Below are 132,869 nucleotides of genomic sequence, written 5' to 3'. Positions count from 1 at the left end.
AGGCGAATAATTTCAATTCTTACTTTCACTCTGTTTTTAGCACTGATAACCTCCGAAAGATTACACCGGGTTCCCGTCACGATGACCAAGGCAGATCACTTCCGTCGTTAAATATGACAGTACCTGGCATTCTTTCACTGCTATTAGACCTTGATGAAAAGAAAAGTAGTGGCCCAGACGAAATACCAAACACCTTCCTTAAACGCTATGCTGAACCCATTAGCAAGTACCTCCATCTCATATTTACAAAGTCAATTAGCGATTGCCGTCTTCCGGCGGAGTGGAAAATCGCGAAAGTTGTGCCAGTGCACAAATCTGGTGATACTTCTATCCCAACGAACTACCGGCCAATTTCTTTAACTTGCACTAGTTGCAAAATTCTCGAGCACATTATCTTAAAGTTATTAACCAAGCATGTAGAAGAAAACAACCTCATCTCTCTTTCTCAGCATGGGTTCAGAAGTGGGCTATCTACTGTCACTCAACTTGCAGAGGCTATACATGACTTCGGGCTGGCAATAAATGAACAATCACAAATCGATGTAATTTTTTTAGATTTCTCTAAGGCCTTCGACCGCGTGTCCCACTCTAAACTCATCACTAAACTCATAGACAAACTATAGCAATGGTCCAATAGTTGAATGGATTAGTGATTACCTTTCAGACCGCTACCAGTTTGTGCACTATAATGGACAAAATTCTGACACTGTTAAAGTTCTTTCGGGCGTTCCGCAGGGATCCGTTCTCGCTCCGCTCTTGTTCCTGTTATTCATAGATGACATTGTTGAATCAGTAAACGTTAAAATTAGACTGTTTGCAGATGACTGCATGATTTACAGGGAAATCAAACACATTGACGATCAGGTTGCCCTTAACGATTCCCTAAACAACGTAGCCCAGTGGTGCCATGATTGGCAGATGGTTATTAATTCCGAAAAAACGGTCGTGATGAACATAAGCAGAAAGAAAAACAAACTATTATTTCCATACTCACTTAATGGTGTCACCCTTCGCACAGCAACTCAGTATAAATATTTAGGGCTTCTAATATCATCTGACCTCAAATGGACTGCGCATATACATCAGGTGACGAAAAAGGCAATAAACAAGTTGATTTTTCTAAAACGGACCCTACGCTACGCTACCACAGATACCAAGCGCTTATCTTACATTTCCTTTATAAGACCTATGCTAGAATATGCGAATATAGTGTGGTTTCCTTCAACAAATACTGACATAGCTTTGCTCGAGAGCGTACAGCGCAAGGCGGTAAGATTTATCTTTAACCGCTATAGGCGAACGGATTCCCCTTCCGAGCTTCTGCTCCGAGCAGAGCTACCTACGCTTCGCGATAGAGCAAAAATACATCGGTTGAAGTTCTTTTATCAACTGTTGCATGGCCACTTTAAAACTAATGCCTCCGTCTTCACTACTATAAAAGAAAAAGGGAAAGTGCGCCAAAAACACGACCTCATCTTCAAAGAATATTTCTGCAGTAACAATACCTTCAGGTTTTCATTTTTCCCTCGCGTAATAAGAGAATGGAATGCGCTTGATCCAGATACTGTAGCACAGCCAACACTTCAAAAATTTTTAGAAAGCGTTGAAAAACTCATGTCTGTGCTCCCAAGTTCCAGGTGTTAACCTAATTGCGTTCGGGAGAAAGCATCCACACTCTAACATTTTATTTTATTTTCTTCATCATTTGGTTCAAGGCAACTATGCCTGTATGATGTATACATTACTTATTATCATGATCGCGCGTTTCTTATGTACTCTTCTTGTATTGCCACTATATTGCCTTGCTTGTATAATGTTTGTATCCTTTCCACTCCTGTAATAACCCTCAAGGAGGGTTGACAGTATTTTGTAAATAAAAAATAAATAAATAAAATAAAAACATTCGTTGGTAAAATGAGAGGCCTTGGTCTTTTCGCGGACGGCGCAGTCCCTGCCTCTGGAACTGCGGCAATTAGTTTTCCCGCTCCAGCGATGAAGGACGACGACGCATCGGCGATGGCGAGCGACGTCGAAGTGATGGCGAGCAATGATTAACAGGAGGGTGGTGGTTGGCGTACGATGACGTCTGGTTGGGGGGCTGAGAGCCTGTGAACGAAGGGCGTGGTGGCACATAAAGAGCAGGTTCGAAGCTCCGGTCATAGCTCTCGTGGTAGACAGGGACACGCCGACGGCAGTATCGCGCTATCTGGCCAGATAGCCCACAGGAAGGCAAAGCATATTGGGCGATTGTCGAGTGTACGCCATTGTCCACTACTCTGGACGGACCTTGGCTGAGCGAACCGAGGAGTGGGTCGTATACCGGCACGGCTGAGGGTAGTGGCGCAAAAGTCTGAAGAGGTGGTCGAGCCGCCACTTCAGCATAGCTTAGAGGCGCATTTACCTCGGCACAGGCAACAGGGCTCAGCAACGGTGAAGTGTTACGGGCAGATGGCAGAGCCGCGCAAGCTTGCTCCTGGATGACCAGGCAAATGTTGGCTGGCAGAGGGGATGGTGATTGACTGGCTGTTGATAGCAGCGATAGCTGACGAGCGACCTCAGCACGAACAAACTTCTTGATCTGCGATAGCAGTGACTGAGGGTCAGATGTGGTGGTCAGGCTGGAGAGGGTGTCATCCGGGACGTTGGGGCGTCGCGTGAGAAGGCGCTGTCGTCGCAGCTCGTCAAAACTCTGACACAACTCGATGACCTCAGAGAGAGTGACAGGGTTCTTCGAGAGCAGCATTTGGAAAACGTCGTTGGAAATGCCTTTCATGATATGGCGTACCTTGTCAGTTTCCGTCATCACCGGGTCGACCCGCCGGCAGAGGTCGAGGATGTCCTTGATGTAGCTGGTGAATGTCTCACCAGTTTGTTGGGACCAGTATCGTAGGCGTTGTTCTGCGCGAAGTTTGCACACACCAGGGCGTCCAAAAACATCTGCGATGCAGGTTTTGAAGGTCGTCCAAGTGGGGATATCCGCCTCATGGTTTCTGTACCACAGCTTGGCAACATCCGTTAAATGAAACATCACGGTACCAAGCTTTGTAGAATCGTCCCATTTGTTAGTAGCGCTGGCTCGTTCATAAGATTCCAACCAATCCTCAATGTCTTTCTCGTCGGTGTCACTGAAGATGGGTTCTCGCAAGAGCTGGGCACCGGGACAGCTCCTGCGTGGCGAAGCCGGTGGGGGTGAAGACAGCGTCATCAGGCATGACGGACGGCAGCTTTCGGCTACGCAGTTCCAGGACTGGGGAAGACCGCAGCACTCTCCACCAAAATATAATGTAAATGCAAGGTCAAAAGCGGTATCAGCGTCGGTACAGAAGCAGCAACAGCTGGCCGGGTATATGGTCAGCGTTGCAGCAGCAACCAGGCAGTCTTAGCTCGTGCCTCGCGCCAACGTGTCGATGTCGATGCAGTAGTGGGCATTCCTCTTCACTACACAGGTAATAAATTCCAGTCTTCGATGAAACGAAAAAAAAAACTGAATTTGAACACATTAGTTTGAGCGTAGTAAGGCCTTTAATTTAGACTGTGATAGCTTCTCGTCGTTGACTGTGGGACGAAGTTGGCAAAAAGACCATAAGCGAAAGCCATTGCTCTCGGACAGGCATGTTCTCAACGCCAGCAACAAAACGCCTGTCCACTGCTCCGGAAGCCTTGCTTCGACTGCACTGGCATACGGACTACAGGACGTAGACATCCGACAGTGTTTTTGATCAAATTGCAGGTGCATTTAATGCGAGTAGTGTTGTATGCTGTGAAAGCCTGCAGAACTTACAATGAAAAAATGACGAGTCATGCACATGACTATGTAGACATCCATAGCATCATTGAATTGATTCAGAATTTAAGAAATTTTGTTTTATTTTTATTGAAGCAAGACATTGTTATGCTCTGCTTTTCTCTCATGTCTTGAAGTAAAAGTGAAGTTATAAAATTGATTTACGTCCTCGTGACTCACTGATATGACATCCCGTGCATTCGCATGAGAAAACGTAAGAGGGAAGGCAAAAAACAGATTTTCCAGAAGGATTACTGCAAAAATAGGACATAAGAAGTCAGTGCACATCTTCGTTGAGTGTATCATTTGTTTAGGGGAACGTGCACGATAGCGAAGACTAATGTAACTAGAAGAATAAGAATGAGGAGGAGCACATTTGGCAAGCACACTCATATCATGACAGGTAGATTGCTGTGTTGGGGGCTGGCTGGTCCCGACGAAGCAGAAGACGGCCGACGGAGACGTACGCAGCCGGTGGGGACGCCGACCAGCCCGAACACGCGGGTTGGCGCGAAACGCCGAAGGAAAGAACAGCAACCGCACTCCACGGTTACCCAACACACACTCTCTTTATTTTGCAGTCGCCTTGAAATCCTAGATTAAAACTTGTTTCATCTACGGACCTTATCCTAGATGCAGGAGCGGCGCCCCCTGGCATCCTCACATGTCAATCCGAAACCGAAACCGAAAACCCAGAACACAACATAGATTGCCACTATTCCTCAAGAGGAAGGTATATAACAGCTGCATCTTGCCGGCACTTAGCTACAAAGCAGAGACCTGGAGACTTACAAAGAGGGTTCAGCTTAAATTGAGGACGATGCAGCGAGCAATGGAAAGGAAAATGATAGCTGTAACCTTAAGAGACAAGACGAGAGCAGAGTGGATCAGGAAACAAACTGGGGTTAAGAATATCATAGTTGAAATCAAGCAGAAATGGACATGGGCCGCGCATGTAGCGCGTAGACAGGATGACCGCTGGTCAATACGAGTTACTAACTGGTTTCCCGAAGAAGGCAAGAGGGTTAGAGAGAGACAAAGTTAAGTGGACAGATGACATTAAGAAGTTTGTGGGTATAAACTGGCAGCAGCAAGCACAGGACCAAGTTGACTGGCGGATCATGGGAGAAGCCTCTGTCCTGCAGTGGACGTAGACAGGCTGATGACGATGATGACGACACGACAGCGTGCAGGCTGGAATGTCGGCAGATCCATGTGGTTAAGGCAGACCGGTACCTGCATTATTTTTTATGCATTTAGACGCACGATTTCACCCTCATTTTTCAAGTAATGAGTGCACGCCAGCACGAAAGTGAAGTCATTATTGATGTATCACCCCTCAAACTGATTCCAACCCTCTTTGCAGGGGGGGAAGAGGACGCTGACACAGTTTGGGCACTGTGTGAATGAGTTCATTATTCTTAATACAGTTCCATCTCCTGAATAGTTGACCACATATTTTGAATTTACACGGCCTTTCTCCCGTGTGCACGCATTCATAGTCACGAAGTTTGTGCGAAACCTAAACGATTCGGCGCAGGACGTACATTTGTATGGTTTCTCATCGGAATGAGTGCGGCGATGTCTCGTGAAATTGAACGACCAAATAAACAGTTTAGCACATTTCTAATAGTGATAGGGCCTTTCACCCGCACGAATATGCCGATGTTCCAAAGGCATATGGCATCGAAGAGCAGGATAAGAATATCCGAGGTTTTGCGTCCGAACAACATGTAATGATGAGAGACGCCCTAGTAAATGGCTCCTGAAATTCTGATCATGGGGTGTTTTTTAATGTGCACAGTACGCTGCACAGTACACTGGCTTAGTATTTCGACTTTCTCAAAATGTGACCCCTGCATGCAGCTTTCAGGTCAGCCAACGAGCCCTATGGCGAAGAGCAAGAGCTTATAAGAAAGTATGTTACACTGAATATAACATGCATCGCGTATATAATCACCAACAATTTGCGAGCATCTGTGATAGCGAAATAAAGTAGTCACTTAGAATGATAACTACTAGTGTTTTTCGTAGTAAAACCACAATGTGGTTGCGAGGTACTCCATTTTAGAGGGCTTCAGTGATTTCTTAAACCAGAGGTTGTTAAGCTTGCATCTGAATCTATGATTGATTTGTGGGGTTTAACGTCCCAAAACCACCATATGATTATGAGAGACGCCGTAGTGGAGGGCTCCGGAAATTTTGACCACCTGGGGTTCTTTAACGTGCACCCAAATCTGAGCACACGGGCCTACAACATTTCCGCCTCCATCGGAAATGCAGCCGCCGCAGCCGGGATTTGAACCCGCGCCCTGCGGGTCAGCAGCCGAGTACCTTAGCCACTAGACCACCGCGGCGGGGCTTGCATCTAAATCTAAACACACAAGCCTCTAACATTCTCACCTCCATAGAAAACGCAACAAGCGCGCGAAAACTGGAATCCCCGACTTTAACGTAAGAATCTGCGCGTTGTAAGCACATTGTTAGTGTGGAGCTTCACGAGTAAATCAAAAGCTGAATGTCCTCAGTGCAATATGCCTATCAATTTCACATATTTGTGTCAGTGGTCTGCCATGAAGCTTTTTTTTAAGCAAATGCTAAAAGAGTTTGCTTGAAAAGGATCGGGATGGTTTGGTTGCTCCATGTAAAAAATAGTAGATTTAAATTTAAACTGGTTTAATGGAGCTTGAAATGTGCGAGTAGACAATGAGAACTATCATTAAATGTAACCGCTTTCTTGGGTTGGTTGGTTGTCTCATGAAGCCGCACAAACGACTCTTCGTCAACGCGCGTGGCGTGCCCTTGCTTATTGCTATTTGAACCGGTGATCCCGGTCCACGGTGCGATGCAATAAGCCATTCAGCCATCACTTAACACACGCTATAGTATACTTACTGCGAGCTACTTATACAGGGTGCCCCTGCTATCTTCAGCCACAGTTTAAAAAAAATGCCGACACACGAAATGACGACGTGATCAAATGCATGTTGCTGACTGTTGCCTGGAATGAGTCAGACTATATTCTCCGAGTTCTAATAAATTGCCTAATTAGGTCAATTTTACAAACTTTTAAGCAACGAAAATTTGCCGGACATTCCAATGATAAAGTTGTTCCATTGGTTTGCAAAGCGCCCAATTAGACAGTTTAGAGCTATATATCTAGGTTTCTGGTGTTTTTCTACTGATGCAAAAGCCTGCGAAATGTTAAACAAACCACGCCACAAGACCACCCACGCGCTAGTGCGCTCGGTGATTCCAGTGCTCCCCAACGTTCCGCGTACGAATGATGCATATAGCATTTGCCCGATTGTGTTGCCTCGTTAGGGCTGCAATGATAGAGGTGGCTTTGCGATGAACACGATTCGCTATTAACCACAAAGGCAAAGACCGCTGTGACTGACTGCTTGCCACTGTCATGAGCCAGTTCGACGGAAGTGTCGTTCGTACGCGGAACGTTACGGAGCACCAGAATAACGGCACGCGTAGGTGTGCGATTGGGTTTCTCACGTGGTACTTTCTTAAATTTTGCGGGCATTAGTAGTGAGCAGAAAAACACTATTAATTAGCCAATATAAAGTTTGAAGTGTTTATTCAGACATTTTGCACAGTGATCTAAAATTTGCTCATTGAAATTTTTAACCTCACAGCCATATTCGTTCCTTCAGACGTTAGTCAAAAGGGTCTAATTGATCAGAACACAGAAAATAGTCTAATTACTTCCAGACAACTGTCAGCAACATGCATTTGGTCGCGTTTTAATTGCGTGTGTCGGCGTATTTCTAGACCATGGCTAAAGATAGCTGGGGCACCCTGTATACACCATATGCCTTTGGTAGGGCACAAAATCAGAGGTTTGTTAGCGTGACGCAGGCTTTTCACCCGCGTGGTAGCGCGAAGTGCCTAAGTCGTGCAGCTAAACGAGCTCGTCTAGCCGAAGTTTCACAGCACCGCATTCATGAATAGAAGAAGGGTGCTTTAATTCACTTTGTCTTTCCTTGTGACATGGTCCACAGTCTAGTGAGAAGCGAGGCTGGCTATGGGGAAGATTATATGAACAAAGTACGACCACGCTGTAATGTTACACTTCAGAGAACGAAGTTACAACGCCCTCCTTCACTTCTATATGCGAATGCATTTCTTAGTCGGGCTATATCAAGCTGTGATGGTTAAGGGACGTTCGTCACTATGTTTGTTTATAGCGGACAAGAAAGGATTGACATCAACATGTGATGCGAACAAAAGAAGCTTTATAGTGCACACTAGAGAAGGAAGTGACACTTTCTTGTTGATGAGCTGCACGAACCAATGGCTCTGCGCTTCCTGCGCGGGGAACACGCCCCCAAGCAGCTGCAGCAGCCCGATGAAGGCCAGCGTCGGGTGCGGCAGGTGCGGCGGAAACACCTACTTGTACAGGCACACCTTGTTCTTCTCGGTTTTGTGCACTTCCTGGTCCAGGAATGGGAACGTCGCAGTTTGGGTCCCAGTCGTCCCGACATGATGCGGTCGCCGACATGCGCGAGGGCAAAGGTGGCACGGCTGGAACGGCTGACCGCACACGGATGCGCTACCGTGTGCAGCGCCGTTGAATCGGACGTCGCGACCAACCCAGCAGCCTGGGTCGCAACTCCCGAGGTCCAGGATCAGGCCACGGCTCACGAGGACCACACCCGGTAGGCCTCGCCCACGAACCTGCTCGCGGCCACTGCACCCAGGCAGGAGCCGTTCAGCAGGCCCCGTCCTTGGACCTTGTACAGGCCGACGGACTCGACCTCGAACTGACACACCGGAGCTCGACCTGGCCGACACGTACGGGTCCCACATCCGGCTCAGGAACGCTGCCAGGAACTCGTCCTCTCGAGCGGCGCACGGCTTCCTCTGCCTTCCTGGCCTCCACCCTCGAGCTCTTTTTCGCACGTTCCTCGGTACGGCTCGGCACCACTGGCGATCCTCGATTCAGCCAGCAACTCCCCTGGCACCTGGATCCTCGGCCACCCTGGACCTCGCCCGGCTCCGTGGTCCTCCGTGCACACGCCCGCGTCTCGCCTGACAGAACGTCTCGCTCGTCCCTTGCCGGTGTGCGACGCTCTGGTGACACCGGCGCTTGTTGGCATGGGTGCGACTACTGAGCAGTCAACCCGCATCGGATACGCGATGCTCCATGCGGGGAATGGCCAGCCCGTCCAGCGAAGAGCGTGCGCCGAGACTCGATGCTCGACGCAACCGTGACCATTAGCCAGGTCACGTTCATCGCTGTGTCGAACGGCTGACCGTGGAGACGCCTCGCCGAGATCCGCGATGCCCTCGGTAAGGATCGAAGGGAACAGCAGGCCAGGCCGCGCCCCGAGATGCAGTACTCGTGCCGGCAATGCCGCCCCAGCTGGTGGTTGGACGGCAGCAGCGTGGACGGCCGCGTTCCCTGGCCGGAACCTGGATCGCCTGCGTCCGACGCTTCGGCCCCCTGTCTCCCGTCTGACGCTGCTCCGTCTCATCCCCAGCCACACAGCCTACTGCCACGTAATGGTCGCACGTGGCTCAATCGTGGCACGCCACCTCTATCGGCCACCACTGGTCATCAGCTGATTGGCGCACAGTTGCCTCGTAATCGCACGTGCCTTCTTCTCTTCTTCTTCATTTCTTGTTGTCGCCTTCGTGCCACCTGCCCTCCGCTCGTCTTCTTCAGTTCTGGTTTGACGTTCCTCGGCGTCTTTAAGTCCTTTCCTTACACAAGCATTCGCAACGTCTGCAGCGCCACTTTCAATAGCTCTCCCATAGCAGCAGCTGCGGGCGTGCACTTATCCGCGCCTCTAGCAACCGCAGTATGTGGTGCGAGAAAGTGTAGGAGAGTTAAGGTGCAGTGCTTCGCCACTCCTTCTCTCGCCGTCCGCTCTCTCTCCACCCTGCACCCCACTTTCACATCTAGAATTGTGTGCTCGAGACGCGGCTGTGAAACGCAAACACCAAGCCGAGAATGCTGTTTGTTTTCTTCACTTAAGTATTTTTGAACCTTGCACATTAGCTAAAACTAGAGCTGGAAATGCATACTACGTTTCTCGCGACAGGAAAACGCCACGTGTGGCGAACGGCGCTATTTATCGCTGGTGTAAGAAAACAAAAAGAAAATGATTGTCCTAACATTGGGTGCTCACGTGCGAAACGCCGTTATGGACCCTACACAACGCATTTGTATTTCCTTACGATTCCCTTCAGCGAGGTGGAGACATTTTTTGTTGTTTTTTTTTTGCATTCTCATCTTTCCGTGTCGACTTCGTTCTGTCTCACTCTCAGTTCTAGCCCTTCCCTTTTTTATCCTCCTCTCTCACATATCTGTCCTGATTACCTTTGCCCAACCCCTTGACTATGCTCTGCTCTGTCCTTGCCCAACCCCTCTACTAGGCTATGCTCTTCTCTGCTAGCGTACCTGAATAGCAGAGTGGTTATTGAAGATGATAGTTTTTCTTGGGACACTTTGACGGAAAAATTTTGGTCTGTCTGTCTAGTCTGTTTGTCACTCGAAACAGCTTGTCTCTTTGCCTTTGATTCCAGAATATAACGACATCTACAGTGCCTACCAATATTGCTCTGGTTTCTGCGTTCATACTTGCGCATATTATCGATTAGAAAGCAATTGTTGCGCATATCTGAGGCACAACATCAACACGTCAATATACTGTGGCATTTCTTTACACTAAACAAGTCATACATAAGTAATTCTATCTTAGGAACATAGTGCTTACAATGCAATGATATGCACAAAAAGGCCGGCGTTTTCTGCGCTTTGCTAAGACGATGCAGTGGTGGCACCTAGAGTGTTTATGCTCCCTACAGGAGCTACCTAAAGGTAGCATACGCAGTTACTCTAGTGGCACATACCCACTGTGTGCATCAGGGCACTCTGATGCAGCGCCTCCAGAATCCCATTCACCGATTTTCCAGTGCAGAACATCAAATAAATGTTTTATTCTCTTTCTCTAGACAAAATACTATCATCATTCGACGACATTCACAATAACGCATGCAGATACGAGGCCATTTTTTACACTCGCCTTCAGATCGTAGGTTCATTGGTTTAAATCTCGCCTTGCCAAGAAATTTTTTCGCCAGCAATTTCTCTTCCTCTCTTTACTGGCTCTCAAGCACATCAGAGTTATCGCAGCTGATGCCGGACTAATTGGTGTACAACCTCTCGGAGGATGAGAGCGGGTACAAGTAAATATTGATCAAAGACGCATGGCTCACCTCATTCACAACAGCTCAGCTGTAAAAATGCTACTAACTCTGCATATTGAAAGTTATAGAAGCCTAGTTAGGGACTGAAAAGTCATGTTTTTCGTCAAGACTGCTGAATAGAGACAGAAATAACCTAATATGTTTTCTTAAAAAAATATTGGCCCCGTATCTGCATGTAATCTGCAAATGTCGTCGAAAGACGATAGTCTTGCGTGTGAAGAGAGTGAACAAAGCATTTATTTGATGTTCTGCGCAAGAAAATCGATGAATGGTAATCCGGAGGCGCTGCCTTATATAGAGTGCCTCGAGCGTGCAGCGGAGGCTGACGAGCGCATAAAGTCACGTCACACGTGAGACATGAGTGCCGTCTGGCAATTTTTTTTTTTTTTTTTGGAAAACAAAGTGCGTGGCCCTAAGACGGGTGTGCGTGCCTGTCTCAGAGATGATAAAGTGTAGAACGCAAGGCGACGGGTAGGTGCCACCACCGTGTCGTCTTAGCAAGCGTTGGAAACACTCGCTTCTTCGTGCAGGCATTGCAAGGTCAACACAGCATGATAAACGCTACGGTCCTTGGAATTACTTATGTATGCCTTTTCTAGTAAAAGACGAACATGCAGAATATATATGTGTTGTTATGGTGCCTCAGATATGTGCAATAATTGCTTTTTAATTGACAATCACACACGTATGAATGCTGATCCTTGAGCAACATTGGTGGGCGCTGCGGTTGGGGTCAGCCGTTCGGGGTATCGGCTGGTGCTGTTTAGAGTACCATTTTCGTGGCAACGGTGGACAGACAGACAAATGTACAGACAGACAGACAGAGCAAAGTTTTTGCGTGGAAGGTCCCCAAAAAAGACTATCGTCTTTAAAAAACTATTGTTTGCTGATATATATTCGAGGTACTTTTGTTTGTCCGGTATTCTTAGCCCCGATTTTGAAACGCCCCTTGACTTGAATTTGGACTTGCAATGACCTTCATTACAGCGAGTTTAAAATGCATCTGTGCATTTGTGCTGCCTTGGCACCACCTAAAGACAGTGCATTCGAACCACCTTTGTGCTGCATTGAAGCCACTGGCTAATGCAGTTCAAGTGAAACAGTGTTTCTGAATACAGAGGTTACAGTCAAATGAATCTTATCTTTAATAAATCGCGATGACACAAACATACATAAGGAAGACAGAATAAAAACATGAAGTTTGTGGAATCCGTAGGAGTTTGTTTACCAGTGGTACCTTGAGGGGTAAATATTACATTGCGGAAGGAGGCTGCATAATTGAACAAAAAACAAAAATATACTAAGAATGTATAGATATAAATGTGAAATAAATTGCGTTTAGGACTAACCCGGGCACAAACTCACAAAAGATTTCCACAACTGCACTCACTTAGACTCACGCTAAGTAAAATTTTACACAACTCGATCAACTCGGGCTCAATCTAACCGAAAAGTTGCCTACCGGGCTCCCTCAGACTAAAGCTGAACGCTCGATTTGAGTCTGAGTGAGTCGACTAAACAAGTGAGTTTGCCGACTTTAGACGTATGTTAAATTTCTAAAAACATCGCCTTGATAGCACGTCCAAATGAGACATGTTCCTCGATGGTAGCGCAATGAAACTTTTTTGCGCGCAAATGACTGCACATTTTTTCAGTGAAGAAATACGGAATCGTGCGAATGCAGAGGTGTCTACAGATACATTACTCGTAATAATGATTTGGTTAACGTTTTTGGCAGATGCATGCTTTATTGTTTATGTGTGCCTGTTGATGCTTATGGAGGGCTGCCAATATCCTCGATGAATGACCAGACAGCTTGCATTTATCAGGGGTGAGACGGCAGAGTCTAAATTGGGAGCAGTTTTTGGAGCAGCAAAACTTCAATTTGGGATCAGAAGAACCTTGCTTCAGAGCAGTTTGTGGCATTTAATAAAGTATGTCTTCCTTGGAGCTTTGAAATACGAACTTTCATACGAGGGGGCACCAGCACACATTTTAATTGGCTAAATATACACATAGCACTGAAATGGATTTTGAAGGAAGTTTTCGAACAGATTATCGCCAGGTGCGAACTGCACTATATTTTTGCATACCATGTGAACTATCTAGATTTTATGACAAACATGTGAAATAATATTTAAAAAAACTTTTTATTGACTAGATTTTCTGGAAACATTTAAAAGCAAAAGGCATCACACTCAAAAAGCAATTAAAAAATTGTGATTACACAAGCATTGTAGTTACGAAACAACATGCAGGCGTTCATGTACGCGTAAGTTTGCTGGCTGTGCGAAAGACAAAGTGCACTTGGAGCATTTGAAGGGCTTCTCGCCTGTATGGGTACGGAGATGCACAACCATCTGACACTTCTGGGCAAATGATTTAGAGCATAAGTGGCAATGGTAGGGCTTCTCTCCTGTGTGAGTGCGAAGATGTGCCCCGAGATTGCCCTGTTGCGTAAATGATTTAGTGCATATGTGGCAATGGTAGGGCTTCTCTCCTGTGTGAGTGCGAATGTGTGCCTGGAGATTGCACTGTTGTGTAAATGATTTAGCGCATAAGTGGCAATGGTAGGGCTTCTCTTGTGTGTGAGTGCGAGTGTGTGCCCAGAAATGAGCCTTTCGTTTAAATGATTTAGTGCATGTGCCGCATTTATACGGCTTATCGCTTGCATGCATCCTGAGATGTGCCGCAAGATCAGGCTTTCTTGCAAACAATTGCTCGCATATCTGGCAGTTGTAGCGTCGCTTCTCCGATGGTTTCTTGAGGTGGTGGGCGTTGCTGCAGACATCACTGGTATTTGAACCTTTTTTCTTTCGTGTGGAGCCGCTTGAGTTCCTGCGAGTGCCGAGACCACGGGATTTGATATGGTACATAAAATGTTTTGTGGAAGGACAGGAGTTTGTTCTTTTCAATGGTAAGATTTCCCGAACAGATTTCAGCATTAGTGGGATGCAAACTCCTCGTCTCTTTTTACTGAGCAAAGGGAAATTTCAATAATTCATTATTTCAATTGTCCATTGACACTTCAAGACTAGAGCATATGATTTCATGGGTTGGTAACCGCCAAGAAATGAACAGAGTACCGCTTTTGATAGTGCGCCTAAAGATGCTTTCATTCTTGATTCTATTAGTTATGCTTACTCGTTGAATTTTCGAAGTGATGAACACTTTAAACACATTTTCTTGAAGAAAACATAAAACAATTCTAGTGATTACTAGAAATGGTACAATTACACATGCTGATAATATAGAATTCAAGCTATTGGCACTCTAATAAAAGCCACGTGGTCGAGTATGTTATAAAGTGGCTCGTGTAAAGTGCTTTGTTTTCCAACTTTGAAGCAACATCTACATACACTGTAACTGATAGTAACTCATCTCCCTGAAAAGTTGCCGAGCACATACTATGACAGCAGCCTGCGGTAGTTTGGTACACTTTTTGCGCAATAATACCATGCAAGTTTAACGAAGCATGGGCCCACTACACGCCTGTAAGGCATACGCGAGCATGCACAGTTGCCCCTTTTGTTTATCCTTTTTTAGAGGTTGATTCAACGTGTCTTAGCGCTTGGTGATAGCTGACAGACGTTTAAAACACTTACAGATAGAAATTCACATTTTGTGATGCTTAGCGCGATTGTAGATTTCTGGCATGCAATTTTACATGTGTTAAGGAAACTTATTCCACTACATGGCATTCATATCATGTATTTTGAAATCTTAGAATTAAAGTTCATTTCGCAGAAATTCCGGTATCAGTGTCGCTGTTTGTGAGCAAGAAGTCATCATCTAGTTCATGACCGAAAAGTTGAGAAAGGTGCACCAAGCTATTGTTCTACCGCAGAGTCGCAATTTTTGTTGAAACTCATTTGTAAAAGAACACTATTAATATAATGTAATAGATGAATTGATAGATTATAAATGTTGCAGAATGTTACAGTTAAGCAAGATTAATGAATTGTATTACAAAATTACACAAAAATATAACTGATTGTAAGTAATCGATTATTTGTAAGGTGTAATGTCCCACTCTGCTACCCCGGAACAGGCTAGGTCTTCCAAGACAGCTCCACTGTCATGACACTTCGAATGCTCCCTTACATCATTTTGTTGATTGCAGTTTCAGCTGCCTTTCTGCGCACGCGGCAAACTCTAGGAACCACATCTTCGGAGGCATCCCTGCTGAGCATCGGAAGTGGCACATCAGATGGATGTTTAGCCATGTGCAGGAAATCTGGAAGCAAAGGTTCGTCATTGTGCCACAATGATTCATGGGGACTGTCTGTAAAAAAGTGCAAAATTTACCATCTTCTAGAGAAGTAGTTGGCATAAAAGAGAATGATGGCAAGTCAACCATTCTAGAATTCACGTATTTTGAAGTTTTTAAGCATGGGATCAATGGGGCCAGAAAATGTCAATAAGGCATACCAAAATGTTGTGCAGGATTTAAAGGAGAGAGAGAGAGAGAAAAAAAATTAAAAACTGGCTGGCGATGTTTGTTTTTTATCCTGACATGTCACACTGGTGCGGGGTGACGATTATGACATATACAGGTAAAGGAGGTCATGAAATATTGCCTGCTTAGTATCTTATACATAATCCCATGACTTGGTTCGAGTTGCAGCGCTCTCTTACTTCTGTGTACTTCTTCCCATTTACACGTTTCAAATACTTCCGTAATCTTCCCAATGACTCAAGTATTTGTCAGATTACAGTGAATGCGTACAGCAAAGTATGAAATTATGTGGAATCAAGAATTGCTGTAATCACTATACTCAGAATGTATATAGTTATTGAAACTACATGCGGATCATTGCAGTTAATTTGGGCAGAAAGAGACCTGCTGTTGTCTTGCATTGTACCGCAACCATACAAAGCAGGACTGCACAGATACGCATCTCATATATACACATCTCTTCCCACTAATGAAGCAAGGCTATCAAATGACCTCCTTTGGTGAGCAGCAAGGTGATACATGCTCCCATGTTATGATAATGACGAAAAAGCTTCCACCACTTACCATTGTCGGTTTTTGCGCTGCTGTCCTGGTGTTTCATAGTCTTCACTTCTGTGTTGAAGTCCACCAAAGAAGCCCTACAAAAAAAGGTGATGTATGAAAGAATACTGTGCTCACCGCTATTTATAAAAAGATAGTATAAGTATCATTTTTATTGCAACAACGATTTTGCAATCACTACAGCCCCGTCAAAAGAAGTGATTGGGTCCAATTGGTCATACCAGTTCCTAGAAAGTGGTCCTAAATGGAATGAAGTGGAAACCAACTGCAACGTGGTGCTTCAACGTGGAGGACCAATGAGACCACACAGTTCTAATTGGTCATTCCATTAAGTCCACCACTTTCCAATTGGTCTCCCAATTAGAATGCTTGTCAGTCCAATTAGTTGCACACATCTCAATCGGTAAACCATTGAAACAGTGAATTGCAATTGGCTTCCCAAATGGAATGCTTGTTGATCCAATTGAATATGCACATCTGAATTGGAAACGACTTTATAATAGGAGTAGATCCTTTATTGGAAACATTCTAGTTGTAAAGTGTTCATGCTGTAAGTGTTAAACTGGTTGACCTGGCAGAAAACAGTTAATTTCTACTGGCTGACCAGCTGAACACTCATTCTTTTCAACTGGTTAACCCTATAGTATGCCATGCACAAGTTCTGTGAAGTCTGCATTGAGTGAGATAACAAAAATTTTGTAATATTTTTTATAAACCATAAAACACCTTATCATAATACTACGTATATCTGCTAAAAACTTTTCCTGCCACTTCTCATCTTTCAGACGCGAGCAGCCGCCGCAGTGTATTCATACGAGAACATAGTGAGAAAGTGGCTGAAGAAGCGTTGGTTTAGTACTAACAACCCTTCCAAAAACGTTGCACTCGAAGTGATGAAGTAAGGTCGAAATAAATATTAAAAAATAATTTCTCATTACAAAGTTTTGTAATGTTTATTGACGAAAAAAATTAGTCGTGTAATTTATAGTTACACACACACACACACACACACACACACACTTTTTTTTTCAAGTGCATGTACTATGTACTGCAGCAAGTGCCATCAGCATTGTCACTGCGACTGGACCACGCTTGACCGGCGTGTTTTATATCCAGCGTCTTTGCAGTAATCATGTTGGCGTGATCCGTGCATTCAGCCCTATTTTTCAACAATGACGGCAAGAATTTTACTTTTGAAGCACTTCAACCGTTATATTATTAGCACACTTGAGTGACGTGCTCCAGATCACACTGTTGATGTTGGCATGCATGACTGCCAAGGACAAATGCTCACGTGTGGACTATATGGAACTACTCGTGCTGGAAAGTGCGTGTGCGTACACTTACAGCATTTTAGACTAGTGTGTTAACCTTTTTACTACAGCCATATAACTAATTTTTCTTTGTCTTACCATATTTTTCTTTCACATAGCCTGCCTGCGAAATCGCGTATGCATCGCGAAACAAAGAAAAAATTCTGAGCGACAAGAATATATCAGTGATCTTTCCAGAAGCTGCAACAGAACGGCACCAGTTTGACTACAAGTACCCTTACTAGCAGAAATCGGTAGTTGTAATACAAAGCTCGCTCAGTACGAGACATTTTCGCCAAACTATTGTTGTCTAACAAAGGCTCTTCGTGCTGAGCACCAGTTCACTTTAATTGGATGATCATTTGCACTCAGCCGGTTAAGCAGTTGGAAACCAGTCAATTTAAACTGGCTGACCAGTAGAGCAGCTGTTATCTTTATTTGAATGACCACATCTATTCCATTGCTTAACCAATTTAACACCATACTTCAACAGGCCATCTAGTTAGACACAAATTCTCTTCAACTGGCAAACCATTTGGACACCAGCTAGCTTCGATTAGATGACTACATCTATTTATATATATAGTTTATATATCATTTATATATATATATAGTTTTTCGTTGTTCTTGCACTGATCCTGCCTGTAAACTGTTCGTTACCTGTCTGTACCATTCCGATTCCTCCCCCCCTTACTAGTTCCTCCCCCCTTCTACTAGTTTACTAGTTCCTCCCCCCTTACTAGTTAAACACCACCTAGATTCAACTGGGTGACCATTTAAGATTGACTGGATTACCAGTTGCACACCAGTTCACTTTAACTGGTTAGCCATTTGGGCAACATTTAGCTTCAATTGGATGACCAATTGGACTGCAGCTTACTATATACTGGTCAATCAATTAGCCACCAGTTGTCTAAAATGTTATAACCAAATTGATGTGAATTGGTTTACCAATAAGACATAATAGATATGTTTCCAACTGGTGGCAAAATTCCAATGGGTTTAAAACCAATAGATGCCAATTGGTATTTTGGCAATTGGACCACTTGAACTTTTTCGACTGGGAAGGTGACTGAAAACCATGTTTTTTGCAAGAATGCTGAATAGAGACAGAAATAACTTGACACTTACCTTAAAACAAAAAACAATTGTTTGCCGATATCTATGCGAGGTACTTTGCTTTGTATGGTATTCTTAAAGTTGTAATAAATCTCATCTCTAAGACGTCACAATGACACAAACATATATAAAAAAGACAAAATAGAAACACAAATTTTCCGGCACCAGTAGGAGTTTTAATTGTTTACAGACGGTACCTTGAGGGGCAAATATATTGCAAAAGGAGGCTGCAGAATTTGCATAGATGAACAAAAACAAAAATACAAACATATACTAAGAATTTATTCATCTACATGCAAAATACATTGCGTCTCGGAATGACCTGGGTACAGATTTAAAAAATACTTCCACAACCGCACTCACTTGAACTCGGGCTCAGTAGAATTTTATGCAACTGGACTAGCTCGAGCTCAATCGAACCGGAATGTTGCCTCCTCGGACACCTTCAGACTAAAGCTGAAGGCTCGATTTGAATTTGAGTGAGTCGACTAAGTAAGTGAGTTTGCCCACTATGGACATCAAATCAGTTAAATTTCTAAAAAAAAATCGCCTTGATGGCACGTACAAATGAAAGATGTTCACTGATGGTACCACAATAAAACATTTTGCGCGCAAATGACTGTAGATTTCTCCACTGAAAGAATACAGAACTGTGCGAATGCAGAGGTGCCTGCGGATACATTCCTCGTAATAATGATTAGGTTTGCGTTTTTGGCAGATTCATGTTTTATTTTTTCTGTGTGCTTGTTGATGCTTTTTGAGAGCTGCCAAAGTCCTCGAATATTGACCACACAGTTTGCATTTGTACGTCCTACCGTGAGCATGCAGGCATTCATGTTTATGCAGATTTGCTGGCTGTGCGAAGGACATAGTGCATCTAGAACATTTGAAGGGCTTCTCGCCTGTATGAGTGCGGAGATGCACCACCATCTGACACTTCTGCACAAATGATTTAGAGCATACATGGCAATGGTAGGGCTTCTCTCCTGTGTGAGCGCGAAGGTGTGCCTCGAGATTACCCTGTTGTGTAAATGATTTAGAGCATAAGTGGCAATGGTAGGGCTTCTCTCCTGTGTGAGTGCGAAGGTGTGCCCACAGATTACCCTGTTGTGTAAATGACTTAGCGCATATGTGGCAACGGTAGGACTTCTCTCGTGTGTGAGTGCAAAGGTGTGCCCAGAGCTGAGCCTTTTGTTTAAATGATTTAGCACATGTACCGCATTGATAGGGCTTATCGTTTGCATGCATTCGGAGATGTGCCGCGAGATCAGGCTTTTTTATAAACGATTGGTCGCACTTCTGGCATTTGTGGCATTGCTTCCCTGATGGTTTCTTGTGGTGGTGAGCATTCCTGCCGACAACACTGGCTTTTGTTTCGTTTTTCCTTCGTACAGAGCCGGTTGGGTACCTGCGAGTGGCGAGACAATGGGATTCGGTATGGTATATAAAATGTTTTGTGGAAGAACAGGAGTCCGTTTTTCCCAATGGAAATATCTCTCGAACAGATTTCAGCATTTGTGGGATGCAGACTCGCCTGTTTCTATTGAACACAGAAAATTTTCAATAATCCATTATTTCAATTGTCCATCGACGCTTCGAGACTGGTGCATATTACTTCATGGGTTGGTAACCGCCAAGAAATGGACAGGGGTTGGTAACCGCCAAGAAATGGACAGGGTACCGCTTTTGATAGTGTGCCTAAAAACGTTCTTATTCCGATTTCTATTAGTAATGCTTACTTGACGATTTATACGAGGTGATGAACACCTTGAACTCACTTTCGTGGAGAAAACATGAACCGATTCTAGTGATGACTGGAAACGCTACAATTACACACAGACTGAGAATACAGACATGAAACTACTGTATTTACTCGCTTAATCCTCGCACACACACAATTCTCGCAACCCCCACATCGCGCAACAAAAATACGTTTTCTTTTTTTTCCTCGAGTAATTATCGCACCCCTGAAAACTGCTGCAATAATGTCGTCTGCTCTTTCCAGCCATTGATGATGATAGCGCACGTCATCTGGCGCCATCTCTTAAGCGTCAAGCGTACTATTGCGCAGAGATTCAATCCAACTCAAGCCAAGCCGAAGTGGCCAGTGCGCGTTGCGGCGTGTTTTGTATGTTGCGTCGGTAACCTTGTCAAGTTATGAGGCGATACCCCGGTGTAGCGATACTGAAGCTGTACGGCTGCTTTCAAGTTGCAAGTGATAGATAATGCACTAAAGAACGGCAATAAGGCCGCCGGTAGGCTCTTGGGATTGATGATAAACTTTATTTCTTAAGAAGGAAACTGCGGACAATTCTGTTTAATAGCCATCAGCCCAATACTGGCATCCCACACTTACCTTTAGAGGGCTCCTATTGAGCGACGAACGCTACCGCTACGCCCGCAACGTCCGCAAGCTTTGCGTGTGGTATTTTAATTCTCGACTATTTGCTTCCACTTTTTGTGTCTCAGTTAAATCTTGTGTTGAACCTCTGCTTTTATTGTTGAGATAAGTTTTAATTAGAACTTCTTAAAGCTTGCTGTTAGTTGTTGGTGTGAGAATCCCGATTTGCGGTTAAATAGTTTTTTTTTTCGCTGTGTATATTTTCGTAGAAAGTTTTCTCCGCGTAATTCTCGCACCCCCCAACTTTTCATCAGTTTTACCGCAAAAAAAGTACGAGGATTATGTGAGTAAATACGGTATTAGCACCCCAATAGAAGGCACATAATCGAGCATGTTATGAAGTGGCTTGTAAAGTGCTTTGTTTTCCGACTTTGAAGTGACATATACATAAACTGTGACTTATTGTAACTCATCTCAGTGACAGCTTGCCGAGCACATACGATGAGAAAAGCCTACGGTAGTTCTGGACCCTTTCCGCGCAATAATACCATGCAAGTTTAATGAAGCACGGGCTCACTACACATCTGTAAGGCATACGCGAGCATGTACAGTTGCCCCCTTTGTTTCGTATTTTTGCCACTGTTTATTAAACATGTGTCTTAGCGCTTTGTGATGGACAGGTGTTTAAAACACCTGCCGACGTGAATTCACATGTTTTGATACTTGGCGCGATTGTACACTTCTGGCATGCAATTTTACACGTGTTCACTACATGGCATTCATATAATTAATTATAAAGCGTTAGCATTAAAGATCGTTTTGCAGAAATTTCAGCGTTGGTGTCATTGCTTATGAGCAAAAAGTCACATTCTTGTTCATAAACGAATGTCGAGAAAGACAAAACAAGCTGTTGGTATACCACCGAGTCACAATATTTGTTGGAACTCATCAGCAAAAAAAAAAAAAAAAAACACTAATAATAGCATGTAATAAAAGGAATTCCCTAATACATGTTGCAGAATGTTAGTTTAGCAAAATTAATGAATTATATTACAAAATTGGACGATGCAGCGAGCAATGGAAAGAAAAATGGTAGGTGTAACCTCAAGAGACAAGAAGAGAGCAGAGTGGATTAGGGAAGAAACGGGGGTCAAGGATATAATAGTTGAAATCAAGAAGAAGAAATGGACATGGGCCGGGCACGTAGCGTGTAGACAAGATAAGTGCTGGTCATTAAGGGTAACTAACTGGATTCCCAGAGAAGGCAAGCAGGTTAGGGAGAGACAAAAGGTTAGGTGGGCAGATGAGATTAAGAACTTTGCGGGTATAAATTGACAGTAGCAAGCACAGGACCGAGTCAACTGGCGGAACATGGGAGAGGCCTTTGTCCTGTAATGGACGTCAGGCTGATGATGATGATTACAAAATTAAATGAATATATAACTGATTGCAAGTAATCAATTACTTGTAACATGTAACATCCCATTGTGATGATGATGTTTGGCGATTTGTGGCGCAAGGGCCATTTGATGGTCAAAGAGTGCCAGTTCATGGGACAAAAGATGTGGACAATTGTGATTAGCGGCTGTATAAGGGTCTTAAAATTCCTCGTGCAAAAGCGGGTACCAACATAGAAGTAATAAAGTCATGACCATGCCGTGAAAAGTGTGTGGTGTTAATGGACGACGAAAGTTTTTGATAAAAAACACCATGGTGGACATGTATGGCATTAGCACAAGTGCCTCAATAGTTCGCACCATTGCGTCCAAGGGTCACGAGGCAAGTGTTTTGTTGAGTGTAGCCACCGCAGCGGAAACATTTCTGGAGAGGTCGTGCTACGAAATGCTCTGTGATATGATATGAAAAACTTCTCTGAAAAAAGCTAACAATGAATGATGCGTGAGAAGTGGTTTCCTACTGACGACACTGCAGGATGAAGTGGTATCTGTTGACGTTAGGGTAATGGAAAGCGTTTTCTTAGAGTGTCTATTTCTTTACACTGGATGAGAATGTGAAGTACGGTGAGTGCTTCTCCACACCTATCACACAAAGGTAGATCGCCACAAGACAAAAGAAATGAATGTGTTGTGTGTGTATGTCCTGTTCTTAACCTTGTAAGTATAACTTCTGTGTGGCGTGATTTTGATACTGGCGGCTATTGACCAAGTTGCGGCTTGATGACATGCAACTTATTACCTGTGTGTGTGTCTCATGTGCTCTGCCAATAATCCTCGAGCTTTCGTTTTAGAAAAGGTTTCAAGTCGAGTGCAGGAATTGGTATCAATATATTGGTAGCGGTTTTGTTGGCGAATCCAGCTAGCTGCTCCACAAGAACCTTGCCTTGTGTTTCGCGGTGTCCTGGCACACAACAGACTACAACATGCTGCTTGGATGAGTAGACTGTGCATAAGAGCGAATAAAGCGAGACAAGGACATGGTTCTTGTGCTTTTCAAGAGTTTTCAGGGCTTTTACTACACTTAGGAAAGCTGTATATATTATTGCCTTCTGTAGTTATATTTTTTTAATGCGTTTAACGACCGCAAGTATTGCATAAGCTTCGTATATTTTTTTAATGCGTTTAACGACTGCAAGTATTGCATAAGCTTCGCCGGTGAAAATGCTTGTATCAGAGTGCAGGACGCCAGCTTCCGAAAAGGATGGGCGTATGAAACAGAAGTGTTGGTCTTCGAAGCATCTGTAAAGAACTCTGGACATGTGTATGCTGTAGTTCTGTGCAGTATGTCTGAATATGTGCAATTGGTGCATACTTCGTAACTTCCAAGAAAAACACATCACAATCTATCGCCTGCCACTGGCACGGTGGCAGGCATACTGCGGGAGCCATGAAACGGTGTTAGAGTGGCTCTACCGTTTTCTTCGCTAGACCTCTCACACAAAGGGAGTGGGGCTGTTTCATAGAAGGTCGTTTCTCAAACACAGCAAGGTTCGACATGAGATTAATTGTGGAATATGAAGGATGTTTCTTTTCTGCTTTCACTTTAAGATAATATTTAAAAGACATGTAACATCCCTGCAGGTGAAGCGACCATTCGTTCTATTCCACGTACAGGCTTTCCATGGGGCTAGTGCAAAAAGCACCCGCAGAGAGACGGATGCCTAGATGATGTACAGGGTCAAGCATTTTAAGGGTAGCAGGTGTCGCAGACTGATTTGCGATTGCCCCATAGTCTAGGCGAGTACGTATGAGTAGAGGCGTGCGAATATCAAAATTTTCCAATACGAATACATAGCTTTGAATATGAATCGAATATTGAATAATGAAGAGGTGCAATTTTTTTTCACCAGTAATCTTTTACTCAATCATATATTTAGGTTGGAAACAGTACAATTGTTATTTAGTCAGTTACTGCACATAAAAATTAAAAAAAAAAAATGTCACCATCTATACTTGCCAGAAAGCATAACAGTAATAGGTGAGTTTGTGATGCTGTGAGCTGTGATGTTGGGTTCAATTCACATGATAAACAAACCTTTTGCATCTTTTTTTTATGTGGTAGCACTTAATAAAAAACGAAAGGGAAGACGAGCTTTTGCACCAACCTTGATAACTAGTGAGCATGAGGCCATTGGTTTGATTTTGTAACAGGTAACACCCATGCACTTAGGTCTAAGCAAATAATAATTTAGGTGGTCACAATTCATCAAGTTCTAGCTCGAAAGACCCCAATTTTAAAGTTTTATTTTCAATTTTGACCCCTGTTCTCATATCCGGTCAAGTCACTAAGAAAAATAGAAGTGCTTGGGGCATTTTTCAACTACACAGCAATAATTATCTCGCTTGCTTCCATTGCTTTTCTCGAGGACCGTGCTAGTCATTTTACGATCAAGAATTCCGTGTTCTTCATTCCTCTCTTCTTCTCCTCCTCTTTCACGAAATGTCTTTGGCGCCTCAGTCATTTGAACCACGTGAATCGTAGGTTCGAAGCGAATAGTAATTTTGGATGAATGATTTCGTATCGAAGCCGAATAGTATATATGACATATAAAGAAAAATCGGCATATTTATCATGACCTGCACAATATATTCTCAAAAATAAAGTACAGCCTCTATGCCAATTCCTTCTCTTTTTTTCTTTCAAAAGAAGTAAAAAAAACTGAGTAATAGCAGGCTTTTACTTTTAGCAGGATACGAGTCATAACCCTTAAAATACGTAACATTTTAAAATTTATTGGAGCATATAAGCCATCATTATTAGCTTTTAAGCTTAATAAAATCAATTGAATGGAGAGTAACATTTTCACTTGAAGGGGCCGTGTGACACTTTTTCAAGTATCAATGGGGTCGATTCACTACAGAAGCTTATTTATTGCCTCATGAGTTCACCGCCGCAAATATATTTAGAATCTGTCCAGTACGGGCTGAGTGGCAAAGATTTTTAGCACGCTGCTAGTGCATTCTCTTTTTTCATCCCGACGAAAACACTGGAAGCTAATCGGGGAGGGATGGCACGGGAAAAGAAAGTACGTCAAGCGTGCTTCCTGAGCTTATGGAGTCATTTGCCGAGAAAAACGAGGAATTTTGAGCTGGCTTAGAGAATGTATTGTGAATCGTAAGCCGCGTGATGCGCTATAATATTTGGCTTGCGTGTCCTCTGTAGCCACACTATCGATCGGCAGCGTTTTCTGACAACGCTCAAAAAGTGTTGCAGGGCCCCTTTAAATTTGAAGGGGGGCTTTGCGGCTTATTGGATTTATCCTGAATGAATGCATTCACGGTTCAGCACTCTCTACTGCAGTGAAACCACCTTTAGAATCAATACAATCGGAATAATATGCACTTATTCGTTCTTTGCAAATTCTTTGAAGTTCTTATTAACTTAAATTTGAACCGAAGTGAGTTCGAATACCCTCATATTCGTTTGAATATTTGAAGCACTTGAGTAATTGCACAAGCCCACGAACGAATATTTGAGAACATCGAATACTCGAGGAATATTCGAGTTAGTTCGAATATTCGAAACTTTCGAATAACTGGTTATCGTATTGAATACGAATATTACAAATGCAATATTCGCCGAATATTCGAACACACCTATGTATGAGGCTTGTATACAAATTGATCAGACACTTCTTGTCCCTTACCCACGTAGTGCATGACAACACTTTTAGAACCTTCATGGTTTTTATGCACTTGTCTTTTAGATACTTGATGTGTGGTATGAAGATTAGCTTGGCATCCAAGATTAGGCCTAAGAAATTGAGTTCAGTATTAACAGAAAGAAGTCACCCATGCAGTTGAATATCAGGTTCTTAATGAATACCCCTCTTTCTGAAAAACAAGACATCCTTGCTTTTCTGTGCGTTCAGTTGGAACCCATTTTCTTTTGCCCGATTGGATACCTTGTTCAAACTAAGCTGAAGCTGCCGCTCACACAAGGCCAGATTACAAGATTTGAAACCAAGCTGGACGTCATCGACATATGTGCAATAAAACACATTGCGAGAGATGGAAAAGCGCAAAGAATTCATTTTGATAATAAAAAGTGTGCAACTAAGTACACTACCTTGCGGCACGCCTGCTTCTTGGACAAATGTTTAGGAAAGAACACTGCCTACTCGAACGCAGAATGTCCGGTTTGACAAGTAACTTTCGATTATAGTACGTCAAGGTGGGACAGGTCTCTTGATACGCCAAAGCGCCATATTGTATCATATGGCTTTTCGATGTCGAGGAACACAGGAAGGAAGTATTGCTTGTGGATGAAAGCATCTCTGACTTATGCCTCAATACGAACAAGGTGGTAAGTGGTGAACCTAACCTCTCAAAACCCGCACTTAAACACTTAAACAGGTTGAGCAAATCGTTTGTTTCAAGGAAATGTACAAGTTGGCAGTTGATCATTTTTTCAAAAAGTTTGCACAAGCAGCTTGTGAGTGCAATAGGCCTATAACTAAACTGAAGAACGGTCCTTGCCCTCTTTCAAAGTGGGAATAACAGCCTCTTTCCAGGAAGTAGGAGTGTGTGAATATCAAAAGCAAAACGCATCACACTCAAAAGCAATTAGAAAATTGTGATCACACAAGCATTGTAGTTACGAAACAACATGCAGTGGTTTATGTACGTGTAGATTTGCTGGCTGATCCAAGGGCATTGTGCATCTAGAACATTTGAAGGGCTTCTCGCCTGTATGAATGCAGAGATGTACCACCATCTGGCACTCCTGCGCAAATGATTTAGAGCATACATGGCAATGGTAGGGCTTCTCTCCTGTGTGAGGGCGAAGGTGTGCCTCGAGATTACTCTGTTGTGTAAACGATTTATTGCATATGTGGCAATGGTAGGGCTTCTCTTCTGTGTGAGTGTGAAGGTGTACCCCAAGATAACCCTGATGTGTAAATGACTAACACCCCTGTCACACGGCCACCACCAAACTCCGTTCAACACCGTCAACCTAAATCCCCCCTAGGGGGTTCGACGGAAAAGGAGTTGTGGCAGTGTCGCACGGCAATGACAAGGTTGTAACAGTTGCCGCGAGGGGGCTCAGCTGGCACTGTTTGATTTTCGGAAAAGTATTCTTATTTGATCCCTACTGATTTTTTTGTGAATCCTCGTTATGCGGTTTTTACAAAAAAGCACTATAAAGAAGGTATGCGACTAACAAACCATCAAAAATAATTTAAAATAACGCATTTGCTAATTGTAGCAATGCTGCTAGTGACGCTGGCCACATTGTGCTTTTAGTTGTTTTGTTGCCCGTGTACATGCCCGGTACGAAAGTTCTTATGCTTCTTTGCCTCGTGAGCGCATATTTTGTGTTCTTTAGCCATGAGTGACACAGCGGACGACGTGAGGAAGTGGTGCGATATTGCGCTGGTAATTACGTTGATCGGCTGGCGCCAGCCGGCCCGAATCGCGAGGCACGGTGTGTAGGGCATCGGTGTTGAGAGTAAGTGAACTCTGGCGGGCATAAATATTGTAAACAAACACGCGTTGTGAATGAGTACTACAACGAAAGAACGTTTAATATTGCTAAAATGTATTATTCTTTCACTGGGGCCACTTAGTGCTCGAAATTTTTCTCTGACCTCTAGACTGCTGAGGACAAGAGTACCTCCTTCCGCTGCGAAGGGAGATCGTTGAACGTCCTTTGTGAAATGCTCCGTTCACCTTCGTTTGCGTAAGGGTGGCCGTGTGACTCCAACCGCATCTTTGTTGTCGTAAAGACGAGGGAGTTGAACAGTCTTCACGGGTGCCCGTGTGACAGGGGTATTAGTGCATATGTGGCAATGGTAGGGGGCTTCTCTTGTGTGTGAGTGCAAAGGTGTGCCCAGAGAGAAGCTCTTTGTTTAAATGATTTAGCACATGTACCGCATTGATAGGGCTTATCCCTTGCATGCGTACGGTTATTTGCCACGAGATCAGGCTTCTTTGTAAACGATTGGACACACCTCTGGCTTTCGTGGCATCGGTTCCCTGAAGATTTCTTGTGGTGGTGAGCATTGCTGTCAACATCGCTGGCATTTGTAGCCTTCTTCTTTCGTGTGGAGCCGGTTGAGTTCCTGCGAGTGCCGAGACCATGGGATTTGATATGGTACACAAGATGTTTTGTGGAAGGACGGGAGTTTGTTGTTCTCAACGCAAAGCTCTCCTGAACGAATTTCAGCATTTATGCGACGTAGACTCTTCACCTGCTTCTACTGAACAAACGGAATCTTCAATAATTCATTATTCCAATTGTCCATCCGACACTTTGAGACTGGTGCGTATGATTTAATGGGTTGGTAACTGCTGAGAAATGAACAGAGTGCCGCTTTTGAAAGTGTGCATAAAAATGCTTTCATTCTTGATTCTATTAGTTATGCTTACTCATCGAATTCTCGAAGTGATGAACACTTTAAACACATTTTTTAAAGAAAACATGAACCAATTCTAGTGATTACTACAAACGGTACAATTACACATACTGATAATATAGAATTCAAACTATTAGCACCCCAATAAAAGGCACAATGTCTAGCATGTTGTGAAGTTGCTTGTAAATTGCTTTGTTTTCCAACCTTGAAGCAACATCCACATAAACTAACTGATAGTAACTCATCTCCCTGACAAGTTGCCGAGCACATACCGTAAAAATCCGCGTATAGTTCGGACCCGTGTATAGTTCGAGGTGTAACTCGGGGATAGCAAACGCGAGAAAAAAACATTTTCACGCGACTATTGTTCGAGGAAAACAGAAAAAATGCATTTATTTGCCTGCAGCAGGTCGATGTGCGCAGCGAGTTGTGCAGCTCGTTGCTCCCGAACAAAGTCGGTCAGTTCTCGTTCCACGTCTGGAAATGCTCCATTTTTTTTGGTCCCCGGAAACTTTTTCTCTTGCCGCAGCATGCAAAAAGGGCTTCCTTCTGCTTCCGCCAACCGCGAATGCTCCGTTCATTCACGCCGAACTGCCGCTCTGCGGCACAGTTGCCGATGGTTTCGGCAGCAGAAATAACTTTCCTCTTAAAGGCAGCCGAGTACTGTCTGCGCGGTCCTGACATGTCTTAAAATCACGTAAAATCGTGGCCGTCTTGATGTGCGCCGATTGATTGCAATGGCCACTGTTGCTCACCTGATGCACGCCTGTACCTGTAGGTCTCTAGGACTAACGCCGCTCACGCTACCACGCCACCTAACGTAGAAGTGCGCAGACACCTGATAATGATGATAGCACCAACCAATGCCAAAACCAAAACTGAATTTGGGCCGAAACTTTTTTGGGATCCGCATATAGTACGGGGCTGAAATTTCGCACCCTAAATTTTAGAAAAAAAACCCCGGGCTATACGCGGGTTTTTACGGTACTAGCCTTTTCGCGCAATAATACCATGCAAGTTTAACAAAGCATGGGCCCACTACTCGTCTATAAGGCATACGCGTACATGCACAATTGCCCCTTTTATTTATCCTTTTTCAGAGTAATAAAGGCTGCAGCGCGAGCACGAAGGTGCAAGAAGAAACGTGAAACGAAAGGCTAGGCAAGGAAAGCAAAGAGGACAACACAGCACCCGTGTTGTCCTCTTTGCTTTCCTTGCCTCGCCTTTCGTTTCACGTTTCTTCTAGCACCTTAGTGCTCGCGCTGCAGCCTTTATTACCATGAATTCCAACCAACTAGCCCAAAGAGCCGTCCTTTTTCAGGGGTTGACTCAACGTGTCTTAGTGCTTGGTAATAGGCAGATAATTAAAACACAGATGGAAATTCACATTTTGTGATGCTTGGCGCGGTTGTACATTTCTGGCATGCAATTTTACATGTGTTAAGGAAACTTCTTCCACTACATGGCATTCGTATCATGTATTTTAAAATCTTGGCATTAAAGTTCATTTCGCAGAAATTCCGGTATCAGTGTCACTGCTTGTGAGCAAAAAGTCATCATCTTGTTCATGACTGAAAAGTTGAGAAAGGTGCACCAAGCAATATTCCTACTGCAGAGTCACAATATTTCTTGAAACTCATTTGCAAAAGAACACTATTAATATCATGTAATAGAAGTAATTCCCCTAAGAAATGTTGCAGAATGTTACGATTTCACAAAATTGATGGATTATATTACAAAATTACATGAAAATATAACTGATTGCAAGTAATCAATTATTTGTAAGGCGTAATGTCCTCTCTGCTGCCGTGGAACAAGCAAGGTTTTCCAAGACAGCTCCACTGTCATGACACTTCGAATGCTTCCTTACATCATATTGTTGATCGCAGATTCAGCTGCCTTTCTGCGCATGCTGCGAACTCTGGGAAGCACATCTTCAGAGGCATCCCTGCTGAGCATCGGAAGTGGCACATCGTGTGCATGTTCGGCCATGTGCAGAAAATCTGGAAGCAAAGGTTGGTCATTTAGCCACAGCGATTCATGGGGACTGTCCGTAAAAAAGTGAAAAATTTACCATCTTCTAGAGAAGTAGTTGGCATAAAGGAGAATGATGGCAAGTCGACCATTCTAGAATTCTCGTCTTTTCAAACATGGCATCTATGGGGCTGGAAAATGCCCATAAGGCGTACTAAAATAATGCACGTGATTTAAAGGAGAGAGAGAGAGAGAGAAAAGATAGCTGGAGATTTTGTCTGGCTTTTATCTCGACACCCCACTCCTGGTGCTGAATGATGATTATGACACATACAGTTAAATTAGGTCATGAAATATTGCCTGCTTAGTATCTTATACATATTCTCATGACCTGATTCGAGTTGCAGCGATCTCTTAATTTTGTTTGCTTTTTCCCATTTTCATGCTTCAGGTATTTTAGTAAGCCTTCCCGATGGCTCAAGTACTTGTCAGATTACAATGAACATGTACAACAAAGTATGAAAAATATGCAGAATCAAGAATCGCTGTAATCACAATACTCATAACGTGAATTTATTTTAACTACATGCAGATTGTTGCAGTAAACTTGAAAAGAAAGAGCCCCGTTATTCTCTTGTACCAAAACACTACGAAGCAGGACTGCTTAGATACACGTCTCGTATATACCAGTTTTTTCAAATCAATGAAGTACGGCTGTCAAAAAATTAGGTCCTTCGGGCAACAGCAAAAAGATGTCTGTTCCTAATAATAACGAAAGTGCTATCACTCACCATTGTTGATAAATGTGTCGCTCTCCTGGTGGTCCACACTTCTTAGTTCTGCTTTCATACTATCTTCAGGAGTCCTACAGAGAAAGGTCATTATATAGTTTTGTGGTGTAGTGCCAAATATGACACGGACATGAAGCTTTATTATTAAGCACGAGAGACTGCTAACACCATGGGCAAATTGACTACTATACTAGGGAGCGTATCCAAATTATCTAAAGTGCACAGGCAACTGAGCCTTACTTATGCGATGATGCCCTTGGACTCCCTGAAGTGCTTTCCAAGAAAACAAAGAACTTGTTAGCCATGTAAACGAACCAAGCTTGAATGCTTTAACGCTAAATGTTGCGCGTTTAACCTGATCAGTATTGACGTAACAAAAATAGCGCACCAGAGTTCGCTTACGATTCGAATCCCCACAGTGCAGATTGATGTCAACTTTGGTCTGGGAAACGCTGGCAAGAAAGAGGTCACCAGTTTTTCCAATTGCGAAACTTTTTCATGGTGCAGCTGCCTATCCCAATTTATTGTATCACGTCAGTCGTGCAGAGATAATGCTAACTACAGTAAAATAACAGCAGAAAGGTATTGCATTCTAAAGCATTCAACTATATGGATCATTGCGGCATCCATTCTTTACGTGTCTCAATAAAGTTCAGGCAAGTTCTAGCGCTCTGGTGACAGTCAATATGCACTCACTCCTGTGCTTTATGCCTAAATTAGGTCAAAATTACACGATACTATTTTTCAACCCTCTACTGCAGTTGATCAGAGACAAGAAAAGTAAGTAAGCTCTTAGAGAATTATTATCGATTATATTTCTAAAACAATTTATTGGCCTAACACCATAATTCAAGTTTACTCCAATTGACAGCGATTTCCAAAGCAAATCGAAAGCTCGAAGATTTACTCTTACTTCTGTGACAGTGTTGTATGTTGTTAGCTTTCAACTGGGGCTGTTTCCAATGTTGTCGCCGATACTTCCACGTTTCGTCACTAAGGGGTCAGCTGCTGTTGAGACGTAAACTGCCACAACTGCCACCACTCCCCCAATGAACGCGCTTGAGTATGCGTTGTGTTATAACACAGCAACAATCATGCAACAGCCTATAGTTGCGCATTGCTTCACTGTTTCGGTCCATGTCATCTGTCGAGCGTCACTTTTTGCTTTTCTCAAAGCACGAGTATACGGCATTGTAGATTACGGCTGAAGAAAAATTGAGACAAAAGAAAAAAAAAGAAACATGGACAACTCTTGGAATTTGCAGTCAAGAGTAGAACGTGATTGTGCAATCGTGCCTTGTATGTGTTGCCTTCTTAACTGTTAGCATAGCTTCAGTTCGCGGTGCATGCCTAAACCGTGCCGTAAGGGTGACATTGGCCGTCTCAAGCTACTAGACGATGCCTGCTGCAGGTGCAACCATCCTGTTTACCTATCAATTGTGGTGCACAGCTACTGTGGGTGATTGGATAAGAATTGAAGTGCTGTACTTAGGTGCCTCTATGCCATACTTCTTCCTTTTGCGAATCGGCGAAAGATTCATTGCGCGTTCATAACACAACACACGAACCCGAACAGCTGCTCCTTTTGTTCATGCCTTTGCAGCTGATGATATGTCTTAGCACTTTGTATTGCGTAGGAAATCAAAACATCCACTCACTGGAATTCACATGTTTTCAGGCTTGGTTTGATTGTTCTCTTTTGCCAACCAACCTTACATGCGTTGAGAAGCCGCGATCCATTACATCACATTCATATAGTGCTTTTGTCCAAAGCAGTTCACAGCAATACTGAGACTCTGTGACAGAGGGCACCTGCTTTCAACGCAGATGGTGTGTGTTCGATGGTGTCTTGAACCAATAACTTTTCTTACTCTTCGCATCTTTCTGAATTTTTTGGTCGATGACACAATGATTGTTCGCTCTCAACAACACAGGCACGCAGACATTGCCACCAGGATTTCGCCGAAACAAGCTTTCTTAACATTGTTGCGTTAAAATAGAATCCGTAGCTGCCCCGTCTCCGTGTACGGAAGGTCTTTTCGAACAAGTCACATACTTATTGGAATGGGAAGCGCCACGGAAGACTGGTACAACCCGCTTTTGACAAAGAGTTATTATAATAAAAAAATTACAAGATTTTGTTATTGGATTACCTGGAATGTCTCAGTTTCAGAAAAATAGTCAATTATATTACAATACTACAAGAAACTGGAGTTGATTAGAACTAATCGATTACTTGTGACTCGTAACGTACAACTCCGCTGGTGCAGAACAGGTCGGGTGTTCTGAGGCAGCTTCGCTGTTCACAAGGCTTGCACTGGGAACTGTATCACTGGAGCTGTCGCACCTGGCCATTGGAAGCGCCAGGTCGGTTTTGTTTTCGGCCATCTTAAAACAATCTGGAAGAAAACGTAAGTGTTTGTCATCTTGCGACAATGAATGGCGATAACAGATTGTAAAGAAATGACAATTCAAGATCTTCTACAGAAGTAGTTGGAATGAAGAAACACGATCACAATAGGACAATCCAAAAGTTCAGGTATTTTCAAGCATGCGAATAATAATGTGAGAAAATGCAAGTACAGGCATACAAAAAGTTGAGGCAGGAGTTAAGGGAGCCAGTAACATATACCAGGGTTTAGTAGCTATGCATATTTCTAGAACACATTTCACGTTAAAGTGCTCTCTTCTGTTTTTCCCATGTTCTCATGTTGCAAAACTTCCTTAAGCTGTCCCAATGACTATAGTATCTGTCAGATTACAATAAAAGTGTACGACATATATATGAAAAAATATGTGGAATGAATTTCTGTATTAATTATACTGTATGTAATTATTGTTACTACATACAGATTAGTACAGTACGTATGAGCAGAGAGAGCCCCGCTATTGTCTTATAGCGGTGTTCTTTGAATATCATCAGTCAGGCAGAAGCTGCGGAATCAGGGCGTCAACAAAGAATATGTAGACATCCAAGAAGAAATCAACAGAGGATCATTTGCCACCATGCTGCTCTATGAAGAAAGCTGCAGAATACCAATCAAGAAAGATGTAAGGCAAAGAGATACGGTCTCTTCGATGCTATTTACCATATGCTTACAGGAGATTTTCAGAGGCCTAGACTGGGGAGAGCTAGCGATAAGAATTATTGGAGTGTACCTTAGTAAGCTAGTGCTTCGTCAATGTCATTGCATTGCTGAGTCACTCAGGAGATGAATTGCAACTTGGGATTACTGATTATACAAGGAGAACACAAAGCTAAGTCTCAAAATTCATCTGCTGAAAATGAAAGTAACATACAACATCCAAAGAAAACAGAGCTTCGATGTACGTATTAGTGCTATTGAAGTTTTAAAAGATTACATCTACTTAGGACAGGTAATATAAAAAGGCTAAATCAAAGGGTTTCCTATTGCTCTTATATTTTCACTGTACCATTAATTAACTACATGAAACCAGCTAGCCCAATCTGCTCCCCTTCAAAAATGCCCATTCATAGTTCTTTTAAAACAGAAGACAAAATGCTGAAGTCTCACCCGTTTTTTCAGTGGCGATGCCTGGTGCTGCCGTGGCAGAGGTGTCGGGTGTTGGTGTGGTAGAAGTGGACGTGCCTGCTACTGCGGCGCTGGGTCGGTGTGCGGTCTCAGTGGTGATGCCTGGCGCTGTGGTTGCAGTGGAAGTACCTGATGCTGCAGTGGCAGTAATGGTGGGTAATGCTGTGGTTGCAAAATTTGGCTTTAAAAAATGCATATCTTACAGCCTTCCCTTCACACAGTACCACCATCTTGGCGTTACTTAAAAAAGGATAGATCGCAGCTCTGGAAAGCCACAATGTTGCATACTCCCAATGAAAAACAAAACCAGCTCTGTTAGAAGTTCTGTTTTAATAGCTTTGATTTCGATTTTGTGTATGCTTCATTTTATCAGCTTTCATTTATTGTGCAGTTGCTGTCAGTCATTGGCGTACTGTTTCACAACAAACTAAGATATAACGAGCTCGTTTTACAGAAAAAGCTGTTATGATATCACAAGTGTTGTTAGCCGTAGTTGTCCGCCGTGCCGCCGGTGTCCGTAACCACTATTGCACGAAATAAAATAAAACTAAATAAATAGAAAACACCAAAGAAACTGGATTCCAACCTGGGTTCGCTGCATGCCAGCACAGAAATATACCACTTAGCCACATCAGTGCTTGAAGTTGCATTGAAAACTGTCCTTGGACCGGCTTCACTTGGAGAAAGCAATTACGTTAATTTGAGTAATAAACTTATCAGAACAACAACGGAACAGCCAGACATCAAAGAATGCAAATTGCGTAACGAGCTGGTCATCGAATGCTCAAATTCATTACAGAAGCTTCAGGCATAATTCATCTTCGTCAGCTACAGCATCAAAAAATTATAGAAACTTCTTTGCAAGTCTGTAGCGAGTACCATGCTTCTCCGAAGAATGACAAAGATTGGCATAGTGAACGACTTTCGACAACATAAAAGATATGATGACTCATTGTGTAGTGCATAGCGTGTAGACAGGATAACCGCTGGTCATAAAGGGTAACTGACCATGGTTTGCCAGAGAAGGCAAGTGGGTTAGGGGGAGACAGAAATTTAGGTGGGCAGATGACATTAGGAAGTTAGCGTGTGTAAAGTGCAAGCAGCAAGCACAGGATGGAGTTGACTGGCAGAATATGAAAGAGGCCTTTGTTGACGGACACAGGCTGATGATGATGACTGTCTGATATTGTATCACAACTTTATGAAGCAGGACCGCATAGATACACATTTCGTGTATACAAGCCTCTTCAAACCAATAAAGTCAAATTAAGTTCTTCAGGGAAAAACTAAGGGCTGTATGTTCCCATGCTATAATAATAATGTAAAAGCTTCCATCACTCACCATTGTCAATAGTAGTGTCAGCGTCCTGGTGATCCATATCTTCTAGTTTTGCATTGAGTTTATCCTCAGGACGTCTACAGAGAAAGGTAATTATGATGTTTTGTTGTGTAGTGCCTACGATAACATGAACTATAATAATAATAAACAAAAAACTGCTAACACCATGGAGAAATTGACTACTGGCAAGCGTATCCAAATTACCTGAAGTGCAGAAGCAACTGAGTCTTATTTATGCAAAGACATCCTTACACTTTCTGAAGTGCTTTCAAAGAAAAACACAACTAGTTTGCCTTGCAAACTAATTAAGCTTGAATGCATAAACAATAAACATTACACTTTGAAGACGACATGTATCGGCATGACCAAAACGGCACGCGAGAGTTCCCTTACGATAGAAAACATTCGCAGTGCAGATTGATGTCAAATGTGGTCATGAAAACACTGGCAAGAAAGAGGTCACCAGTTCCTATGATTGCATAACTTTCATGGTGCAGCTCCCTGTCTCCATTCGTTTTATGATGTTTGTTCTGTGCAGGTAACGCCAACTAGGGTACTAAGATAGCAGGATGGCATTGCATACAAGGCGTTAATCTTTGCGAATCACCCTTGCATGCACTTTTTTCCAATCATAAAAGAAGTCCACGTGACTTCAAAAATTCTGGTGACTATAAATATGCACCTATTTTTGTATTACATACCTGAATTATATCACAAATGGACATTACACTTCTTTGAAGCTGTACAAAATAGTTGCTGATCTCAGTGTTTCTCAAAATGTCTTATAAGACATCTCCCACGAATGCCAAAATACTGTGCTAAGTAAACCGCTATCTAAAAAAAGATATTCTGGGTATCATTTCTATTGCAACAACGATTTTACAATCACCATAAACCTATTTTGCTCTCATCATTTATTCCACAAGTCCAAATTGATAACCTCAGCACGTGAATCGCATGCTCTGTGTGCAAGCATTAAAACTGCAATCGGGTGCATCTCAGACAGACAGAACATGCTGGCCAGCTGCGTCAGGCGAAAGGGCATGATTTGTTACTGGTTGGGTACCTGCGAGTGGCGAGACAACGGGATTCGGTATGGTAGATAGAATGTTTTGTGGAAGAACAGGAGTCCGTTTTTCCCAATGGAAATATCTCTCAAACAGATTTCAGCATTTGTGGGATGCAGACTCGCCTGTTTCTACTGAACACAGGAAATTTTCAATAATCCATTATTTCAATTGTCCATCGACGCTTGAGACTGGTGCATATGACTTCATGGGTTGGTAACTGCCAAGAAATGGACAGAGTACTGCTTTTGATAGTGTGCCTAAAAAGTTCTCATTCTTATTTCTATTAGTAATGCTTACTTGACGATTTCTACGAGGTGATGAACACCTTGAACTCACTTTCGTGGAAAAAACATGAACCGATTCTAGTGATGACTGGAAACGCTACGATTACACACAGACTGAGAATACAGACTTGAAACTACTGTATTTACTCGCGTAATCCTCGCACACACACAATTCTCGCAACCCCCACATCGCGCAACAAAAATACGTTTTCTTTTTTTTCCTCGAGTAATTATCGCACCCCTGAAAACTGCTGCAATAATGTCGTCTGCTCTTTCCAGCCATTGATGATGATAGCGCACGTCATCTGGCGCCATCTCTTAAGCGTCAAGCGTACTATTGCGCAGAGATTCAATCCAACTCAAGCCAAGCCGCAGTGGCCAGTGCGCGTTGCGGCGTGTTTTGTATGTTGCGTCGGTAACCTTGTCAAGTTATGAGGCGATACCCCGGTGTAGCGATACTGAAGCTGTACGACTGTTTTCAAGTTGCAAGTGATAGATAATGCACTAAAGAACGGCAATAGGGCCGCCGGTAGGCTCTTGGGATTGATGATAAACTTTATTTCTTAAGAAGGAAACTGCGGAGAATTCTGTTTAATAGCCATCAGCCCAATACTGGCATCCCACACTTACCTTTTGAGGGCTCCTGTTGAGCGACGAACGCTACCCCTACGCCCGCAACGTCTGCAAGCTTTGCGTATGGTATTCTAATTCTCGACTATTTGCTTCCACTTTTTGTGTCTCAGTTAAATCTTGTGTTGAACCTCTGCTTTCATTGTTGAGGTAAGTTTTAATTAGAACTTCTTAAAGCTTGCTGTTAGTTGTTGGTGTGAGAATCTCGATTTGCGGCCACTTCGTTTTCTTTTTCGCTCTGTACATTTTCGTAGAAAGTTTTCTCCGCGTAATTCTTGCACCCCCCAACTTTTCATCCGTTTTCCGGCAAAAAAATTGCGAGGATTATGTGAGTAAATACGGTATTAGCATCCCAATAGAAGGCACGTAATCGAGCATGTTATAAAGTGGCTTGTAAAGTGCTTTGTTTTCTGACTTTGAAGTGACATATACATAAACTGTGAATTATTGTAACTCATCTCAGTGACAGCTTGCCGAGCACATACGATGAGAAAAGCCTACGGTAGTTCTGGACCCTTTCCGCGCAATAATACCATGCAAGTTTAATGAAGCATGGGCTCACTACACATCTGTGAGGCATACACGAGCACGTATAGTTGCCCCCTTTGTTCGTCTTTTTGCCACTGTTTATTGATTGATTGATTTGTGGGGTTTAGCGTCCCAAAACCACTATATGATTATGAGAGACGCCGTAGTGGAGGACTCCGGAAATTTTGACCACCTGGGGTTCTTTAACGTGCACCCAAATCTGAGCACACGGGCCTGCGACATTTCCGCCTCCATCGGAAATGCAGCCGCCGCAGCCACTGTTTATTAAACATGTGTCTTAGCGCTTTGTGATGGGCAGATGTTTAAAACGCCTGCCAACGTGAATTCACATGTTTTGATGCTTGGCGCGATTGTACACTTCTGGCATGCAATTTTACATGTGTTCAGGAGACTTCCTCCGCTACATGGCATTCATATAATTAATTATAAAGCGTTAGCATTAAAAATTGTTTTGCAGTATTTCAGAGTTGGTGTCGTTGCTTATGAGTAAAAAGTCACCTTCTTATTCATAACCGAATGTCGAGAAAGATGAAACAAGCTGTTGGTATACCACCGAGTCACAATATTTGCTAGAACTCATCAGCAAAAAAAAAAAAAAAAAACCACTATTAATAGCATGTAATAAAAGGAATTCCCTAATACATGTTGCAGAATGTTAGTTTAGGAAAATTAATGAATTATTTTACAAAATTGGACGACGCAGCAAGCAATGGAAAGAAAAATGGTAGGTGTAACCTTAAGAGACAAGAAGAGAGCAGAGTGGATTAGGGAACAAATGGGGGTTAAGGATATCATAGTTGAAATCAAAAAGAAGAAATGGACATGGGCCGGGCCCGTAGCGTGTAGACAGGATAAGTGCTGGTCATTAAGGGTAACTAACTGGATTCCCGGAGAAGGCAAGCGGGTTAGGGAGAGACAGGAGGTTAGGTGGGCAGATGAGATTAAGAACTTTGTGGGTATAAATTGACAGCAGCAAGCACAGGAACGAGTCAACTGGCGGAACATGGGGGAGGCCTTTGTCCTGCAATGGACGTAGTCAGGCTGATGATGATGATGATGATTACAAAATTAAATGAAAATATAACTGATTGCAAGTAATCAATTACTTGTAACGTGTAACATGCCATTGTGATAATGATGTTTGGCGATTTGTGGCGCAAGGGCCATTTGATGGTCAAAGAGTGCCAGTTCATGGTACAAAAGATGTGGACAATTATGATTAGTGGCTGTATAAGGGCCTTAAATTTTTTCGCGCTAAGGCGGGTAAAAACGCAGAAGCAAGAAAATCATGACGCTGTCACGAAAATTGTGTAGTGTCAATGAATGACGTGCGTTTGTGACAATAAAAAACCACGGTGGACATGTATGGCATTAGCACAAATGCCTCGTTCGTTGAGACCCTTGCATAAAAGGGCTGTGAGGCAAGTGTTTTGTTGAGTGTAACAACCGCAGCGGAGACCGCACCGGAGAGGTCGAGCTACGGGAAGCCCTAGTATCCGATATGAAAAATATACAAACTTCTCTCAAAAAAGTCAACGTTTTATGTGTGAAATGTGGTTCTCTACCGACGAACATTGCAGAATGAAGTGGTATCTGTTGTCGGTAGGGTAATGGAAAGTGTTGCCTTCTCAGCGTGTCTACTTGTTTACACTGGATTAAAATGTGAAGTACAGCGAGTTCTTCTCCAAATCTGTCACACAAAGGTGGATCACCACCAGAAAAAAGAAACGAATGTGTTGTGTGTGTGTATGTCCTGTTCTTAACCTTGTAAGTATTACTTCTGTGTGGCGCGATTTTGATACTCGCGGCTATTGACCAAGTTGCGGCTTGATGACATGCAACTTATTACCTGTGTGTGTGCCTCATGTGCTCTGCCAATAATCCCTGAGCTTTCGTTTTAGAAAAGGTTTCATGTCGAGTGCAGGAATTGGTATCAATATATTGGTAGCGGTCTTGTTGGCGAATCTAGCTAGCTGCTCCACCAGAACCTTGCCTTGTGTTTCGCGATGTCCTGGCACACAACAGACTACAACATGCTGCTTGGATGAGTAGACTGTGCATAAGAGTGAATAAAGCGAGACAAGGACAGGGTTCTTGTGCTTTCCAAGAGTTTTCAGGGCTTTTACTACACTTAAAGAATCTGTATATATTGTGACGGGGCGAGGTCTTGGCTTACAGGATAGTGTCCACCGAGAATCGGCAGCCCAACAAGATGTCTGAGTTACCTCTCGCGCAAGCGCCTAACGCACAGGCGTCTTCTTCATCTTCGCTAAGTGCCACGCTTACTCCTGTCGATGATGCACCGTAACATCACTTCCCTGTGGCGGAAGCGCCGTCGCGGCGGAACCGCCGTCACGGCGCTTAGTACGGTGGCGACGAACGAGGAGGGTGATGCGGTTTCAGTCTGGAAACGTGTACAATGTCTGTCTGGAGTGAGGTGGTCGAAAAGGCATTGTTTAGGGGTGCGATCTCGTAACTCACGTCACTAAGTTGTCGTAACACTTTGTAGGGGCCATGGTAGTGTGATAGTAGCTTCTCTGATAAGCTGACTTGGCGGTTTGGTGTCCAGAGAAGTACCAGAGACCCCGGCGAGAAGTGCACGCTTTGGTGGCGACTGTCATAGCGATCTTTTTACTGCGCTTGCGACAAGTGCAGCCGATCACGGGCAAGCTGACGGGCTGCATGGGCTCGAGAAACAACAACGCTGGCATACTCAGTAGACAAGGGGGCAGCCGAAGGAAGGAGCGTGTCAAATGGTAATGCTGGATGTCGGCCAAATAGCAAATAAAACGGCGAATAACTAGCTGTGTCGTGCCGTGAAGAATTGTACGCGAACGTGACAAAGGGGAGTGCTTTGTCCCAGTCACGGTGATCTGGCGAAACGTACATTGACAACATCTGCGTCAGCGTTCGGTTCAAACGCTCGGTCAATCCATTTGTCTGTGGATGATAAGCGGTGGTAAGCTTGTGCTCAGTGGAGCAGGCGCGGAGAATGTCATCCACAACACGTGAAAGAAAGTTCCTTCCTCGATCAGTAAGCAGCTGCCGCGGAGCGCCGTGATAAAGAATGACTTCATACAAGAGAAAGTCAGCGACGTGAGTGGAACAGCTTGTCGTCAGTGCTTTAGTGATGGCACAGCGTGTGGTGTAGTCTGTGGCGACTGCAACCCATTTATTTCTGGAGGTGGACGTAGGAAACGGGCCCAACAGGTCAAGGCCAACACGGAAGAATGGTTCCGTCGGTATGTCAATGGGCTGTAGGAGGCCAGACGGTAGCACAGAGGGGCGCTTGCGGCGTTGGCAGCGATCACAAGCAGTGACGTAGCGAACCACAGAACGATACAGTCTGGGCCAGAAAAAGCGAAGTCACACACGATCGTAGGTACGAGAGACGCCTAGGTGACCGGCTATAAGTACGTCATGTAGTTGTTCAAGAACGCTGGTACGCAGGTGATGGGGAAGCTGCGACGGTACAGAATGTTGTCGTGCAGTTCGAACAGGCGAACAGAAGGGTCTGTTGGAGCAGAGGTCAGACGCTCGATGGAGAGCAACGACGGGTCACCCAAAGCGTGGATGGAGAGAATGCAGGGGTCTGAATCAAGGTCTGTCAAGTCGGGCGTTTCAACCGGATAACGTGACAAACAGTCTGCGTCTGTGTGGAGGCGTCCCGACTTGTAGTGGACCACGAATGAGTATTCTTGCAGACGGAGCGCCCAGCGGCCAAGACGTCCAGATGGGTCCTTTAGCGATGACTGCCAGCAAAGAGCGTGATGGTCCGTAACAACGAAAAAAGTTCGGCCATACAGGTAAGGCCTGCATTTCGCCACGGCCCACACTAAAGCTAGGCATTCATGCTCAGTGATGGAGAACTTCCGTTCAGCAGGTGAAAGAAGACGACTGGCGTAAGCAATCAAGCGGTCCTTCCTGTGCTGTCGTTGGCCAAGGACCGCTCCAATTCCATGGCCACTGGCATCGGTCCAAAACTCTGTAGGTGATGCTGGGTTGAAATGGGCCAGTATTGGTGGCGTAGTCAGCAGATGGATAAGAGCCGAAAAGGTGTCCGCTTGCTCAATACCCTATGCGAAGGGAACGTCCTTTAAGAGATCAGTAAGCGGTCGAGCGATGTCGGCGAAGTTGCGGACAAATCGACGAAAATAGGAACATAGCCCTACAAAGCTTCGGACGTCCTTGGTTGAGCGTGGTTCAGTAAATTGTTGTACTGCTCGTACCTTTTCGGGATCTGGTTGAACACCATCGGCACTGACAAGGTGGCCGAGTATGGTGATTTGGCGACATCCAAAATGGCATTTTGCAGAATTGAGCTGAAGAGCAGCTCTTCGAAAAACATCCAGAACAGCTGACAGACGTGTTATATGGCTGTCAAAGGTAGGTGAAAAGACGATGACATCGTCTAAGTAACATAAGCAGATGGACCACTTATATCCTCGGAGAAGGGAGTCCATCATGCGCTCGAAAGTTGCCGGCGCATTGCACAGTCCAAACGGCATGACTTTGAACTGGTAGAGGCCGTCGGGCGTAACGAAAGCGGTTTTTTCACGATCCATGGGGTCGACGGAAATTTGCCAATAGCCGGACCGAAGGTCGATAGACGAAAAGTATTGGGCACCATGGAGGCAATCGAGGGCGTCATCAATCCGAGGCAAAGGGTAGACATCTTTGTGGGTCACTTTGTTTAAATGGCGATAGTCCATGCAAAAGCGCCAGCTGCCATCTTTCTTCTCAACGAGCACGACTGGGGAGGCCCAGGGGCTGAATGAGGGTTCTATTACGTCTTTAGTAATCATTTTATCCACTTCATTTTGAATTACTTGGCGTTCCTTGTGAGATACGCGATATGGACGCTGCCGTATAGGACTGGCATCACCAGTGTTGATCCGGTGAGTCACTGCAGTTGTTTGGCTGAGAGGGCGGTGATCAAAGTCGAAAACGTCTCTATATGATGTTAGCAGACTACGGAGGCTGGCAGCTTGCACTGCAGTGAGGTCGGGAGCAATCATCTTGTTAATGTCATCTGCAGGCAGAGTGTAATTGCGGCCAAGACAGGGGGATGTAGTATCGGTGTCCAAACCAGTAAAGTTGCAGCTGTCAAGTGGAGATAGGGTGGCCAAAGACATGTCTTGCGGAATAACTTGAGTCAAGAGACTCACGTTGAGTAGTGGTATAACCACTGTATTATTAGCAACGGCGACAACAGTGTGAGCAAGGGCGAAGTCTCGGGCCATCAGTACGTCGACTATAGGAGTGACGAGGTAGTCACCGTCGGGCACATGACGTGAGCACGACAAAGTGACATATGTAGCAGCTTGCGGAGGCAAGCGAACGTGGTGACGAGAGCATAAACGGGGAGAATAGTCTGCTGGAAAATCGGCAAACTGTGGCAGTTCAAGCTGAAGAGCACCAGTGGCACAATCAATGAGCACAGAATGCCGTGACAGGAAGTCCAAACTAAGTATTAGGTCATGAGGACACATTTCAATGACGGCAAACTGAACTAATGTAGGATGACCGGCAATGGACACACGGGCCGTGCACATCCCTTGAACATCAGGGGTCCTCCCATCAGCGACACGAAGTTTGTGGGAAGCAGCAGGCGTGAGCACTTTATGTAGGCGTCGGCGAAGGTTCGCGCTCATTACAGAAATGTGCGCTCCAGTATCTATAAGGGCAGAAATAGGCACACCGTCAACGGCAACGTCTAACAAATTTTGTCTCGTCGGAAGTGTCAAGAGAGGATTTGTGGAGGGAGTCGAAAATGCAGCGTCACCTCCGGGCGCTGCACCGTTTAGTTTTCCGGGTAGGCAGAAGCGGGGTTGAATGGGGACGACGGCCTGCGAGTTTGCGGTGAGCGAGACGACTGGCAACGTCCTGGAGGCGAACGCGACTGATGACCATGCAGTGACGGAGATCGGCTGTTGAACCTTCTGTAGTTGTTTTGCGGAGAAGGCTGCGCGGCAGACGCGAAGCGGGTGCTGTCCTGTCGGTAGTGAGGTTGAGATGAAGTCCGAGGTGGCGATGACCAGCGGTAATTGCAGTAACGGATGACATGACCGATACGGTGGCAATAAAAACAAACAAAAAAACAAATTGGTCGATTGTCGACGGTTCTCCACGCAGCAGGGTCGCGAGATCGGGCCGTAAACTGCTGCTCGTGATAGGACGAGGGTGGACGCCATGAAGCTCGCTGCGGGCTGGGCAAAACGCACACCGAGGGAATACCTATGCTGGCGAGTTCTTGGCGGACGATGGCTTGAACCATGTTAGCAGTGAGTGGGGTGGTGTCACTTGCAGCGGTGTGAGCCGGAGCAGAGGCAATGGCTTCAAGTTCGCGTCGTACAATTCGGGTCACCTGATCCGATGAATCTAGAAGTGGTGGCTGTGTTCTTGCACGATCTTCACAAGATGATGTTGCAGCCGTATTCGGAATGCAGGTAAACACGCTGTTAATCCGCCGGCTCTTCGCTTGCTCAAAGCGCCGACATTCTTTTATAATGGCGTCCACTGTAGGAAATTTTTGCAGATGAGGAGGTTGAATGCGTCATCCGCAATCCCCTTAAGAATATGCCCGACCTTGTCAGCCTCCGGCATCTCGGCATTGGCTTTGCGACACAACGACAACACATCTATATAGGAGACGTAAGACTCGGTCGAGGTCTGCGCCCGAGACGCGAGCATTTTGTTCGCGGCCATTTTTCTTCCAAACGGCTTTCCGAACAGGTTCAGCATTTTCTCCCTGCACACTGCCCAACTCCCAAGTTCTGTTTCATGGTTCTCATACCATGATTTGGCGGTTCCCCTAAAATAGAATAACAGGTTTGCCAGAATAAGAGTCGGGCCTCATCGGTATCAAGTACTCACACGTTCGTACTCTGCCAGCCAATCTTCAACGTCAACTTCATCTGGATCGCCGGAACCGCTGAACGTGCCAGGATCCCGCGGGGGTTCGAGCACGAAGGTTGTGGTCGCAGAAGGAGATGTAGTTACCGCATCATCTCCGGCTGCAGGAACACCAGGAGCAGATGCAGACGCCGTACTCTCCATCATCGTTGTGGAATGACCCTTCAAACGTCGGCCGCTGCGAAGTTCCGTTGCGAGGCGGTTGCCCAGCACTTCCACCAAATGTGACGGGGCGAGGTCTTGGCTTACAGGATAGTGTCCACCGAGAATCGGCAGCCGAACAAGATGTCTGAGTTGCCTCTCGCGCAAGCGCCTAACGCACAGGCGTCTTCATCTTCGCTAAGTGCCACGCTTGCTCTTGTCGATGATGCACCGTAACAATATTATTGCCTTCTGTAGTTTTATTTTTTTATTGTGTTTAACGACCGCAAGTACTGCATAAGCTTTGCCGGTGAAAATGCTAGTATCAGAGTGCAGGATGCCAGCTTCCGAAAAGGATGGGCGTATGAAACAGAAGTGTTGGTCTTCGAAGCATCTGTAAAGAACTCTGGACATGTGTATGCTGTAGTTCTGTGCAGTATGTCTGAATATGTGCAATTGGTGCATACTTCGTAACTTCCAAGAAAAACACATCACAATCTATCGCCTGCCACTGGCACGGTGGCAGGCATACTGCGGGAGCCATGAAACGGTGTTAGAGTGGCTCTCCCGTTTTCTTCGCTAGACCTCTCACACAAAGGGAGTGGGGCTGTCTCATAGAAGGTCGTTTCTCAAACACAGCAAGGTTCGACATGAGATTAATTGTGGAATATGAAGGATGTTTCTTTTCTGCTTTCACTTTAAGATAATATTTAAAAGACATGTAACATCTCTGCAGGTGAAGCGAACATTCGTTCTATTCCACGTACAGGCTTTCCATGGGGCTAGTGCAAAAAGCACCCGCAGAGAGACTGATGCCTAGATTGATGTACAGGGTCAAGCATTTTAAGGGCAGTAGGTGTCGCAGACTGATATGCGATTGCCCCATAGTCTAGATGAGTACGTATGAGTAGGGGTGTGGGAATATCAAAATTTTTCAATACGAATACATAGCTTCGAATATGAATCGAATATTGAATAATGAAAAGGTGCAATTTTTTTTCAACAGTACCGTATTTTCCGGTTTATAGGTCGCACCCTTGTATAAGTCGCACTCCCCTCAAAATAGCAGTTTTTCTGAAAAAAACGTATATAAGTCGCACCGGTGCATAAGTCGCACCGGTGTAGAAGACGCACTTGCTCATCCGACCACCGACATTTAAGTATCTCGTCGTGACAATGCATGCTTGCGACGGCCAACGCTTTTGCACGTTTCTAGCTATCGGCAGTCACGCGTGCGAGCGCTTTTAAACACACATAAAAACAATACTTTCAGAAGTACCTTTATTATTCCGATAGCTTGGTGACGTTTATTCAAAGCCATCGAAGTCGTCTTCCTCCGAGTCGCTCACGAACAATGCAGCTACTTCTGGTTGCAGTACTGCTGGCACATCACTGTCGTCCTCCGACTCGCTCGAATCGGATTCTTCAACGTCGCCATCGGCCGCGCAGGGGATCAAACCGGCCTTGCGAAAGCCCGCCACAATGGTCTTCGCAGAAATTGACTCCCAAGCGTCACTCACCCATTTCGCCACTTCGCCGAACTCTGCGCGTCTCATGCGCCCCGTTTTTGTAAAGCTGTGTTCTCCCTCCGACATCCACGTTTCCCACGAACGTCGCAGAACTGCCTTGAAGCTGCGGTTGACAGAAATGTCAAGCGGCTGAAGCATCTTCGTCATGCCGCCGGGAATAATCACTGGCATACAGTTCTTTGAACTGATCTTTTTCTTGACAATATCGGTGATGTGTGCCCGCATACTGTCCATTACCAGCATTCCTGGCTTCACGTGGAAGAATCCGTCTGGTCGACGGGAAAAACAGCGGTCAAGCCACACACTCATCATTCCCTCGTCCATCCAACCTTTTGTGTTCGCCTGAATCACCACTGTAGGAGGGAAATTATCCTTCGGCAAGGTTTTCCGCTTAAATATTAGCATGGGAGGCAGCTTTGTGCCGTCCGCGCAGCAGGCGAGCACAACGGTGAAGTGGGACTTCTCGTGGCCTGTTGTCCTCACCGTGACAGTTTTCTGGCCTTTTTCGGCGATGCTTCTCCCAAGCGGGATGTCGAATGTCAGCGGCACTTCATCCATGTTAACGATGTGGCTCGCGCTGACATTCTTCTTCGCAACTTCCTCCCTCACGAATGAGCTGAAGTTGTCCAGTTGCGCCTGAAAGTCGTCGGGCAGCTTCTGGCACACTGTCGTCCGGGCTCTCATAACCAGCTGATTCCGTCGCATAAAGCGGAAACACCACGACGGACCACCATTGAATCCCGTAACATTGCTCTCCGCTGCCAGAGCCTTCGCCTTCAGGCGCAGCTGCACTGTTGACAGCCCTCTTCCTTCGGCTCGTTGTTGCAGTACCCACGTGCGCAGGCTACGCTCGAGGTCCGGCCAGCGCGCCTTCTTGCCGCGGTTGGCCTTCTTTGTCGACTTCATCGTCCGGAGGACGCTGTGCGCCTTGCGCCAGTCACGAATTATTTTTTCACTGACGTCGAATTGCCTCCCTGCTTCTCTGTTCCCGTGGTTTTCGGCAAATTCAACAGCGCGCAGCTTGAACTTGGCGTCATAGCTTCGCCGACTTTGCTTTCCAAGCGGCGCCATGGTTCGCGAGGTTCTACGGCGTTACCGGCTCTATGCTACGACGCACAACACAACACACGAGACGCGCGCAGCAACAACGACACAGCGAGTGCAATGAAGACGTTATGGCGGACGGAAGTGACGGTAAAGGAAGTGGCTCTGAAATCTAAACTTGCTTTTCATAATTTGTAATTTAAAAAATACCTCCACATTTTCACCCCTATGATTATTTTTTTGTGCAAAACTACATAGCTGCGTTACCTTTAGGGTGTTAACTTACCGTTAATCATACTTTCTTTTTAAATGTGGTTTCTGTGCATCGCAGAAGGCCGCGGAGGAAGGAAAAAGGTAGCGGTGAAGCGCCGTAGACGCCATTTTGATGGATGGATGGATGGATGGATGTGGCTGTACCATTTAGATTGGGCGGCGGCTAACGCCACCTAGCCGTAATACTTAGTGAACTAATCATTACATTTATCTCTTTTTTTTTCTTTAAATAATGAAGTTGAGGATTCGTACTTCACAGTGAAGGGTTTAATTTTCACTCGTGCCTTGACTTTAGCCACCAATCAGATAACCTCTGCTTGACGTAAACAGCGCCACCCAAGCCGTGGCATCCAACTCGATTTTGAATGTATATAAGTCGCATCGTTGTATAAGACGCACCCACGAAAAATTCAGAAAAAAACCGCGACTTATACACCGAAAAATACGGTAATCTTTTACTCAATCATATATTTAGGTTGGAAACAGTACAATTGTTATTTAGTTAGCTATTGCACATAAAAATTAAGAAAAAAATGTCACCATCTGTACTTGCCAGAAAGCATAACAGTAATAGGTGAGCTTGTGATGCTGTGAGCTGTGATGTTGGGTTCAATTCACATGATGAACAAACCTTTCGTATCTTTTTTTCATGTGGTAGCACTTAATAAAAAAAAAAAAAAAGGGAAGACGAGCTTTTGTACCTACCTTGATAACTAGTGAGCATGAGGCCATTGGTTTGATTTTGTTACAGGTAACACCCGTGTACTTAGGTCTAAGCAAATAATAATTTAGGTGGTCACAATTCATCAAGTTTTTAGCTCGAAAGACTCCAATTTTATAGTTTTATTTTCAATTTCGACCCCTGTTCTCATATCTGGTCAAGTCACTAAGGAAAATAGAAGTGCTTGGGGCGTTTTTCAACCACACAGCAATAATTATCTCGCTTGCTTCCATTGCTTTTCTCGAGGACCGTGCTAGTCATTTTACGATCAAGAATGCCGTGTTCTTCATTTCTCTCTTCTCCTCCTCCTCTTTCACAAAATGTCTTTGGCACCTCAGTCATCTGAACCACGCGAATTCTAGGTTCAAAGCGAATAGTAATTTTGGTTGAATGATTTCGTATTGAATTCGAATGGTATATATGACATATAAAGAAAAATCGGCATATTTATCATGACCTGCACAATATATTCTCAAAAATAAAGTACAGCCTCTATGCCAATTCCTTCTCTTTTTTTCTTTCAAAAGAAGTAAAAAAAACTGAGTAATAGCAGGCTTTTACTTTTAGCAGGATACGAGTCATAACCCTTAAAATACGTAACATTTTAAAATTTATTGGAGCATATAAGCCATCATTATTAGCTTTTAAGCTTAATAAAATCAATTGAATGGAGAGTAACATTTTCACTTGAAGGGGCCGTGTGACACTTTTTCAAGTATCAATGGGGTCGATTCACTACAGAAGCTTATTTATTGCCTCATGAGTTCACCGCCGCAAATATATTTAGAATCTGTCCAGTACGGGCTGAGTGGCAAAGATTTTTAGCACGCTGCTAGTGCATTCTCTTTTTTCATCCCGACGAAAACACTGGAAGCTAATCGGGGAGGGATGGCACGGGAAAAGAAAGTACGTCAAGCGTGCTTCCTGAGCTTATGGAGTCATTTGCCGAGAAAAACGAGGAATTTTGAGCTGGCTTAGAGAATGTATTGTGAATCGTAAGCCGCGTGATGCGCTATAATATTTGGCTTGTGTGTCCTCAGTAGCCACACTACAGATCGGCAGCGTTTTCTGACAATGCTCAAAAAGTGTTGCAGGGCCCCTTTAAATTTGAAGGGGGGCTTTGCGGCAGAGCGGATTTCTCCTGAATAGATGCATTCATGGTTCAGCACTCTCTACTGTAGTGAAACCACCTTTAGAATCAATACATTCGGAATAATATGCACTTCCTTGCAAATTCTTTGAAGTTCTTATTAATTTAAATTTGAACCGAAGTGAGTTCAAATACCCTAATATTCGTTTGAATATTTGAAGCACTTGAGTAATTGCACAAGCCCACGAACGAATATTTGCGAACATCGAATACTCGAGGAATATTCGAGTTAGTTCGAATATTCGAAACTTTCGAATAACTGGTTATCATATTGAATACGAATATTACAAATGCAATATTCGCCGAATATTCACACACCCCTACATATGAGGCTTGTATACAAATTGATCAGACACTTCTTGCCCCTTACCCACGTAGTGCATGACAACACTTTAAGAGCCTTCATGGTTTTTATGCACTTGTCTTTTAGATACTTGATGTGTGGTATGAAGATTAGCTTGGCGTCCAAGATTAGGCCTAAGAAATTGTGTTCAGTATTAACAGAAAGACGTCACCCATGCAGTTGAATATCAGGTTCTTAATGAATGCCCCTCTTTCTGAAAAACAAGACACCCTTGCTTTTCTGTGCATTCAGTTGGAACCCATTTTCTTTTGCCCAATCGGATACCTTGTTCAAACTAAGCTGAAGCTGCCGCTCACACAAGGCCAGATTACAAGATTTGAAACCAAGCTGGACGTCATCGACATATGTGCAATGAAACACATTGCGAGAGATGTAAAAGCGCAAAGAATTCATTTTGATAATAAAAAGTGTGCAACTAAGTACACCACCTTGCGGCACGCCTGCTTCTTGGACAAATGTTTAAGAAAGAACGCTGCCTACTCGAACGCGGAATGTCCGGTTTGACAAGTAACTTTCGATTATAGTACGCCAAGGTGGGACAGGTCTCTTAATACGCCAAAGCGCCATGTTGTATCATATGGCTTTTTGATGTCGAGGAACACAGAAAGGAAGTATTGCTTGTGGATGAAAGCATCTCTGACCTGTGCCTCAATACGAACAAGGTGGTAAGTGGTGAACTTGACCTCTCAAAACCCGCACTGAAACAGGTCGAGCAAATCGTTTGATTTAAGGAAATGTACAAGTTGGCAGTTTATCATTTTTTCAAAAAGTTTGCACAAGCAGCTTGTAAGTGCGATAGGCCTATAACTCTAAACTGAAGAACAGTCCTTGCCCTTTTTCAAAGTGGGAATAATAGCCTCTTTCCAGGAAGTAGGAGTGTGCGAATATCAAAAGCAAAATGCATCACACTCAAAAAGCAATTAGAAAATTGTGATCACACAAGCATTGTAGTTACGAAACAACATGCAGGCGTTTATGTACGTGTAGATTTGCTGGCTGATCGAAGGACATTGTGCATCTAGAACATTTGAAGGGCTTCTCGCCTGTATGAATGCAGAGGCGTACCACCATATGGCACTCCTGCGCAAATGATTTAGAGCATACATGGCAATGGTAGGGCTTCCCTCCTGTGTGAGCGCGAAGGTGTGCCCCGAGATTACTCTGTTGTGTAAATGACTTAGTGCATACGTGGCAATGATAGGGCTTCTCTCGTGTGTGAGTGCAAACGTGTGCCCAGAGATGAGCTTTTTGTTTAAATGACTTAGCACATGTACCGCATTGATAGGGCTTATCTCTTCAATGCGTACAGGTATTTGCCACGAGATCAGGCTTCCTTGTAAATGATTGGACACACCTCTGGCATTCGTGGAATCGGTTCCCTGATGATTTCTTGTGGTGATGGGCATATCTGTCAACATCGCTGGTATTTGTAGCCTTTTTCTTTCGTGTGGAGCCGGTTGAGTTCCTGCGAGTGCCAAGACCATGGGATTTGATATGGTACATAAAATGTTTTGTGGAAGGACGGGAGTTTGTTCTTTTCAATGGAAAGATTTCCTGAACAGATTTCCGCATTTGTGGGATCCAAACTCCTCGTCTCTTTCTACTGAGAAAAGGGAAATTTCAATAATTTATTATTCCAATTGTCCATTGTCACTTCGAGACTGGTGCATATGATTTAATGGGTTGGTAACCGCCAAGAAATGAACAGAGTACCGCTTTTGATAGTGCGCCTAAAGATGCTCTCATTCTTGATTCTATTAGTTATGTTTACTCGTTGAATTTTCGAAGTGATGAACACTTTAAACACATTTTCTTGAAGAAAACATAAAATCATTCTAGTGATTACTAGAAACGGTACAATTACACATACTGATAATATAGAATTCAAACTACTAGCACCCAAATAAAAGGCACAATGTCTAGCATGTTATGAAGTTGCTTGTAAATTGCTTTGTTTTCCAACCTTGAAGCAACATCCACATAAACTGTAACTGATAGTAACTCATCTCTCTGAAAAGTTGCCGAGCACATACTATAACAGCGGCCTACGGTAGTTCTGTACACTTTTTGCGCAATAATACCATGCAAGTTTAACAAAGCATGGGCCCACTACACGTCTGTAAGGCATACGCGAGCATGCACAGTTGCCCCTTTTGTTTATCCTTTTTCAGAGGTTGATTCAACGTGTCTTAGCGCTTGGTGATAGGTGACAGATGTTTAAAACACTTGAGATGAAAATTCACATTTTGTGATGCTTAGCGCGATTGTACATTTCTGGCATGCAATTTTACATGTGTTAAGGAAACTTCTTCCACTACATGGCATGCATACCATGTATTTAAAATCCTAGAATTACAGTTCATTTCGCTGAAATTCCGGTATCAATGTCGCTGTTTGTGAGCAACAGTCATCTTGTTCATGACCGAAAAGTTGAGAAAGGTGCACCAAGCTATTGTTCTACCGCAGAGTCGCAATTTTTGTTGAAACTCATTTGCAAAAGAACACTATTAATATAATGTAGTAGATAAAATGATAGATTATAAATGTTGCAGAATGTTACAGTTAAGCAAGATTAATGGATTGTACTACAAAATTACATGAAAATATAACTGATTGTAAGTAATCGATTATATGTAAGGCGTAATGTCCCACTCTGCTACCCCGGAACAGGCTAGGTCTTCTAAGACAGCTCCACTGTCATGACACTTCGAATGCTCCCTTACATCATTTTGTTGATGGCAGCTTCAGCTGCCTTTCTGCGCACGCGGCAAACTCTCGGAACTACATCTTCGGAGGCATCCCTGCTGAGCATCGGAAGTGGGACATCGGACGCATGTTCGGCCGTGTGGAGGAAATCTGGAAGCAAATGTTGGTCATAGAGCCACAATAATTCATGGGGACTGTAAAAAAAGTGCAAAATTTACCATCTTCTAGAGAAGTAGTTGGCATAAAAGAGAATGATGGCAAGTCGACCATTCTAGAATTCTCGTGTTTTCAAACATGGCATCGATGGAGCTGGAAAATGCCCATAAGGCATACTAAAATGTTGCGCATGATTTAAAGGAGGGAGAGAAAGAGAGAAAAGATAGCTGGAGATTTTGTCTGGCTTTTATCTCGACACCCCACTCCTGGTGCTGAATAATGATTATGACACATACAGTTAAATAGGGTCATTAAATATTGCCTGCTTAGTATCTTATACATACCGTAAAAACCCGCGTATAGTTCGGACCCGCGTATAGTTCGAGGTGTAACTCGGGGATAGCAAACGCGAGAAAAAACATTTTCACGCGAATATTATTCGAGGAAAACAGAAAAAATGCATTTATTTGCCTGCAGCAGCTCGATGTGCACAGCGAGTTGTGCAGCTCGTTGCTCCCGAACAAAGTCCGTCAGTTCTCGTTCCACGTCTGGAAATGCTCCATTTTTCGGTCCCCGGAAATTTTTTCTCTTGCCGCAGCATGCAAAAAGGACTTCCTTCTGCTTCCGCCAACCACGAATGCTCCGCTCATTCACGCCGAACTGCCGCTCCGCGGCACAGTTGCCGATGGTTTCGGCAGCAGAAATAACTTTCCTCTTAAAGGCAGCCGAGTACTGCCTGCGCGGTCCCGACATGGCTTAAAATCACGTAAAATCGTGGCCGTCGTGATGTGCGCCAAGTGATTGCAATGGCCACTGTTGCTCGCCTGATGCACGCCTGTACCTGTAGGTCTCTAGGACTAACGCCGCTCACACTACCACGCCACCTAACGTAGAAGTGCGCAGACACCTGATAATGATGATAGCACCAACCAATGCCGAAACCAAAACTGAATTCGCGCGGAAACTTTTTGGGATCCGCATATAGCACGGGGCTGAAATTTCGCACCCTAAATTTTAGAAAAAAACCCCGGGCTATACGCGGGTTTTTACAGTATTCCCATGACGTGATTCGAGTTGCAGCGATCTCTTACTTCTGTTTGCTTTTTCCCATTTTCATACTACAGGTATTTCAGTAAGCCTTCCCAATGGCTCAAGTACTTGTCAGATTACAATGAACGTGTACAACAAAGCATAAAAAATATGCAGAATCAAGAATCGCTGTAATCACAATACTCATAACGTGAATTTATTTTAACTACATGCAGATTGTTGCAGTAAACTTGGGCAGAAAGAGCCCCGTTATTCTCTTCTACCAAAACACTACAAAGCAGGACTGCTTAGATACACGTCTCGTATATACCAGTTTTTTCAAATCAATGAAGTACGGCTGTCAAAAAATTGTCCTTCGGGCAACAGCAAAGAGATGTCTGTTCCTAATAATAATGAAAGTGATATCACTCACCATTGTTGATAAATGTGTCACTCTCCTGGTGGTCCACACTTCTTAGTTCTGCTTTCATACTATCTTCAGGAGTCCTACAGAGAAAGGTCATTATATAGTTTTGTGGTGTAGTGCCAAATATGACATGGACATGAAGCTATATTATTAAGCACGAGAGACTGCTAACACCACGGGCAAATTGACTATTATACTAGGGAGCGTATCCAAATTATCTAAACTGCACAGGCAACTGAGCCTTACTTATGCAATGATGCCCTTGGACTCCCTGAAGTGCTTTCCAAGAAACCAAAGAACTTGTTAGCCATGTAAACGAACCAAGCTTGAATGCTTTAACGCTAAATGTTGCGCGTTTAACCTGACCAGTATTGACGTAACAAAATAGCGCACCAGAGTTCGCTTACGATTCGAATCCCCACAGTGCAGATAGTGCAGATTGATGTCAACTTTGGACTGGGAAACGCTGGCAAGAAAGAGGTCACCAGTTTTTCCGATTGCAAAACTTTTTGGTGGTGCTGCTGCCTATCCCAATTTATTGTATCATGTCAGTCGTGCAGAGATAATACCAACTACAGTAACATAACAGCAGAAAGGTATTGCATTCTAAAGCATTCAACTATATGGATCATTGCGGCATCCATTCTTTACGTGTCTCAATAAAATTCAGGCAAGTTCTAGCGCTCTGGTGACAGTCAATATGCACTCACTCCTGTGCTTTATGCCTAAATTAGGTCAAAATTACACGATACTGTTTTTCAACCCTCTACTGCAGTTAATCAGAGCCAAGAAAACTAAGTAAGCTCTTGGAGAATTGTTATCGATTATATTCCTAAAAAATTTTATTGGCCTAACACCATAATTCAAGCTTACTCCAATTGAAAGAGACTTCCAAAGCAAATCGAAAGCTCGAAGATTTACTCTTACTTCTGTGACAGTGTTATATGTTGTTAGCTTTCAACTGGGGCTGTTTCCAATGTTGTTGTCGCCGATACTCCCACGTTTCGTCAGAAAGGGGTCACCTGCTGTTGAGACGTAAACTGCCACAACTGCCACCACTCCCCCAATGAAAGCTCTTGAGTATGCGTTGTGTTATAACACAGCAACAATCGTGCACCAGCCTATAGTTGCGCATTGCTTCACTGTTTCGGTCCATGTCATCTGTCGAGCGTCACTTTTTGCTTTTCTCAAAGCACGAGTATACGGCATTGTAGATTACGGCTGAAGAAAAATTGAGACAAAAGAAAAAAAAAGAAACATGAACAACTCTTGGGATTTGCAGTCAAGAGTAGAACGTGATAGTGCAATCGCGCCTTGTATGTGTTGCCTTCCTAACTGTTAGCATAGATTCAGTTCGCGGTGCATGCCTAAACCGTGCCGTAAGGGTGGAATCGGCCGTCTCAAGCTACTAGACGATGCCTGCTGCAGGTGCAACCATCCTGTTTACCTATCAATTGTGGTGCACACCTACTGTGGGGGATTGGATAAGAATTGAAGTGCTGTTCTTAGGTGCCTCTATGCCATACTTCTTCCTTTTGCAAATCGGCAAGGGATTCATTGCGCGTTCATAAGACAACACACGAACCCAAACAGCTGCTCCTTTTGTTCATGCCTTTGCACCTGATGATATGTCTTAGCACTTTGTATTGCGTAGGAAATCAAAACACCCACTCACTGGAATTCGCATGTTTTCAGGCTTGGTTCGATTATTCTCTTCTGCCAACCAACCTTACATGCGTTGAGAAGGCACGATTCATTACATCACATTCATATAGTGCTTTTGTCCAAAGCACTTCACAGCAATACTGAGACTCTATGACAGAGGGCACCTGCTTTCAACGCAGATGGTGTGTGTTCAATGGTGTTTTGAACCAATAACTTTCCTTATTCTTTGCATCTTTTTGAATTTTTTGGTCAACGACAGTGATTTCTCGCTCTCAACAACACAGGCACGCAGACATTGCCACCAGGATTTCGCCGAAATAAGCTTTCTTAACATTGCTGCGTTAAAATAGGTTCTGTACCTGCCTCGTCTCTGTGTATGGAAGGTCTCTCCAGAACAGTCACATACTTAGTGCGATGGGAAGCGCCACAGTAGACCGGTACAACCCGCTTTTGACAAATAGTAATTATTAATAAAAAAATTACAAGATTTTGTTATTGGTTTACCCAGAATGTCTCAGTTTCAGAAAAATAATCAAATATATGACAATACTACAAGAAACTGCAGTTGATTAGAACTAATCGATTACTTGTGACTCGTAACGTACAACTCCGCTGGTGCAGAACAGGTCGGATGTTCTGAGGCAGATTCGCTGTCCGCACGGCTTGCACTGGGAACTGTATCACTGGAACTGTCGCACCTGGCCATTGGAAGCGCCAGGTCGGTTTTGTTTTCGGCAGTCTCAAAACAATCTGGAAGAAAACGTAAGGGTTTGTCATCTTGCGACAATGAATGGCGATGACAGACTGTAAAGAAATGACAATTCAAGATCTTCTACAGAAGTAGTAGGAATGAAGAAACACGATCACAATAGGACAATCCAAAAGTTCACGCATTTTCAAAGCATGCGAATAATAATGTGAGAAAATTTAAGTACAGGCATACAAAAAGTTGAGGCGGGAGTTAAGGGAGCCAGTGACATATACCAGGGTTTAGTATCTATGCATATTCCTAGAACACATTTCACGTTAAAGTGCTCTCTTCTGTTTTTCCCATGTTCTCATGTTGCAAAACATCCTTAAGCTGTCCCAATGACTATAGTATCTGTCAGATTACAATAAACGTGTACGACATATATATGAAAATTATGCGGAATGAATTTCTGTAATAAGTATACTCATACCGTATGTAATTATTGTTACTACATACAAATTAGTACAATACGTATGGGCAAAGAGAGCCCCGCTATTGCGTTATAGCGGTGTTCTCTGAATATCATCAGTCAGGGAGAAACTGGGGAATCAGGGCGTCGACAAAGAATATGTAGACATCCAAGAAGAAACCAACATAGGATCATTTGCCACCATGCTGCTCTATGAAGAAAGCTGCAGAATACCAGTCAAGAAAGATGTAAGGCAAAGAGATACGGTCTCTTCGATGCTATTTACCATATGCTTACAGGAGATTTTCAGAGGCCTAGACTGGGGAGAGCTAGCGATAAGAATTATTGGAGTGTACCTTAGTAACCTAGTGCTTCATCAATGTCATTGCATTGCTGAGTCACTCAGGGGATGAATTGCAACTCGTGATTACTGATTATACAAGGAGAACACTAAGCTAAGTCTCAAAATTGATCTGCAGAAAATGAAAGTAACATACAACATTAAAAAAAAACAGAGCTTCGATGTATGTATTAGTGCTATTGAAGTTTTAAAAAATTACATCTACTTAGGACAGGTAATATAAAAAGGCTAAATCAAAGGGTTTCCTATTTCTCTTATATTACCACTGTACCATTAATTCACTACATGAAACCAGCTAGCCCAATCTGCTCCCCTTCAAATGTGCCCAATGATAGTTCTTTTAAAACAGAAGACAAAATGCTGAAGTCTCACCCGTTTTTTCAGTGGCGGTGCCTGGTGCTGCCATGGCAGAGGTGTTGGGTGTTGGTGTGGTAGAAGTGGACGTGCCTGGTACTGCAGCACTGGGTTGGTGTGCGGTCTCAGTGGTGGTGCCTGGCGCTGTCGTTGCAGTGGAAGTAGCTGATGCTGCAGTGGCAGTAATGGTGGCTAATGCTGTAGTTGCAAAATTTGGCTTTAAAAAATGCATATCTTACAGCCTTCCCTTCACACAGTACCACCATCTTGGCGTTACTTAAAAAAGGATAGATCGCAGCTCTGGAAAGCCACAATGTTGCATACCCCCAATGAAAAACAAAACCAGTTCTGTTAGAAGTTCTGTTTTAATAGCTTTGATTTTGATTTTGTGTATGCTTCCTTTTATCAGCTTTCATTTATTGTGCAGTTGCTGTCAGTCATTGGCATACCGTTTCACAACAAACTAAGATATAACCAGCTCGTTTTACAGAAAAAGCTGTTTTGATATCACAACAAGTGTTGTGAGCCGTAGTTGTCCGCCGGTGTCCGTAACCACTATTGCACGGAAAACTAAATAGAAAACACCAAAGAAACTAGATTCCTACACGGGTTCGCTGCATGCCACTTCAGAAATATACCAGTTAGCCACATCAGTGCTTGAAATTGCACTGAAAACTGTCCTTGAACCGGCTTCACGTCGAGAAAGCAATTACGTTAATTTGAGTAATAAACTTATCAGAACAACAACGGAACAGCCAGGTATCAAAGAATGCAAATTGCATAATGAGCTGGTCGTCGAATGCTCAAATTCATTACAGAAGCTTCAGGCATAATTCATCTTCGTCAGCCACAGCATCAAAAAATTATACAAACTTCCTTGCAAGTCTGTAGCGAGTACCATGCTTCTCCGAAGAATGACAAAGATTGGCATAGTGAATGACTTTCGACAACATAAAAGATATCATGATTCATTGTGTAGTGCATAGCGTGTAGGCAGGATAACCGCTGGTCATAAAGGGTAACTGACCATGGTTTGCCAGGGCGATTCTTAAGAGCAAAAGGAAGAGAAAAGTGAGCCCCGTAACTGTCTGCTTCAGTGAGAGACACCTCAACAGTAGCTCACAAGGGATGGGGGTGAGGAGCGATAGAAAGGGGAGGAGTAAAGGTGTAGAAAAGAGGAAGAGACGTGAGGTAATAAGCCAGAAGAAGGGAAAACAAACTGAGGGGATAGGTGAGATAGGAAAGATCGAAGTACGGTCACTGGAGTCCGAGGACTGGGCACACTTGCGAGAGCTCTTGTCGGCATCGGTAGATGGCGTAGAGCAAGTCCAGTCGGTCAGAAATAATGCAAGTGGGTTAGGGGGAGACAAAATTTTAGGTGGGCAGATGACATTAGGAAGTTAGCGTGTGTAAAGTGGAAGCAGCAAGCACAGGATGGAGTTGACTGGCAGAATATGAAAGAGGCCTTTGTCCATGTAGTTAGGCTGATGATGATGATTGTCTTATATTGTACCACAACACTATGAAGAAGGACGTCATAGATACACATTTCATGTATACCAGCCTCTTCAAACCAATAAAGTAATGTGGTAAAATTAAGCTCTTCAGGGAAAAACTAAGGGCTGTATGTTCCCATGCTATGATAATAATGAAGAAGCTTCCATCACTCACCATTGTCAATAGCAGTGTCGGCGTCCTGGTGATCCATAGCTTCTAGTTTTTCATTGAGTTTATCCTCAGGACGTCTACAGAGAAAGGTAATTATCATATTTTGTTGTGTAGTGCCTACAATAATATGAACTATAGTGATAATAAACAAGAAACTGCTAACACCATGGACAAATTGACTACTGGCAAGCGTATCCAAATTGCCTGAAGTGCAGAAACAACAGAGTCTTATTTGTGCAAAGACATCCTTACACGTTTTGAAGTGCTTTCAAAGAAACACACAACTTGTTTGCCTTGCAAACTAATTAAGCATGAATGCATAAACAATAAACGTTGCACTTAGAAACGACATGTATTGACATGACCAAAATGTCAAGAGTTCACTTACCAATGAGCAAGAGTTCACTTACGATAGAAAACATTCGCAGTGCAGATTGATGTCAAATGTGGTCATGAAAACACTGGCAAGAAAGAGGTCACCAGTTCCTCCGATTGCACAACTTTCATGGTGCAGCTCCCTGTCTCCATTCATTTTATGATGTTTTGTTCTGTGCAGGTAACGCCAACTAGGCTACTAAGATAGCAGGATGGCATTGCATACAAGGCGTTAATCTTTGCGAATCACCCTTGCATGCGCTTTTTTCTATCATAAAAAAAGTCCACGTGACTTCAAAAATTCTGGTGACTATAAATATGCACCTATTTTTGTATTATATACCTAAATTATATCACAAATGGACATTACACTTCTTTGGAGCTGTACAAAATAATTGCTGATCTCTGTGTTTCTCAAAATGTCTTATAAGACATCTCCCACGAATGCCAAAATACTGTGCTAAGTAAACCACTATCTACAAAAAGATATTCTGGGTATCATTTCTATTGCAACAACGATTTTACAATCACCACAAACCTATTTTGCCCTCATCATTTATTCCACAAGTCCAAATTGATAACCTCAGCACGTGAATCGCATGCTCTGTGTGCAAGCGTTAAAACTGCAATCTCAGACAGACAGAACGTGCCGGCCAGCTTCGTCAGGCGAAAGGGCATGAATAGTTTCCGGTGGGGTGGCTGCATTGCTTGGGCATAAAAATCAAACTTTGAACAAGACAGGTGAGATGGTGCACACAAGAGCAATGGCAATTTCGACAACACATGAAAAGAGCGGATATTCCTTTGTGCCTTCACGAGTAGGCTTCTGCAAATAGTGAATTCTAGGTTTGAAGCGAATAGTAACTTTGGTCGAACAACATCAATTCGAATAGAATCTATCATGTAAAGAAAAATGGGCATATTTATCATGACCTATTTAACCTACACAATACTTTTTTTGAAATATGGCCTCTATGAAAGAGCTTTTTTTAGGTCTTCTATTCAAAAGCAGTCTAAACAACTATGAGAAGCAGCAAAATTTGACTTTCAATAGGATGCAAGTGATAGCCTGTAAAATATGTAGCATTATTCATTTCTGTTAGAGTTTATAAACTGGCAAAACAAGCTTTTAAGCTAAGAAAATGATAAATCGATTTGAGGATAGTATATTCATTTAAAGGGACCTTACAAAAGTTTTCAAATAGCCATGGAATAGATTCACTAAAGAAGCTTCTTACTTTATGAATTAACCCCCTCAAAAATTTTGTGAATCTGTCCAGCATGAGCAAAGTCGCAAATATTTGCCACATGCTGCAATGGCATTCTCTCTTCTTGTCCCAACGAAAGCACTTGAAGCAAAGATGGGAGAGATGGCATGCATATGGAAAGGAAATACGTCACATGCAAGTCGTGACCTTGACCACTCTTCCTTTCTTTTTTTTTTTATATAAATTCGCGGCTTTTCAGAGCAACCGCATGTGTATGCGTGGACGTGTCGCGGCCGCCCGCAGCCGCCCCAGTGTCGATTGGGCACTCCATGCTCCAATCAGCGAATGGCTGGTACAATGGCTCAGACTAGCGATTTTTGGCATTGTGGCGTCATTTGCGGAGAAAAGAGAGCAATTTTCATCTGATTGAGATTTATTGTGAATTTAAGGTTTTGTGCGGCGCTCTAATATTTAGCTCGCGTATTCTCAGTAGCCTCGACTACTGATCGGCAGCGTTTGCTGACCATGCTCATAAAGTGTTGCAGGACACCTTTAAATTTGAAGTGAGACTTCGCAACAGAGCAAATTTTTCTTGAGTAGGTGTTTTCACGGCTTAGCACCATATTTCTGCAGTGAAAATATATTTACAGGCGATTACTTGCGGTTTAGTATACACTTATTCGTTCACATCGAATACTTCGAAATATTCGATAATATAAATTCAAATCAAATTTGAGTATTCTACTATTCGTTCGAATATTTGCGCAAGCCTATTCACCAGTTACTTAGAGGGACGAGCAGCACGAAAATCGCTAGGCCAGAGATTTGCATGGTTATTTGAAATTGTATCCGACACGAGTCAAAGGGTCACTACATAAAAACAAAACTTCTTAATATGGCGACTACATTAGCCGATAGTATTTTTTTTAATATAACATTCCAGTTTATTGTTATCACGTTCAAGGATTCACCCTTGTGGCTGACTTGCAATTTTTTTCGTTCCTACACATTTATATTTAGTTACACATTACGACAGTGCAGTAAATTCTATATTGAAACACATAGTGGTATCTATGAAGAGTCGCCCTTTGCTTTTCTTGGAGCTCGGGCACGGCATTATGGTTAAGGTTAAAGAAGTGAGAAAAAAAAAGAACATGGTCAACTCTTATGATTCACAGTCAAGAGGAAAACGTGATAGTGCAATAGTGCCCTGTATGCACCGCCTTCTTAACTAATAGCCTAGCCTCGGTTCTCAGTGCATGCCTAAACCGTGACATTGGCCGTTTCGAGCTACTGTACAATGCCCGCTGCAGGTGCAGTTCTTTTCTACCTATTGACTGTGGCACACCCCCACTGTGGGGGATTCGTCAAGAATTGAAGTGCAGTTCTTAGGAGCCTCTTAGGAATACTTCTTCCTTTTGCGAATCAGCGAAGAGTTCATTACACAACACGCGAACCTATGCAGCTGCTCCTTTTGTTCATGTGTTTGCAGCTGATGATACGTCTTAGCACTTTGTATTGTGTAGGAAATTAAAATGCCCAGTCACTGAAATTTTGCATGTCTTGAGGCTTGGTGCGATTGTTCTCTTCTGCCTACCAACCTTACATGCGTTAAGAAGACGAGATGCATTACATCACAATCATATAAAGCTTTTATCCAAAGGAGCTATCAATGCAGATGGTGTGTTTTTGATGGCATCTCGAACCAATAACTTTCCTTATTCATTGCATCTTTCTGAATTTATTGGTCAATGACACAATGATTGTCCGCTCTGAACAACAGAGGTACGCAGACATTGCCACCAGGATTTCGCCGAAACAAGCTTTCTTAACATTGTTGCGTTAAAATAGTTTCCGAAGCTTCCCCGTCTCCGTGTATGGAAGGTCTCTTCAGAACAGTCACATACTTATTGGGATGGGAGTAGCCACAGAAGACTGGTACAACTCGCTTTTGACAAAATGTAATTGATTATCAAAAATAATTACGAAATCTTGTCATTGGATCAACTAGATTGATTCAGTTTCAAGAAAATATTTACATTACAATAATACAACAAAATGCAGTTGATTAGAACTAATCGATTACTTGTTACTGGTAACGTACAGCTCTGCTGTTGCGGAACAGGTCAGGTGTTCCGAGGTAGCTTTGCTGTCAAGACACTTCAACTGTTGCCCATGCATCGAGCTGTTTGCCGCAGATTCAGCTGCCTTGTCTGCAGTGCTTGCACTGGAAACTGCGTCACTGGAGCTGTTGCTGCTGGCCATAGGAAGCGCCAGGTCGGTTTTGTTTTCTGCCGTTTCAAGACAATCTGGAAGAAAATGTAAGGGTTTGTCATCTTGCGACAAAGAATGGCGATAACCAACTGTAAAGAAATGACAGAATTCAAGATCTACTAAAGTAGTTGGGATGAAGAAACACGATCACAATAAGACAATCCTGAAGTTCACGTATATTCAAGCATGCGAATAATAATGTGAGAAAATGCAAGTACAGGCATACAAAAAGTTGAGGCGGGAGTTAAGGGAGCCAGTGACATATACCAGGGTTTAGTATCTATGCATATTCCTAGAACACATTTCACGTTAAAGTGATTTCTTCTGTTTTTCCCATGTTTTCATGTTGCAAACACTTCCTTAAGCTGTCCTAATGACTATAGTATCAGTCAGATTACAATGAAAGTGTACGACATATATATAAAAATTATGCGGAATAAATTTCTGTAGTAAGTATACTCATACCGTATGTAATTGTTGTTACTACATACAAATTAGTACAAAACGTATGGGCAAAGAGAGCCCCGCTATTGCGTTATAGCGGTGTTCTCTGAATATCATCAGTCAGGCAGAAACTGGGGAATCAGGGCGTCGACAAAGAATATATAGACATCCCCGAAGGAATCTACAGAGGATCATTTGACACCATACTGCTCTATGAAAAAAGCTACAGAATACCAATCAAGAAAGACGTAAGGCAAGGGGATACAATCTCCTCGATGCTATTTACCACATCCTTACAGAAGATTTTCAGAGGCCTAGACTGGGGAGAGCTAGAAATAAGAATTAATGAAATGTACCTTAGTAACCTAGTGCTTCGTCAAAGTCATTGCATTGCTGAGTCACTCAGGGGACGAATTGCAACTCATGATTACCGATTATACAAGGAGAACACAAAGGTAAGTCTCAAAATTGATTTACAAAAAACGAAAGTAACATACAACATCCAAAGAAAACACAGCTTCGATATAGGTATTATGCTATTGAAGTTTTGAAAGATTACATCTGCTTAGGACAGGTGATAACTGATGAGCTGAACCACGACATTGAAGTAGTTAGAATAAGAATGGGGTGGAGCACATTTGGGAAACACTCTCAAATCATGACTGGAAGGCTGCCACTATTCCTCAAGAGGAAGGCATATAATAGCTGCATCTTGCCAGTATTTACCTACGAAGTAGAAACATACAGGCTTACAAAGAGGGTTCAGCTTAAATTGAGGACGATGCAGCGAGTGATGGAAAAGAAAATGTTAGGTCTCACCTTAAGAAACAACAAGAGAGCAGATTGGATCAGGGAACAAATTAGGGTTAAGGAAATAAACGCTGAAATCAATAAGAAGAAATCGACATGGGCCAGGCACATAGACAGGATAACCGCTGAATATTAGGGGAACTGTCTTGATTCCCAGAGAAGGCAAATGCACGAGGGAGAGACAAAGTTAAGTGGGTCAATGAGATCAAAAAGTTCACAGTTGTAACGTGACCACGAAAAGCACAAGACCGGGTGGATATGCATTGGCGGACTAAGGGAGAGAGCTTTGCCCTCCAGTGGGCGTAGTCAGGGTGAATATTATATATATATATATATATATATATATATATTTAGTGTACATAATTGGGTCATGAAAAATACGCTAAATTCGAAGTCACTTCGTACCAGAAATTTACTATTAGCGCAAAGCTACTATTAGCAATTCTATGTAAATGCCTATAAGACTTGGTGTTTCTAGAGAATGTTTAGCCAATCAGTGTTATGCAAAGTCAACAGAACCTTCATAACCTGCAAAGGTAACCTTTTTGTGTGCAAGATAGATTTGGGATGCTTTAAAAAAATTGAGGGGTACAGTGCCAAGCAAAATGGGAGGACTTGTCATATAAAAAGGCTAAATCAAAGGGTTTCCTATTTCTCTTATATTATCACTGTACCATTTAGTAACTACATAAAACCAGCTAGCCCGATCTGCTCCCTTTCAAAAGTGCACATTGATAGCCCTTAAAACAGAAGACAAAATGCTGAAATCTCACCAGTTTTGTCAATGGCGGTGCCCGGTGCTGCCATGGCAGAGGTGTCGGGTGGTGGTGTGGTGGAATTGGACGTGCCTGGTACTGCGGCGGTGGTGCCTGGCGCTCCCATTGTAGTGGAAGTAGCCGACGCAACAGTGGCAGTGATGGTAGGTGATGCTGTGGTTGCAAAATTTGACTTTAAAAAATGCATATCTTACAGCCTTCCTTTGCCACAGTACCACCATCTTAGCGTTATTTAAAAAAGGAGAGATCGGAGCTCCGGGTAGCCACAATGTTGTATACCCTCAATGAAAAACAAAACCACCTCTGTTTGAAGTTCTGTTTTATTAGCTTTGATTTCGATTTTGTGTATGCTTCCTTTTATCAGCTTTCATTTATTGTGCAGTTGCTGTCTGTCAGTGGCGTACCGCTTCACAACAAACTAAGATATAACCAGCTCGTTTTACCGAAAAAGCTGTTATGATATCACAACAAGTGTTGTGAGCCGTAGTTGTCCACCGGTGTCCGTAACCACTATTGCACGAAATAAAATAAAACTAAATAAATAAAAAACACCAAAGAAACTGGATTCCAACCCGGTTTTGCTGCATGTCAGTTCAGAAATATACCACTTAGCCACATCAGTGCTTGAAATATCACTGAAAATTGTCCTTGGACAGGCTTCACGTGGAGAAAGCAATTACGTTAATTTGAGTAATAAACTTATCAGAACAACAACGAAACAACCAGGCATCAAAGAATGCAAAGTGAGTAACGAGCTGGCGGTCGAATGCTCAAATTCATTACAGAAGCTTCAGGCATAATTCATCTTCGTCAGCCACAGCATAAAAAAATTATACAAACTTCCTTGCAAGCCTGTAGCGAGTACCATGCTTCTCCGAAGAATGACAAAGATTGGCATAGTGAATGACTTTCGACAACATAAAAGATATGATGACTCATTGTGTAGTGCATAGCGTGTAAGCAGGATAACCACTGGTCATAAAGGGTAACTGACCATGGTTTGCCAGGGCGACTCTTAAGAGCGAAAGGAAGAGAAAAGTGAGCCCCGTAACTGTCTGCTTCAGTGAGCGACGCCTCAACAGTAGCTCACAAGGAATGGGGGTGAGGAGCGATAAAAAGGGGTAGGAGTAAAGGTGTAGAAAAGAGGAGACGTGAGGTAATAAGCCAGAAGAAGGGACAACAAACTGAGGGGATAGGTGAGATAGGAAATATGGAAGTACGGTCACTGGAGTCCGAGGACGGGGCACACTTGTGAGAGCTCTTGTCGGCATCGGTAGATGGCATAGAGCAAGTCCAGTCGGTCAGAAAGAAGGCAAGTGGGTTAGGGGGAGACAAAAATTCAGGTGGGCAGATGACATTAGGAAGTTAGTGTGTTAAAGTGGAAGCAGCAAGCACAGGATGGAGTTGACTGGCAGAATATGAAAGAGGCCTTTGTCCATGTAGTTAGGCTGATGATGATGATTGTCTTATATTGTACCACAACACTATGAAGAAGGACGTCATAGATACACATTTCATGTATACCAGCCTCTTCAAACCAATAAAGTAATGTGGTAAAATTAAGCTCTTCAGGGAAAAACTAAGGGCTGTATGTTCCCATGCTATGATAATAATGAAGAAGCTTCCATCACTCACCATTGTCAATAGCAGTGTCGGCGTTCTGGTGATCCATATCTTCTAGTTTTGCATTGAGTTTATCCTCAGGACGTCTACAGAGAAAGGTAATTATGATGTTTTGTTGTGTATTGCCTACGATAACATATACTATAATAATAATAAACAAGAAACTGCTAACACCCTGGACCAATTCACTACTGGCAAGCGTGTCCAAATTACCTGAAGTGTAGAAGCAACTGAGTCTTATTTATGTAAAGACATCCTTACACTTTCTGAAATGCTTTCAAAGAAACACACAACTTGTTTGCCTTGCAAACTAATTAAGCTTGAATGCATAAACAATAAACGTTGCACTTTGAAGACGACATGTATCGACATGACCAAAATGGCACGCGAGAGTTCACTTACGATAAAAAACATTCGCAGTGCAGCTTGATGTCAAATGTGGTCATGAAAACACTGGCAAGAAAGAGGTCACCAGTTCCTATGATTGCATAACTTTCGTGGTGCAGCTCCCCGTTTCCATTAGTTTTATGATGTTTGTTCTGTGCAGGTAACGCCAACTAGGCTACTAAGATAGCAGGATGGTTTTGCATACAAGGCGTTAATATTTGCGAATCACCCTTGCATGCACTTTTTTCCTATCATAAAAAAAGTCCACGTGACTTCTAAAATTTTGGTCACTCTAAATATGCACCTATTCCTGTATTACATAGCTCAATTATATCACAAATGGACATTACACTTCTTTGGAGCTGTACAACATAATTGCTGATCTCAATGTTTCTCAAAATGTCTTATAAGACATCTCCTACGAATGTAAAAATACTGTGCCAAGTAAACCACTATCTATAAAAAGATATTCTGGGTGTCATTTATATTGCAACAACGATTTTATAATCACCACAAGCCTATTTTGCCCTGGAGGTTTATTCCACAAGCCCAAATTGATAACCTCAGCACGTGTGACGCATGCTCTGTGTGCAAGCGTTAAAACTGCAATCTCAAACAGAAAGAACGTGCCGGCCAGCTTCGTCAGGCGAAAGGGCATGAATAGTTTCCGGTGGGGTGGCTGCATTGCTTGGGCATAAAAATCAAACTTTGAACAAGACAGGTGAGATGGTGCGCACAAGAGCAATGGCAATTTCGACAACACCTGTAAAGAGCGGATATTTCTTTGTGCCTTCATGAGTAGGCTTCTGCGAATAGTGAATTTTAGGTTCGAAGCGAATAGTAACTTTGATCAAACAATTAGAATTGGAATAGAATCTATCATGTATAAAAAAATGGGCATATTTATCATGACCTATTTAACCTGCACAATACTTTTTCTGAAATATGGCCTCTATGCAAGAGCTTTCTTTAGGTTTTCCATTCAAAAGCAGTCTAAACAACTTTGAGAAGCAGCAAAACCCCTCAAAAATTTTGTGAATCTGTCCAGCATGAGCAAAGTCGCAAATATTTGCCACATGCTGCAATTGCATTCTCTCTCTCGTCCTGATGAAAGTGCTTGAAGCAAAGATGGGAGAGATGGCATGCATATGGAAAGGAAATACGTCACATGCGTGTTGCGACCTTGACTACTCTTTCTTTCTCTTTTTTTATATAAATTCGCGGCTTTTCAGGGCGACGGCGTATGTACGCGTGGACGTGTCACGGCTGCCCGCAGTCACCCCAGTGACGATTGGGCACCCCATGCTCGAATCAGCGAATGACTGGTACAATGGCTCAGACTAGTGATTTTTGGAATTGTAGCGTCATTTGCGGAGAAAAGCGAGCAATTTTTATCTGACTGGGATTCATTGTGCATTTATGGTTTTGTGCTGCGCTCTTAATATTTCGCTCGCATATTCTCAGTAGCTTCGACTACCGATCGGCAGCGTTTGCTGACCATGCTCAAAAAGTGTTGCAGGACCCCTTTAAATTTGATGTGAGATTTCGCGACAGAGCAAATTTGTCTTGAGTAGATGTTTTCACGGTTTATCATCGTATTTCTGCAGGGAAAATATCTTTACAGGTGATTACTTGCGGTTTTGTATACACTTATCCGTTCATGTCGAATACTTCGAAATATTCGACATTAGGAATACTGCTAGACACACGCCACGGTAGAGCAACCGTTTGTTGGGCCTAACAGCACCGAGACAGCAACCAGCGGTTTCAGCAGCAGCTACAGCAGCACGAGCCTCTGCCACAACAAACGTCTTCTTCGTCGTTCTTAGAGCCTGGATTTGTCACTATATTGACTCTCCGGTGCGAAAGGAGCCATTCTAGCGACCTATGGCACAGACAGGACTGGTGGGTCGTAGTGAGGTTTTAGACGCTCGACGTGCACAGTCTCGCGCCTGCGGCGCCGTTGATCTGTAGGTGGCTGAATAGGTTCAACTATGTAGTTGACTGGTGAAGTCTGGCGCAGGGTCTGGTACGGATTGTCATACTTGGGTATGAAGTCTGAGCAAAGGCCTGGGGCAGACGATGGCACTCGGAGCCACACCATATCCCCAGGTACGTATGACGAAGGGGATGAGCGTCGGTCATCCGAGTGCTTCTGGCGAGCCTGATCGTGCGTAGTTAGCGAATGTGCTAGCTGCCGACATTCTTCGGCATATGTGGCGGCTTCGGCCAAAGTTGTCGATTCTGAAGGGTCTGGGCGGTACAGAAGGATAGTGTCCAAGAACGATGAAAGTTCCCGACCATAAAGAAGGAAGAATGGGGAGAATCCAGTTGTCGATTGAATTGCGCTATTGTAAGCATAAGTAACGAATGGCAGTATGCGGTCCCAGTTCGTATGGTCATCAGAAACATACATGAAGAGCATGTCACTCAGCATTCGATTGAACTGCTCGGTCATCCCGTTGGTTTGGTGGTGGTATGCGGTCGTTGTTCGGTGCACGATGTTGCATTCGCGTAGGAGGGCTTCTACAGCTCCCGACGAGAAAGAACGCCCACAGTCACTGAGAAGCTCGCGGGGTGCACCATGCCGAAGGACGAGGTTCTGCAGAATGAACAGGCCGACTTCACGTGCAGTGGTTTCGGGAAGCACCGAAGTTTCGGCATAGCGCGTAAGGTGGTCCACGGCTACGATGACCCAGCGGTTTCCATTTGATGTGTATGGTAGGGGACCGTACAAGTCGATTCCAGTGCGGCTGAAAGGCTGAGTAGAAGAAGGCAGTGGCTGGAGTGGCCCTGTGGTTGTGCGAGGGGAGCTCTTTCGGCGTTTGCACAAAGAACATGAACGGACGTACTGCCTAGCAAAGCGGTACATTCCGCGTCAGTAATATCGAATTCGTAGGGGAGCATATGTCTTCACTACACCTGCGTGGGCGCATTGTGGATCCGCGTGGAAGGAGGCACAGACGTCAGAACGTAGGTGGTGAGGTATTACCAGCAACCATTTGCGGCCATCAGATAGGTAGTTTCACCGGTAAAGAAGACCGTCACGGATGGTAAAATGGCGAGCAGTTCGTCGAAGTAAACGGTTGTCTGTACGTTGAGACGTCTGAGACAGGTACTCTAAGAGAGACGCTATCCATGGATCCTGGTGTTGCTCAGCAGACATGTCGGCCTGTTCAAGTGAAGAACATTCGCAGCTGGAAACAGACGCTGCAACATAATCATGGGGAAGTGGCGAGCGAGAAAGAGCGTCGGCGTCCAAATGCTTGCGGCCTGACCGATAAATTACACGAATATCGTAATCTTGGAGACGTAGTGCCCAGCGAGCTAGGCGACCAGATGGGTCTTTTAATGACGACAACCAACACAATGCGTGGTGATCAGTCACGACGTCAAATGGGCGGCCATATACGTAAGGCCGGAATTTTGTGATTGCCCAAATAATGGCAAGGCATTCTTTCTCGGTGACTGAATAGTTCTTTTCCGCTTTAGTGAGGGCGCGACTAGTGTAGGACACAACATACTCATTTGAAGCCAGATTTACGCTGGGCAAGAATAGCGCCGAGGCCAACTCCACTAGCGTCCGTATGGATTTCGGTTGGAGCATGTGGATCAAAGTGGCGTAAAATAGGTGGGGATGTCAGAAGATGGCGTAAAGACGCGAATGCTTCGTCGCATGCTGCGGACCACACTGAGACGTTTTCGTTGTCGGCAAGTAGCTGTCAGGGGTGGGGTTATGGTGGCGAAATTGGCCATAAAATGGCGAATATATGAGCAGAGCTCGATGAAGCTGCGAAGTTCTTTTAGTGTAGCCGGCCTGGGAAAGTCGGTGACAGCGCGAAGCTTGGCTGGATCAGGACGAACACCATGCTTGCTAACATGCCCTAAGATGGTAAGCTGGCGGGCAGCGAAGTGGCATTTCTTCAAATTCAGCTGCAGTCCAGCGTTGGAAAGACAAGTCAGGACGCTTGCTAGGCGGCTGAGGTGGGAGTTGAAGTCCTTTGAAGAAACAACGTCATCCAAATAGCACAGGCATGTGTTCCATTTAAAGCCTCTAAGCATGTTGTGCATGAGACGCTCGAAGAAGCAGGTGCATTACAGAGGCTGAATGGCATGACGTTAAACTCGTACAATCCGTCAGGCATTACAAACGCAGTCTTGGAGCGGTCAGCTTCATTCATAGGGACCTGCCAGTAGCCGGATCGAAGATCTAAAGAAAAGAACTCTGCTTCTGGCAGGCAATTGAGGGTGTCATCGATTCTTGGCAGCGGATAAACATCTTTTCTTGTGATTTTATTAAGACGCCTGTAATCAACGCAAAATCTGATGCTACGATTTTTTTTTTACCAGTACAACCGGAGAGGCCCAACGGCTGTTTGAAGGTTGTATTACACCAGGGCGAAGCATATCGTTCACCTGATCATCAATGGCACGGCGTTCAGCATGAGAAACTCGATATGGGCGCTGGCGCAAAGGTGCATGGCTACCGGTGTCGATTTTGTGAACGATGGCAGACGTATGACCCAAAGAAGGTTGGCTATGGTCAAATGACATCTTGAAGCGATTGAGTAAAGCCAGGAGTTGGGTGCGCTGAGCAACGGGAAGTTTAGGGTCAGTGGATGGGGAAAAACCCTCCGGAGATGAAGTGGGAGTGGTATCAAAGGTAATGGTGTTTAAGTGAGATGATGACAAGTCATCAGGTAGGTGACTGGATGAAGCAGAATCAATTTCCTTAAGGTGACCGAGGAGTTCGCCGCGGAATAATATGGCCAGGAAAGGAAGCGAGTTCGTTATATAAATGGAGCCACGTGAGTTTTCTACGGTGACAACTGCGAACGGGAGAAAGAAGCTTTTGCGAGAGCCGAAGGTGTCTGAGGGGATAAAGAGAGCGGTGACAGAGGGTGCGTTGTGACAGAAGAGTGGCACATGAACACAGGATAGAGGAGGGATGCGAGTGTCCGTGGCTACGGCGACTCTGGAAGATAGCGGCTTGAAAGAAGGTGCTTCAGACGTCGGCGCTTGACACAGGGGCAGTTCACACATCATCGACAACTCTAGTTCGGCACACGCACAGTGAATGACAGCATGATGAGCGCAGAGAAAGTCCCAGCCTAAGATGATATCGTGTGAACATGGGGAAAACACTAATTCGACTACATACAAAATATTTTCGATGACCAGTCGAGCTGTGCACGTCGCAGAAGGTTGGATGTGATGCCCTGTGGCGGTGCAGAGAGAGACATCGGAAAGCGGCAGCGTAAGCTTCTTCAACTTGCGGCACAGTTCACCACTTCACACAGACACGGCAGCACCAGTATGAACGAGCGCTTTAACAGCAACACCATCAATATGCACAGTTATTTCATTGGCAGGTAAAAAGGAAGGCCTTGAAGGTTTCGATATATGCGCACTTCTTGCCTCGGGAACTGCGATGGTCAGTTTTCCGTTTGGGCGGGTGCTGATCGAGGAAGCATCTGAGAAATAGAGCGGCGCCATGGTGAGGGCGACCGATTCCTGTCGAAGCCGCAGCGACTGATCCGACGTGGGGTAGAACGAAGACGGGTGTGGTGGCTCTGGACGATAGGAGTCCATAAGTCGCCTCACCAGCAGTTGGGTTGTAATACGGCAGTAGCGTGCTACATGACCAGGAAGCTGGCAGGAATAGCAAATTGGCTTGTTGTCTGGAGTGCCCCAAGGGTTTGTTGATGGTTGTGTGGGGTGGCGAACAGAAGGTGGATGGCGACGGGTAGGTGGACTTGCTGCGTAGAGGGGACGGGGCTGTCTAGCAAGGTCCGCGACGCTTGACGGTTGGTAGTGACGGGGGCAATGGTCAGTTTGCTAGCATTGGCTGCGATCGTCTGGCGGCCTCAGCGTAAATGAGATTGGCGGAGATAGGCGGAGGATTGTATGTGGGAGACAGGGCGTCAGAAACTTGCTCTTCGATTGCTTTGCGGAGCGTTGGGGTCAGCGTGTGTGCACTCGTCGGGACGTACGGCACAAGAGACAATTGGTGCGAAACTTCTTCTTGGACAAACTGCTGGATTCGCTGCATTAACGTGGTTTGTTCGGAGGAAACAGCGCCAATGGTTAACCCAGATGTAGAGGTCATGTGTAGGTTTGGATCTCGAGTAAAAGTCCGCTCTTTCCGCAGCTCTTCAAAACTCTGACAGTGCTAAATAAGCTGGGCAACCCTTTGCGGGTTTTTCGCAACGAGTATGTCAAGGGCGCCGTCCTCAATACGTTTCATGATGTGTCGTATTTTGTCAGTGTCAGACATTACGGAATCGATACGACCGCAGAGGTCCAGAACATCCTCAATATCCGAGGTAAAGGTCCCGCCTGAGCGCTGTGCGCGGCAGCGCAGGCGCTGTTCGGCGCAGAGCTTGCGAACAGCGGGTCAGCCAAAGACTGCTGCGAAGTGCGTCTTAAAGGTTGGCCAAGAGGGTATTTCCGCTTTGTGGTTGTTAAACCACACTTCTGCCACGCCCGCGAGATAGAAATTGAGGTAAGCGAGCTTGTCTGTGTCATCCCACTTATTGTGGGTGCTTTCCGCTTCATACTGCGACAGCCAGTCTTCGGCGTCTTGGTCGTCGGTCACGTTGAAAATCGCTGGATCTCGCTGTCGTGGCATTCCGGAACAGGTGACAGATGGGATTATCACTGCAGGGGGCTGGGTCATGTTGTCAGGCATTGGCGAGACTAGGGGCTGAGGTAGAGTCTGGGAACAGAGTTCCAGTTTGAGACAACCAGCACTCTCCACCAAATGTAAGAATACTGCTAGATGCACACCGGGGTAGAGCAACCGTTTATTGGGCCTAACAGCACCGAGACAGCAACCAGCGGTTTCAGCAGCAGCTGCAGCAGCATGAGCCTTCGCCACAACAAACGTCTTCTTCGTCGTTCTTGGAGTCCGTATTTTTCACTACAGACAATTTAAATTCGAATCAAATTTGAGTACTTCACTATTTGTTTGAATATTCGCGCAAGCCTATTTACCAGTTATTTCAAATTAGAGGGACGAGCAGCACGAAAATCACTAGGCCAGAGCTTTGTATGGTTATCCGAAATTCTATCCTACAGGAGTCAAAGGGTCACTACATAAAAAGAAATACTTCTTAATGTGGCGACTGCATTAGCTGCTCGTATGTCATCACGTTCATGGATTCACTTTTGCAGCTAAACGGTGACTTTTTTCTTTCCTACACATTTATATTTAGTTACAAATTATGACAATGCAGTAAATTCTATAATGAAGCACATAGTGGTATCTATGAAGAGTCGCCCTTTGCTTTTCTTGGAGCTCGGGTATGACGTTGTAGTTAAGGTTAAAGAAGTGAGAAACAAAAAAGAACATGGACAACTCTTTTGATTCACAGTCAAGAGGAAAATGTAATAGTCCAATAGTGCCCTGTATGCATCGCCTTCTTAATTGCTAGCCTAGCCTGGGTTCTTAGTGCATGCCTAAACCGTGACAATGGCTGTTTCGACCTACTGTACAATGCCCACTGCAGGTGCAGTTATTGTCTACCTATTCACTGTGGCACACACCCACTGTGGGCGATTCGTCAAGAATTGAAGTGCAGTTCTTAGGTGCCTCTCAGCAATACTTCCTTTTGCGAATCAGCGAAGAATTCATAACACAATACGCGAACCTGTGCAGCTGCTCCTTTTGTTCTTGCGTTTGCAGCTGATAATATGTCTTAGCACTTTGTATTGTGTAGGAAATTAAAACGCCCAGTCACTGGAATTTGAATGTCTTGAGGCTTCGTGCGATTGCTCTCTTCTGCCAACCAGTCTTACATGGATTGAGAAGACTCAATCTATTACATCACAATCACATAAAGCTTTTGTCCAAAGCAGTTTACCGTAATACAGAGACTTTGCGTTATGAAGCACTTGCTGTCAACACAAATGGTGTGTATTCGACGGTGACTCGAACAAATATTTTTTGTTATTCTTTGCGTCTTTCCTAATGTTTCGGTCAATAGCATGACAATTATTCGCTTTTAAGGATAGAGGCACCCCAACACTGCCGTTGACACCGACACCAAGATTTCGGCAAAACCGGCTTTTTTAACATAGTTGCGTTAAAATAGGCTCTGTAGCTGCCCCGTCTATAAGTATTGGAGGTCTTTTCAGAACAGTCACATACTTATTGGGTTGGGAGAAGCCGCAGAAGAATGGCACAACTCACTTTTGACAAAGTGTAATTGATAATCAAAAATTGCCAAATCTTGTAATTAGATCAACTAGATTGTTTCAGTTTTGGAAAGAAATCAATTGCATTACAATAATACAAGAAAATGTACTTGATTAGGACTAATCGATTACTTGTGATGAGTAACGTACAGCTCTCCAGGTGCGGAACAGGTCAGGTATTCCGAGGCAGCTTCGCAGTCAAGACACTTCGAATGTAGCCATTGCATCGAATTGTTTGCCGCAGACTCAGCTGCCTTGTCCGTGCGGCTTGCACTGGGAACCGCATCACTAGAGCTGTCACAGCTGGCCGTTGGAAGTGCCAGGTGGGTCTTGTTATCGGCCGTCTCAAGGCAATCTGGAAGAAAACGCAAAGGTTTGTCATCTTGCGACAATGAATGGCAACAACCGACTGTAAAGAAATGACAAAACTCAATATCTACTACAGAATTAGTTGGCATGAAGAAACACAATCACAATAGGACCATCGTTCACGTCTTTTCAAGCATGCGAATAATAATGTCAGAAAACGCAAGTACAGGCAAACGAAATTATTGGGCGGGAAATAAGGGAGCCAGTGTTATATACCAGGGTTTAGTATCTATGCATATTCCTAGAACACATTTCACGTTAAAGTGATCTCTTCTGTTTTTCCCATGTTTTCATGTTGCAAACACTTCCTTAAGCTGTCCTAATGACTATAGTATCAGTCAGATTACAATGAAAGTGTACGACACATATGAAAAATATGGGGAATGAATTTATGTAGTAATTATGCTCATACCGTATGTAATTATTGTTACTACATGCAGATTAGTACAGTACGTGTGGGCAGAGAGAGCACCGCTATTGCCTTATCGCAGTGTTATCTGAATATCATCAGTCAGGCAGAAACTGCGGAATCAGGGCATAAACAAAACATATATAAACATCCCGGAAGAAATATACAGAGGATCATTTGCCACCATACTGGTCTATGAAGAAAGCTACAGTATACGAATCAAGAATAATGTAAGGCAAGGGGATACGATCTCCCCAATGCTATTTACCACGGCTTTACAGGAGATTTTCAGAGGCCTAGACTGGGGATAGCTAGGATTAAGAATTAATGAAATGTACCTTAGTAACATAGTGCTTCGTCAATGTCATTGCATTGCTGACTCACTCAGGGGATGAATTGCACTGATTATTACCGATTATGCAAAGAGAACACAAAGCTAAGTCTCAAAATTGATCTGCAGAAAACGAAAGTAACTTGCAACATCCAAAGAAAACAGAGCTTTGATATAGGTATTATGCTATAGAAGTTTTAAAAGATTACATCTACTTAGGACAGGTAATAACTGATGAGTTGAACCACGAGATTGAAGTAGTTAGAATAAGAATGGGGTGGAGCACATTTGGCGAACACTCTCAAATCATGAGTGGTAAACTGCCACGATTCCTCAAGAAGAAGGCATATAATAGCTGCATCTTGCCAGTATTTACCTACGAAGTAGAAACAGAGGCTTACAAAGAGAGTTCAGCTGAAACTGAGGACCATAGCAGCGAGTGATGGAAAGGAAAAAGTTAGGTCTCACCTTAAGAAACAACAAGAAAGCAGAGTGGATCAGGGAACAAACCAGGGTTAAGAATATCATGGTTGAAATCAATAAGAAGAAATGGACATGGACCAGGCACAAAGGCAGGATAACCACTGATATTTAAGGTAACTGTCTTGATTCCCAAAGAAGGCTAATGCACGAGGGGGAGACACAAAGTTAGGTGGGTCAATGAGATCAAAAAGTTCGCAGTTGTAATGTGACCACGGAAATCACAAGCATAAGACCGGGTGGATTGGCAGACTAAAGGAGAAGGCTTTGCCCTGCAGTGGGCGTGGTGAGAATATATATATATATATATATATCTATGTGTATATATATATATCTATATATATTTATAATTAGGAATAAAGGAGCACACTTACGAAAATTCTATAATTGTTTACTCTACTTTTCGGCCGTGGCACGGCCGAAACGTAGAGTAAACAATTATCAAGTTTTCGTAAGTGTCCTCCTTTATTCGCAATTATATTTACACCGGACCCAGAAAATTTCTTATATATATATATATATATATATATATATATAAATGTTTTAAATGGGCTTGGAGTTTCTAGAGAAAGTTTAGCCATTAGCCATCCAGTGGTATGTAAAGTCAACAGAACCTTGGCAACCTGCAAAGGTAACCCTTCTGTGGGCAAGACAGATATGGTTGCTTGAAAAAAAATTGAGGGGTACTGTGTACAGCAAGATGGGAGGACTTGGCATATAATAAGGCTAAATCAAAGGGTTTTCTATTTCTCTTATATTATCACTGTACCATTTAGTAACTACATAAAACCAGCTAGCCCGATCTGCTCCCTTTCAAAAGTGCACATTGATAGCCCTTAAAACAGAAGACAAAATGCTGAAATCTCACCAGTTTTGTCAATGGCGGTGCCCGGTGCTGCCATGGCAGAGGTGTCGGGTGGTGGTGTGGTGGAATTGGACGTGCCTGGTACTGCGGCGGTGGTGCATGGCGCTCCCATTGTAGTGGAAGTAGCCGACGCAACAGTGGCAGTGATGGTGGCTGATGCTGTGGTTGCAAAATTTGGCTTTAAAAAATACATATCTTACAGCGTTTCCTTGACACAGTACCATCATCTTGGCGTTACTTAAAAAAAGGAGAGATCGGAGCTCCGAGTAGCCACAATATTGCATACCCCCAATGAAAAACAAAACGAGCTCTGTTCCAAGTTCTGTTTTATAGCTTTGATTCCCATTTTGTGTATGCTTCATTTTATCAGCTTTCATTTATTGTGCAGTTGCTGTCAGTTATTGCCGTACCATTTCAGAAAAAACTAAAATATAACCAACTCGTTTTACAGAAAAAGCTGTTATGAGATCAAAACAAGTGTTGTGAGCCGTAGTTGTCCATCGGTGTCCGTAACCACTATTGCACGAAATAAAATAAAACTAAATAGAAAACACCAAGGAAACTATTTCAACCCAGGTTCACTCCATGCCAGCTCAGAATTATACCACTTAGCCACATCAGTGCTTGAAATTGCATTGAAAACTGACCTTGGACCCTCTTCACGACGAGAAAGCAATTACGGTAATTTGAGTAATAAACTTATCAGAACAACAACGGAACAACCAGGCATCAAAGAATGCGAATTGCGTTACGATCTAGTCATCGAATGCTCAAATCCATTATAAAAGCTTCTGGCATAATTCATCTTCATCAGCAATAGCATCAAAAAATAATACAAACTCCTTGCAAGTCTGTAGCGAGTACCATGCTTTTCAGAAGAATGACGAAGATTGGCATAGTGAATGCCTTTCGACAACACAAAAGATATGATGATTCATTGTGTAGTGCGTAGCATGTAGACAGGATAACCGCTGGTCATAAAGGGTAACTGACCATGGTTTGCCAGAGAAGGCAAGTGGGTTAGGGGGAGACAGAAATTTAGGTGGGCAGATGACATTAGGAAGTTAGCGTGTGTAAAGTGGAAGCAGCAAGCACAGGATGGAGTTGACTGGCAGAATATGAAAGAGGCCTTTGTCGACGTACTCAGGCTGATGATGATGACTGTCTTATATTGTACCACAATACTATGAAGCAGGTCCGCATAGATACACATTTCGTGTATACAAGCCTCTTCAAACCAATAAAGTCAAATTAAGTTCTTCAAGGAGAAACTAAGGGCTGTATGTTTTAATGCTATAATAATAATGAAAAAGCTTCCATCACTCACCATTGTCAATAGTAGTGTCGGCATCCTGGTGATCCATATCTTCTAGTTTTGCATTGAGTTTATCCTCAGGACGTCTACAGAGAAAGGTCATCATGTTTTGTTGTGTAGTGCCTACGATAACATGAGCTATAATAATAATAAACAAGAAACTGCTAAAACCCTGGACAAATTGACTACTGGCAAGCGTATCCATATCACCATAAGTGCAGAAGCAACTGAGTCTTATTTATGCAGAGACATCCTTACAGTTTCTGATGTGCTTTCAAAGAAACACACAACTTGTTTGCCTTGCAAACTAATTAAGCTTGAATGCATAGACAATAAACGTTACACTTTGAAGACGACATGTATCGACATGACCAAAACGGCACGCGAGAGTTCCCCTACGATAGAAAACATTCGCAGTGCAGATTGATGTCAAATGTGGTCATGAAAACACTGGCAAGAAAGAGGTCACCAGTTCCTCCGATTGCATTACTTTCGTGGCGCAATTCCCTGTCTCCATTCGTTTTATGATGTTTGTTCTGTGCAGGTAACGCAAACTAGGCTACTAAGATAGCAGGATGGCATTGCATAAAAGGCATTAATCTTTGCGAATCACCCTTGCATGCACTTTTTTCCTATCATAAAAAAGTCCACGTGACTTCGAAAATTCCGGTAACTAGTATGAATATGCACCTATTTTTGTATTACATACCTAAATTATATCACAAAGGGCCATTACACTTTTTTGGAGCTGCACAAAATAATTGCTGATCTCAGTGTTTCTCAATATGTATTATAAGACATCTCCTACGAATGCAAAAATACTGTGCTAAGTAAACCACTATCTATAAAAAATATTCTGGGTGTCATTTATATTGCAACAACGATTTTATTATCACCACAAGCCTGTTTTGCCCTCATCGTTTATTCCACAAGTCCAAATTGATAACCTCAGCACGTGCGTCGCATGCTCTGTGTGCAAGCGTTAAAACTGCAATCTCAGACAGACAGAACGTGCCGGCCCGCTCCGTCAGGCGAAAGGGCATGAATAGTTTCCGGTGGGGTGGCTGCATTGCTTCGGCATAAAAATCAAACTTTGAACAAGACAGGTGAGATGGTGCACACAAGAGCAATGGCAATTTCGACAACACATGAAAAGAGCGGATATTCCTTTGTGCCTTCACGAGTAGGCTTCTGCAAATAGTGAATTCTAGGTTTGAAGCGAATAGTAACTTTGGTCGAACAACATCAATTCGAATAGAATCTATCATGTAAAGAAAAATGGGCATATTTATCATGACCTATTTAACCTACACAATACTTTTTTTGAAATATGGCCTCTATGAAAGAGCTTTTTTTAGGTCTTCTATTCAAAAGCAGTCTAAACAACTATGAGAAGCAGCAAAATTTGACTTTCAATAGGATGCAAGTGATAGCCTGTAAAATATGTAGCATTATTCATTTCTGTTAGAGTTTATAAACTGGCAAAACAAGCTTTTAAGCTAAGAAAATGATAAATCGATTTGAGGATAGTATATTCATTTAAAGGGACCTTACAAAAGTTTTCAAATAGCCATGGAATAGATTCACTAAAGAAGCTTCTTACTTTATGAATTAACCCCCTCAAAAATTTTGTGAATCTGTCCAGCATGAGCAAAGTGGCAAATATTTGCCACATGCTGCAATTGCATTCTCTCTTCTCGTCCTGATGAAAGCGCTTGAAGCAAAGATGGGAGAGATGGCATGCATATGGAAAAGAAATACGTCACATGCGTGTCGTGACCTTGACCACTCTTTTTCTCTTTTTATATAAATTTGCGGCTTTTCAGGGTGACCCCGTATGTTTGCATGGACGTGTCGCAGCCGCCCACAGCCGCCCTAGTGTCGATTGTGCACTCCATGCTCAAATCAGCGAATGGCTGGTACAATGGCTCAGACTAGCGATTTTTGGCATTGTGGCGTCATTTGCGGAGAAAAGAGCAATTTTTATCTGATTGGGATTTATTGTGCATTTAAGGTTTTGTGCTGCGCTCTAATATTTCGTTCGCGTATTCTCAGTAGCTTCGACTACCGATCGGCAGCGTTTGCTGACCATGCTCATGAAGTTTTGCAGGACCCCTTTCAATTTGAAGTGAGACTTCCCGACAGAGCAAATTTTTCTTGAGTAGGTGTTTTCAAGGCTTAGCACCATATTTCTGCAGTGAAAATATCTTTACAGGCGATCACTTGCGGTTTAGTATACACTTATTCGTTCATGTCGAATACTTCGAAATATTTGATAATTCAAATTCGAATCAAATTTGAGTACTCTACTATTCCTTTGAATATTCGCGCAAGCCCATTCACCAGTTATTTCAAATTAGAGGGACGAGCAGCACGAAAATTGCAAGGCCAGAGCTTTGTATGGTTATCCGAAATTGTATCCTACAGGAGTCAAAGGGTCACTACATAAAAACAAAAACTTAATGTGGCGACTGCATTAGCCGCTCTTATGTTATCACGTTCATGGATTCACCCTTGCAGCTAAACGGTGACTTTTTTCTTTTCTACACATTTATATGTAGTTACGAATTACGACAGTGGAGTAAATTCTATAATGAAGCACATAGTGGTATCTATGAAGAGTCGCCCTTTGCTTTTCTTGGAGCTCGGGTATGACGTTGTAGTTAAGGTTAAAGAAGTGAGAAACAAAAAAGAACATGGACAACTCTTTTGATTCACAGTCAAGAGGAAAATGTAATAGTCCAATAGTGCCCTGTATGCATCGCCTTCTTAATTGCTAGCCTAGCCTGGGTTCTTAGTGCATGCCTAAACTGTGACAATGGCTGTTTCGACCTACTGTACAATGCCCACTGCAGGTGCAGTTATTGTCTACCTATTCACTGTGGCACACACCCACTGTGGGCGATTCGTCAAGAATTGAAGTGCAGTTCTTAGGTGCCTCTCAGCAATACTTGCTTTTGCGAATCAGCGAAGAATTCATTACACAACACGCAAACCTATGCAGCTGCTCCTTTTGTTCATGCGTTTGCAGCTGATGATATGTCTTAGAACTTTGTATTGTGTAGGAAATTAAAATTCTCAGTCACTGGAATTTGAATGTCTTGAGGCTTCGTGCGATTGTTCTCTTCTGCCAACCAACCTTACATGCGTTAAGAAGACGAGATGCATTACATCACAATTATATAAAGCTTTTATCCAAAGCAGCTATCAACGCAGATGGTGTGTGTTCGATGGTGTCTCGAACCAATAACTTTTCTTATTCATTGCATCTTGCTGAATTTATTGGTCAATGAAACAATGATTGTCCACTCTGAACAAAAGAGGCATGCAGACATTTCCACCAGCATTTTGCCGAAACAAGCTTTCTTAACATTGTTGCATTAAAATAGTTTCCGTAGCTTCCCCATCTCCGTGTACGGAAGGTGTCTTCAGAACAGTCACATACTTATTGGCATGGGAGTAGCCACAGAAGACTGGTACAACTCGCTTTTGACAAAATGTAATTGATAATCAAAAATAATTACGAAATCTTGTCATTGGATCAACTAGATTGATTCAGTTTCGAAAAAATAATTACATTACAATAATACAACAAAATGCAGTTGATTAGAACTAATCGATTACTTGTGACTGGTAACGTACAGCTCTGCTGTTGCGGAACAGGTCAGGTGTTCCGAGGTAGCTTTGCTGTCAAGACACTTCAACTGTTGCCCATGCATCGAGCTGTTTGCCGCAGATTCAGCTGCCTTGTCTGCAGGGCTTGCACTGGGAACTGCGTCACTGGAGCTGTCGCTGCTGGCCATTGGAAGCGCCAGGACGGTTTTGTTTTCTGCCGTTTCAAGGCAATCTGGAAGAAAACTCAAGGGTTTGTCATCTCGCGACAATGAATGGCGATAACGGACTAAAGAAATGACAGAATTCAAGAACTTCTACAGAATTAGTTCGGATGAACAAACACGATCACAATAGGACCATCATTCACATATTTTCAAGCATGCGAATAATAATGTGAGAAAATGCAAGTACACGCATACAAAAAATTGAGGCGGGAGTTAAGGGAGCCAGTGACATATACCAGGGTTTAGTATCTATGCATATTCCTAGAACACATTTCACGTTAAAGTGATCTCTTCTGTTTTTCCCATGTTTTCATGTTGCAAACACTTCCTTAAGCTGTCCTAATGACTATAGTATCAGTCAGATTACAATGAAAGTGTACGACATATATATAAAAATTATGCGGAATAAATTTCTGTAGTAAGTATACTCATACCGTATGTAATTGTTGTTACTACATACAAATTAGTACGAAACGTATGGGCAAAGAGAGCCCCGCTATTGCGTTATAGCGGTGTTCTCTGAATATCATCAGTCAGGCAGAAACTGCGAAATCAGGGGGTCGACAAAGAATATATAGACATCCCCGAAGGAATCTACAGAGGATCATTTGACACCATACTGCTCTATGAAAAAAGCTACAGAATACCAATCAAGAAAGACGTAAGGCAAGGGGATACAATCTCCCCGATGCTATTTACCACATCCTTACAGAAGATTTTCAGAGGCCTAGACTGGGGAGAGCTAGAAATAAGAATTAATGAAATGTACCTTAGTAACCTAGTGCTTCGTCAAAGTCATTGCATTGCTGAGTCACTCAGGGGACGAATTGCAACTCATGATTACCGATTATACAAGGAGAACACAAAGGTAAGTCTCAAAATTGATTTACAAAAAACGAAAGTAACATACAACATCCAAAGAAAACACAGCTTCGATATAGGTATTATGCTATTGAAGTTTTGAAAGATTACATCTGCTTAGGACAGGTGATAAATGATGAGCTGAACCACGACATTGAAGTAGTTAGAATAAGAATGGGGTGGAGCACATTTGGAAAAATCTCTCAAATCATGACTGGAAGGCTGCCACTATTCCTCAAGAGGAAGGCATATAATAGCTGCATCTTGCCAGTATTTACCTACGAAGTAGAAACATACAGGCTTACAAAGAGGGTTCAGCTTAAATTGAGGACGATGCAGCGAGTGATGGAAAAGAAAATGTTAGGTCTCACCTTAACAAACAACAAGAGAGCAGATTGGATCAGGGAACAAATTAGGGTTAAGGAAATCAAGGTTGAAATCAATAAGAAGAAACGAACATGGGCCAGGCATATAGACAGGATAACCGCTGAATATTAGGGGAACTGTCTTGATTCCCAGAGAAGGCAAATGCACGAGGGAGAGACAAATTTAGGTGGGTCAATGAGATCAAGAAGTTCAGTGGTAACGTGACCATCAAAAGCACAAGACTGGGTGGATTGGCGGACTAAGGGAGAGACCTTTGGCCTCCAGTGGGCGTAGTCAGGGTGAATATATATATATATATATATATATATATATATATATATATATATATATATATATATATATATATATATATATATATATATATATATATATATATATATATATATATATTATATATTTAGTGTACATAATTGGGTCACGAAAAATACTCTAAATTCGAAGTCACTTCGTACCAGAAATTTACTATTAGCGCAAAGCTACTATTAGCAATTCTATGTAAATGCCTATAAGACTTGGTGTTTCTAGAGAATGTTTAGCCATTCAGTGTTATGCAAAGTCAACAGAACCTTCATAACCTGCAAAGGTAACCTTTTTGTGTGCAAGATAGATTTGGGATGCTTTAAAAAAATTGAGGGGTACAGTGCCAAGCAAAATGGGAGAACTTGTCATATAAAAAGGCTAAATCAAAAGGTTTCCTATTTCTCTTATACTATCACTATACTGTTAATTAACTACATGAAACCAGCTAGCCCAATCTGCTCCCCTTCAAAAGGGGACATTGATAGTTCTTTTGAAACAAAAGACAAAATGCTGAAGTCTTACCCGTTTTTTCAGTGGTGGTGCCTGATGCTGTCATGGCAGAGGTGTCGGGTGGTGGTGTGGTGGAAGTGGACGTGCCTGGTACTGCAGTGCTGGGTTGGTGTGCGGACTCAGTGGTGGTGCCTGGCGCTGTCGTTGCAGTTGAAGTACCTGATGCTGCAGTGGCAGTGATGGTGGCAAATGCTGTGGTTGCAAAATTTGGCTTTAAAAAATGCATACCTTACAGCTTTCCCTTGACACAGTACCATCATCTTGGCGTTACTTGAGAAAAGGAGAGATCGGAGCTCCAGGTAGCCACAATGTTGCATACCCCCAATGAAAAACAAAACGAGCTCTGTTCCAAGTTCTGTTTTAATAGCTTTGATTTCCATTTTGTGTATGCTTCATTTTATCAGCTTTCATTTATTGTGCAGTAGCTCTCAGTTATTGCCGTACCATTTCACAACAAAATAAGATATAACCAGCTCGTTTCACCAAAAAAGCTGTTATGATATCACAACAAGTGTTGTGAGCCGTAGTTATCCACCGGTGTCCGTAACCACTATTGCACGAAATAAAATAAAACCAAATAGAAAACACCAAAGAAACTGGATTCAAACCCGGGTTCGCTGCATGCCACTTCAGATATATACCACTTAGCCACATCAGTGCTTGAAATTGCATTGAAAACTGACCTTGGACCGGCTTCACGTGGAGAAAGCAATTACGTTAATTTGAGTAATAAACTTATCAGAAGAATAACGGAAACACAGGCATCAAAAATTGCGAATTGCCTAACGAGCTGGTCGTCGAATGCTCAAATCCATTAAAAAGCTTCAGGCATAATTCATCTTCATCAGCCACAGCATAAAAAAATTATACAATCTTCCTTGCAAGTCTGTAGCGAGTACCATGCTTCTCCGAAGAATGACAAAGATTGGCATAGTGAATGACTTTCGACAACATAAAAGATATGACGACTCATTGTGTAGTGCATAGCGTGTAGGCAGGATAACCGCTGGTCATAAGGGGTAACTGACCATGGTTTGCCAGAGAAGGCAAGTGGGTTAGGGGGAGACAGAAATTTAGGTGAGCAGATGACATTAGGAAGTTAGCGTGTGTAAAGTGGAAGCAGCAAGCACAGGACGAAGTTGACTGGCAGAATATGAAAGAGGCCTTTCTCCACGTAGTCAGGCTGATGATGATGATTGTCTTATATTGTACCACAACACTATGAAGCAGGACCGCATAGATACACATTTCGTGTATACAAGCCTCTTCAAACCAATAAAGTAATGTGGTCATATAAGTTCTTCAGGGAAAAACTAAGGGCTGTATGTTCCCATGCTATAATAATAATGAAAAAGCTTCCATCACTCACCATTGTCAATAGTAGTGTCAGCGTCCTGGTGATCCATATCTTCTAGTTTTGCATTGAGTTTATCCTCAGGACGTCTACAGAGAAAGGTAATTATGATGTTTTGTTGTGTATTGCCTACGATAACATATAGTATAATAATAATAAACAAGAAACTGCTAACACCCTGGACCAATTGACTACTGGCAATCGTATCCAAATTACCTGAAGTGTAGAAGCAACTGAGTCTTATTTATGTAAAGACATCCTTACACTTTCTGAAGTGCTTTCAAAGAAACACACAACTTGTTTGTCTTGCAAACTAATTAAGCTTGAATGCATAAACAATAAACGTTGCACTTTGAAGACGACAAGTATCGACATGACCAAAAGGGCACGCGAGATTTCGCTTACGATAGAAAACATTCGCAGTGCAGATTGATGTCAAATGTGGTCATGAAAACACTGGCAAGAAAGAGGTCACCAGTTCCTCTGATTGCATAACTTCCGTGGTGCAGCTCCCTGTCTCCATTTGTTTTATGATCTTTGTTCTGTGCAGGTAACACCAACTAGGCTACTAAGATAGCAGGATGGCATTGCATACAAGGCGTTAATCTTTGCGAATAACCCTTGCATGGACTTTTTTCCTATCAATAAAAAAAGCCCACGTGACTTCCAAAATTCTGGTGACTATAAATATGCAGCTATTTTTGCATTACATACCTAAATTATATCACAAATGGACATTACACTTCTTTGGAGCTGCACAAAATAATTGATGATCTCAGTGTTTCTCAAAATGTCTTATAAGACATCTCCTACGAATGCAAAAATACTGTGCTAAGTAAACCACTATCTATAAAAAGATATTCTGGGTGTCATTTATATTGCAACAACGATTTTATTATCACCACAAGCCTATTTCGCCCTCATCGTTTATTCCACAAGTTCAAATTGATAACCTCAGCATGTGCGTCGCATGCTCTGTGTGCAAGCGTTAAAACTGCAATCTCAGACAGACAAAACGTACCGGCCAGCTCTGTCAGGTGAAAGGGCATGAATAGTTTCCGTTGGGGTGGCTGCATTGCTTGGGCATAAAAATCAAACTTTGAACAAGACAGGTGAGATGGTGCGCACAAGAGCAATGGCAATTTCGACAACACCTGAAAAGAGCGGATATTCCTTTGTGCCTTCACGAGTAGGCTTCTGCGAATAGTGAATTTTAGGTTCAAAGCGAATAGTAACTTTGGTCGAACAATTTCGATTCGTATAGAATCGATCATGTATTAAAAAAATGGGCATATTTATCATGACCTATTTAACCTACACAATACTTTTTTTGAAAAATGGCCTCTATGCAAGAGCTTTCTTTAGGTTTTCCATTCAAAAGCAGTCTAAACAACTTTGAGAAGCAGCAAAATTTGACTTTCAATAGGATGCAAGTTATAGCCTGTAAAATATGTAACATTACTCATTTCAGTTAGAGTGTGTAAACTGGCAAAACAAGCTTTTAAGCTAAGAAAATGATAAATCGATTTGAGGATAGCATGTTCACTTAAAGGGACCCTACAAGTTTTTCAAGTAGCCATAGAATAGATTCACTAAAGAAGCTTCTTACTTTTTGAATTAAAGCCCTCAAAAATTTTGTGAATCTGTCCAGCATGAGCAAAGTCGCAAATATTTGCCACATGCTGCAATGGCATTCTCTCTTCTCGTCCTGATGAAAGCGCTTGAAGCAAAGATGGGAGAGATTGCATGCATATAGAAAGGAAATACGTCACATGCGTGACGTGACCTTGACCACTCTTTATTTTTTTTTTATATAAATTCGCGGCTTTTCAGGGCGACGGCGTATGTACGCGTGGACGTGTCGCGGCCGCCCGCAGCCGCCCCAGTGACGATTCGGAACCCCAAGCTCGAATCAGCGAATGACTGGTACAATGGCTCAGACTAGTGATTTTTGGAATTGTAGCGTCATTTGCGGAGAAAAGCGAGCAATTTTTATCTGACTGGTATTCATTGTGCATTTATGGTTTTGTGCTGCGCTCTTAATATTTCGCTCGCATATTCTCAGTAGCTTCGACTACCGATCGGCAGCGTTTGCTGACCATGCTCAAAAAGTGTTGCAGGACCCCTTTAAATTTGATGTCAGATTTCGCGACAGAGCAAATTTGTCTTGAGTAGATGTTTTCACGGCTTATCATATTTCTGCAGTGAAAATATCTTTACAGGTGATTACTTGCGGTTTAGTATACACGTATTCGTTCATGTCGAATACTTCGAAATATTCGATAATTTAAATTCGAATCAAATTTCAGTATTCTACAATTCGTTTGAATATTTGCGCAAGCCTATTCACCAGTTACTTCAAGTTAGAGGGACAAGCAGCACGAAAATCGCTAGGCCAGAGATTTGTATGGTTATTCGAAATTGTATCCTACAGGAGTCAAAGGGTCACTACATAAAAACAAAAACTTCTTAATATGGTGACTGCATTAGCCAATAATATTTCTTTAATATAATATTGTGACGAAGGAACGCGTTTATTTACAGGAAATGGTTGAGATCGGTACAGCTCAGAGCCAGAAACCGGCGACCGAGCTGCTCGTGAGCCAGACCGCTTTCACCTCTTCCTCTTCATGCGCCCATCGAGGTGTGTCATTTCCCCCGTTCGCAGACGATGCCCACTGGGCGAGTCAATAGGAAGGTTGGTGGTGATATGGCTTGAGGCGCGCGACGTGTGTCAGCTGTGTCTTGCTAGAGCGCCGACCATTGCTTGTGACGCCGGAGATGACGTATGTGACGTCACTGAGACGGTCAATGACTACAAATGGTCCGGAGTAGTGGGCCAGAAACTTTTGGCATAAACCACGTTTGCGGACAGGTGTCCACAACCACACCAGGTCACCCTTTGTGTAGGCAACGGAGTGATGGTGGGCGTCGTACCGGGTCTTGGAGCGCTGTTGAGATGCAATGGTTCGAAGGCGTGCGACGCGACGGGCTTCTTCAGCGCGGCATAGTGACTCGGCAACCGATGTTTCCACATCTAACGTAAAAGGCAGAATGGTGTCGAGGCAACTGCGAGGGGAGCGGGCGTAGAGCAGGAAAAAGGGCGCGTACCCTGTTGTCTCGTGTTTCGCGGTGTTGTAGGCGTATGTGATATAGGGCAGTACTTCGTCCCAGTTTTTGTGCTTGGCATCAACATAAATTGACAACATGTTCGTTAGCGTCCTGTTGGTCCGCTCTACGAGGCCATTCGTCTGGGGGTGATAGGGGGTTGCGTGGCGGAATTGGCTGGCAGACAGGCGTAGGATCTCTTCAACGACGTCAGCGACGAACTGACGTCCCCGGTCGCTAATGACGACTCGTGGAGGGCCATGACGGAGAATGATATGCCGAAGCATAAACTGCGACACGTGAAAGGCTGTTGCAGTAGGTATAGCCGCAGTTTCTGCGTAGCGCGTCAGGTGGTCGACGCACACGATGACCCATCGATTGGCACTGGCTGAACGCGGAAACGGACCTAGAAGGTCGACACCAACAATCTCGAAGGGAGAGCTAGGAGGTGGTACGGGATGGAGAAGTCCGGGTGATGTAGTCGTGGGACGCTTGTGACGTTGACATTGTTCGCAACCGGCTACGTATTTTTCTGTGTCGCGTCGCATCTTGGGCCAGTAAAACCTTTGCTGGATGCGATGAAACGTTCTGGCGAAGCCCATGTGCCCACTGGTTGCGTTGTCGTGGCAGAACCGAAAAATTTGGGGACGTAGAGTGCGTGGAACTACCAGAAGCAGACGGGCGCCTTGGCCAGAATAATTCTTCTTGTAAAGGACGGCGTCATGGACTACAAAAGAGCTTGAACTGGCCGGGTCATTCGCGGAGGCAAACAGGTGATCTAAGCAATGATCCTCGTGCTGTGCTGTCCGGAAAGCCGCGATGTCAGGAAAATGAGAGTCAATAGCTGTGATAAAATCGTCAAAATTATCAGCTTCACACTCGGTCGTTGGTAGAGGAAGCCGTGACAGGCAGTCAGCGTCTGCGTGGCGATTACCGCTCTTGTAGCGGACCGTGAAGTCAAATTCTTGTAACCGTATGGCCCATCGCGCAAGTCGACCAGATGGATCACGTAGGCTCACCAACCAGCAAAGAGAGTGATGATCGGTGATGACTGAGAAACGACGACCGTAGATGTAGGGGCGAAACTTGTGTACGGCGAAAACGACGGCGAGGCACTCCAATTCGGTAACCGTATAATTACGCTCTGCCTTGCTCAGGGACCGGCTTGCATAGGCGACGACGTGTTCAGCATTGTTGTGTCGTTGAATAAGCACCGCGCCGAGACCAACTCCACTGGCATCGGTGTGGATTTCCGTGGAAGCAGAGGGATCGAAGTGGCATAGTATTGGCCCGGAAGTGAGAGCGAACTTTAGTTGCTTAAACGCTGACTCACAATTTGGTGTCCAGTGGAAAGGGGCGTTCTTGCGCAGCAAGTCAGTCAGTGGCTGGGCCTTTTCAGCAAAATTAGGTACAAAGCGGCGAAAATAAGAGCATAGGCCCAGAAAGCTTCGTAGCTCGCGGATAGACTGTGGCTGCTTAAACTTGCTGACGGCGTCCACTTTCTGCGGGTCCGGTCTAACACCAGCTTTGTCCACAAGGTGTCCTAAAACCAGTGTTTGCCGTTCACCGAAACGACATTTTTTTGAGTTCAGTGTCAAGGCGGCTTTCTCCAAACATGTTAGAACAACGTCAAGGCGATGATTATGTTCTTCAAAAGTTCGTCCAAAAATAACCACATCGTCCAGGTAACATAAACAAATTTCCCATTTAAGGCCTCTCAAGACGGTATCCATATAGCGTTCAAATGTTGCCGGAGCATTACACAAGCCGAACGGCATAACATTAAATTCAAATAGACCGTCTGGCGTTACAAAAGCCGTCTTCTCTTTATCAACTGGATCCATGGGAATCTGCCAATACCCGGATCGCAAGTCTACCGAAGAAAAGTAGGAAGCTGAATGAAGGCAGTCAATTACGTCATCAATGCGGGGGAGGGGGTACACGTCCTTCTTGGTTATAGAATTGAGACGCCGATAATCAACACAGAACCTCCAGGACCCGTCTTTTTTCTTTACCAAAATAACAGGTGCAGCCCACGGACTTGACGATTCTTGAATTACACCAGTGGCTAGCATCTCGCCAACTTGTTCAGCAATAACCTTGCGTTCGGACACGGACACGCGATAGGGCTTTTGTCGGAGAGGATGAGCAGAGCCAGTATCGATCTTGTGACGAGCGCGCGTGGTCGGTATCTGAGCCCTAGGCACCTTCCGTGCAAAATCAAATACTTTAGCATGTCTCGCCAGCAGTGCAACCAGGTCTTTGCGCTTCTGTGAGGAAATGGACTTGCTAACCATTTTTGAAAATTCAGCTTCCATACCAGAAGTTTCCGGACCCGCCCTTTCAAGATCGCTTAAAGCTCCAATGCAGGTGCTGCTCTGCTTTTCGAACAGGGCAAGGCGCATACCAGCCGGTAGTACAACCGACTCGGGTGAGCTGTTTATCACCCATAATTGAGCCGTCTCGTCTGCGAGAGATACAATGCATCGTGGTACAAAGATGTTTTTCTTGAGACAAGCTACAGGCAACGGCTCAATCACTATGTCACGTGGATTCAAACTCGAGTTGGTTTCCGAAGTGGTCACTTGTACGCTGGCCGTGGACCACGCTGGCAGAAGTACATCTTTAGCTACAGTGAGGTTACCTTTCTCACAATCAGGCTGCTGGGCGAGAGTAGACAACAGAACCTCACCTGCTCCACAATCCACGGTCGCACGACACTCTCGCAAAAAGTCTATGCCAAGTATAACGTCATGCGTTGATTGAGCCAGTACTGTGAATTCCGCCTTGAACGTTTTACCGGCAACACTAACAGACGCAGTGCAGACGCCGACAGGACGCAAGAATGCGCCGCTCACTGCCCGAAATGTGGCAGGTTTGTCCCAGTGAAACATAACCTTACGGCCCAGTCGTTGCTTAAAAACTAAACTCATCACGGAAACACTTGCGCCAGTGTCTATCAATGCCATCGTGGGAACGTCGTCAACAAGTACCTGAACCTTATTCTGAAGCATAGAAACTGGTGGAGGCATTCTTTGATGAAAATCGGTACGTCCAGCGACCTCACCTCCGTCGGCCGCGCTGGCTAGTTTCCCGGTGGCGGAGACGACATTCGTGACCGGCGCCGTGGAGATGGTGACCGAGGTGGACGGGTGGTGGGCGGCGTTAGGCTGCGCACAGATCCGGGCGAATCACTCCGGTTGATCGGCTGGTAGGCGTGCCGCTCGTCAGTTGGATTGGGGGGCCAGTAGGTGTAGTCAGGCCGTTGGCTTCGTTGTGCAAACGTCGCGGATCTCTGAGGGAATGTCGAACGTGGATTACGTCGCATTGGGCAAAATCGGGCGATATGTCCACGAACACCGCACTGGTAGCAGACGGGCCGTTCACGGGGCATAGGGAACGTCGCTGGATGTTGAGGGTACGCGGCGCTCTGTCCCCACTGAGACGCAAAAGGAGGTGGATGGCTGTTGTAGCCGTAACGACTGTGGGGAGCATAAGGCGGCTCTACATAAGAAGACGCCGGTGGTGGAGCCCTTAGCTGAGGGCCGCGGTTGGAATAGCTGCGCTCCTCGAAACTCGTAGCATTGATACTTGTGGACGGTGTATCGCACGGTGGTTCTCGGGCGTTCAAGGGCGCGTAAAGGTGACGACGAAGTTCCTCACGTACAATGAGGCGAATCGTTGACGAAAGGTCGGTAGGCACGGAGTCTTGGCACACATCGACAGTGGCGACGGTCGTAACATTGGCAAGGCGTCCGAACTTCGTAGTGATGCGGCGAGTCTTCAGGGCCTCAAACGTTCGGCAGTGCCCAATCACATCGGCCACAGACTCAAGACTCTCCTTGCCGATAAGGAAGTGGTAGACGTCTTCCGCAATTCCTTTGAGAATGTGGCCCACCTTGTCCTCTTCCGTCATGTTGGTGTCCACACATTTGCACAGTTTCAGTACCTCCTCAATGTAGGTTCTGCATGTCTCACCACAAGCTTGAGCTCTCTGCGACAACATTTGCTCTGCACGTTTCTTCTTCGTCGCAGGGTCGCCAAAGCACTTCTTGATCTCCTCCATAAACTGGTCCCATGTTGTCAAGGTGTCTTCGTGATTCTCGAACCACACTAAAGCACTGCCATCGAGAAATAGACCCACGTGGGACAACTGGCTGGCCGCATTCCAGCCATTGGCTCGGCTCACCCGTTGATAGTGGCTGAGCCATTCTTCAACGTCATCGCCAGGTTTTCCTGTAAATGTGCGTGGCTCTCGGTAGTGGAAAGACGGCGCCCTCGCGACCGGCTGCTGGATGTCTCCGTCCAAGTTCATATCTCGAGGTAGTGGTGGCAAGCCCGCTAGTCGACGGCTGCGGCGAAGCTCGTGCTCTTGCGGTTCCGTCGTTAGTAGACGGCTGCTCTCCGGTCTCGCTTGACAGTAGCTGGCTTACCCAGCACCTCCACCACAACTGTGACGAAGGAACGCGTTTATTTACAGGAAATGGTTGAGATCGGTACAGCTCAGAGCCAGAAACCGGCGACCGAGCTGCTCGTGAGCCAGACCGCTTTCACCTCTTCCTCTTCATGCGCCCATCGAGGTGTGTCAATATTTCATTTTATTGTTATCACGTTCATAGATTCACCTTGTGGCTGGCTTGCAATTTTTTTCGATCCTACTCAGTTATATTTAGTTACAAATTATGACAATGCAGTAAATTCTATAATGAAGCACATAGTGGTATCTATGAAGAGTCGCCCTTTGCTTTTCTTGGTGCTCGGGTACAGTGTTATAGTTAAGGTTGAAGAAGTGAGAAAAAAAAAAAAACATGGTCAACTCTTATGATTCACAGTCAAGAGGAGAATGTAATAGTGTAATGGTGCCCTGTATGCATCGCCTTCTTAACTGCTAGCCTAGCCACGGTTCTCAGTGCATGCCTAAACCGTGACATTGGTCATTTTGAGCTACTGTACAATGCCCACTGCAGGTGCAGTTCTTGTCTACCTATTCACAGTGGCACACACCCACTTTGGGGGATTCGTCATGAATTGAAGTGCAGTTCTTAGAAGCCTCTCAGCAATACTTCTTCCTTTTGCGAATCAGCGAAGAATTCATTACACAACACGCGAACCTGTGCAGCTGCTCCTTTTGTTCATGCGTTTGCAGCTGATGATACGTCTTAGCACTTTGTATTGTGTAGGAAATTAAAATGCCCAGTCACTGAAATTTTGCACGTCTTGAGGCTTGGTGCGATTGTTCTCTTCTGCCAACCAACCTTACATGCGTTAAGAAGACGAGATGCATTACATCACAATCATATAAAGCTTTTATGCAAAGCAGCTATCAATGCAGATGGTGTGTGTTTGATGGTGTCTCGAACCAATAACTTTCCTTATTCATTGCATCTTTCTGAATTTATTGGTCAATGACACAATGGTTGTCCACTCTGAACAACAGAGGCTCGCAGGCATTGCCAACAGGATTTCGTCGAAACAAGCTTTCTTAACATTGTTGCGTTAAAAGAGTTTCCGCAGCTTCCCCGTCTTCGTGTACGGAAAGTCCCTTCAGAACAGACACATACTTATTGGGATGGGAGTAGCCACAGAAGACTGCTACAACTCGCTTTTGACAAAATGTAATTGATAATCAAAAATAATTACGAAATCTTGTCATTGGATCAACTAGATTGATTCAGTTTCAAAAAAATATTTACACTACAATAATGCAACAAAATGCAGTTGATTAGAACTAATCGATTACTTGTGACTGGTAACGTACAGCTCTGCTGTTGCCAAACAGGTCAGGTGTTCTGAGGTAGCTTTGCTGCCAAGACACTTCAACTGTTGCCCATGCATCGAGCTGTTTGCCGCAGATTCAGCTGCCTTGCCTGCAGGGCTTGCACTGGGAACTGCGTCACTGGAGCTGTTGCTGCTGGCCATTGGAAGCGCTAGGTCAGTTTTGTTTTCTGCCGTTTCAAGACAATCTGGAAGAAAACGTAAGGGTTTGTCATCTTGCGACAAAGAATGGCGATAACCAACTGAAAGAAATGACAGAATTCAAGATCTACTAAAGTAGTTGGGATGAAGAAACACGATCACAATAGGACAATCCTGAAGTTCACGTATTTTCAAGCATGCGAATAATAATGTGAGAAAATTCAAGTACAGGCATACAAAAAATTGAGGCGGGAGTTAAGGGAACCAGTGACATATACCAGGGTTTAATATCTATGCATTATCCTAGAACACATTTCACGTTAAAGTGCTCTCTTCTGTTTTTCCCGAGTTTTCATGCTGCAAACACTTCCTTAAGCTGTCCTAATGACTATAGTATCAGTTAGATTACAATGAAGTTGAACGACATATATATGAAAATTATGCGGAATGAATTTCTGTAGTAAGTATACTCATACCGCATGTAATTATTGTTACTACATACAAATTAGTACAAAACGTATGGGCAAAGAGCCCCGCTATTGCGTTATAGCGGTGTTCTCTGAATATCATCAGTCAGGCAGAAACTGCGAAATCAGAGGGTCAACAAAGCATATATAGACATCCCGGAAGAAATCTACAGAGAATCATTTGACACCATACTGCTCTATGAAAAAAGCTACAGAATACCAATCAAGAAAGATGTAAGGCAAGGGGATACAATCTCCGCGATGCTATTTACCTCATGCTTACAGTAGATTTTCAGAGGCCTAGACTGAGGAGAGCTAGGAATAAGAATTAATGAAATGTACCTTAGTAACCTAGTGCTTCGTCAAAGTCATTGCATTGCTGAGTCACTCAGGGGACGAATTGCAACTCGTGATTACCGATTATACAACGAGAACACAAAGCTAAGTCTCAAAGCTGATCTACAGAAAACGAAAGTAACATACAACATCCAAAGAAAACAGAGCTTCGATAAATATATTATGCTATTGAAGTTTTAAAAGATTACATCTACTTAGGACAGGTAATAACTGATGAGCCGAACCACAAGATTCAAGTAGTTAGAATAAGAATGGGGTGGAGCACATTTGGCAAACACCCTGAAATCTTGACTGGAAGACTGCCACTATTCCTCAAGAGGAAGGCTTATAATAGCTGCATATTGCCAGTATTTACCTACGAAGTAGAAACATACAGGCTTACAAAGAGGGTTCAGGTTAAATTGAGAACGATGCAGCGAGTGATGGAAAAGAAAATTTTAGGTCTCACCTTAACAAACAACAAGAGAGCAGATTGGATCAGGGAACAAATTAGGGTTAAGGAAATCAAGGTTGAAATCAATAAGAAGAAATCAACATGGGCCAGGCAGATAGACAGGATAACCGCTGAATATTAAGGGTAACTGTCTTGATTCCCAAGGAAGGCAAATGCATTAGGGAGAGAAAGTTAGGTGGGTCAATGAGATCAAAAAGTTCACAGTTGTAATGTGACCACGAAAAGCACAAGACCGGGTGGATTGGCGGACTAAGGGAGAGACCTTTGCCCTCCAGTGGGCGTAGTCAGGATGAATATATATATATATATATATATATATATATATATATATTTAGGTCATGAAAATTACGCTAAATTCGAAGTCACTTTGTACCAGAAATTTACTATTTGCGCAAAGCTACTATTAGCAATTCTATGTAAATGCAGATAAGACGGTGTTTCTAGAGAAAGTTTAGCCATTCAGTGTTATGCAAAGTCAACAGAACCTTGACAACCTGATAAGGTAACCTTTTTGTGTGCAAGATAGATTTGGGATGCTTTAAAAAAATTGAGGGGTACAGTGCCAAGCAAAATGGGAGGACTTGTCATATAAAAAGGCTAAATCAAAGGGTTTCCTATTTTTCTTATATTATCACTGTACCGTTAATTAACTACATGAAACCAGCTAGCCCAATCTGCTCCCTTCAAAAGTGCACATTGATAGTTCTTTTAAAACAGAGGACAAAATGCTGAAGTCTCACCCGTTTTTTCAGTGGTGGTGCCTGGTGCTGCCATGGCAGAGGTGTCGGGCGGTGGTGTGGTCGAAGTGGATGTGCCTGGTACTGCAGCGCTGCGTTGGTGTGCGGTCTCAGTGGTGGTGCCTGGCGCTGTCGTTGCAGTGGAAGTACCTGATGCTGCAGATGCAGTGATGGCGGCAAATGTTGTGGTTGAAAATTTGGCTTTAAAAAATGCATATCTTACAGCCTTCCTTTGACACAGTACCACCATCGTGGCATTACTTAAAAAAGGAGAGATCAGAGCTCCAGGTAGCCACAATGTTGCATACCCCCAATGAAAAACAAAACCAGCTCTGTTTGAAGTTCTGTTTTATAGCTTTGATTTCGATTTTGTGTACGCTTCCTTTTAACAGCTTTCATTTATTGTGCAGTTGCTGTCAGTCATTGGCATACCGCTTCACAACAAACTAAGATATAACCAGCTCGTTTTACCGAAAAAGCTGTTATGATATCACAACAAGCGTTGTGAACCGTAGTTGTCCACCGGTGTCCGCAACCACTATTGCACGAAATAAAATAAAACTAAATAAATAGAAAACATCAAAGAAACAGGATTCCAACCCGGGTTCGCTCCATGCCACCTCAGAATTATACCACTTAGCCACATCAGTGCTTGAAATTGCATTGAAAACTGACCTTGGACCCGCTTCACGTCGAGAAAGCAATTACATTAATTTGAGTAATACTTATCAGAACAACAACGGAACAACCAGGCATCAAAGAATGCGAATTGCGTAACGAGCTGGTCATGGAATGCTCAAATCCATTATAAAAGCTTCAGGCATAATTCATCTTCATCAGCCACAGCATCAAAAAATTATACAAACTTCCTTACAAGTCTGTAGCGAGTACCATCCTTCTCCGAAGAATGATGAAGATTGGCATAGTGAATGCCTTCCGACAACACAAAAGATATGATGACTCATATTGTAGTGCATAGCGTGTAGATACACATAGCGCATAGATACACATAGCGCATAGATACACATAGCGCATAGATACACATAGCGCATAGCGCATAGACACACATTTCGTGTATACAAGCCTCTTCAAACCAATAAAGTAATGCGGTGAAATTAAGTTTTTCAGGGAGAAACTAAGGGCTGTATGTTCCCATGCTATAATAATAATGAAAAAGCTTCCATCACTCACCATTGTCAATAGTAGTGTCGGCATCCTGGTGATCCATATCTTCTAGTTTTGCATTGAGTTTATCCTCAGGACGTCTACAGAGAAAGGTTATTGTCATGTTTTGTTGTGTAGTGCATACGATAACATGAACTATAATAATAATAAACAAGAAACTGCTAACACCTTGGACAAATTGACTACTGGCAAGTGTATCCAAATCACCTGAAGTGCAGTAGCAACTGAATCTTATTTATGCAAAGACATCTTTACACTTTCTGAAGTGCTTTCAAAGAAACACACAACTTGATTGCCTTGCAAACTAATTAAGCTTGAATGCATAAACAATGAACGTTACACTTTGAAGACGACATGTATCGGCATGACCAAAACGGCACGCGAGAGTTCCTTTACGATAGAAAACATTCGCAGTGCAGATTGATGTCAAATGTGGTCATGAAAACACTGGCAAGAAAGAGGTCACCAGTCTCTATGATTGCATAACTTTCGTGGTGCAGCTCCCTGCCTCCATTCGTTTTATGATGTTTGTTCTGTGCAGGTAACGCCAACTAGGCTACTAAGATAGCAAGCTGGCATTGCATACAAGGCGTTAATCTTTGCGAATCACCCTTGCATGGACTTTTTTCCTATCATAAAAAAAGTCCACGTGACTTCTAGAATTCTGGTGACTAAATATGCACCTATTCTTGTATTACATAGCTAAATTATATCACAAATGGACATTACACTTCTTTGGAGCTGTACAAAATAATTGCTGATCTCAGTGTTTCTCAAAATGTCTTATAAGACATCTCCTACAAATGCAAAAATACTGTGCTAAGTAAACCACTATCTATAAAAAGATATTCTGGGTGTCATTTATATTGCAACAATGATTTTATTATCACCACAAACTATTTTGCCCTCATCGTTTATTCCACAAGTTCAAATTGATAACCTCAGCACGTGCGTCGCATGCTCTGTGTGCAAGCGTTAAAACTGCAATCTCAGACAGACAGAACGTGCCGGCCAGCTCCGTCAGGTGAATGAATAGATTCCGGTGGGGTGGCTGCATTGCTTGGGCATAAAAATCAAACTTTGAATAAGACAGGTGAGATGGTGCCCACAAGAGCAATGGCAATTTCCACAACACCTGAAAAGAGCGGATATTCCTTTGTGCCTTCACGAGTAGGCTTCTGCGAATAGTGAATTTTAGGTTCGAAGCGAATAGTAACTTTGGTCGAACAATTTCAATTCGAATAGAATCTATCATGTATTAAAAAAATGGGCATATTTATCATGACCTATTAAACCTACACAATACTTTTTTTGAAATATGGCCTCTATGCAAGAGCTTTCTTTAGGTTTTCAATTCAAAAGCAGTCTAAACAACTTTGAGAAGCAGCAAAATTTGACTTTCAATAGGATGCAAGTGATAGCCTGTAAAACATGTAACATTACTCATTTCAGTTAGAGTGTGTAAACTGGCAAAACAAGCTTTTAAGCTAAGAAAATGATAAATTGATTTGAGGATAGCGTGTTCATTAAAAGGGACCCTACAACAGTTTTTCAAGTAGCCATGGAATAGATTCACTAAAGAAGCTTCTTACTTTATGAATTAAACCCCTCAAAAATTTTGGGAATCTGTCTAGCATGAGCAAAGTCGCAAAGATTTGCCACATGCTGCAATTGCATTCTCTCTTCTCGTCCTGATGAAAGCGCTTGAAGCAAAGATGGGAGAGATGGCATGTATATGGAAAGGAAATACGTTACATGCGTGTCGTGACGTTGACCAGTATTTCTCTTTTTTTATATAAATTCGCGGCTTTTCAGGGCGACGGCGTATGTAGACGTGGACGTGTCGCGGCCGCCCGCAGCCACCCCAGTGAGGATTGGGCACCCCATGCTCGAATTAGCGAATGGCTGGTACGATGGCTCAGACTAGTGATTTTTGGCATTGTGGCGTCATTTGCAGAGAAAAGAGAGCAATTTTTATCTGATTGGGATTTATTGTGCATTTAAGGTTTTGTGCTGCGCTCTAATATTTCGCTCACGTATTTTCAGTAGCTCCGAATAGCGATTGGCAGCGTTTGCTGACCATGCTCAAAAAGTGTTGCAGGACCCCTTTAAATTTGAAGTGAGACTTCGCGACAGAGCCAATTTGTCTTGAGTAGATGTTTTCACGGCTTATCATCATATTTCTGCAGTGAAAATATCTTTACAAGCGATTACTTGCGGTTTTGTATACACTTATTCGTTCATGTCGAATGCTTTGAAATATTCGACATGTAAGAATACTGCTAGACGCACGCCGCGGTAGAGCAACCGTTTGTTGGGCCTAACAGCACCGAGACAGCAAGCAGCGGTTTCAGCACCAGCTACAGCAGCACGAGCCTCCGCCACAACAAACGTCTTCTTCGTCATTCTTAGAGCCCTTATTTGTCAATACATCGACTCCCCAGTGCGAAAGGAGCCATCCTGGCGACCTATGGCACAGTCAGGACTGGTGGGTCGTAGTGAGGTTTTAGACCCTCGACGTGCACAGTCTCGCGCCCGCGGCGTCGTTGATCTGTAGATGGTTGAATAGGTTCAACTATGTAGTTGACTGGTGAAGTCTGGCGCAGGATCCGGTACGGATTGTCATACTTGGGTATGAGCATTGAGCAAAGGCCTGGGGCAGACGATGGCACTCGGAGCCACACTATATTCCCAGGTGCGTATGACGAAGGGGATGAGCGTCGGTCATGCGAGTGCTTCTGGCGAGCCTGATCGTGCGTAGTTAGCGAACGTGCTAGCTGCCGACATTCTTCGGCATATGTGGCGGCTTCGGCCTAAGTTGTCGATTCTGAATGGTCTGGGCGGTACAGAAGGATAGTGTCCAAGAACCATGAAGGTTCCCGACCATAAAGAAGGAAGAATAGGGAGAATCCAGTTGTCGATTGAATTGCGCTATTGTAAGCGTAAGTAACGAATGGCAGTATGCGGTCCCAGTTCGTATGGTCATCAGAAACATACATGAAGAGCATGTCACCCAGCATTCGATGGAATGTCTCGGTCATCCCGTCGGTTTGGTGGTGGTATGCGGTCGTTGTTCGGTGCACGATGTTGCAATCGCGTAGGAGGGCTTCTACAGCTTCCGACGAGAAAGAACGGCCACAGTCACTGAGAAGCTCGCGGGGTGCACCATGCCGAAGGACGAGGTTCTGCAGAATGAACAGGCCGACTTCACGCGCAGCGACTTCGGGAAGCACAAAAGTTTCGGGATAGCGCGTAAGGTGGTCCGCCGCTACGATGACCCAGCGGTTTCCATTTGGTGTGTATGGTAGAGGACCGTACAAGTCGATTCCGATGCGGCTGAAAGGCCGAGAAGGACAAGGCAGTGGCTGCAGTGGCCCTGTGGTTGTGCGAGGGGAGCTCTTCCGGCGTTTGCACAAGGAACATGAACGGACGTACTGCCTAACAAAGCGGTACATTCCGCGCCAGTAATATCGAATTGGTAGGGGAGCATACGTCTTCACTACACCTGCGTGGGCGCATTGTGGATCCGCGTGGAAGGAGGCACAAGCGTCGGAACGTAGGTGGCGAGGTATTACCAGCAACCATTTGTGGCCATCAGGTAGTTTCACCGGTAAAGAAGACCGTCACGGATAGTAAAATGGCGAGCAGTTCGTCGAAGTAAACGATTGTCTGTACGTTGAGACGTCCGAGACAGGTACTCTAAGAGAGATGCTATTCATGGATCCTGGCGTTGCTCAGCAGACATGTCGGCCTGTTCAAGTGAAGAACATTCGCAGCTGGAAACAGACACTGCAACATAATTGTGGGCGTGATGTGTGAAGAAAACGACGACGGAAGTGCGGGGCAAGGCGCGTGTAATGTGCGCGTGAGTGTCAGCGAATCAGCTAATGACCTGTGGTGGCCCATAGAGGTGGCGTGCCACGATTAGGCCACGTGTTACCATTACGTGGCAGTAAGCTTTGTGGCTGGGGACGAGCCGAAGCAGCGGCAGACGGAAGACAGCAGGCCGAAGCGTCGGACGCAGGCAATCCAGGTTCCGGCCAGGGAACGCGGCCGTCCACACTGCTGCCGTCCAACCACCAGCTGGGGCGGCATTGTCGGCACGAGTACTGCATCTCGGGGCGCGGCCTGGCCTGCTGTTCTCTTCCTTGCCGAGGGCATCGCCGATCTCGGCGAGGCGTCTCCACGGTCAGCCGTTCGGCACAGCGATGAACGTGGCCTGGCTAATGGTCACGGTTGCAACGAGCATCGCGTCTCGACGCAAGCTGTTCGCTGGACGGGCTGGCCATTCCCCGCATGGAGCATCGCGTCTCCGATGCGGGTTGACTGCTCCGTAGCCGCACCCATGCCATCAAGCGCTGGTGTCACCAGAGCGTCGCACATCGGCAAGGGACGAGCAAGACGTTCTGCCGGGCGAGACGCGGGCGTGTGTTCGGAGGACCACGGAGCCGGGCGAGGTTCAGGGTGGCCGAGGATCCAGTTGCCAGGGGAGCTCTGGCTGAATCGAGGATCGCCGAACGGTGCCGAGCCGTACCGAGCGACGCGCCAGACTCGGACGTGGGCCGCGAGCTCATGAGCTGCAGTGTGCACCCGAGGGTACCTGGTGGTGCCCTGGCCAAGAAGAAGGAACGTGCGGAAAAGAGAGCTCGAGGGTTGAGGCCACGAAGGCAGAGGAAGCGGTGCGCCGTTCGAGAGGACGAGTTTCTAGCAGCGTTCCTGAGCCGGACGTGGGACCCGTACGTGTCGGCCAGGTCGAACCCCGATGTGTCTGTTCGAGGTCGAGTCCGTCGGCCTGTACAAGGTCCAAGGACGGGGCCTGCAGAACGGCTCCTGCCTGGGTGCAGTGTCCGGGAGCAGGTTCGTGGGCGAGACCTACCGGGTGTGGTCCTCGTGAGCCGTGGCATGATCCTGGACCTCCGGAGTTGCGACCCTGACTGCTGGGTTGGCCGCGACGTCCGACTCAACGGCGCTGCACACGGTAGCGTATCCGTGCGCCGTCAGCCGTTCCACCCGTGCCATCAAATAAATTGTTCATGTTAATCCTTTCTCGTCCGCTATAAGCAAACATAGTGACGAACGTCCGTAACCATCACAGTGGGGAAGTGGCGAGCGAGAAAGAGCGCCGGCGTCCGAATGCTTGCGGCCTGACCGATAAATTACACGAATATCGTAATCTTGGAGACGTAGTGCCCAGTGAGCTAGGCGACCAGATGGGTCTTTTAATGACGACAACCAACACAATGCGTGGTGATCAGTCACGACGTAAAATGGGCGGCCATATACATAAGGCCAGAATTTTGCGATTGCCCAAAAAATGGCAAGGCATTTTTTCTCGGTGACTGAATAGTTCTTTTCCGCTTTAGTGAGGGTGCGACTAGCGTAGGACACAACATACTCATCGAAGCCAGATTTACGCTGAGCAAGAATCGCGCAGAGGCCAACTTCACTAGCGTCTGTATGGATTTCGGTTGGAGCATGTGGATCAAAGTGGCGTAGAATAGGTGGTGATGTCAGAAGATGGCATAAAGACGCGAATGCTTCGTCGCATGCTGCGGACCACACAGACGTTTTGGTTGTCGGCAAGTAGCTGTGTCAAGGGTGGGATTATGGTGGCGAAATTGCCCACAAAACGGCGAAAATATGAGCAGAGCCCAATGAAGCTGCGGAGTTCTTTTAGTGTAGCCGGCCTGGGAAAGTCGGTGACAGTGCGAAGCTTGGCTGGATCAGGACGAACACCATGCTTGCTAACATGCCCTAAGATGGTAAGCTGGCGGGCAGCGAAGTGGCATTTTTTCAAATTCAGCTGCAGTCCAGCGTTGAAAAGACAAGTCAGGACGCTTGCTAGGCGGCTGAGGTGGGAGTTGAAGTCCTTCGAAAAAAACGATGACGTCATCCAAATAGCACAGGCATGTGTTCCATTTAAAGCCTCTAAGGATGTTGTGCATGAGACCCTCGAAGAAGCAGGCGCATTACAGAGGCCGAATGGCATGACCTTAAACTCGTACAATCCGTCGGGCGTTACGAACGCAGTCTTGGAGCAGTCAGCTTCATTCATAGGGACCTGCAAGTAGCCGGATCGAAGATCTAAAGAAAAGAACTCTGCTTCTGGCAGGCAATCGAGGGCGTCATCGATTCTTGGCAGCGGCTAAACATCTTTTCTCGTGCTTTTATTAAGACGCCTGTAATCAACGCAAAATCTGATGCTATGATTTTTTTTCTTACCAGTACAACCGAAGAGGCCCAACGGCTGTTTGAAGGTTGTATTACACCAGGTCGAAGCATATCGTTCACCTGATCAGGCAGGGCCTTCAGCGTGAGAAACTCGATATGGGCGCTGGCGCAAAGGTGCATGGCTACCGATGTCGATTTTGTGAACGATGGCAGACGTGCGACCCAAAGAAGGTTGGCTATGGTCAAATGACATCTTGAAGCGATTGAGTAAAGCCAGGAGTTGGATGCGCTGAGCAAAGGGAAGTTTAGGGTCAAAGGATGGGGAAAAATCCTCCGGAGATGAAGAGTGGTATCACAGGTAATGGTGTTTAAGTGAGATGATGACAAGTCATCAGGTAGGTGACTGAATGAAGCAGAATCAATTTCTTTAAGGTGACCGAGGAGTTCGCCGCGGAATAATACGGCCAGGGAAGGAAGAGAGTTCGTTATATAAATAGAGCCACGTGAGTTTTCTACGGTGACAACTGCGAACGGGAGAAAGAAGCTTTTGGGAGAGCCGAAGGTGTCTGAGGGGATAAAGGGGGCGGTGACAGAAGGTGCGTCATCGCAGAAGAGTGGCACATGAACACAGGATAGAGGAGGAATGTGAGTGTCTGCGGCTACGGTGACTCGGGAAGATAGCGGCTTGTAAGAAGGTGCTTCAGACGTCGGCGCTTAACACAGGGGCAGTTCACACATTGTCGACAACTGTAGTTCGGCACGCGCACAGTGAACGACAGCATGATGAGCGCAGAGGAAGTCCCAGCCTAAGATGATATCGTGTGAACATGGGGAAAACACGAATTCGACTACATACAAAATATTTTCGATGACCAGTCGAGCTGTGCACGTCGCAGAAGGTTGGATGTGATGCGCTGAGGCCGTGCGGAGAGAGACATCGGAAAGCGGCAGCGTAAGCTTCTTCAACTTGCGCCACAGTTCACCACTTGACACAGAAACGGCAGCACCAGTATGAACGAGCGCTTTCGCAGGAACACCATCAATATGCACAGTTATTTCATTAGCAGGTAAAAACGGAGGCCTTGAAGGTTTCGATATATGCGCACTTCTTGCCTCGGGAACTGCGATGGTCAGTTTTCCGTTTGGGCGGGTGCTGATCGAGGAAGCATCTGAGAAATAGAGCGGCGCCGTGGTGAGGGCGACCGATTCCTGTCGAAGCCGCATCGACTGATCCGACGTGGGGTGGAACGAAGACGGCCGTGGTGGCTCTGGACGATAGGAGTCCATAAGTCACCTCACCAGCAGTTGGGTTGTAATACGGCAGTAGCGTGCTACATGACCAGGAAGCTGGCAGGAATAGCAAATTGGCCTGTTGTCTGGAGTGCGCCAAGGGTTTGTTGATGGTTGTGTGGGGTGGCGAAGAGGAGGTGGGTGGCGACGGGTAGGTGGACTTGCTGCGTAGAGGGGACGGGGCTGTCTAGCAAGGTCCGCGACGCTTGACGGTTGGTAGCGATGACGGCGATGGTCAGTTTGGTAGCAACGGCGGCGATCGTCTGGCGGCCTCAGCGTAAATGAGAGGGGCGGAGATAGGCGGAGGATTGTATGTGGGAGACAGGGCGTCAGAAACTTGCTCTTCAATTGCCTTGCGGAGCGTTGGGGTCAGCGTGTGCGCACTGGTTGGGACGTACGGCACAAGAGACAATTGGCGCGAAACTTGTTCTCGGACAAACTGCTGAATTTGCTGCATTAACATGGTTTGTTCGGAGGAAACAGCGCCAACGGTTAACCTTGATGTAGAGGTCATGTCGAGGTTTGGACATCGAGGAAAAGTCTGCTCTCTTTGCAGCTCGTCGAAACTGTGACAGTGCTGAATAAGCTGGACGACGGTTTGCGGGTTTTTCGCAACGAGCATGTGAAGGGCGCCGTCCTCAATACCTTTCGTGATGTGTCGTATTTTGTCAGTGTCAGACATTACAGAATCGATACAACGGCAGAGGTCCAGAACATCCTCAATATCCAAGGTAAAGGTCTCACCTGAGCGCTGTGCCCGGCAGCGCAGGCACTGTTTGGCGCAGCGCTTGCGAACAGCGGGTCGGCCAAAGACTTCTGCGAAGCGCGTCTTGAAGGTTGGCCAAGAGGGTATTTCCGCTTTGTGGTTGTTAAACCACACTTCTGCCACGCCCGAGAGATAGAAATTGAGCTAAGCGAGCTTGTCTGTGTCATCCCACTTATTGTGGGCGCTTTCCGCTTCATACTGCGACAGCCAGTCTTCGCCGTCTTGGTCGTCAGTCGCGTTGAAAATCACTGGATCTCTCTGTTGTGGCATTCCAGAACAGGTGACAGATGGGATCATCACTGAAGGGGGCTGGGTCATGTTGTCAGGCATTGGCGAGGCGAGGGGCTAAGGTAGAGTCTGGGAACAGAGTTCCAGTTTGAGACAACCAGCACTCGCCATCAAATGTAAGAATACTGCTAGACGCACGCTGGGGTAGAGCAACCGTTTATTGGGCCTAACAGCACCTAGACAGCAACCAGCAGTTTCAGCAGCAGCTGCAGCAGCAGCTGCTGGAACTGCTGGTTGGCCTCCGCCACAACAAACGTCTTCTTCGTCGTTCTTAGAGCCCGTATTTGTCACTACAGATAATTTAAATTCGAATCAAATTTGAGTACTCTACTATTCCTTTGAATATTCGCGCAAGCCTATTCACCAGTTATTTCAAATTAGAGGGACGAGCAGCACGAAAATCGCTAGGCCAGAGCTTTGTATGGTTATCCGAAATTGTATCCTACAGGAGCCAAAGGGTCACTACATAAAAACAAAAACTTAATGTGGCGACTGCATTAGCCGCTCGTATGTTATCACGTTCTAATTCACCCTTGCAGCTAAACGGTGACTTTTTTCTTTTCTACACATTTATATGTAGTTACAAATTACGACAGTGGAGTAAATTCAATTTTGAAACACATAGTGGTACATATGAACTGTCCGCCTTTGCTTTTCTTGGAGCTCGGGTATGACGTTGTAGGTAAGGTTAAAGAAGTGAGAAACAAAAACGAACATGGACAACTCTTGATTCACAGTCAAGAGGAAAATGTGATAGTGCAATAGTGCCCTGTATGCATCGCCTTCTTAACTGCTAGCTTAGCCTCGGTTCTCAGTGCATGCCTAAACCGTGACATTGGCCAATTTGAGCTACTGTACATTGCCCACTGCAGGTGCAGTTCTTGTCTACCTATTCACTGTGGCACACACCCACTGTGGGGGATTCGACATAAATTGAAGTGCAGTTCTTAGGAGCCTCTCAGCAATACTTCTTCCTTTTGCGAATCAGCGAAGAATTCATTACACAACACACAAACCTGTGCAGCTGCTCCTTTTGTTCATGCGTTTGCAGCTGATGATATGTCTTAGCACTTTGTATTGGGTAGGAAATTAAAACGCCCAGTCACTGGAATTCGCATGTCTTGAGGCTTCGTGCGATTGCTCTCTTCTGCCAACCAATCTTACATGCATTGAGAAGACTCAATCTATTACATCACAATCACATAAAGCTTTTGTCCAAAGCAGTTTACAGTAATACTGAGACTTTGCGTTATAAGGCACTTGCTTACAATGCAAATGGTGTGTATTCGATGGTGACTCCAACAAATAATTTTTGTTATTCTTTGCGTCTTTCTTAATGTTTCGGTCAACAGCACGACAATTGTTCACTCTTAAGAATAGAGGCACCCAACACTGCTGTTGACACTGACACCAAGATTTCGGAGAAACCGGCTTTTTAAACATAGTTGCGTTAAAATAGGCTCTGTAGCTGCCCCGTCTATAAGTATTGGAGGTCTTTTCAGAACAGTCACATACTTATTGGGTTCGGAGTAGCCGCAGAAGACTAGTACAACTCACTTTTGACAAAGTGTAATTGATAATCAAAAATTACCAAATCTTGTCATTAGATCAACTAGATTGTTTCAGTTTTGGAAAGTAATCAATTATATTATAATAATACAAGAAAATGTACTTGATTAGGACTAATCGATTACTTGTGATGAGTAACGTACAGCTCTGCAGGTGCGGAACAGGACAGGTATTCCGAGGCAGCTTCGCAGTCAAGATACTTCGAATGTAGCCATTGCATCGAATTGTTTGCCGCAGATTCAGCTGCCTTGTCCGTGCGGCTTGCACTGGGAACGGCATCACTAGAGCTGTCACAGCTGGCCATTGGAAGTGCCAGGTCGGTTTTGTTATCGGCCGTTTCAAGGCAATCTGGAAGAAAACGCAAGGGTTTGTCATCTTGCGACAATGAATGGCAATAACCGGCTGTAAAGAAATGACAGAATTCAAGATCTTCTACAGAATTAGTTGGCATGAAGAAACACGATCACAATAGGACCATCGTTCACGTCTTTTCAAGCATGCGAATAATAATGTCGGAAAACGCAAGTACAGGCATACGAAAATATTGGGCGGGAGTTAAGGGAGCCAGTGTTATATACAAGGCTTAGCGTCTATGTATATTCTTAGGACACATTTTAAGGTAAAGTGCTTTCTTCTGTTTTTCCCATGTTTCCGTGTTGCGAAAATTTTCATCAGCCGTCCCAATGACTATAGTATCTATCAGAATACAATGAAAGTGTACGACACATATGAAAAATATTGGGAATGAATTTATGTAGTAATTATGCTCATACCATATGTAATTATTGTTACTACATGCAGATTAGTACAGTGGGTGTGGGCAGACAGAGCCCCGCTATAGCCTTATCGCAGTGTTATCTGAATATCATCAGTCAGGCAGAAACTGCGGAATCAGGGCATCAACAAAAACATATATAAACATCCCGGAAGAAATATACAGAGGATCATTTGCCGCCATACTGGTCTATGAAGAAAGCTACAGAATACGAATCAAGAATAATGTAAGGCAAGGGGATACGATCTCCCCAATGCTATTTACCACGGCTTTACAGGAGATTTTCAGAGGCCTACACTGGGGAGAGCTAGGAATAAGAATTAATGAAATGTACCTTAGTAACTTAGTGCTTCGTCAATGCCATTGCATTGCTGACTCACTCAGGGGATGAATTGCACTCATCATTACTGATTATACAAAGAGAACACAAAGCTAAGTCTCAAACTTGATCTGCAGAAAACGAAAGTAACATACAACAACCAAAGAAAACAGAGCTTTGATATAGGTATTATGCTATAGAAGTTTTAAAAGATTACATCTACTTAGGACAGGTAATAACTGATGAGCCGAACCACGAGATTGAAGTTGTTAGAATAAGGATGGGGTGGAGCACATTTGGCAAACACTCTCAAATCATGAGTGGTAAACTGCCACTATTCCTTAAGAAGAAGGCATATAATAGCTGCATCTTGCCAGTATTTACCTACGAAGTAGAAACATAGAGGCTTACAAAAAGGGTTCAGCTGAAGTTGAGGACCAAGCTGCGAGTGATGGAAAGGAAAAGGTTAGGTCTCACCTTAAGAAACAACAAGAGAGCAGAGTGGATCAGGGAACAAACCAGGGTTAAGGATATCATGGTTGAAATCAATAAGAAGAAATGGACATGGACCAGGCACAAAGGCAGGATAACCGCTGATATTTAAGGTAACTGTCTTGATTCCCAGAGAAGGCAAATGCACGAGGGGGAGACAAAAAGCTAGGTGGGTCAATGAGATTAAAAAGTTCGCAGTTGTAATGTGACCACGGAAAGCACAAGCACAAGACCGGGTGGATTGGCAGACTAAAGGAGAGGGCTTTGCCCTGCAGTGGGCGTGGTGAGAATATATATATATATATATATATATATATCTATGTGTATATATATATATCTATATATATTTATAATTAGGAATAAAGGAGCACACTTACGAAAATTCTATAATTGTTTACTCTACTTTTCGGCCGTGGCACGGCCGAAACGTAGAGTAAACAATTATCAAGTTTTCGTAAGTGTCCTCCTTTATTCGCAATTATATTTACACCGGACCCAGAAAATTTCTTATATATATATATATATATATATATATAAATGTTTTAAATGGGCTTGGAGTTTCTAGAGAAAGTTTAGCCATTAGCCATCCAGTGGTATGTAAAGTCAACAGAACCTTGGCAACCTGCAAAGGTAACCCTTCTGTGGGCAAGACAGATATGGTTGCTTGAAAAAAAATTGAGGGGTACTGTGTACCGCAAGATGGGAGGACTTGGCATATAATAAGGCTAAATCAAAGGGTTTCTTACTTCTCTTATATTATCACTGTACCATTTAGTAACTACATAAAACCAGCTAGTCCATTCTGCTCCCCTTCAAAAGTGCACATCGATAGTCCTCTTAAAACAGAAGACAAAATGCTGAAGTCTCACCAGTTTTGTCAGTGGCGGTGCCCGGTGCTGCCGTGGCAGAGGTGTCGGGTGGTGGTGTGGTGGAATTGGACGTGCCTGGTACTGCGGCGGTGGTGCCTGGCGCTCCCATTGTAGTGGAAGTAGCCGATGCAACAGTGGCAGTGATGGTGGGCGATGCTGTGGTTGCAAAATTTGGCTTTAAGAAATGCATAACTTACAGCGTTCCCTTGACACAGTACCACCATCTTGGCGTTACTTAAAAAAGGAGAGATCCGAGCTCCGGGTAGCCACAATGTTGCATACTCCCCATGAAAATGAAACCAGCTCTGTTCCAAGTTCTGTTTTAATAGCTTTGATTTCCATTTTGTGTATGCTTCATTTTATCAGCTTTCGTTTATTGTTCAGTTGCTGTCAGTCATTGTCATACCATTTCACAACAAACCAAAATATAACCAACTCGTTTTACAGAAAAAGCTGTTATGAGATCACAACAAGTGTTGTGAACCGTAGTTGTCCACCGGTGTCCGTAACCACTATTGCACGAAATAAAATAAAACTAAATAAATAGAAAACATCAAAGAAACAGGATTCCAACCCGGGTTCGCTCCATGCCAGCTCAGAATTATACCACTTAGCCACATCAGTGCATGAAATTGCATTGAAAACTGACCTTGGACCCTCTTCACGTCGAGAAAGCAATTACGTTAATTTGAGTAATCAACTTATCAGAACAACAACGGAACAACCAGGCATCAAAGAATGCGAGCTGGTCATCGAATGCTCAAATCTATTATAAAAGCTTCAGGCATAATTCATCATCAGCCACAGCATCAAAAAATTATACAAACTCCTTGCAAGTCGGTAGCGAGTACCATGCTTCTCCGAAGAATGACGAAGATTGGCATAGTGAATGCCTTTCGACAACACAAAAGATATGATGATTCATTGTGTAGTGCATAGCGTGTAGACAGGATAACCACTGGTCATAAAGGGTAACTGACCATGGTTTGCCAGAGAAAGCAAGTGGGTTAGGGGGAAACAGAAATTTAGGTGGGCAGATGAAATTAGGAAGTTAGCGTGTGTAAAGTGGAAGCAGCAAGCACAGGATGGAGTTGACTGGCAGAATATGAAAGAGGCCTTTGTCCACGTACTCAGGCTGATGATGATGACTGTCTTATATTGTACCACAACACTATGAAGCAGGACCGCATAGATACACATTTCGTGTATACAAGCCTCTTCGAACGAATAAAGTAATGCGGTCAAATTGAGTTCTTCAGGGAAAAACTAAGGGCTGTATGTTCCCATGCTATAATAATAATAATAAAGCTTCCATCACTCACCATTGTCAATAGTAGTGTCGGCGTCCTGGTGATCCATATCTTCCGTTTTTGCATTGAGTTTATCCTCAGGACGTCTACAAAGAAAGGTTATTATCATGTTTTGTTGTGTAGTGCATACGATAACATAAACTATAATAATAATAAACAAGAAACTGCTAACACCCTGGACAAATTGACTACTGGCAAGCGTATCGAAATTGCCTGAAGTGCAGAAGCAACTGAGTCTTATTTGTGCAAAGACATCCTTACAATTTCTGAGGTGCTTTCAAAGAAACACACAACTTGTTTGCCTCGCAAACTAATTAAGCTTGAATGCATAAACGATAAGTGCTGTGCATTGACATGACCTGTACTGACATGACCAAAATAGCACGCGAGCGTTCACTTACGATAGAAAACAGTCACAGTACATATTGATGTCAACTGTGGCCATGGAAACACTGGCAAGAAAGAGGTCATTATTTTCTGTGATATTAAAACTTTTGTGGTGCAGCTCCCTGGAGCTATCTCCATTTGTTTTATGATGTTTGTTCTGTGCAGATAACGCCAACTAGGCTACTAAGATAGCAGGATGGCATTGGATATAAGGCATTAATCTATGCGAATCACTTTTGCGTGCACTTTCTTCCAATCATAAGAAAAGTTCCCGTGAGTGCAACGGTTCTAGTGACTATTAATATGCACCTATTCCTGTATTATGTACCTAAATTATGTCATAATTAGACATTACACTTCTTTTGAGCCCTACAGAATAATTTCTGATCTCAGTTTTTCCTTACATGTTTCGTAAGGCATCTCCTACAAATGCAAAATATTGTGGTACGTTGCTATCTATAGAAAAAAATCTCCATCATTTCTATTGCAAAAACAGTATTACAATTATTACAAGCCTATTTCACCATCATGATTTGTTCTCCAAATTGATAACCTCAGCAAGTACGTCGCATGCTCATTGTGCAAGCGAGGTGTTGTTAAAACTTCAAAGGGGTGCGCCTCGCATGCTCATTGTGCAAGCAAAGTGTCGTTAAAACTTCAAAGGGGTGCGCCTCAGACAGGCAGAACGTGTCGGCTTGCTCCGTCAGGTGAAGGAGCGTGAATGGTTGTCGGTGAGGTGACTGTGTTGCTCGGGCAGAAAAGTCAGACTTTGAACAAGCCAGGCGAGACGGCACACGCAAGAGCGATAGCAATTTGAACACCTGAAAACAGAGGATATTCCTTTGTGCCTTCACCAGTTACTTTGAGTTAAAGGAAGGAGAAGCACGAAAATCGCTAGGCCAAAGCTTTGTATGGTTATCCGAAAATGTATCCTACAGGAGTCAAAGGGTCACTACATGAAAACTAAAATTTCTTGATGTGGCGACTGCGTTAGTCGCTAGCATTTCTTTAATATAACATTGCACTTTATTGTTATCACGTTCATGGATTCACCCTCGTGAGGAAACGGTGACGTTTTTTGTTCCTACACATTCATATTTAGTTACCAGTCAAGACAGTGCAGTGGGCGCTATTTTGAGACTCATCGTGACGTCAAGCACATTTAGCAATGGCAAATGTGCTGGCCAGCCTTTGCGAGACCCTGATGAATGACTTGTAAAATGGCCCTTACTTGTCGTCGGTTAGCAGCAAGACCCCCATGTCTGCACCACTTGTACTCTGCAATGGCTCTTTGGTGATGCTGGAGATCGGAAACTGTACATTGATGTTCTCAACTTCATTGTCATCTATATGGGCATCAGAAAAAGGTATTTGGTGGTTAGAGAGTGATTTACGAGGAAAGAGTACAGATTGATGTCAACAAAAAAATGAGCATCGGTTGTAGTGCATGAAGTTGTAGTATTAGTGATGATTTTTACCTAGTGAGATGTTTCGTTGACACTACTCGGTATAATGCAGACTTTATTTATGTTCTGCCATACTCCTATGGTGAACTTGCCTTGCAGCTGGCTGTTCTGTGTAAGTCGCGGGTTTGATTCTGGCAGCGACGGTATCATTTTGACGGAGGCAAAATCACGGAAGCTCATGAGGTGTGCTATATTAGTGCACATCAAATAATACGAGAAGGATGAAATTTCCGGGGCCCTCCACGAAGACAGTTCATTTTTGGCATGTACAACCTGAGGTATTTGTGTTTTGGTTTGCCTCAAGCGTGGTACGATAAAAAGTGGAGAAAAATTGACGATGCGAAGACTGGTGTATACCATCGCTGTTGAAACAAAATCAGAGAATTAGCATTTTCTGTTGTAGGCTAATTAGTGACCTAGCATTGGATAGCGATTACGAATTACAACATCCAGAAGCCTTAATTATGGCAACCTATAACAAATGCATTATCTTTTAAGGCTACAACGCACTTTCCTGTAAAAGGAACACTTGTGTTGATCAGTATATGTTAACGTCACCGAGACAGCTTGATGTTTTCGTTTTAGTGGCTCTGGAAACACCTTCCGATTCATTACTTTACAAATAACTTCCACAGAATGTGGCAAGAGTACAAATTTCAGTATGGGAGTCATGAGTCATGCATAGTAGAAAGGGAGAAATGGAATAACTAGGGCTAGCAATTGCAAGAATAATAATCCCTCCTCTGGGAAACGCATGCACGAGATGAACAGTAGGTCAGTTTAAGGCAGCAGAGCATGACCAGTACATCGGAACTGAAGGATTAACGCCACCTTGATTTACAAACAGACATTGCTCAAACAAAAGTAGTGCTGATAAAGAAAGAGTGTCTGTTCTTGTTGTATACATCCTTCGTTGGACACTTTCTGTACATATGTGTGTTCAAACGCATGGCTATTTCCAGATTCTCTTTTATGTATTCGCGTTTCACCCACGCAAAACTTATCACCGCTCAGCGCTGACCATGCTAAATGTTTGGGAAGTTTCACGATTGTTTGAACTCCTTCCATTAAGATTACATGCAGGACACCACCACTCAAGCTTATTTGAGAGCTTACGTGAGCCCGTGGGATAAGTCGTGAAGATTCGATGCCGCATGTATAAAGTTTGACGTAAGCCCCCACAGAAATGTTTGAGCGACGGCCGACGCTCTATTTATTTGTTTCAGAAATACTGCCAGCCTCACACATGAGGCCTTAGGCAGAGGTGGGTGACACATAAAAGGTAGCATATAGAAATACAACAAAAAGGAAAACATACCACGCGTAGCTACTCTATCAGGAACTATAGTGCACCAAATTGAAGTGCCAGTAATTACACAATTAAAGTTAAACCCCTTTATAAAAGGCATGCTCTGGGCAGCAATTCTTGTTTTTATTATACGAGATGTCTCTTATAAGCAGTAGACCTCGTATTCATTTTTCTATCATTCTGTATTTTACTGTAGGCACACTGTTGTCTCTTATACCCATTTGTCTTTTATATCAGTGCCTCTTATAAAGGGATTAAACTGTATAGTGATCTTTGCATACATCACTGAAAAACATAGAAAAACAAAAAAAGCAACACGAAAGCAATGACGACAAGCACTTGTTCATAAAAAAAACGAGAAAAAAGAAACAGTCATATAACGAGGCAAAAATCAGCAATGTGTCAGAGTACAATGCTTTGATCACAAGTATTCCAAGATAATATCTTGAGAAATATTAAAGGACAAGGAGAAAAAGATGAAAGTCAGGTGGGATGCTGGTGTTTAAGTTTTGCCTCGAACGACAACATTTTTGCAGTTTATCAATTCCCCAAGCAGAGCATTTTAATTAGTGACAGTGTGCTGAAAAAAAAAAGAGTTTTTAAAAGATTTTCTTTTATGGGAAGTTCCCTTTAGTTTATTTTGATGCTCAGAATGAGTACACCAGGGGTTAACAGTATGTATACTCGCATCCTTGTTTAATCAGAGCTTATCGTGGTAAATTAAAAACATACTTCAATCCATCGTGTTGCCGTCTTGCCTGCAATGTATCTAGGTCAGCTCTTTTCAACAGTTCACTGGAGAATGTAAAATAGGTGTATTTATAAACAAACTGCATTGCTTTTCTTTGAATCAATTCGAGTGTAATAATATTTACTTGGCTGTGAGGGTCCCAGGCCACAGATGAGTACTCGAGTATTGGAAGGATAAAAGTTTTATATGCAATTAATTTCAATTTCGGGGTAGATTTGTGCAAGGAACATCTTAGAAAGCCTAATTTCTGTAAAGCTTTTTTTTTTTTTCAATGTATGCAATATGCTCATTTCACTTAAAATCTGCACTTAATATAACTCAAATATTTATTTAACGAACAATAGTTTCTGATGACTGATGGAATAGGAGTATTGTTAAGGAAGACGCTTACTTGTTACGGTCATAGCTACCGTTTTGTTTTCATTAACTTTCATCTGCCACACTTCACACGAAGAAAATATTTTTATTAATGCTGCGTTTAAAAGAATCTGGTAAGAGAGTTTTGGGTCTGCCGCTATCAGTATACAGCATCTATTAATGTAGTCCGACACGTTTTTCAGGCCCAGTTACATCCAAATTAAGATTTTTGTCTTGAACAGGCGCAGTTTCATCAGTATATTATGGAATCATTGGATCTTAGCATTGCACATTCATAAATCGTGACGACAGATATATGCACAATGCTAAGACCCCATGAATCTATGCAGCAAAATGCAAGGTATTGAGTAAGGGGACAGAGAACAGTATAGTTTTTTAAGCAACCTAACGTCGAAAGCCTGCATTGCCACTGGTGGCAGGATGACCACTTTTAGTTCAGAGCTTGACCGTTCTACCTGTGCACTATCCCCTGGTGGTGTGTTGATAAATTTCTCATGTACTTAATGTACCATATACTGACACGATCTAGTTTTAAGGAGTTTTCAGGTGCATTGGTATCGCTTTTTAGAGTCATTCCTCGAGAGTTTTGGTTGTTCAGGAGTAGCAACGGTGGTCCTACGTGTCAGCTGCGACCAAAGACAGCGCATTGAAACGTTCGCATAAGAAGTTGTGCTACTGTGTAACTGTAGAAGACAATAGTTCTACACATACCATCAGAGGGGAGCACGACAAGGCAGGGCATCTCAATATATTGTCCCTCGTAGGTACCATCAGCAGACTCACTGGAACAAAAACTTATTGTTGTCAAGAGATGTACCGCCAGCAATGCGAAAGCATTCTGGTTTCGAAACGTCACAATATTTGCACAGATGCGGACTTTTGGGATCGATTTGAATGCACTAGAATTATGGAATGAAGAAAAGTAGTGTACGCACAAGGGCTAGTTGTCTTTGTTATAGACACAGTATTAATGGGACCTAACAGACGTTCATACCAAAGAAAGTATGGGGGATATGATTCGAAATAATTGTAATGTAAAAGCGAAGAAAAAAGTGGACAAAAAGATAACTTGGCGTAGGCAGGGACTAAACCTGCGACCTTCGAATAACGCATTCGATGCTTTACCAACTGAGCTACCACGGCGGCTATCCTCCATCTACTTTATGGGGTATATATGTGCACTAAATGTGGTGTCAGAGCTTTGGACGTGTTATTCAAAGGTCGCAGGTTCAGCCCCTGCTCACAGCAAGTTTTCTTTTCGTACGTTTTTCTTTCCTCACATTTACTACATTGCAATTACTTCTAATAACGTCCCCTGTACTCTCATTTGCAAGATTATGTGCTAGTTATCATATAATTATGAAGGTAATTTGGGTTGTGCTAGTGGACATGAGGAAATATATGAAAAGCACAAGAACTAGCAAGTGTCGTGATAGAAAACTATAGAGAAACAGTTCTTTCACTGAAGCAAATATTTCTCTAGAGAATGGCCCGTCAAGCCTGTTATGGTCACTCGTCGGAAATGCTGACCACCACTTCCGAAACCATGGACAGCTTGAAAACGGCTAGCCTCACGGTATAGGGTTTTATCGCAAACATCATGCTAGTGTTAAAGAGAGTTTTGTGTAGCCACACCAAAAAGTAGTAATAATGATAGATATGTGGGAAGTGTTGATGAAGGAGCGAACACCATGTGATTAAGTTTAATAAATATATTGTTTTGTTTAGCATCAGCTTTGCTGCTAGGCATACTTTTACAGAGCATGAGCGTCGGTACTTAGCGGTCAGCAGACTAGCACAAGTAATATGTGGCACCAACACTCAAATTTACTGCAATCTATATTGTTGTTCCAGAGAATACTTGTCTGAAATGTGCAATATATTTTAAGTGCACTTGCTAGCTATAAACGCAATGACACATCTTGAGAAAGTATTTCTTGAAGTATAAATGAAGGGGTGTTCTACGAGAACTGGCTGGTCTGATTTTTCCAAAGGTTTGCAGTATACAAAACAAGTATAATTAAGAAAATATAATTACTAAGACCTGATTAAGAATGCTATAAACTTATTGGCAGAGCTGTGTAATTTTGCACTCAGCATAAGGCTGCATTTGCAACTTAAAGAGTTTACGTAACACGACTTTTTTTTTTTGTGGAAATGAAGATCATGAAGAATTGGTGACATACAAATTGAACAACATTATGCAACTCCATTGAATGAAAAAAATAATAAATAAATGTGATAGACACTCACCCCTCTCTCTGCTGCCAATTTGGCGCAGTGATTGTACCTGGCTGTGCTGTATCAAGGCTGCCATCTAGCTTTTCAACCAATGATCTTCCTACTTCCGGTTGTAATAACAGCCATAGTTCCAGATCACCACTGGATGGTACAGCAACACGTGATGGCAAAATTGAAGAGCTAGAGCAATCTCACGAGTAGATTTGACACAAGGTTATTTCGCTCACCGGAGATTCTGCTAGCAGCCACTATCGGTGTTGCCTTGAACATCACTAAAAGTTGAGATAATGCTAGAATACAAGCTGAACTTTCGTATTAAAAACAGAAGTGCAATATGATGGCTGACTACAACAAACTAAATGGAGCACTTTACAAGGCACCTTGTGAGCACACCTCGTTTATTTCAATCACAATTTCTTTATTTCAGACATATCTAAAAGAGAAATATGTCCACGAGGCAAGGCAAAAAGAGACTCATGTCTTCTGACGAGGCCTTCACCCCGGACTTACATGTCCGAAGCAGGAACAGAAGTCAGCAACAAAAGCAGAGAAAGCGTGTCAACAAATAGAAGTAATTAAATCCTTATTATGGAGCATGCAAATAAAAATCAATATAAAAGAAATACTGCAATATAAATATAAGAAAAAGGTTTTTACAAACTAATAATAGAGCAAGTAAATATCTTAGTGTATGAAGCACATACAATACAAAGCAAAAGGTAAACATCAGCATTTTACGATACATCACTGAAAGCTTATACATTTGTAGGAGACAAGGGAATTAGCTTTACTTGTTTTTTAAATGAGAAATACGTGTGGTTCCATTGACTAGCATGATTAGGGATGGGTTTGAATTACACAAAAAATTATTTGATAATCTAATGTTTTAGTGCGGTAGTTAGTCTGTGGTCTTGATCCTGTCAGTCAAGACCACAGACTAACTACGGCACTAAAGCATTAGATTGGAGCTCGCTATGGCCTGATTACAAAGATGGCATCTCTTATCTCAGTGGCAAACCAGTGCCACACACATCATTACGTCTATTTTTTACACATGCCTTGAGGAAAAAAACACTTGTGCTCGAACACAGAACAACTTGCCATGCACGACGCGTTGGTTCAATCCTCACGAGAATTGATATTTTTCATTAGAGATTTATGTATTTACATCTGCCCAGTGTTGTCGCTCGCAGACAATGATGAATTTTCCCGCTTTATCAATTAGACACGTACGTAGGCACTGACACCGGAATTACTGCGAAAGGTGCTTTCAACACTACTGGGTGATGCTCTGCGTGGTCTGTGAAGTGAGCCATGTACATTTCACCGCCGCTGTGCCCCTGTTGAATTGAGCATAACACGAATTTAAAAAAGCTAGAAAGTGACGCCATAGCGTGAAACCCCATGTAATCACATAGCCGACTGCGAGCGAGTGAAAAGATATGGATGTGAAAATGAAAGGATGCGCATGCGCCCTCACCATGCCAGATGGCGCAGTGATTAAGTTTTATCAGGGGAATTTTTATTCAGAATGGCAAATAAAAATAGCTACTGAAAAAATTGAGAAAGTAAACAATGAGGATAATAAAACAGTGAACCTAATAAGACTGTTTGAGCTAGAGCTTGCACGTGACAAGTCACCCCGGAAAAGAAGACACAAACCCAAAAGTTGGCGAGATGAGGAAGTTAAGAGCCATAGAAAAACGTCAGGAAGCCTCTAGGAAACACAGACATGCTAAGCAACAGGGTTAACCGACAGAAGATGTTGAAAGAAAACGGGAAATCTTTCTAAGCTGTAGAAGGGATGCATCCCTTCTGATCAATGAAAAGATTAGAAGAAATGGAGCTCAGTGGCTGGCAGAAGTACATAAAAAAAGAAAGGCAGCTGGGAAATTTTGGAGCCATCTAAACTCCCTAAGAAATGAGACGAGCCTAGAGGAGAGGTTTATAACTACAGCTCAAGGTACTAGGCTAGAAGGGGATGAAGCTATTGAATATATAAGAACAAGGGTGACAGAAAAATTTCAACAAAGAAGTGCTTTATGTACCACAACAGACAAGGATAGATCAAGTGGTGCAGTGGCTTCGTTTTCACGAGAGTAGGAAAGGGCTGAGAAGAGGGTTCCTAGTAGTACATCAACAGGCCCTGGCGGCATCCCAATTATGCTGATAAATTGATTGATTTGTGGGGTTTAACGTCCCAAAACCACCAAATGATTATGAGAGACGCCATAGTGGAGGGCTCCGGAAATTTCGACCACCTGGGGTTCTTTAATGTGCACCCAAATCTGAGCACACAGGCCTACAACATTTCCGCTTCCATCGGAAATGCAGCCGCCGCAGCCGGGATTCGAACCCGCGACCTGCGGGTCAGCAGCCGAGTACCTCAGCCACTAGACCACCACGGCGGGGCCAATTATGCTGATAAAGTAATTGGGTCCCAGGTCTAAGCAAACTTTGCGAGAGGCAACGAGCAAAACAATAATCGATAGTGAAGTCCCTGATAGATTGAAACTTAGCAGGATGAGCATGATCTATAAAGGAAAGGGGGACAAAGCTGACAAACAACTACCGTCCTATAACAGTGACATCAGTTGTTTATAGGCGGGTGATGCAGATTATGAAAAAAAGACTGCGGGCATGGCTAGAGTATGAGGGGGTGCTGGGGGAACAGCAGAATTGGTTTCGGAAACACAGAAGGTTGGAAGACAATCTGTTCTCATTGATGCAGTGCATCGAAATAGCAGAAAAGATACACAGGCCCCCCGTGGTTGGCATTTTTGGATATCAAGGGAGCGTACGATGGCGTTATTCAAGAGGGCTTGTGGGAGATACTGGACACACTAGGTGTGGAAGATGGAGTCACTAATCTTTAAAGGATATCTATAAAGGTAACAAGGTAGTTATAAAGAGGGAAAAACAGGTATCCAAGCCTACAGAGATAAAACGAGGGCTTAGGCAGGGGTTTCCTCTGCCACCCCTGTTATTCATGATGTACCTACAAGGAATAGAAGCCAAATTAGAGGGGAGTGTACTTTGCTTCAACCTCTCTTTCGTCAAACTAGAAAAACTAATTGAACAGGCACTACCAGCATTGATGTATGCAGATGATATAGTACTAATGACCGAAAACAAGGAAGACTTGAAGGGTTCGCTAGATATTTGCAGTAATGAGGGAGATAGGTTAGATTTGAGATTCAGTAAAGAAAAATCAGCAGTAATGATTTGTCATTATAATGAAGGTAGTGAGCTTAAGATACAGGAGGTCACGCTAGAGATAACAGATAAATACAAATATGTGGGGGTATGAATAAGCAATGGGACCAAGTACCTAAGAGAACACTGAATATTTGTAACGACTAAAGGTAACAGGAATGCAGCAGTGATTAAAAATAGGGCACTGTGCAATTACAATAGGTATGATGTTGTGAGAGGAATTCCAAAAGAGGTCATGGTTCCTGGTCAGACGTTTGGCAATGCGGTCTTGAGCATGGTATCAGAGGTTCAAGCAAGATTAGGAATTAAGCAACGTAGAATAGGCACGCTTGCTTTAGGAGCTCACGAGAATACACCAAATCGGTGTGTACAAGGTGATATGGAATGGACATCATTCGAGGGCAGGGAAGCTAGCAGCAAGATAAACTTTGAGGAGCGATTGAGAGAAATCGAGGAGGAACGTTGGGCTAGGAAGGTTTTTCAGCTATTTTAACATGAGAAATGTCAATACAAAATCAAGGAAGCAAACCAGGAAATCGATGGGTACATACTTAGAAAACAGCAGGAACCAAACCACAAAGAACTATCGGTTAAAAAGGAGGTGAAGGAAACGGAGACCGACATGTGAAGAATAGGCATGATTAAAAAGCCAGTACTACAGATCTATCGAACTTTTAAGCAGGATATTGTCAAGGAAAGGATATATGATAATTCTCGGGGTAGTTCTCTACTATTTGAGGCCAGGGCGAGAGTATTGCGAACCAAGACTTATTGGGCCAAATACTAAGAGGTATACACAGTATACAGTGCGTGTGAAGAGAAGGAGGAAACTGCCAAGCACTTGCTTATGTTTCGTAAAGGGCTTCACCATATAGTTCAGGATGATGGCGCCAATTTTTTCAAATCACCGAAGTTTAGGCGCAGGGAAGGCAAAATAGACTAAGTGGGTAGAAATAACTAGAAGGAGGTTATCCGATTTATGGCTACATTCAAGGCACGAGTGAAAATTAAATCATTTACTGCAAAATGCTAGCCCTTAACTTCACTATTTAAAGGTGAAAAAGAGAAATCTAGTTTTTGTTCAGTGAGTATTACAGCTAGGTGGCCTTAGCCGCAGCCTAATATAAAGGGTACAGCCATATCAGTCCATACATTTATCTATCCAGAGCCATATATACCTTCTTTTTTTTGGGGGGGGGGGGGGGGGGATCCTAGTTTTATCAGATTGTGGTCGTTGCGTGCGTGCCCAGACTTATTTTGCAGACTGGCGTACATTGAAGAACGCTAGGCATCAGAAATTTTCGGAGCATCCCATTACAGTGTCTCTCAATCATATGGTGTATTTCGGGGCATTAAATGCCGGGTATGGATAGCCACGGCACACATTATACTTCACTGCAGCCCTTGCTAAGAACCTTGACAATCTTTGAAAAGCATCTTTATTTTTTCTTATTCTCGGTAAAATGCACCCTTCATTTGAATTTTGGAATAGAAGGGTGAGGGGTAACCTGCCCTGGCTATGGGCCCAAAGGCTTAAGTTAAAGGGGGTGCGTATGCCGTAAGCTTGGATGTTCGACATGCAAATGCGCATGTATACCCGGTACAGCATTGTGGCTTGGTCAGAACATGAAATATCATGATTAGGGATGTGCCCCTAAGATTTTACAACTTTTATTGTCTCCTCGTATAGCCATTTCATAGCATACCAGAATTTCTCACCGAGTCGCGTACGTCTACTCGCTAATGAAAAACAATGTACAGGCACGAGCATAAGTGTGCAGATCACAGGATCGCATGGCCAAAGGCATCGACGCACTATCTAGCAATGAGGTGCCTGCTGCAGTGCGCATGCGTCCTCTCGTATCAATTGGCCTTTCATGTCGCTCTCTCCAACGAGATAGTAGCCAAAACAACACGTACTTGGGTGTCGCAGTCTTTGCTTCATCGAATTTGTGCGTTTTTTTTTTAAATGTAGAAGCTGAGACCTGTGTCGGTTCCAGCGCCGGGATTGTGTAGTTATTTATGCCAGCCGATTCGTAACTAACCGTAGCTAGTCTTGCAAAACCTGATGAAGCCCAGGCGCACAGAATTAAATTTTGTCAGCTCAGCTTGTCTTTGTCGCGTTAGTCCAAGTTGAACTTAAGTGAGTCTAGTTCAGTGAATGTAAATGTAGCCGAATCTAATTCGGCCTAGTTGAGTGCATTATCCCCTGATAAATTCAGGCGTAAGTAAGCGTAAGCCCAGTCCAGACTGCTGTTTTTAGGTTAGGCGTAGCAAAGCTTTTATGCACCCAGATGGCCGAGAAAAGGGTCGAGAAAAGGACACGTATAGCGAAATCCATCTATGCATAGTTGATTATGCTATCATTTAATTCAGCTGAGAGAAATTGGCCCAAATAAGGCAACATTATCGTGGCCAATTAATCCAAGTCGACTTTCCCATGAGCCTAGAGGTGCCAAATTCTGGAATATGCTAATTACTACCTAATTGATACTACATAAATCAAGTTAATTTATGTCTAATTAGCTTCAGTTAAGACGTGTACAAGTTATGATGTACTAATTAGTCTGGTATCCGATCACATTCAGAACATACTGGAGTTTATGTAGTGTAATTAGACTAATTATACATAACTAAGCTAATGAGGCAGCACCAAGGTAAGCATAGAAAAACCTGACTAAGTGTGGTTAATTATGGTATCATCAAACTAGTCTGAATAGAATTAGGTGTAACTAAACTAATTGTAAGAAAAACAATTAAAGTAATTGAAGTTGAATTTTTATGAGATCAGCGAGTACAAGCCAAGGAAGTTACTAATTACTAATCAGCGGGTCCAGTCTGATTAAGCTAAATTAAACCAGCCTTCAAACTAATTTCAGTTGTGTTTTAGTACTTGTTACGCTTGTTTTATCACAGCTAGGCTCATTTAAGTTCAACTTTCAACAAAGGCAAGCTGAGCAGACAAAACTTAAATTTGTGTGCTTGGCTTCATCAGGTTTTGGGAAGCTGGCTATGCTTAGTTATACCAATAAACCGGTATAAATCACGATGCGAGCCTGGTGCTGGAACCGGCGCTATTGTATCCGCTACGTAAAAAAAAAAAGAAAAACAATTTTGTTGGAACAAGGACAGCGACACCCCGTTGTCGTTTTGGCTACGAGCGCGTCGGAGAGTGCGACATAAGAGGCCAACTGATACGACAGGATGCGCGTGCGCACCGCAGTCGGCGTTGATTGATATGTGGGGGTTTAACGTCCCAAAACTTTAATGTGCACCCAAATCTGAGCACACGGGCCTACAGCATTTCCGCCTCCACCGAAAATGCAAACGCCGCAGCCGGGATTCGATCCCGCGACCTGCGGGTGGGCAGCCGAGTACCTTAGCCACTAGACCACCGGGCGGGGCACCGCAGCAGGCGTCTCGTCACCAGATAGTGCATCGATGCCTTCGGCGACGCAATCCCATGGTCTGCACACTTATGCTTACGCCTGTGCTTTACAAGTGCACTGATGTAGCTGAAGGGAAAGTGTACTCTACAAAAGACAAGGCAGTGCTAAAGTCAGCGTAACCTCAACCAACGCCTTCTCTAGGAAGATGCCTGCCGCATGAGAAAAAAAAAAAAAAAACAGCTGCCACAACTTTTTTCTCCATTTTGAAAATGTTCTCGGTCGCTAGCGCCACCTGTGGCGGACGGTGCAACAACGCAACACTTTGCATAGCCTCCGAAACAGTAGTGCACAGTTGCAGGTCTCGAACAACTCTCGACTGACGCGCCTATATGGGCCACAGATGAAAAACGCTTAGCTGGTACCTTAGAAGTGTGGCAGCTTGGGCTAGTTGGTATGGCATGACAATAGTTATAGCGCGAGAACAAAAAGACGACACAGAGACAATGAGGACAAAACGACGACACAGAGACAAGGACACGAAAGTACCGCCCGTTACCGTGATGATAGTGTCGGTCGCGAGCGCCACCGCGCGGAGCTTGTTTAAAACAAGGCAGGCCAACTCCGCTGGAAGCGCGAGCCATTCCTCAGGCATCTTTCTAGAGGAGGCGTTGCCTCAACGTGTGCGTTGACGAACCGCAGAATAACAACACAACCGCTGATACTAGGTTTCAAGAAAGTTGAAATTACGAATAGAAGGCGGAAGTCTTGTGACGCAGAAGCTATATACCAACTAAGATAGTAGTCACTCTTAAGTACTACGTTTACGCTTATTAGATCCACTTGATCAAATCTGCAGCTGAGATTAAGCATGCAGCATTTAATATCCAACTGCTTCCAAATAACTTTTTGCCGTACAAGCGTAACTCGGCCTAAACCTCTTGAAACACCGCGCGCGCGTTTGTGTGTGTGTGCGTGCGTGTGCGTGTGTGAGGATTCTTTAAAGGTTATTACAATGTGTACTCCAGCATCATATATTGCAGTTATTTCTTGTTTAGCAAGTATAATATAAATGTTTAGTAGGAACACCAGTAGCACACCGATGTAAGGCACCTTAGGCCTACAAAGCCCGACAACCCGCATTATGACAGCCAGTAAACACAGTAAAACAGAAAAGAAGAAATAAAAAACGGTGCCTTCACAGATTCGCCAATTGTAGCGCGCACGCAGGCTTCATTAAAAGAAAAAATATGCCATAGAACCTTACCTTGCATTGTCTTCAGACGTGCCTGCCTGCTTTGTTATGCCATGGCCGCCATCAATCGCTGAATTTTGTCCCATTTTTTCTTCACCGCCCATGTCCGTTGTTCTACTAAGACTCTAAGCACATAGGAAAGGCACAGACACACTTAAACTGACCGATGTTCTACAAGGGCCCTTAGCACAAACTCACCACGGTAAGGAAGGCTCGGGCACACTTGAGCGTGTCGTGAACGTGGCGCGCAATGTGACGAAAAGCTCGGCGTCGAACTTCGAGGTATCACACGGCGCATGCGCACCATTTATTGCGTGCTCAGTGTGTCGGAATATTAGCGCGGTTTTGTTATCAGTGGCGAGATGGCGCAACAGGCTCGCGTTCGACGAGCTCTCAAGGTCGCCGCCATGTCATCTTACACCGTCGTCGCCGCCTCTACCAAGCGCTCCTAGCTCACTTTAGCACCGCCCACACGGTCGCGCGGAGCGTGGTATCTCCTGCGCGCCGCTCATCAAATTCGGGAAAAAAACGAAGGTCATTTCGCAAGCGAAGGAGCGCGCAGCTGCCCCACGACGCAGTAGACAGAGAGAAAAACTTCTTATTTTAATCACAGAGAAATATTGGGTAGGGCTCACAGTCCAGAACTCCAACAGCCACTGCTGCGTCCCGTGCCCGCCGAACCAGCGCCCGCTGGCCACTGGGACTTTCATCACGCAGCATGGCATCCCAGTCTTGCGGGGTAGGAATAGGAGAGGAGTTGGCAGAGCGCCTGGCAGGCGGACGCTGACATTCCAGCGTTACGTGAAATAACGTCAGTACCACTTGGCAGCCAGGGCATTTGTCAGGGTAAGAAGTGGGATGGAGGAAATAGAGGTCCGGAAATGTGTTGGCCTGCAGTTGACGCACCGCACTTCCATCCTCTCGTGTGGTGTGGTTCTCGTCTATAGTAATCGAGAGTGTATCGATATGCTAGAAGTTACGTGTTTGTGTCCTCCTCATCTGGGTAGGACAGCTCTTCCTCCGTTTCCCGGTTAGTGAGCGCTCGGGTAGCTGCATTTGCGCAGTCATGACCGGGAAGAGAGACGTGTGGAATGCAGTGTTCAAAATTCGGTGTGTGTGCTGTGATACGATACCCCGTGTGAAGGCGCGACAGGTATCCTGTGAATTTGTAAAGATTAGAATAACATATGTGTATGGAATGTTCATGGCAGCATGGGAAATCACCAGAGCGACCGTACACTCTTCGCCTTCGGATATCTTCTTGGTAGGTACGCTGATTGAGGCTACTATGTCGTGATCGTCGTTCACCACTGCTCCACCTGTAAAACTGCGGGAGTGGTGCACGTCTAACAGCGTCGCAGTATGGTGGTGGTGGTAGTGGTTTCAATGAAGAGGAAAAAGGCACCTAATTTCTGTCTGCCTTCAGGCGACACGGCGCAGTGCCTTATAGGGGTGGGGGGAAGGAGGGATAAAAAGAATAGAAGGAAAGTAGAAGCAGAAGAAGACAGCCAACGAGAGGAAAAAGAAGGAGATAGGAAAGTGGGGATCCGGTCGAAGCAGTCCAAGGGCGGGGTGCCACAATGCGAGAGCTACACGGCATCAGGAGACCGCGGAGGGCGAACCAGTCGGCGGGAGCTACGCTGAAGTCGGAGATCGCGAGGGCACAACCGTCCAGCTTGAAATCCTGCGAGCGAATCTCGCAGTATAAGGGAGTGTTTGGAGGAGACTGATGCGCGTGAGGTTTTCACCCTTGCCCGCCCGCGCTGAGCGTTGCGCTCTGGGTGCGTATTGCGTGGAAGTGGCGTGACTGTAATTCTTGCTCGGAGATCACTGGGTAGCTGTTTGCCTGGTGTGTTGTATCCACATCGGGTTGGATGATAGCCTAGCCTGACGTGTAGCCGCTCTCCCACTTAGGGGCTGGGGAGTCTTCGTAGCTGACTATAACGTTGTGCTTCAAATAGTTCTCTTAGGTTGGTGTGTACTCCCATGGCTAGGAGATGGTTGGTGGATGCATACGTAGGCAGTCCAAGCGCCTCCTTGACGGCTCTGCGAAGGAGAATGTCCAGTCTCTCTTGTGCAAGCGTTAAGGTTTGATAAGGGACGTGGTAGGTAGTGTGGCTTACTATGTAGGCATTAACTATGCGTAGAATGTCTTGCTCTTGAAGTCCATGTCTTCGGTTAGTGAGGCGGCGGATCATATGCGTGATTGGAGAAACTTGCTGTTCTCATATTTTCATGGTGTGCGTTGCCTTGAGATCAGCTTGAATATAAACATCAAAGACGTGGAGTTTCAGTATGCAGGGACTTGCATGATCTTCTAAGGTGACTGTGATTTGCGGGCTGTTGGGATTTCGCTGGAGACAACGAATGAGAGAAGTTCCGACTTCTCTTCAGAGCACATTAAACCACCTGCTTGTGCGTATTCCTGAACTGTACTTACTGCTTCTTGGAGCGCATCTTGTATTTGTCCGTCTGAGCCTTTGGTGACCCATATAGTGACATCGTTCGCGTACAAAGCATGCCGTAGACTTAGAATAGTGGCCAGTAGAGGTGGTAATTTAGCCATGGCGATGTTAAAAAGTGTCGGAGACAACACCGATCCTAGTGGCGTGCCTGCATGTACACGCGAGCTTGACGATGTCACTGCGAAGATAGCCTAACCCTATGGTTGCCGTCCTGTTTGCTAAAAATACTTTCACATAGCCGTAAAATCGTCGTCCACACCATGTCGACGCAAGATCCTCCAGTATTAGCTCATGCGAGACGTTAGGTCAGTATTAGGTCATGCGAGAAGTCTAAGGCAAGCAGAGCTCTAGCTTGCGCAGAACTGATCTTGTCCATTACTTCCTCGTTTAGTTGGAGAAGTATGTCTTTCTTGGACAGATGAGCCAGGTACCCAAACAGTGTGTCTGTAAAAAATCCCTGGGTCTCAAGGTATGGTTGCAGTCTTTGGAGGATGACGTGCTCCATTAATTTACCGAGTGAAGACGTCAGTGATATTGGTGGCAGGTTTACAAGTTCTAGTGGTTTGCCGGACTTGGGAATCAGTGTTATTTCGGCATGTCTCCATTCTTGGGGTAACGTTCCGGATTTCCAGTGGGTGTTGTAAAAATCTGTGAGCTGTTCTAGATCTTCATCGTTGAGGTTTCGAATGAGATAGTATTGGATGTTGTCTTTCCCTTGTGTTGTGTAGCGCTTGATATTCAGAAGGGCAGCTCGAACTTCGTACACAGTAATATCAGCATCCAGTGTTGTTGACCTTGTATATGAGTAGTTTTGATATTTTGGTTGAGGGCCTGCAGCGATATAGTTTTCTTGAAGCGTCTGTAAGATGCTTTTGTCGTCCCCATCCTGCTTGTGAATAAGTTTTCAGATGGTACTGCTCGTGTAGGGCTTGGCACTTTTCAGATCAACAAGGGCTCTCAGTATGGCCCACGTGCGCGCAGTGCTTAGCGTCTTATTAAGTGACTTGCAGAAGTTGTGCCAATTGTTCCTCTTGAGCTCTGTGGCGTATTGTTCGGCTTGCAAGCAGGGGCGTAGCCAGAATTTTTTTTGGGAGTGGTTCACACTACCCGACAAAAGGGGGGGGGGGAGGTCATGAGCTATTTTCTGTGACATGACCATCGGAGGTAGTTTCAGCAGATTGTGTACATGTATATCAAAGTCATGAGACTCCCCCCCCCCCCCCCCCCCCATGCATATGCTTGTGAAGAGAGTAAGGAAAAGTAAAGTAATCGCAGTAAAATACTATAAACGACAGGCACAGCGACCGTTTCAAGCAACGACCTCTTGTCACACCATTGAATGGACTAGTCTTCGATAACGCCTCATTGCGATGACCCTCCCGATCGCATAAAACATCGTTAATTGTTAATCTAGTCCTCGTCGGGACGAAGTGTGTTCCATAAGTCAAAGATAACTCCGCTTACAACGAGGTATGAAAGGTACACACAGCATGTTTTTGGACTATTGTACTTACATTTAGATTTTGCCTACTTTCAGGAGCGAATAATTTCTTACTGTCAATGTGTGTGACTGCATGCCTGCGGGAATTATTTTTATGTTAAGCTCTATATATGTCAAGCAGCCCCGACGCTGTGATAGCGTCTAGTTAACATTTTTTTATATTAGTGAGCTTGCTTGCAAGATGCGATAAGTAATTTTTTTGTAAGTTATGCTACACGTTGACAACACAATTTCGCATGCGTTATTTTTTGGGCAGACTTTATTGCAACTTCAGTTGGCATTACAGTTGTACTCTGACTTTTCATAGCAATGAAGTACTCCAATCATAGATATTTTATCGTACAGTCTGCGAGGGCAAGGTAATCATTGTTGAAAAATGTTCACTTGGTCTCAATAGAAAATGCACCTAGGACCAGATTATACCTACTCACATGAAAATAGCTTGTTCGCTACGTTTATGCGCTATAGACAACTTAAATACAGGCGAAAAGGCATAGTGTTCTTGCTTTTTTTTTTGTAGACTTCATCGCTCTTCTCCCACAAGCGATAACCTTCCGGCTAGGTGTCTTCCGTTGTTTGCAAGCGTGCAATGATCATTTCTCTTTACGTAAACAAATTAAGAGCTGTGCAGAATATTTCACTACGCAGCATAGATATGCCACGTACCACACTGCTGTAACTATAGTGCGTGCATTTATGTTTGTAGCACTTACGCCGGTGCGAACAGGAGGAGCCTCGTATACCATACGAAATCTCGAGTGATCGGTTAACTAGTGATGACGGTATGAGCTCTAGTATTGATCACAGAATAGTGCACCATAATCGATTTCTCAGGACGCGTAACTGCGACG

At 44.0% G+C, this 132,869-nt stretch overlaps 1 protein-coding gene across 24 annotated transcripts; it reads right to left on the bottom strand.

The window, feature by feature from the left end:
• Positions 1 to 13,142: 13,142 nt before the first annotated feature.
• Positions 13,143 to 128,391, bottom strand: LOC119181662 (uncharacterized). 24 transcript variants are annotated; one of them, XM_075875705.1, is made up of 36 exons: positions 128,251 to 128,391; positions 128,065 to 128,177; positions 120,208 to 120,336; positions 118,666 to 118,736; positions 115,282 to 115,396; positions 113,676 to 113,749; positions 112,354 to 112,509; positions 110,042 to 110,246; positions 99,821 to 99,894; positions 98,633 to 98,785; positions 96,457 to 96,661; positions 87,606 to 87,679; positions 86,249 to 86,428; positions 83,964 to 84,186; positions 80,352 to 80,425; positions 79,028 to 79,183; positions 76,721 to 76,925; positions 67,997 to 68,070; positions 66,359 to 66,514; positions 64,162 to 64,366; positions 60,478 to 60,551; positions 58,825 to 58,977; positions 57,519 to 57,681; positions 55,273 to 55,346; positions 53,672 to 53,804; positions 52,303 to 52,413; positions 36,282 to 36,355; positions 34,922 to 35,101; positions 33,622 to 33,784; positions 31,386 to 31,459; positions 30,491 to 30,623; positions 28,216 to 28,326; positions 19,761 to 19,871; positions 16,035 to 16,108; positions 15,116 to 15,296; positions 13,143 to 13,849 (listed from the first exon to the last, which is right to left on the bottom strand). In XM_075875705.1, the coding sequence occupies exons 2-36, from the start codon at positions 128,154 to 128,156 to the stop codon at positions 13,252 to 13,254; spliced, it is 5,028 nt and encodes a 1,675-aa protein (XP_075731820.1). In that variant the 5' UTR covers positions 128,157 to 128,177; positions 128,251 to 128,391; the 3' UTR covers positions 13,143 to 13,251. The 24 variants fall into 24 exon arrangements, with proteins under 24 accessions (XP_075731820.1, XP_075731825.1, XP_075731819.1 ...); XM_075875710.1 differs by having other exon boundaries at positions 86,249 to 86,401; positions 128,065 to 128,315; XM_075875704.1 differs by having other exon boundaries at positions 128,065 to 128,314.
• Between the last annotated feature and the right edge of the window lie 4,478 nt (positions 128,392 to 132,869).

This window comes from Rhipicephalus microplus, chromosome 10, assembly GCF_043290135.1.
Source record: "Rhipicephalus microplus isolate Deutch F79 chromosome 10, USDA_Rmic, whole genome shotgun sequence".
Classification (NCBI taxonomy): domain Eukaryota; kingdom Metazoa; phylum Arthropoda; class Arachnida; order Ixodida; family Ixodidae; genus Rhipicephalus; species Rhipicephalus microplus.
This window is presented reverse-complemented; position numbering and strand designations above follow the sequence as displayed.

What these genes read in the sequence shown, in the direction of transcription:
- LOC119181662 (XM_075875705.1), bottom strand. Translation starts at nt 128,156, where the DNA reads ATGGGCGGTGAAGAAAAAATGGGACAAAATTCAGCGATTGATGGCGGC. An exon ending in CGACACTGCTATTGACAATG is followed by an intron (nt 66,515 to 67,996) that starts GTGAGTGATGGA and finishes TTGCAACCACAG; the next exon opens with CATCACCTACCATCACTGCC. An exon ending in CATCGCCACTGAAAAAACGG is followed by an intron (nt 33,785 to 34,921) that starts GTGAGACTTCAG and finishes GTTTTCTTCCAG; the next exon opens with ATTGTTTTAAGATGGCCGAA.